The sequence below is a fragment of the Ornithorhynchus anatinus genome, chromosome 10, assembly GCF_004115215.2.
Source record: "Ornithorhynchus anatinus isolate Pmale09 chromosome 10, mOrnAna1.pri.v4, whole genome shotgun sequence".
Lineage (NCBI taxonomy): Eukaryota > Metazoa > Chordata > Mammalia > Monotremata > Ornithorhynchidae > Ornithorhynchus > Ornithorhynchus anatinus.
Window position 1 is genome coordinate 880178 of NC_041737.1, and position 122036 is coordinate 1002213.

The 122036-nt window shown below is 51.6% G+C and overlaps 3 protein-coding genes across 4 annotated transcripts; all 3 read left to right on the forward strand.

The window, feature by feature from the left end:
- The first annotated feature begins 41465 nt into the window (after nt 1-41465).
- PRAG1 (PEAK1 related, kinase-activating pseudokinase 1) lies at nt 41466-74797 on the forward strand. Of its 2 annotated transcripts, none has more exons than XM_029073934.1 (6): nt 41466-41771; nt 47359-47831; nt 48757-50492; nt 59790-59938; nt 69930-70720; nt 73217-74797. In XM_029073934.1, the coding sequence occupies exons 2-6, from the start codon at nt 47550-47552 to the stop codon at nt 74375-74377; spliced, it is 4119 nt and encodes a 1372-aa protein (XP_028929767.1). In that variant the 5' UTR covers nt 41466-41771; nt 47359-47549; the 3' UTR covers nt 74378-74797. The 2 variants fall into 2 exon arrangements, with proteins under 2 accessions (XP_028929767.1, XP_028929766.1); XM_029073933.1 differs by having other exon boundaries at nt 41466-41767.
- Nucleotides 74798-90263: 15466 nt separating this feature from the next.
- On the forward strand, nt 90264-108986 carry SRP72 (signal recognition particle 72). The gene is given in 20 exon segments (XM_029073680.1): nt 90264-90396; nt 92080-92200; nt 94326-94449; nt 95059-95202; nt 95313-95424; nt 96577-96608; nt 97068-97192; nt 97296-97353; nt 98261-98392; nt 99786-99914; nt 101321-101393; nt 102731-102766; nt 102769-102794; nt 103485-103928; nt 104082-104185; nt 104293-104370; nt 105064-105200; nt 106065-106103; nt 107430-107589; nt 108724-108986. Coding segments are annotated over 20 exon segments (2373 nt in total). The 5' UTR covers nt 90264-90269; the 3' UTR covers nt 108896-108986.
- Nucleotides 108987-111294: 2308 nt separating this feature from the next.
- ARL9 (ADP ribosylation factor like GTPase 9) lies at nt 111295-117454 on the forward strand. Its single transcript, XM_007666689.3, is given in 6 exon segments — nt 111295-111546; nt 113097-113265; nt 115054-115103; nt 115105-115218; nt 115220-115234; nt 117013-117454. Coding segments are annotated over 6 exon segments (762 nt in total). The 5' UTR covers nt 111295-111363; the 3' UTR covers nt 117244-117454.
- Nucleotides 117455-122036: the final 4582 nt, after the last annotated feature.

Below are 122036 nucleotides of genomic sequence, written 5' to 3' on the forward strand. Positions count from 1 at the left end.
CTCGAGCCTGGGACCTATGGAATGTGGGATGGATGTGTGGTAATTCGTCCATTTCTACTCCCTCTCAAAACTGTCATTCTTAACAGGAAACTCCATCATCATTTGTAAACTCCTCAAGGGTGAGAATCGCATCAGCTTACTCTGTTGTCTTCTCCGAAGTGCTCGGTGCACAGCAAGCTGTCAGCTCCTTGAGGGAAGAGTTTGTATCTACTAAAATTCTATTGTATTCTCCCAAGTGCTCAGTACAGTGCTCTGCCCACAGAAAGTGTTCAATACATACCATGGATGGATTGTTTGATTAATCCAGAGTTCAAGTTGGTATCCTTCCAGAAAAGGGCTGTGGGTCCTTTCCAAAGGGGCAGGTTGAGTCTTTGCCATCTCCCTGCCAAGAGCTGCTACAGGGAGGGTCCTGGCTCTAAGAAAGGGGCTGAGTTTGGGACTCAGGGTGGAGAATCAGGAAGCCATGGTGAGTCTTGTCCACTAGCCCTGCTCGTCCGGGCTTCTGGGCTTCTGCTGCAGTTGGGAAGGAAGACTGGAAGAGGCCATGCAGAGGATTTGGGGTGTTGTACCTGGAGAGCAGGGTGCCCCCAACCAATCGCCCATGAAATCAGGTTGGGCCGCTTCCTTCTAGTGCAGGACGTGGGCCCGGAGCTGGGTGAGGAAGATGCAAGCAGTAGCAAGTTAGCAACTCTGCGCCCGCCATCTCCTGCAAGTATTGAGAGGCTGAAACTGGCAAAGGCTGTCAGAGTTTCAACCAACATAAGTGGAAACTGAGGCTAGAAAGCCCACTGCCCCCCACTGGGTAATTTTGGGTGGTTTTCCCCTTGTTAGGAGTGAAAGAAAGAAACTGACTCTGGTCCTTGATTTATTTCTGTCTGGCATGGGAGCAAGGGTTTCCATTTGTTCCCCTTTGCCCTGGCACCCTGGGCTGGCACATGTGTTAAGATGAAATCGCTGATTAAATGACTGAATAATATGAATAAGCAGACATATGTGCTGAGGGTGGAAACAAGCTATATGAGTGCTCAGTGTTGGCAAGATTGGATGTAGTGAATCAGTGAAGGCTTCCTGGAGGAGGTGGGCTTTCAGAAAGGTTTTGAAGACGTATTTTTTTTTCAGCATTTGTTAAGCACTCACTTATGTCAGGCACCATACTAAATACTGGGGCAGATACAAGATAATCGGATTGGACACAGTCCCTGTCCCACAGTGGGCTCACAGTCTTGTTCCCCATTTTACAGATGGGGTAACTGAGGCCCAGAGAAGTGAAGTGACTTGCCCAGGGTCACACAGCAGACAAGTGGCAGAGTCAGGACTAGAACCCACAGGCCTGGGCTCTTTCCCCCAGACCATGCTGCTTCTCAGCTAGGAGGTTCCCGCCCATGTCTGGGCCAACCCACTCCACCCGGCTGGAGCTCTCTGACCCCGCTCAAGTGACCCTCTTAGCTTCTTGTTTTCCGTTTCATCTTGGATAACCCCTAGTATGTGCTGTAGCACTCTCATGAGTGGCTCCCAGGAGAGAGGAGTCTGCTGAAGCTCCACAGGGCTTACATCCCTGGCAGACAGTCTCCCAGACACCAGGACCCTGGTTTTCCTGCTCACGGTTCTGGAGTGCTCCATGGGGCAACCCAGACATTGAGCCCAGCACAACGCTCACTTGACCTCCCTCAGGCTCCTCCCACCCTGAGCTGCCCCCACCCATTCCAGCCAGGCCCCATGCCTAGGGAGTTGCATATCTAATCTCCCAGCCAGGCTTGGAAACCCTGAGGATGTGAAAGGGGTCCAGGGACACAGGGAAAGGCTTGACTGGGTCCCTTGAGGGGAATTCCCCGCTCCTCAGACTGGCACCGGAGGCACTGGAGAGCCCTCTTGCAGGTATCCAAGTGGGAAGGTGGAGGGCGGCAGCCATCTGTGTGGAAAATGGCAGGATGTTCCCGGGGGGTTTGGAAAAGCCCCCTGAGTCGATGGTCAGAGCTGGTTCTGCAAACAGAGGAGACCCTCTGGCCACAGCTCTGTTCTGCTCTGGGGTGTCTTGGGGTGTTGGAACTGGGCTGGTGGGCTTCTCCACTGCTGTTGCAGAAGCAGGCTCTGTCTCTGGGAGACCCAAACCTCTGCCCTTGAGTGGGTTGTCGGGAGATGTTTCTCCCTGGTGGTCTGGCATTTGGTCCGGTTCTCTGGGTCGGTGACATTAGGAAGATCCTGTTTATCTGGAAGGTGATTGTGGTTCTCTGACTCTTTCCTGGCCTGGACTCTTCCTTGAAGGGCTGTGGGAGATTCTGGCTTTCTTTGGATTTCTCTGGATTTCCTTTGCTAAGAGTTTCTGAGTCAGGGGTTCCTCTAAGGTGTTTGCACTGGCCTGTTTCTAAGACACATTTCCCCTGTGTCGGAGACCTAAGAGTCCCTGCAGCCAACGGACAGAGCACAGCCTCCCTGAGATCTCGGGGTGGAAAATGACCTTGGTTTTCCAGGGTCATGTCATCATACAAGGATCTTTGCCTGAGAAGCAGTTTGGCTTTGTAGAAAGAGCATGGGCCTAGGAGTCAGGAGACCTGGGTTCTAATCCCATTTCTGTCACTTGCCTGCTGAATAGGCAAGTCATTTAACTTCTCTGGGCCTCAGTTTCTGCATTTATAAAATGGGGATAAGATATCTGTTATCTTTCCTCTTTAGACTGTGAGACTGAGTCCGACTTGATTATCTTGTATGTACCCCAGTGAATAGTACAGTGCTTGGCACATAGTAAGCACCTAATAAATCCCTCGATTATTATCGTTATCATTATTTTTATTTTCTTAGGGCTGCCAGGGCTGAGGCAAATTCTTCTTAGTCCACCAAACAAGCTTCCTCATCTTTTTTACTCTCCTACTGAGTGACCTATTGCCCTGTTCTCTGAAACCGTTAATGGTCCGCCCTCCAGTTGGTGGGCTTGGAAACCATCTGCTGCCATCTGGAGCTTGGAGTTTTCAGGGCAAGAAAACACGTTTCCAAGAAGTGCCTCAAAAGCAGAGTTTGTAAATTGACTTGTAAAAGAATGCAACAGGAGATAGAAGATGCAAAAGTGTGGAGATGATAGTGGGGAAGGTATGACCTGAGGAGAAGAAAAACTAACCAGGGAAAGTTTCCTGGAGGAGGTGGGAACTCAGAAGCCTTTGAAGAGGGGGAGAACTGAGGTTTGGCAAATATGAAATGGGAGGGAGTTTCAGACAGGTGGGAGAGTGTGAGTGAAAGAGGAGGAGAAGGAGGCACAGTGAGAAATTGAACTTGAGAGGAGCCAAGAGTGCAAGCTGGGTCATAGTAGTAGAGAAGGAGATAGGATAAATAGAGGAGACAGAGATTACTTGAGTGCCTTAAAGCTAATGGTGAGGAGTTTCTACGTCCTAAGGAGAGGGATGGGCAACTATGGGGGACTGTCTGAAGAGTGGGGAGGCATGTGTAGAATGATGTTTTTGAAAGATGATCCAAGCAGCGGAGTGAAGAATAGATTGGGGAGAAGAGAGAGTGGAGGTAGGGAGACCAATGGAGAGGTTCATGCAGTAGTCTTAGCCAAGATGTGATGAGTGTCTACTCCAGTGTGGGGGCCTATGGAATGAAAGAAAAGGAAGGATCCAGGAAATGTTGTGGAGATAAAATAAAATTAATGACAGACTGATTGGGTTAGGATTTAGTAGCAGATTGAATGTCAAAGTTGAAAGGGAGAGGAGTCATGGGTAAATCTGAGATGGCTGGATTCAGAGACAGGGAAGATGATGCTATTGTCACCTGTGATGAAAAAGTTAACTGGAGGAGGTTAGGATGGAAGGTGAGGAATTCGGTTTCAGACAGATCAAACCCAGGCCTCATCCTGTTCACAATCTGAAAAGGGAGGGAGAGAGAGTCACGTATCTTCATGTTACACATGAGGAAACTGAGCCCCAGAGAGGTTAAGTGTCCTGCTCAAGGTCACACCATAGGCCAGTGGTAGAGCTTGGCCTAAACCCAGGGTGGTCTGACTTTCTCTGCCATGCTCCTTTCACTAAGCCACACTGCCTACTGTAATTTTGTTGCTCCTATGGCAGCATCCTGGTGCTCAAAACCTACATCAAAAACAGGAGCACAGGCCATATACTGAATTCCCCAGCCTGGCCAGATCCGAGCTGCCCTGGAGGCCTCTGGCAGCATGTGATGTGGAAATGTCTGGCCTTCCTGACTTGTGATCACCCCAAGGCTTGAGGTCGCTGAGTCAAGGTTGCCTCTCAGCTCCAGGCTGGTCTGGGCATTGTGTTTCCAGAATTGAAAGACAAATCTCATTTCCCCGGAATCCTCCTTCCTTCCAACCCCGCACTGTCACCATCCTGCAGGAAATGAGAATTTAAGAGTGAGATAAGAGCAAAGTCTATACATTTGTGAAGCGCCTGAAATGCAGGATCTCTTGAGAGAAGGGCGGGGGCGGTGGGGTGGAGTGGAGTACTGTGGGAATGCTTTCTTAGACTCTCCTGTTGGCCTGCACTGGCCGAGTGCCCCGGGTAGGGCAGTGAGAGGGTGACTTCTATGCCATCCACAGAGATCATTTGGAGATCGGATTGGGTCGAGCTATGCCAACACTGGTCACAGAAGAGGGAGCGCAGTAGAAATGGCCCAGAGATAGTGTATGACTCAGAGATAGCTTAACCGGCTCTGGGAATTGATGAGGCTCTTGAGGACAATGGAGGAAGCCTCTCACCTTGTCTGGGGGATCGAGCCCTGGCCAGGTCACCTGAAGTCTCTCCCAGTTCTCTGTCCCACTGACCAACTGTTAACCCTAACAACAATCCCTTCCATCCATCAACCCAGCCCTCAATTCTGCCCCCACTCCTAAGCAGAGAGAGAGAGAGAATCAATCAATCAATCAGTGTTATTTCCTGAGTGCTTTACTAGGAATGGAGCAATGTACAAATCAGTAGAGAGCGTATAATGGAGTTAGTTTTACAGGAGCTTACAGTTAGAGATGGTGGCTCATATTTACTACCTACCTACCTTCCATTCTCATAGACGTTGAATTAAACTGATGTTAAGGGGTTTGAGCTCCTTATCCTGTGTTGCTGTGGTGACAGTGGATGCCATGCTCTGGGGACAGAGTTTAAAGCAGGCCTGTCCAGATCATTTTTCTAAGACATCACTCTCCGCACAACTCTGAGAAGTAACAACTCCGAGAAGTACAGTGTCAGAAACCTCCGGGGACTAACCATTCCTCTCTGCATCAGTCAGAATTTCCAGTCTGTTGGCTTTAAGGAACTCCATCAGCTCTCTCCCTCCTGCCAGTCCACTCTCTTCTCCCACCAGGCCCCAACTTGCACCGATCCTGAGGCAGGCAAGAGTGGTGAGGGCTCACGGTCGGGGGTGATTCTGGTCTGAGCCCATTGCTGGAGCCCCGCCCACTGGGCTTCGCCACTGCTCCGGTTCTGGGGAGGAGGTGCCCAGGACAGCCGGAGGGCTTGTAGTTCCAGAGATGGAGAGGACTGCGTGAAAAATTCTCTCTGCTCTTTCTCTACTCCTATAAATCAAACCAGATGATTCTGTGACTTTTTAGAGCCTTAGAAGGAAGAGACTATGTAAAAAGGAATCGCCATTTGTACAGAAATCTTGGTTGAAGATATTTCTTAGCCCTGCTTTGGAGAATCTATCCAAAGCCTTGTAGTGCTGCAGGGGGCTGGAATACCTGGGACATGACCACCGCGGGGGGTCTCTCCCAACCTCACCTGCCATCTCTTCTCTCAGTCGAATAATAATAATAATGTTGGTATTTGTTAAGCGCTTACTATGTGCTGAGCACTGTTCTAAGTGCTGGCGTAGTTACAGGGCAATCAGGTTGTCCCACGTGAGGCTCACAGTCTTAATCCCCATTTTACAGATGAAGTAACTGAGGCACAGAGGAAGTGAAGTGACTTCCCCAATGTCACACAGCAGACAACTTGTGAATCCAGAATTAGAACCCAGGTCCTTCTGACTCCCAGGCTCATGTTCTATCGACTAGGCCATGCTACTTCCCTAAAGTAAACCGCCCCTAGATGGGCTCAAACCACCAGTCTTTCAGTTAACAGCTGAAAGTACCAAGCCATTAAGCCATAGAGAACCCACATTCCCAGAGACCTGGAGGGGAATGCAGTGGCTCTAGAGCAAAGGAGGGGTCGGGGCCCCCCAGGAGACAAGCTCTAAATTATAGTAAACTCCTCCACAGAGTTCCATATGATGCCATTATGTTATGCTGCAAGACTGAGGGAACACCTGCAGTGCCCCATCAATCAATCAATCAATCAGTGGTATTTATTGAGCGCTTACTAAATGCAGAGCACTTACTGACCATTTGGGAGAGTACGGTGCAATAGAGTTGGTGGACACATGCCCTGCTCATAAGAAGCTTACAGTCTAGAGGGGGAGACAGACCTTAATATAAAACAATAAATTGCAGATACATACATGTATATATGTATATGTATATATGCCCCTCCTGTTTGGTATCTTGGAGGGCCATCCCTGGTTACCCCTGCTGCCCCGGGAATCTGATGCTTTAACAGATGCTGAACAGGTCTCCAAGGAACACCACTGCTTTCCCCAGGGCTTTGAACAGTGCCCCCTGCACACAGTACATGCTCAATCAAAACTTTTGATTGGTTGGTGCAGCCCTAGCTTAGGGCCAGTGACATCACCAGATCTCAGCTGTACGGCGGCTATTCCCACGCAGCAGTGGACAAATACCTTGTTGCTACGGCCACCGTATCCCTGGAAACAGGAGCTGTTCCAGAGATGAAATCCCGGCAAAGACAGAGAGAGAACAGTAGGAATGAGGGAGACCAGTTCTTGGAGTCAAGGACTTCACTGTGTCCCAGGAGCTGAGAGTTCCCTTCTCCCTGCTCCCCCCTCCATTAGAGCAGAGGTCAGAGGTAGTGGTGCACACACGATCTTGGCAATTATTTCGAGGTCTGGCTATTTTCTGTCTATGCCCTAAGGATGGGGGAGGGAAGGGGAGAGAGGAGGGGCTGAAGTAATCATCATTATCATCATAATCATAATCATCACCATCGATGGTATTTATTGAGTGCTATGTGCAGAGCATTACTAAGCTCTTGGGAATGTACAATACAACGGGGTTGGCTGATGCGTTCCCTGCCTACAGTGAGCGTAGTCTGAAGGTGGTGCTCTGTGAGTTCAGTCAACAGTATGTCCTGAGCATCTCTTGAGGGCAGAGCACTCTACTGAGCACTGGGGAAAATACAGTAAAGTTAGTAGACATGATCTCTGCCCTCAAGAAGCTTAAAGTCCATCTCTTTATTAGCTTCGATGTGTAATTGTTCATCGTTTGTGTTTGTCTCCTCTCCCTGACTGCCTCCTGCCCACCAAAGGCAGACCCCACACACTCCTTCAGGTTTTCCCTCTTTCCCAGCCAACAGAAACATCAGAATGGTGGGCGGAGAGAGACTGGGAGAGGAAGGAAGGATCATGTGTTTTTCTCCCAGGAAGCTGCCTCTGGCCTGGGTGGGGAAGTTGCTCTGAAGCCCAGGGATTCTGTGGGAGCTAGCCAGCTGAGTCAGCCTCAGGCACCATTTGGAAAGAAGAGTGATTCCCATGGTGGGGCAAGGTGAAGTGGATACAGATTGAGTGTGGCACCCAGTGACGCCCCATCAGCCATCCATGGGAGCAGGGCTCGGGTGGGGGCATCTCCTCATCTTCCCCTCCCCGCCCTTGCCGCAAGCCTATCAGGGAGTGGAGGGTGAGGGGGAAGGATCTTCACATAGATCCTTTGATCTGAGCTCCCAGAATCTACCTGCAGGGAAGATTGAGCCAAAGTCCAGGATGTTGCTGGGGAGTGGCAGAAATCTTCAGGTTAATAATTCACTGCTAAATAGCGTGGTGGAGGTTGGGGGGCTGTGGCTGGGGGAATGCAGGCAAAATCACATGACTCCTGCTTTCCTCCTCAAGCCTGTCTCTGACTCCACCCAGCTTCCTGGTGTCCAGCAGTCCATGCCTTGGCTGGATGAACCAAGGGTCAAGAGGCTGGGACTCTTCTGACAGGGGTGTCTGCCACTCATCAAGCACATGCTTTTGGGAAACGTGTCGGTGCAAGTCTGTATCTGTCTGCCCCAGGTTCCTGTCCTGCTGCTCCCACCTTCTCCCACCTTGAGCCAAAATTGATTTTTTGCAGTCAAGGCTTGAACTGACTGACAGTCATTGTCAAAGCACCCACTTGTATATGACCGTTCAATTATTTATTTCGACCACTTGAGTTGTACATTATTTTATGCCTGCCTTCCGCATTGGACTCTCATCTCCTTGTGGGCAGGGAACGCGTTGCTTCCTTATTCTATTCTTCCCAAGAGCATAGTACAATCCACTGCACCGAGAGGGCCCTCAATAAATGCCACGACTACCACCGTGGCTCAGTGGAAAGAGCCCAGGCTTAGGAGTCAGAGGTCACGGGTCCTAATCCCGGCTCGGCCACCTGTCAGCTGTGTGACTTGGGGCAGGTCACTTAACTTCTCGGTGCCTCAGTGACCTCATCTGTAAAATGGGGATTAAGACTGTGAGCCCTTTGTGGGACAACCTGATTACCTTGTATCTACCCCAGTTCTTAGAACAGTGCTCGGCACATAGTAAGCGCTTTACGAATACCAACATTATTGTTATTATTATTACTATGAATATTGCTACTGCTGCTGCTGCTGCTGCTATGGTTACTGCTGCTGTTACTACTGCAGCTAATATCATAGTTACTACTAAGGGGGCCCCTCCCCACAGCCGTCTTGACAAAAGAGTTGTGCTTTCCTCTACCTGCTGCTTGTTGGGCTGTTTGAGGCTGAGGATCAAACACAGTTGCAGTGAAGGGAATCCACAGACTTCTCCATAAACCAGGCCAGAGGGCCAGCCCCTTCGGACTCTCCCACAGAGCAATGTGATAGCAGGAGCTTGAACAAACAGAGTTTCTTCCCCAGCTGTCAGGGTGTGAGGCACATTTCAGTTCATTACTACTGCCTTCTGGGATGCCAGCAAACTATAGATCAGGAAGAACTTGTTCTCTTGGGAGCCTTTGAGCAGGAATGGAAAGAAAACCAAGATTTGACTTTTTCCACTAGACTGTAAGCTGCTTGAGGTCAGAGATCGTGTTTACTATTTGCACCCTTTATTTTCCCCTCCATCAGTCCCAGAGCCCTTTTATACATTATCCGTAATTTCTTTCCTCACATTAATGTCTGTAACTCCCTCTAGACTATAAGCTTGTTGTGGGCAGGGCACATGTCTACCAGCTCCATTATATTGTACTCTCCCAAGTGCTTAGTTCAGTGCTCTGCACATAGTAAGTGCCCAGTAAGTACCACTGATTTGATTGATCGATACTAACTCCATGGTACTCTCCCAAGCCCAGTGCTCCTTACAAGATAGGCAACTCAATAAATATTATTGATTGATTGATTTCGGAGAAACTTTCCTTCCCGAGAAATTCTCTAATGGGGTGGACAGTTTAAACCGAGTTGTCTGGCCATCTTCCAGGAGCCACCCAAATACTTTTTTCTACCATCTGAGGGGCTCAGAAGAAGTGAGTCCCAGAGGGCTCTGGGAAGCAATCTATGCCCTAGATGTGGGTGCGGCAAAACAATTGCATGGAGAACAATCAATCAGTTAATCAATTGTATTTATTGAGCACTTACTATGTACAGAGCACTGTACTAAGCACTTGGAAAAGTGCAATGCAGGAGAATTGGCAGACATATTCCCCATCCAAAATGAGCTTACAGTCTAGAGGGGGGACACAGATATTAATATGAATAAATAAGTAATTTATAAAATGTACTTTAAAGATATGTACACAAATGCTGTGGGGTTGTGGGTAGGTAGAACAGCAAGTGTCCGAAGGAGAATATCAAGCCTCCAAAGCAAAATTCTGTTTCACTTTGGCTTCACTTCTCTGTGAAAAATTTAGTAGTTTGGATAGTGTTTTTACCCTCCCAGTAATCCACCCAAGTATCCCTCTCTTTGACCGAAAAGAATACATTGAGCCCACCTATATTTCTCAATATGTCTTCTAAATCCTTTTTTTAAGAGTGAAGAGGAAAGGGAAGGGAGAGGGAATGTGGGAAGGGGATTGAAGCATCCCTTTGATGCTTCTGATAAATGGTTGGGCTGTTATAAAAGACTGACATTAAGCTCACAAAGAGTCACTTGCCCAGGAAAACATTAATTGGCCCTAAGGCAAGTAGAAAAGAGTTCTTTTCTAATAATAGAAAGCCATCCTCCTTCTGACTGCCTTTCATCTCTCCCTGAAGCATGAGTCAGTCAATCATCAGTTTGTGAAGAAGATGGCTGCAAATTGTAACATCCCACTTAATCAGTATGAATTAAAGTAGTACAATTTTTTTAGATCTGTTCATTATTCTGGTCACCCACTCTCATGCCTGACCTTGATTTGTATTTGAAGCCAACTCTGTCTTCTACAAATAGTGATAAAAATACAAAATGTGATAAAATGGGAGAAAAAAAAACCCAAAAGAACATTTTCATTTTACCAGAAAAACATGTCTAAGATAGATCCCCCTTAGCACTTCTGTGTATATCTGTAATATAATCTAATGTCTTTTCCCTCCTCGTGGGCAGGGGGCATATTTCCCAGCTCTTTTCAACTGTACTCTCTCCCAGGTGCTTGGTACAGTGGTTTGCACATGGTAAGCACTCAATAAATACCACTGATTGATTCTTCATTCACTGATATCCTCCCTGTAGTACAGTGCAAGTGCTTGGTACTTCACTCTGCACACAGTAAGCACTCACTAAATAGCATTAACTGATTGATCCCTGCCCCTCCACGGGGGTAGTGGGATGTCTGTTTTTATGGGTTTTTTTAAGCACTTACTATGTGCCAGGCACTGTTAAGAACTGGTAGATACAAACTAATCAAGTTGGATGCAGTCCATGTCCTACATGGGGCTCAAATTCTTAATCCCCATTTTTCAGATGAGGGACCTGAGGACCAGAGAAGTTGAGTGACTTGCCCAACGAGGTCACTTAGCAGAGAAGTGGTGGAGATGGAATTAGAACTCAGGTCCTCTGATGCCCTGCTGCATTTCTTGATGAGGCTGCCTGAGTGTATATATGAGCCATAAGAACAGCAACTCCCCCAGAGGCGAGCGATAGGCAAATGAGCCACTTCGAATGGCTGATTTCCCTCCCATAAGTGACATCAGGTAGGAAGTAGCAGCATGTGTCAGTGCGTGTATGGTTAGGAGGTTTCCGTGGTGGAGCCTGAGGAGGGGGCCTGGTCTTGGGAGGGACCCCAACCCGGCTGGCTGTTCTGAACCGGGCTGATGAGGGCCAGGGGCCGGACCTCCTGCGCTCGCTCGATCCACGTTCCACATCCATGTCCTGAAATGTACTTTGCTTCCGGCCTCTCTCACTGATGGAGACTCGGGTCCCATCCACCGACGCTGCCCAAATCATCAGCTGCTGCTCAGGATAGAGTTATGCCAGACCCTCCCCATCCCCACAGCCTTCCCAATGAGGGTTAGGTAGGGAATCTGGAAAGATTCCAAAGACGCCCTCCACTTGTGCCCCGCCAAGGAATCTGGCTGTTCTTTTCCCGGGAGAGAGCAGGAAGAGCCACAGAGGTGGCAGGCCCACTGTGGGTGGCGCTGGGTGCTTGGCGAGTGCCAGGGGTTGACATTATGGATTCCCAACAGGATGAGGGGAGCCAGCTCCTCTCACAGACCTGCCAGGCCTGCTGGATGGCCACTCAGAAATGAGGGCTTCCGCCTAACCCATACTTGAAAAAGCCCCCAGCTGCCAGGAGCCCCCCACCCACCGTCCTTGTCGGCAGCCCAGCTGGGCCCTCAGAGAAGCTGGCTGGGTGATGCGAGGTGGGGCTTTTCACAGAAAAAGTGCTGCTTCTTGGGTTGAAGTTGGAATTTCAAGCTGTTCAAATATTTCTAAATTAAGACACTCACTCTGTGGGGAACAAAGGGGTGGGGAGACTGGAATCCTGTTCCTTGGTGAGTTGGGATATAGAAAGGTGTCACCTGGAGGCGTCTGAGAAAATGCATCGGACCATTTTTTCTCAGAATCAGCAAATCCACATCAGCTGGAGGCCATATCACAGCCAAGGCCACAAACTGCCTGTCCAATCCAGTACTTTGTTTCTTTTGGTGTTTGGCACACCCACCAACAGCCCTCCCCCCCCCCCCCATCTAGTTATTTAAGACAGAGCAAGTGGCAAAGTGGAAAGAGCAGGGGCCTGGGATTCACAGGATCTAGGTTCTAATCCCAGATCCACCACTTTTCTGTTAGCAGCACAGTCTAGAGGATAGTGTACAGGCCTGGGAATCAGAGAACCTGGGTTCTAATCCCAGCTCCGCCACTTGTCTGCTGTGTGACCTAGGGCAAGTCACTTAATTTCTCTGTGCTTCAGTTACCTCATCCGTAAAATGGAGATTTAGACTGAGAGCCCCATCTGGGACATGGACTGCTTCCAAATTAATTAGGTTGTATCTACCCCAGCCCTGGTGCTTGGTATAGAGCCTGGCACATAGTACATGCTTAACAAATACCATTAAAAAAAAAAGTAGAAATTGTAGTTGACTGCAGATGTGCTAAGAATAAGTCAAGGTGCTCTGAAGTTGGAGCAACACCTTAACACGTTGCTTGGGCTTCTTCCTCCCTGACAAAGAAAGGCTGTCTGCGAACCAGAAGGCCACCTGACCTTTCCTCCTCCATCACAGAGGACAGCTAGGGTTTGTTGCTCTCAGAATCCTCAAGCACCAGCTACCATGATTGGGCAAACCCTGCAAGGAAGTCAGAGTGGTACCATGTGCTCCCGTTTTGGAGATAGGGAGACTGAGGCCTGGGCGGTCAGATGGGCTTGGGTAAACACCCAAGGAGAGAGGAACAGGTCTGAACCTTCTGAACCAGAGTAGTCGGGTCTGAAATGCAATCTATTCCTCTCTGATCTGCCACAGAGAGAACCATCCCTCTGACCGCCCGACTCAACCCTGCAGCCACAGCTACCATAGGCACAGATGCCACAGTCTCCACTGAAGTCAGTTCATGTAATTTGTGTCTGCTTCCCATGTCTCACTGACTGACTCCCTGGATAGCTGGCATCCTGCAGTGGTCAGGAGGGATGGGAAAGGAGGGGAGGGAGTTAGAAGAGAGAGAGAAAGAAGTAAGGAGAGGGAGGAGGAGATGAAGAGAGACAGAGAGACAGCAAGAGCATGTGTTACTTTCTAAGAATGGATCTCCGCCAGCCCCTTTGCACTGTTTGTGTTGCCGTCTGGAATGTGGTGGATTTCTTCCCATGAGGAGACTGCCCCGGGGAGATTAGCAGGTTTACTGTAATTGGCAAAGACCTCTCTGCCTACTGCCAGAGTTGATTCTCTCTCACGGACCCAAAGCCCAGCCCAGACAGGGGTACTCAGGCAGGGGTTGGGGGTGAGAGGCAGGAATACCAAAGGGCTCAGGGACCCTTGTAATACTGGCTGGTTGTGGGGTCTCAATGATATTGGTGGTGTAGGGGCCAGAGGGCTGGGAGACCAATGGGCTAGGGGGCTAGTACACTGGGTGCCTGTTGGGCTGAGGGGGCCAGTGGGCTGGGGGATTGGTGGTGCTGGATAATTGCTGACTGAACCAGGTTGGGAGTCCAGTGTTCCTGTCTTTCTGGATCTGCTCCACTATGGACGCTGGGCCTCCCCCAGGACCGGAACAGAGTAGGTCCATCCCGGAGTCTCTCCAGAGCAGGGAGGCATTTTCATCCCAAGCACTTCCCGGGCTGAGCTGGCATCATGAGAAGCAGCGTGGCTCAGTGGAAAGAGCACGGGCTTTGGAGTCAGGGCTCATGAGTTCGAATCCCAGCTCTGCCACTTGTCGGCTGTGTGACTGTGGGCAAGTCACTTAACTTCTCCGTGCCTCAGTTCCCTCATCTGTAAAATGGGGATTAAGACTGTGAGCCCCACGTGGGACAACCTGATTCCCCTATGTCTACCCCAGCGCTTAGAACAGTGCTCGGCACATAGTAAGCGCTTAACAAATACCAACATTATTATTATTATTATCATGGGCTGAGGCCTGCGTAGAGAGTGCTGAGGAGGAGAGGGGGCAATGGGTCATTTCATCCCCATCCCTGCCAACTGCGTCAGGCCTCTGCCTCGTGGGCAGTTGGCCGGGGGGGTCCTGGGCAGCTCCCTGGAGAAGCCGTGGCCAGGCTGGAGCAGAGCCAGGACCAGAACCCATTCTCCCGACTCTGAACCCCGCACACTGTCATTTGTGGATGAGGAGGAACCCAGGTGGTGTGGGCAGCAGGCCCAGCAGCACAGGCTCAGCAGGAGATATTGGGAGCCCCCTCGTGGCTGAGACCCTCACTCTGGACAGTGGGCATTGCTGACCAGATCCTCCAATCCACAGGAGCTCACGGTTGGACAGGAGGGCAGCAGTCAGGTGGGCCACAGATGGGTGGGCAGCCATAGGTGGATGGGAGACAGGCAGGAGGGTGGCAGCTGTGTGGGCTGTGGGATGGGGGACCACAGATAGATGGTTGCAATCAGGAGGGCCACAGATGGGTGGTTGCCTGCAGTCAGGAGGGCCAAGGGCAGGCAGCAGTTGGGCCTTTCTGAAAAAAGGCTCTGGACACATCCCTTCCCCATACACCATAGGAGCCAGGTAGTGGCTAAGCAACTTTCTAGGCAGAGTCCTGCCACTATCCAGCTTCCTGCCCCCAATTCAGGTCAGGCAGAGGGGAGGCAGAGAGCAGAAAAAGAGAGGGGAGACAGGGCTCAAGGAGCCATGATGCGCAACCTTCTCCCCTCTCTGTGGGATGTGTTAACTGATGGACTGAAATGTCCCAGGTGAAGGCTGGAAATCCATGTGCAGGACCAGTCAAATCAATAGTGTCGACTGGGCACTTTTTGGGCACAAACAGAGCCAGCCTTGGACTGAGAACTTGAGAGAGTACATGACAGTTAGGAGACACGATCCCTGCCCTCTAGAAATTTACAGTCCAGCGGGGAAGGCAGACAGACAGAAGATAAATTACCAGTAGGAGGACAGAGAGAAGGGAAACCTGGTTAGGTAAATGAATGAATAAATGCATAAATAGTATAGCACATGAACTGTTCTGTACAAAGGTGCTATAGGGGGTTGAGAGGTGAATCAGGGAAGACCACCTAGCAAAGGTGGGTTTTAAGAGGACTCTGGCGGTTCTAAAGTGGGAGGGAGTCCAGGCAGGCGGGAAGGAGGAAGCAAAAAATGTGATCGATGCTGGGTCTGGGTGCCGTTACTGCTGCTGAATGGCGAGGGTCTGAAAAGTAGCATGGCCTAGTGGAAAGATCATAGGCCTGGAAGTCAAAGGACATGAGTGCTAATCCCAGCGTTGCCACTTGTTTGCTGTGTGACCTTGGGGAAGCCACTTCACCACTTCTCTGTGCCTCAGTTCTCCCGTTCTCCCTCCTACTGGGACGGTGAGCCCTGCCCATGACAGTGACTGCATTCAACTTAATCAGCTGTATCTACCTTGGCTCTTAGAACAGTGTTTGAGGCATCGTAATCACTTAACAAATAACACTTTAAAAAAGTGGGAATAGACTTTTGACAACCATCCTGATGCCAGGGAACCTCGTGAAAACCAGGCAGGGGGCACAGCTGTTGTCCTTGCAGCGGCGAGTAGGTCTTTGCTTCCATAGGGGATGGAAGTGGGAAGATGAAACAATGCGGGCAGCAAGAGAGGGGCCCCCCCACTATGCAGTTTTGGAGAACTCTCTGCAGGTGTGGCAGGTGTGATTGCATTCCCAATCCCCAACAGGAATCCCTCCCTCTCCCCTTTCTGCTTCCCACTATATCTCTTCCACTCTCCTGTTCCCCTGCTTTAAATCAAGCAGTCATACTTATTGAACACTTTCTGTGTGCAAAGCGCTGTACTAAGCACTTGGGAGAGTTACAACATAACAGCGTTGGTAGACATCCCTTGTCCACAAGGAGCTTCCCCTACCTTCAGCTCTGACGGGTTGCCTCCATTGCTACTCAATGTGGGAAGCTGTTCCTTTCCCTGCGGGTGTCTGTCAGCCGCGGGCCTCGTCTCTGTGTCTCGCTGTGACAGCTCTGCTCGTCTCCCTCCATCTAAGCACGCAGGCAGGCTGGCAGCAGCGGATTGTGCCTGCAGCAGTGGACAGATCCGCACCTGCTTTTCAGTGGAGAAGGGAGTTGAGCAGGAATAGGTAGTCCTAATTCTGGACTATGGAGAATTGATTTCCAAGCACACAGCTGTCCTTCCTTCCTCCCTTCTGCCCCTTCTGTGAGAGAGTATGGGGTGTTGGGGGGACGAATCATATGCTTGCTCTTACAAAAACACAATGTTCTGCTGAAGTTCTCCTTTCCACTCCTGACCCAACACATCTCTCAGTCTCCCTCTATCTCTGTCTCATTTTACATGGCTGCCTGGACCTGGTACTTTGGGGACCAGCTCCCTGCTTGGAAATGCTGCTGTGGGTGTGTATGTGTGAGTGGGTGCATCCATGTGTGTATGCGTGTATATGTGTGCATGTAAGAATGCACATATGTGTGAGTACATGTATTTGAATGCACCCAAAGGTACGCTCTCTCTCCTTCATCTAAGACAGAGTTCCAGCAGGGAGACCTTCTGCCAGAGAAGCAGCATGGTATAATGGTTAGAGCATGGACCTGTGAGTCAGAAGGTCATAGGTTCTAATCCAGGCTCCACCACTTGTCTGCTGTGTGATCTTGGACAAGTCACTTCACTTCTCTGTGCCTCAGTTACCTCATCTGTAAAATGGAGATTGAGACTGTGAACCTCACCGGGGACAGGGACTGTGTCCAACTCAATTTGCTTGTATCCACCCCAGCTCTTTTTACAGTGCCTGGCACATAGTAAGAGCTTAACACATACTATTATTATTATTATTATGCTCTGCTTGTGGTTCCTAGAGATGGTAAAACCTGACATGAGATCAGAGATTCTCACTGCAATCTGCGCCAACTAATTTCTCCCCTCCCCCGGCTGCCCATCCCTTGCCTCTGGCATACCCTGCTGACAGTGAGGGATGTGGGGAGCCCCTCCACCTGCCTCTGCACCAGCCCTGTTCCAATTCCATTGTCCCTCCTCCACTTAGGACCTATTCTGCCCTTCCCTAGGCATAGGCAGTCACTGCAGCCTGGTCTTTTCATTGGGAGCACGCAGGGGGGCATGGGTCTGGACACCAGGAGAACAGACTCCTGTCGTGGTGCTGGACAGGACCCTTGCTGAGTTGCACAACTGCCTGGGACCACTTGTCATCAGGATGATGCTGCCTACCCACCCCCTGCCCCAGTTGGAGCAATTGAAGAGCATGCTGGGAGGCCACACTCCAATCATCTTTCACAAGCCCATAGTGCTTTCCAAAGGCTGCTGATCCTGGTGGTCCCCAGAGGCTGAGACCCTCCATGTTTTTCATCCAGTTGTTTGTATTTCTACCTGAGGAATCCTGGGACTCTCCGTGGGGTTGGGGGGGACTATCCTGGGGTGCCACGGTGGGCATCCTGGAAGCATCCTCCGAGTATTCTGGGGTTATCTCAGAAAAGACCTAAAGCATCCAAGGGAAGTTTTCCCTGAGCCAGAGGTGAAGGAGCAAGCAAACCTCTGAAAGGAGAAAGACAAATGACTGTGAATTCACTGACTGCTGTTTAATTAAGGGTTGGGCTGCACTGTCTGTTACTTAGCATTCCATTCTGCCTTTAAATGTGACCGAAATACGGGTGGAATCTGGCATTGCTGAATTCTTTGGCCAGAATCTGCCTAATCTCGGCTCTCATTTCATCAGGAGGTGGTTGTCTCCTGAACCTTCCGTCATCGGGCTGGGCTGCTCTCCTCCCACTGAAAGTTGGGAGTCTCAAAGGAAAGCCTGACTGCAAACCCCACATGGGAAATTCAGCTGCTGTCCATGATTTCTCCTTGGGAGTGTGGGTGGCAGGGGAGGAGAGGGATGGGGAGAAGATGGAGGAAAAGGAGGGAGAGGAAGAAAAGGAGGGAAAAGGAAAGGGAAAGGGAGGAAAGGGAGAAGAGCAAGGGGAGAGGAAAGGAAGGGGAAAGGATGGAGGAGGGTGGGGAAGGGCAGGGAGAAGCATATGGTCTTTCTGTGGATTTTCCTGATGCCAGGACTAACCTGCCACACCCCAGTTGACCTTCTGTGGTCCGTTGGCAAAGTCTTTGTTTGCTGGAGGCTTTTTCCAGAAACTCTGGTTCTGGCAGAGTATAAGGCTTGGCCCGAGTCCACAGGCCTTCCTCTCTCTGTCTCCTGGCCAGTGTCTGGTGAGCAGCTCTCATGGGGCTTGATGGGATGGGGGTGGCTCTCCTTTCCTGCTTGCCTTTCATTGTTCAGCCTGGGATTCTACTCTCACACCTAGAAAAAAGCCTCTTGCAGAATCTACCATGCTTGCTCTCGGCAGGAGTGGCCCTGTTAGCTGGCTGGCCAGAAAGAACCATGATGCCAGCCTCCTTGGGTGATCAATACAGAGGCAGGAGGCTGAGTGAACTTGCCAACCCTTGCTCATAAAGGGGACGGATGGGATCAGTTCAGAGGCTGGGGAGGGAGACCATGAAGCCAGGAATGAATCCGGCTGCCAGTTGGCCTGGACTGTGGAAACAGGACACTCTATACTCTGGTCCCAGCTGGCCAAAGATCCTCTTATTCTCATTTTTTAAAAGCTAACTCTGTGCTAAGCACTGGAGTGGATACAGGGTAATCAGACGAAGGGCTCATGTCTGAGAGGGAGGAGAGCAGGGACCTTATCCCCATTTTATAGGTGAGGAACCTGAGGTCCAGAGAGGTTAAGTGACCAAGGTCACAAAGTAGGCTGGTGGCAGTCGGCACTAGAGCCCAGTTCTCGGTGAGCTCTCCCTTTCCAATCTAACCTTGCTCCTCTCCCACTTCAACCCAGTGCACACACTTCACTCCTCTAACACCGACCTATTTACTGTGCCTCCATCATATCTCTCTCAACTTCAACCCCTCGCCCACATCCTCCCTCCAGCCTAGAACTCCCTTCCCCCCACCTTATCTGACAGTCTACCACTCTACCCATCTTCGAAACTCTACAGAAGTCATGTCTCCTCCATGAAATCTTCCCTGAATAACCTCCCATCTCCCCACCTTATTCTTGCTCCCTCCCTTCCTTCGGCCTAACCTATACCCTCTAATCACTTCGATATTCACTCCACCCCCCAGCCCCACAGAATTTATGTCAGTATTTTTATTCTCTTTTCCTTCTGTGTGGGCAGGGACTGTCTCTCTGTATTGCTGAACTGTACTTTCCAAGCGCTTAGTACAATGCTCTGTGCACAGTAAGCACTCAATAAATATGATTGAATGAATTGAATGAATTGAATTAATTTTAATGCCTGTCTCCCCCTTGCAAGACTGTAAGATCTTTGAAGGCAGAAATTGTGTCTGCCTGTTCTGTTGTATTATACTTTCCAAAGGATTATTAGTACAGGGCTTTTTACATACTAAGTGCTCAATATATCCCATTGATTGATTGACTAATTTATTCTCAGCTCCATGCTCCACCACCAACCTTGGCAATTTTCTGGTGTTCTAGTTCCTGCCAACCTTCATTTTTCCTCTTATCTCAGGCTGCTAAAGGGAACATCTGGCCTGGCAGCAATAATTGAGGAAATATGTCGTCTTACTCAAACAATGAAATTAGCACAACGCTCCTGAATTTGAGGGGGAAAATGGACCTTGTGGAGCTGTCTCCCTCCTCCCTCCCCCACCCCAGAAGGCAAGGAGAAAGGCCAGGGCCAGGGAGGGAGGAAGGGGACCAGCCCCACTCCTGTCCAGCCCCTCTGCCCAGGGCACTCATCTGCCCATTTTCATGCTGCTATAGCATTCATCTCTTTCCAACCCGTCTCTGGGCTGCAGAGATAAACTAATTTAATCAACACCAAGTGCCCGCATTTTAGTCCAGTAAATCATGCCATGCAATTTCCTTTTTAAGGACACTGCCACACTAATAAAAAGATTACATCTATCTGCTGTCTAATTCCCTCTCTCTCTCGCTCTCTCTCTCTCTCTCGTTCACTCTCTCAGCCCCTCTGTCTCTGTCTCTTTGCTCTATTCCTCCTCTCCCTGCACAGTTCTTTATTATCTTTTCTCACCAGCATGCCTTGCTGTTTTTCTCCAATCCCTCCCCCTGCCCTCTGATTGCAGTTTTGTTTTAACCCCCTGCCGTCTCTCCCAACACCATGCCACTGGGAGAAGCTGGGAGTGAGCTGTGTCAGGTACGGGGACTGTGCCCAACTGCTATATCGTGTCTACCCAGTGCTTGGCAGATAGCTTGGCACTGAAGAAATGCTTAATCAATACCATCAGCATCACTTGTCATCATGATTCTGATTGTGATTATTGAGACACAGACCTGAGGCAGAGTAGTGTGATTGGGATGGAAGCCAGTAGGAACTGTGAACAGGATTCCAGAAAGGACTGTTCCAGAAAAGAAGGATCGTTTCAGAAAGGACTACTCCAGAATGGTGGTTTCCAGAAAGGATCGTTCTTGAGAGGATGTTTTCGGAGGGGGTCTTTTCATTAAGGATCATCCCAGAAAGGGCCATTCCTGAAAGGATGTTTTCCAAAAGGGTGGCTCCGGAAAGGATCATTCCAGAAAGGCAGCCAAAGAATTTGACAGCAGTTGGGAGTCAGAGCCAAGACCGGGAGGCACAGGGCAGGCTGGGTCGATGTGTAAAGTGAGGTCCCAGCGAGCCTCAGCAGAGTCCTCTGGACCTAGTGCCGGTTGCTGGCTGTTGAAGGAAAGCCCTTAGCTGCCCATGTGTAATAATAACAGTAATAATAATGATGATGATAGGATTTGTTAAGTGCTTACTATGTTTTAAATGCTGGGGTATATACAAGCTAATCAGACTGGACACAGTCCCTGTCCCACTTAAGGCTCACAGTCTTAATCTCCATTTTACAGGTGAGGTAACTGAGGCACAGAGAAGTGAAATGACTTCCCCAAGGTCACAGAACAGACCAGTGGTGGAACCAGGATTAGAACTCAGGTCCTTCTGACTTCCAGGCCTGTGCTCTATCCACTAGAACATGCTACTTCCCATGTGTAGGCGGGCCGGCCCATCGCCAGCTCCCCTTGGGGGAAGGGTCACAGCTTGGCCTCTTCCCCTGTGGAGGGACATGTGGGAGCTAGGCTAATAATAGGAGGAGATGATAGATAGATGAGGGATAGCATTGATTCAGAACTCACTAGGTGCCAGAGCCCTGTGGTGGGTAAAGGCCAGTCAGATAGGAAACAGTTCCTGACCCGTATGGGTTTTGTCTAAAATCTACAGTTTAAGACCATTTTCAAGGAATCCAATGTAGAAGAATGCCTAGTGGAAAGAACGCAAGCCTGGGAGTCAGAAGACCTGGGTTCTAATTCTGGCTCCACCACTTAAATGAAACCAAAAATAAATAAATTATGGCATTTGTTAAGCGCTTATTATGTGCCAGGTACTGTACTAAGCGCTGGGGTGGATACAAGCAATTGGGTTGGACACAGTCCCTGTTCCATGTTGGTGTCACAGTCTCAATCCCTATTTTACAGATGAGGTAACTGAGGCCCAGAGAAGTGAAGTGACTCGCTCAAGGTCACACAGCAGTCAAGTGGCAGTTCGGTATTAGGGCCCATGACCTTCTGACTTCCAGGCCCGTGCTGTATCCACTACACCATGCCACTTCTTTTCACACATGTCTGCTGTGTTATCTTGGGCAAGTCACTTCACTTCTCTGGGCCTTAGTTACCTCATCAGTAAAATGGGGATTAAGACTGTGAGCCCCATGTGGGACACTGGACTGTGTCCAACCTGGTGATTTTGTATCTACCCCAGCAGCTAGTATAGTGCCTGGTACATAGTTACCGTGTAACAAATACCATTAAAAAAAAAATAAGAGCCAGGAACTGGGGCAGGAGCCAGTCTGTGCTTCCCTAGCTCCCAGTGAAACAGCGCCTGGGATTGGAGGAACGCCAACCCAGTTGCCTAGGCTCTTGGTCTGCCCCATTGGTGTCTCACCCCTAACCCTGACAGCCCCTGCCTCAGCCAGGCTGCCAATCAATTAAGAAACGACCCTGAGGCCAGACTGACCCTCTCCTTCTGCTTGGGGACTATGGGACCTGCAGTGCTTGACCTCAAGGCCGGAGGGAGTAGCAGGAGCAGCAGGTTGTGGTGGGTCTGCCCAGTGGTCTGGGAAGCAGGGTCTGGCCAGGGCCGGTGATCTGGTGGAGAGAACACGGGACTGAGTCAGGAGATTTGGGTTCAAGTCCACCTCTGCCACCTTCCTGCTGTGTGCCCTTAGGCCAGTCACTGCAGCTCTCTGGACCTCGATTTCCTCTTCTGTAAAAAGGGGATGAAGTAGTGACTGTCCCTCACTCTTGGTTAGACTGTGAGCCCCTATGTTTGACATTGTTGGTTCCTTCACAGCCAACCACGGGGATGTGGGCCAGGGAATCCCAACCAGCACGTACATTCCAGAACTCCTGGTTTTGCGGGGGTAGGTTCCTTTCGGAGCCCATGGAATTTGGTTGGGGGCTATTGAGTGCCCAAAATGGCTGAGTGGAGCTAAGCTGCATTCCAGCTTCTCAGACACATTTCTAACAGGAGTTTGGCCTAAAAATAGCAGCTCGGCTGCACGGGGCCTGGAAAATGCAGCACCTGCCCCAGGCGTGGGCATGGACATGAGACAGGACTCCACGTGGCTTTTCAATGCTCACCCTTTTGGAGAGAATGTGGTCTTTGGCCAGCCACAATATCCTGGTCTGGAGAGCAGAAAACAACAGGGGCCATCAGGGTGGAGCAGCATCAAACCCAGAGTTTTCTGGCCTCAAAGGGGTGGGGGAGTGGGAGGTGAGGCAGGGACTGTGTCTGCTCTGATTTTCCCTTATACACCCCACTGCCCAGCCGTGGTAAGCACTGAATAAGCATTATCATTAGCCATTATTATTGTAGCAAAAGGCTGAAGACCCCATTGAACTTGGTTTTGAGTTCTCTCTCTCTCAGAGAAGGAGAGAGAGCATCTCCCCAGGGCCAAGCCTGTCCGCCTGAGGAGGGTGGCTGCCATGTCCACAAGGCAGGGATGTGTGGGTACACATTGGGGTCTCCCTAGTGTGAGTGGAGGCTCTCAGAGGACAGAGAACGGCAATAGGGGGTTTCCAGGGGAGGGCTCCTTTAGCCAGTACTTCTGGGGTCTGCCCATGGCATCTGAGTGGCTGCCCTGATGGGCTACTGACCGACTTGCAGGCCAGTCCCCTAGCCCCACCTGCTGCCAAGGCATTCATTGGCAGGGCTCCCCTGGGCATGCCTTTCAATGGACCTGCCCTTCTCTGGGAGAAGGAGTGGGTGGCACCTTGGCCCAGCCCTCATTTTCCCCAGTGAAGCAGGATGCTTTTGATTCCACTGGGCCCCCCCGGTTTGTTTGCAGTGGCTGTCAGGATTGAGAGGGGATTAGCCTTGGGATTGTGCTGATGGGATTTGAATTAGACAAATGCAAGTATTGATTTTCCCCTTGGTTATTGCACTCAGGGGTGAAACTGCCTTTCAGTCACAGGCAGCTCTCAGACAGGAAAAAAACCTTCAGTAAGCACAATCCCCTGAAGAGGTGGCTCTCATGGCCCTGCCTGGACTGATCTGGGGAGGGGATTGCCCGAGGTTTCTGGTTCGAAGTCCTTGTGGTGGGTGGCCACCTCGAGGGTACTCAGTTGGGACCTCCCTTTTCACCCCCCAGCCTGGGTAGCCCCGAGGCAGCCCCTGAAACAAATTTCCCCCTCAAACTCACGAAGGTTTTTGCTCCTGAGATTCTTCAAAGAATTTTCACCTCCGGGCTCAGAAGCTGTGGAATATTTTAGAAGAAACAGCTGGGAATTTGGAAGAGTGGCCAGCTCATGCTGCCTTGCCTGGGCTTAGAAAGAACAGAGACTGCCAGTGAGCTCAGAGAAATGTTGGATTTCCTACAGCACTCACATACATATATAGCACTTATGAACATATTTGTTATTTATTTATATTAATGTCTGTATCCATCTCTAGACTATAAGATTGTTGTGGTCAGGGAATATGTCTATTATATCTTACTCGCCCAAGTGCTTAGTACAATGCTCTGTACACAGTAAGTGCTCAATAAATACGATTGATTGACTGACTACCTCTTAGAGGTTTCTGACAATTCCAACAAGTGCTATTCCTCTGGTGTTGGCTGTGTCATCTCCCTTGCAGTCGAGGTTTTTATTTTTTTCATTGTATTTGTTAAGCGCAGACCCTTCACTAAGCACTGGGGTAGGTACAAGATATAGGGTTGGACACAGTCCCTGTCCCATGTAGGGCTTACAGACTTAATCCCCATTTTAAGGATAAATAATGTTGGTATTTGTTAAGCGCTTACTGTGTGCAGAGCACTGTTCTAAGCGCTGGGGTAGACACAGGGGAATCAGGTTGTCCCACGTGGGGCTCACAGTCTTAATCCCCATTTTACAGATGAGGTAAGTGAGGCACAGAGAAGTGAAGTGACTTGCCCACAGTCACACAGCTGACAAGTGGCAGAGCTGGGATTTGAACTCATGACCTTTGACTCCAAAGCCTGTGCTCTTTCCACTGAGCCATGCTGCTTCTCATGAGGTAACTGAGGCCCAGAGAAGGAAATGACTTGCCCAAGGTCACACAGCAGACAAGTGCTGGAATTAGAACCTAGGTCCTGCTGACTCCCAGGCCTATACTCTATCCATTAGACCAACTCTGATTCTCGGGTTTTCTATCTCACTTCTTTGTGGGTGTCCAAACCTCTTTCTAGAAGCCCAGCCTCTCTGCGCAGGATTCTGTCTCCTGCTCCATCTGTCTAGACTCATCTTTCTTAGACTGATCTGATTACCTTTTATCTACTCCAATGCTTATCACAGTGCTTGGCAACAAATGCCACAGTTATTATTATTATTATTCCCTGTCTGATTCTTTGGGCCAGGGGGTTGGTAGACATTATTGCACTCTCCCAAATGCTTAGTGCAGGGCTCTGCACACAGTAAACACTCAATAAATTCCGTTGATTGATTGAGTCAGTCCAACGGCTTGCGGCTGAGTCATCTGAAATGGATATACTTGAAGCCAGCTTTCAGGGAAAGGCTCTTGGTCACTGGCTATTTTTCAAGCTAAGTGGTCCTGAGGGAACTTAGCCCTGTAATTTTGTCCAGTTTTTCTTTGCTTTTGTGTGGATGTGCCCGGTGGGGAGATTGGAGTGTATCGGGTAGGGATGTGGGCATGGCCTTGATGGGGAGACGGGGCTGGATTTATGGGTCGCGCTGTAATTATCTCATGGTTTTCTTTGCATTTTGGGTGGGCGTTTGGCGCTGACTTGTTGCTCTGTGTGGTCAGATCTCTGTGATATCAATGCTAACAAAGACAGTGGATTTTTAACATCCTGGGGTGGGAGTTGGGTGGGGGGGGGCTTTAGTGAAGACGTGTGGGAAATCCTTGGGTTTCAGACATTCACTTAGGCTGGAGAGCGGTGCTATCATCCTTCCTGTCTCACAAGCCCGTAACCTTGGCATTATCCTTGACTCCTCTCTGTCATTCAACCCACATATTCAAGCCATCACTAAATCCTGTCAGTTCTACCTTCACAACATCACTAAAATCCACCCCTTCTTCTCCATCCAAACTGCTTCCACACTAATGCAAGCACTTATCCTATCCCACTTTAATTATTGTATCAGCCTCCTTGCTGACAGCCCAGCCGCCTGTCTATCCCCACTCCAGTCCATACGCCACTCTGCTGCCCATTTTCCTTCAAAAACATTCAGACCATGTTTCCCCACTCCTCAAGAAATTCCGGTGGATGCTCATCCACCTCCGCATTCAACAAAAACTCCTCACCATTGGCTTTAAGGCACTCAATCCCCTTGCCCTTTCCTACCTCACCTTGCTACTCTCCTACTACAATCCAGCCCACATGCATCGTTCCTTTAATGCTAACCTTCTCTGCCTCAATCTCATCTATCTCTCCGCTGACCTCTCGCCACATCCTACCTCTGGCCTGGAACATCCTCCCTCCTCGTATCAGGCAGATAATTGCTCTCCCCTACTTCAAAGCCTCCTCCAAGAAGCCTTCCCTGATTAAGCCCTCCTCTCCTCTTCTCCTACTCCCTTTTGCATCACCCTGATTTACTCCCTTCATTCATCCTCCCTCCCATCCCCATAGCACATATGTATATACCTGAAATTTATTTATGTATGCATTCATTCAATCATATTTATTGAGCACTTACTTTGTGCAGAACACTGTACTAAGCACTTGGAAAGTACATTTCGGTAACAGATACAGTTCCTACCCAACAAATACGATTGAAGGAATGTATGTTAATTTCTCTCTCCCCTCTAAACTGTGAGCTCAATGTGGGCAGGGAATGTGTCTGTTGTTATATTGTACTCTCCCAAGCACTGTGTACAGTGATTTGCACATAGTAAGTGCTCAATAAATACAATTGAATGAATGAATGAATGAATGAATGAATGGGATGAGCGACAAATGTTGGAAAGAGATGGATGGGCAACCACTGGAGGTGTTTGAGGAGTGGATAGAAGAGGAGAGAATGACACCTTAGAAAACTGCTCTTGGCAGCAGAATAAAATGCAAACTTATAGTCATTGTGGTGATTATGGCATTTGTTAGGTGTTTACTATATGTCAAGCCCTGTTTTAAACAATGGTGTAAGATCAGTCAGGTCTGGATGAAGTCCTTGTCCCACATGAGGCTCACCGGGAGAGGTTGGAAGCAGAGAGGTCTGGGAGGAAGCTGCTGCCATGTTTCTCCACTGTGTTCCCCACTGATGCCATGATTAATGGTGAGAAAATTATGAAGGGCTGGCAAATCTTGGGGCTCTCTTTTACCACAGTTCTGGGGTTGAATCAATCAATCAATCAATGGGATTTATTGAGTGCTTACTGTGCCTAGAGCACTGTACTAAGCACCGTGGGAAAGTTACAATATAATAGGGTTTGTAAATGCTATCCCTAACCACAAGGAACTTACAGTTTATAGATGTCTCCAATGTGTGAGAGGGTGTTTGGCAGAAGTGCTTTTGGGTCTTCTTCCCTTTTCCTGCTAATTCTCCTGAATATAGACCAGGGTCCCCTCCACTTGGTACTGCAGCACACACTCCTCCATTCCTCACCAAGCTAAGGAAAGCTAAAGGAAAGCACACAGGTGACCCTCAGAGTTAGAGGGAGCTGAGTGGAGCGTCTTGACTCCTCAAAGGTTCTTCCCCTTCAGAACAATGGAAGCTTTTGAGGCCCAATGCTTCAGAAGAGTTTTATGGTTCATCTGAAATGAAAGAAGATTATGTTCAGTGCTCTGTGCACACGTGCACACACACCTGTGTGTGTGTGTGTGTGTGTATAAGTGTGTGGGGGGATACGGGTGTGTGTGTGTGTGCCCGTGCACGCACACACACATCTGCGAGCTTGGAAATATATAGAGCAGAGGGAAATTTTCCTTTTAAGAAGTTCCTCACTATTCTCAAGCATCACAACATCTTGTAAGGGTGATTAGCCTCTGGAGAATTTTGAGAGCATTTTCTCGACGCAATTCCTAATTAAAAGCAATTAAGAAGGTACTGAGCTGAAAAACCAGACTCGTGTTCCGTATCATGGCCGTTTATTTTTGATTTGCAAAAGGCTTGCTAGTGTGTGCAGTAGCAACTGTAGCCGGGCTAAACCGGGGTGGGGCAGGGAGAGCAGGGGAAATAATGCTGCTTTGTCAACAAGCGTTTAATAAACAAAGCAAACCCCAAAGGCAGCGTTTGATTGGAAAGCCCCACTGACAGATCTGATCTCTAATCTAGAAGAGTAAAAGAGAGTTGTGTTCCTGAAGTGGTGGGTAACCCCTCCCAGAGAGCTCTGCACATCTGCAACTCCCATAAGCCCTTCTTTGCTGGCTGGGAGGGGATGTAGAGAGGACAAAATAATGTGATTCTCTGGGGTCTCATCATCACCTCCCCATTTTGCAGAGAAACGGGCCGGCCGTGAGATGCTGTGATGGACTTGCCCAAGGTCACCTGATGAACCCATTAGGGGAAATGTCAGTTACATCTGGCTGACTCTCACCACTCCCAGGATAGAGCTGGGTGGGCTGGTAGGGGGATAAGAGGGAGAAGAGGGCGAGCCATCTTGGCGGAGCTCAAGATTGCAGGACAGGGCCCCCACCCACTGTAGTTACCTTGAACACTTAGATTCCTCTCTTTAGCCTTGTCTTGTCACACTTATCTGCTCTGTGACCTTGGGCAAGTCATTTCACTCCTCTGTGCTTCCTCATCAATAAAATGGGGATTAAAACTGTGAGCCCGATGTGGGGCAGGGACTTTGTCCAACCCAATTTGCTTATATCCCCTCAGTGCTTAGTACAGTGCCTGGCACATAGTAAGTGCTTAACTAATACCATAGTCATTATTATTATTTAGACTGGGAGCACCTCAAGGGCAGGCTTGGGACTTTCATTTCGCACTTTGTCTCAACCTTTGGAGCTCTGAGGTGGCAGAGTTGGCCTGCCAGCAGTCGGATTGCAGTTCACACCCTCTCGGCCTCATTTCCTTCCTAGCCGGGACTCTGGCCACTGATGGGTGGATGGGACATCGTTGATCCAAACTGAGCTCCCAGACCTGTAGGAAGACATTGGCTCCCTGCTTAAAAGGAGCTACCCCTCTAAGCCTGTCACCTTTGCCCATGGTGTTTGTTCATTCATTCATTCATTCAACTTTATTTATTGAGCACTTACTGTGTGCAGAGCACTATACTAAGCACTTGGGAACATATAATGCAGCAATAAACAGTCACATTCCCTCCCCACAAAAGGCTTACAGTCTACAATGGGGGAGACAGAAATCAATACAAATAAATAAAATTACAGATACGTAGATAAGTGCTATATGGCTGGAAGGGGGGAATAGCAAAGGGAGCAAGTCAGGACGATGCAGAGGGGAGTGGTAAATGAGGAAAAGTAGGGCTTAGTCTGGGAAGGCCTCAGTTGAGATGTGCCTTCAGTAAGGCTTTGCAGGTGGGGAGAGTAATTGTCTATAGGATTTGAGGAGGGAGGGTGTGCTCCATTTGAGAGGCAGACATGGTCTAGGGATCTGTGGTGAGACAGGCAAGATCATAGGTGAGATCGGGGCACAGTGAGGTTAGCACTGCAAAGTTAATCAATCAATCAATAAACAGTATTTATTGAGCACCTACTGGGGTCAGTACTGTACTGAGCACTGAACTAATGTTTGGGAAAGAAAACTAGAAATTAGTAGATACAATCCCTGCTCTCAAGGAACTTATAGTCTACTGTGTACAAAGCACTGTACTGAGTGCTCTGGAGAGTACAATCAAGTTAGAAGACATGATACCTGTACCCCAGAACCTAGTGATCTTTCAAACTAAGGAAACCAGATTGTGAATGTATTATCTGGTTCACAATCTAGTTAAAGTCCACAAAGTCCTCTGAAATCTTCACCGGATGGGTTTTTAAATTCAGAACCCCCCACAACAATCCGGGGGGAAAAAAGAGAAGGGCAGGGAAGGGAGGGGAGAGGGGAGAGGAGGTAAGTGAGGGGAGAGGAGCTGCTGCCCCCATTGCTGTTTCTTCAGGGAGAGTTAGTTCTTAGAACAGTGCTTGGCACATAGTAAGTGCTTAACAAATACCATCATCATCATCATCATCATCATCATCATTATTATTATTATTATTATTGTTTCTCGATCCCATTGTGCCTGAAGCCAAAGTGTAAATCAAACCCCTGGCCATTTAGGGTGTCAACCGCTCTATGCTGAAATACAGTCACATTGGGGCTTGATTAAGGAATGTTTCCTCCTCAAAGGGAAGCAAACAAATGTGACTTGAAAGGTTTAGCCCCAGATCATAATCACCATCATCCTCAACAATGGCTCTGGACACAGTAACCACTCAACAAATACGATTGATTGATGGATTCTGGACATCTCTACCTGGATGTCCTGCCAATACCTCAAATATGTCCAAAACAGTACTTCTCATCTTTCCACCCAAACCCTGTCCTCCTCTTGTCTTTCATAACACTGTAGACAAAATCACTATCCTTTCTGTCTCACAAGCCTGTAACCTTGAAAGTATCCTCAACTTATTTCTTTCATTCAACCCACATATTCAGTGTCACCAAATCTTGTGGTTTCTCTCTTCACAACGCCGCTAAAATCTGCCCTTTTCTCTCCATCCATACTACTCCTATGCTAATCCAAGGACTAATCCTAACCTCACAGATCTCTATACTTTGTTGCTTCCCCTCCCTGTAATTTATTTTAGGATCTACCTCCCCACTGGATTGTAAACTCTCTGAGGGCACAGATCTCATATACTTACACAACTGAACTCTCCCAGGCCCTTAGTTCAGTGCTCTGCACTGTCCCTGTTCCCCATTTTCAGATGAGAAAACAGTGGCCCATAAAGGTTTAGCAATTTGCAGGCCATCATGTAGCAGGCAAGTAGCAGAGCTGGGACTAGAACCCGGATCTCCTGACTCCCAGCCCTGTGTTCTTTCCACTAGGCTACACTGTTTCACACTGCCTGGCTATTGCTCCACTTTCGCAAGCACATAGTACGAAGCTCAGTTCTCAGTAGGAGTTCAGCAATTATTGCTGCTGCTACTGCTGATGATGATGATGATGTTCAAGATGAGACCTGAGATCAGGTCTTTCCTGCCTGGACCTGGCCCTAGGCAGGGTTGACCCATGAACATTCATTAATTGCCTGTCCAAACAGGATTGGAAGCCTCACCTTCCCAGCAAGGGTGTTGTTGTGTAGCTTTAGAAGCTATGTGTTGTGTGACTGAAGCAACTGTGCAGTGTGTAGCTATGGGAATTGTGCCTCATGTAGCTATGGGAACTGTACATTGTGTAGCTGTGAGAACCATATACCGTGTAGCCATAGGAATTAGGCCTTGAGTTTCATAATTGGGTAGCTCCAGTGGCTATATGTTGTGCAGCTCCAAAGGCTTTGTATTGTGTAGCTATGGGAGCCACGTGTTGGATAACTCCGGTGACTGGGTGTTGTGTAGCCCCAGGAGCTGTGTGTTGTGTATCCCCAGGCATTGTGTGTTATGTAGCCCCAGGGGCTGTGTGCTGTGTAGTTTTGGGAGCTGTGTGCTGTGTGCTGTGTAGTTTTGAGAGCCGTGTGCTTCGTAACGATGGGAGCTGTGTGTTGCATAGCAATGGGAGCTGGGTGTTGTGAAGAGATGAGAACTGGACCGAACTGGCCTGCAGATCCCAGTTCCTTGGGATGAGAGGAACCAGTGCCTTCATGGAACCGGTGTCCTGGGGATGGGGGCCGTGTGCCAAGGCCCGGCTGACTGCAACACTGAGTGTGGCCTGTTTGCCGAATCCAAGTGCAGACAAAGCAGGCCTGTGCCTGGAATGAACAGCCACTTTATCCCAGCGATGGCGGGCCCCCAGCCCCCAGCTCCCAGCCCCCCAGCCCCCACTCTCCATTCCCAGGTCCATGGGCTTGGGGGGGGACGACCAGGGGTCCCCACAAGGCCCCAGGGGGCAGGGGCCAAGCAGGGTCCCCCCATAAGGCACAAGAGGATCAGGAGCAAGCAAGAGTCCCCCATGGGGCACAGAGCGGCTGGGGGTGAGCAGGGGCCCCCTCAGGGCAGATGGCATTTGGGGGTGAGCAGGGGCCCCTGGGAGGCTCAAGGGGGTCAGAGTGAGCAAGGGCCCCTGTGGGGCACAGGAGGGTTGAGAGTGAGTAGGGCTGCTGCTGCAAGTAAGACAGATTGAGATAAAGAAATGCCCTCTTGTTTGTCCTTTTGTGGGTAGGGGGGATGGGGGAGGGGGCAAATTTCTTGCCAGAGGAAACCCCCAGAAGACCAAAATGGGGCTTGGGGTGGGGGTCTACCCAGATTGGTTTTAAGGGGGTCCAGATATTGCTCTTTGTAAAAACGACAGCAAGATGCCACCTCCACTCCAGACAATGTTCTTTTTTTACTTTACTCATTCCTCCTGCTCACTCCTCTTCTCTTTCCTTCTTTTCCTCTTATTCCTCCTCTACCACCTCCTCACCTTCTTCCTTCTCCTCCTCCTCAACCTCCTCCTTTGTCTCCTCCCAATCTTCCTCCATCTCTTCACCAGCCTACTCCATCTCCTCCTCACCTCCCTCCTCCTCCCAGTCCTCCTCCCTCTCACTGCCTCCATTTCTCCCCTTCTTCTCCCTGACACTCCCCTGCTCTGCTCCATCAGCCACTCCTCTCTTCTAAATGGGAGAAATTGAGGAACAAGTTAGAGTCACCCTTTCCTAAGGATTCCTTAACAAGACCTAGAGCTCTTCAGTGGCTCTCTCTCCTCCCCACTTCTCATTCCCCCTTCCTCTTCCCCCTCTCTCTTCTTCCTCTCCCTCCTCCTCTTTTTTTAATGGCTTTGTTAAGTGCTTACTCTGAGCCTACTCCATAGTAGGTGCTGGGGTAGATACAAGCTAATCAGATTAGACACAGTGCATGTCCCACATGGGGCTCACAGTCTTAACTTCCAAGGTACAGAGAAGTGAAATGATTTAACCAAGATCACTCAGCAGACAAGTGGCAGAGCTGGATTACAACCCTGGCCCAAGCTCTACCTACTAGGCCCTGCTGCTTTTCTTCTTCCCTGTCCTTTCCTCCTGCTGTGCTTCTTTGCCTGTGTCACAGCTCTAGAAATTCCTAAAACTGGGATACCAAGGAGAAACAAGCCTCATTAATATTGGTTCCGGGAAAGTAAGATCCCGCTTCCATTGGAATTCATTAATCTTTCCTCACCCATTCATTGCTCCCCTCTCTGTAACCTCCAGTCGCGATGTATTCCCCATCTGCCTCCCTGACCAGACTGGAAGTTCCTTAAGAACAGGGCCGTTTGTCTACTAACTCTACTAACTCTCCCATGGGTTCAACACAGTAGGCACTCAATAAATAGTAGTAGTACTAGTAGTCAAAGTATTTAATAGTAGTTAGTTGTAATGGTAGTGCAATGCATTATAGTAAGCACTAAGGAAAGTACAGCTGAAACACAAAGACCAGTCTATTGCCCTCAAAGAGATTCCAATCTACAGGTGGAGACAGGCACAATAATATTCAGAAGCAGTGGAATGAAATCAATTTGAATAATTAGTTGATTTCCTGCCACAGCAGAGTGTGTCCCTCCTAGTCCCAACCTCCCTCAGGGTTAATATCTCTCCAAAATCATTGTTATAGCCCATTGCATAGGCAGGTAGGGAGGGGGCTTTCCAGGGTTTGGAGGGGCTGGGAGAAGCTGGGAAGGATTCGCAAGCCAGGTAAGCCTTCTGGATCTTTTCGATCAATCAGTTGTATTTATTGAGCGCTTACTGTGTGCAGAGCACTGTACTAAGTGCTTGGGAGAGTACAATGTAATGAAGTCAGTCGATATGTTCCATGCGCTCAATTTCATGGATTTCATGGATTCAGGAAAGACTTAGGTCCTTTAGGTCCCTCGGTAACAAAATGGAGATGGTCACAGAATTCAGCAGGGGAGGGGCTCTGGAGGTGAAGAAGAGCCTGAGCTTGCAGAGAGCTTGGAGAGCTGCAGGGCACAAATCCTGCTCAATCCACGCAAAGGAACAGCATCAGACAAGGTGAGCTCAGCCTGGACGCAGAGCCAGTTGAGCCAGGAAGGTGGGTTTGGAAATGTGGGTTATTTACCTGAACCGCCAAGTGCAATATAGGGTTTAGAGTTTAGAAGAGAGAGAGAGAAAGAGAGAAAGTGGAGAAGGCAGGGAGAGGGGGCTATACCTTTGGCTTCAGGCAAGAGGAGTAAAAGTTCTCAGAAGATGACAGGAAGGATGTTTGGGTTTGGCCTCCAATGGTCCACACTGGTCAGAAGTGTCTTCAGCCTGGCCTCCGGGACAGGACCGGATCATGCCAGACTCTTCCCTGGAGGCCAGCCCCTGTTAGTGGGCATGCCTGGGTGGGGGTGGGCTTGGCTGCTCAGCCAAGGCCACTACGAAGCTGGTTAGGTCATATTCACTTGGGGGCAGCAGGGCTGGGGGCCCGGGGGCGGTGGTGCAAGGGAGGCCTGTACGAGGAAGGAAAGACCAGATGATTACTGGTGTGACAGGTTGGCTCATTTCCAGTGAGACCTTGAATTTTATACAGTATTTTTACTTTCCAAAGCCTCTCCGTGCTGTGTATTTCATTTTTGTCCTAACACCATTTATTCTTAGACTGTGAGCCCCATATGGGACAGGGACTGTGTCCAACCTGATTAACTTGTATCTAGCCCAGCACTTAGAACAGTGCTTGATGCAGAGTAAGTGCTTAAGAAATACAATTATAAATAATAACAATAATTGTTATTATTAGAGAAGTAGCATGGCCTAGTGGAAAGAACACAGGTCTGGGAGTAAGAGAATTTAGGATCTAATCCCGGCTCCACCACTTGTCTGCTGTGAGATCTTGGGCAAGTCACTTAACTTCCCTGTGCTTTAGTTGCTTTCTCTGTAAAATGAGGATTAAAGCTATGAACCCCATATGGGACAGGTACTGTGTTCAACCTGATTATCTTGTATCTACCCCAGAGCTTAGTACAGTGCCTGGCACATAGTAAGTACTTGACACATACCAAAATTAAAAAAGATGTTATTCATTAAACACTTACTAGGTGCCAGGTATCGTGATAAATTACACTGAAGTAAATGCAGGATAATCAGATTGGACGCAGTCCCTGTGCTACAAAGGACTCATACTCTAAGAGGGAATGAGAACCGATATCTTATCACCATTTTACAAATGAAGACACTGAGTCCCAAAGAGGCTTAGTGACCTCCCAAAAATCACCCAGCAGGCCAGTGGCAAAGCAAGGATCCAGGTCCTCCAACTCTCATCCAGGCTGACGGCAGAGATGTTTTGACTGCCTACTGTGTGCAGAGCACTGTACTCAATGCTCGGGAGGGTACAGTGGAGTCTGCAGACACACTCAAGGCGGTTACGGTCTAGCTCAATTAAGGAAAGTTCTCCTTCTCAACCGTAGACACTCAAAGGAGGGAATCAATTTCAGGTCAGCGGTTGTGAAGTCACATTTTCCTTGGTCAGTGGGTGGGTCAGAGAGCCAACTGATTTAAAACAAAACTTTGATGATCTCCTTGTAAAAGTGAACTGTCTGACATATGTATATAGTAAACCTTAATTAGCATGTCTCCCCCATGTAATGTTTTTATGAGGTTTTGTTTTTAATCTTTCTGTCTAGGCCCCAGTGTTCCCTCTGTGGAGGATTTTCTGTTGAGCAACATTTAAAAAGCCCGGCTCCCCATAAACTATCATTAAGAAGTTTCACTGTATATACAACTATTTGTAAGGGGATTGGGGTCTGGTTCTCTTGCTGAGAATTTGGGCAAATAGCCAGTGGGCTGATCAGTTTGCTCCCTGGTTTGGTTACCCAGGAGAAAAGAGGCATCTAGTAGGCCATCAGTGCGGTGACCGGGGAGCTCTGGCCTCCTCTCAGCCTGTGCTCCTGCTTGGGTTGTATGACTCTGGTGCGTCTTAATTATAGCATCTATTTATTTATTTATTTATTTATTTATTTACTTATTTATGGTTTTTGTTAGGTGCTTGGTATGTGTCAGGCACTGCCACTTGTCAGCTGTGTGACTGTGGGCAAGTCACTTCACTTCTCTGTGCCTCAGTTCCCTCATCTGTAAAATGGGGATCAAGACTGTGAGCCTCACGTGGGACAACCTCATTCCCCTGTATCTCCCCCAGCACTTAGAACAGTGCTCTGCACCTAGTAAGTGCTTAACAAATACCAACATTATTATTGTAAGTGTTGGAGTAGATACACGCTAATCAGTTTGGACACGATTCCTGTTCAACATAGGCCTCACAGTTCTAATCTCCATTTTACAGATGAGATAACTGAGGCACAGAGAAGTTAAGTGACTTGCCCAAGGTTACACAGTGCATGAGTCACAGAACTGGGATTAGAGCCCAACTCCTCTGACTCCCAGGCCTGGGCTCTTTCCACTAGGCCACGCTGCTAAGCACTTATGTAAGTGTCTTGTTGCTGAATTGGGGAAATTTTTTTTATATAATGGTATTTGTTAAGTGTTTACTATGTGCCAGGCACTGTACTAAGCACTGAGGTGGATACGAGCAAGTCCCTGTCCCATGTGGGGCTTACAATCTCAATCCCCATTTTACAGATGAGGGAACCGAGGCACAGAGAAGTGAAATGACTTGCCCAAGGTCACACAGCAGACAGATGGCAGATCCGGGATTAGAACCCATGACCTTCTGACTCCCAGGACCGTGCTCTATCCACTATGCCATGGAAATGCTCAGGATTGTCAGGGGCAGAGGGTCTGCCCCTCTCTGGGATGTGGTGGGGAGCTCGGGGTCTGGAGGGCAGGGAAGCCAGATTGGCTGCTACCCTGTCAAAGCCTCTGCTTCCAAGCCTGCCCAGTTCAAGGCTACTGTCCAGGTCCCTGTCTCCATGCTGAGGGCTACAGGCATGGCCAAAGGTGGGCCCCAGCTGTGGCCATCGCAGCGGTGCAGAAGCAGAAGAAGAGAAAGGGCTGGCCTGGAGGCGGGGACCTGGGGTGGTCACTGGTCCTAGCTGCTGCATTCCCCCACCCCAAAAGCTGGTGTCCTCTCCACTCCCCCTCCTGTAACCATCCTGGCATGGCATGAGGTTAGTCACCTGCTCCTGTGATCACTCTGCCCCTACAGCTCCCCTCGGTTCTCCTCTGGCTCTGACTTCCTTCTGGCTCCAGTTCCCCTTTTCCTCCCCTCCACCACCTCTCCCCCCTACCCTTCTGCTCCAGCTCCTCTCTGACTCCTCTCTGACTCTCCTCTGGTTCCAACTTCCTTCCAACTCCTTCTCCAGCTCCCATCCCACTCCCCTCCCGCTCCAACTCCCCTCTGACTTCTCTTTGCCTCCACTCCAGCTCTTGCTTTGCTGTGCTTCCTCTCCACCTCCCCACAGCTTCCCCTCTTTCTCCCCTGATTGCCCTCTGGCTCTCAGGAAAAATGACCAATCCAGCCAGCCAACTAGCCAGCCAGCCAGCCCCACTCTGAAAAGCTTGCACCAGGGTCTTGGCCTTTATTGCTGAAAAAGAAAAAGCAAAACAGAATTCAGACCTGACTGCTGTAGCACACATGCACACAAGTGTACCTATACTCATTCACACACATAGTCATATCCATACACATTCAAACACATAAACACAATGGCTAGGCAGCTGAAGATTTACCTGAACTGTCTGGACACTGACCTGCTGTTTGACCTTGGATAAGTCACTTAACCTCTCTTGGGCCTCTATTTCCTCATCTGTAAAATGGAGATAAGATACCTGTACCCTCTCCCTTTTGGACTGTGAGCCCCAGTGTCTACCCAGTGCAAACCACTGCACTAAATGCCTACTGTGTGATGAGCCTTGCACTAAGCTCTTGGGAGGGTGCAGTACAGGAAGGCATGAACCCTGCCCTCAATTATCTGTTGCCCAATTGTACTTTCCACGCGCTTAGTATGGTGCTCTGCACACAGTAAGTACTCAATAAATACGATTGAATGAATGAAGGAGTTTACAGTCTATCTAGGGAAGCAGATCCTGAAATAACTTCCAGATAGAAAGGAGAAGGGATTAAATAGTCTAGGTCAGAGGGGGCCAACTGGAGCTCCTCTGAGCCCCTGCTGAGTGCAGCTCGAGGGGAGAAGCCAGGCAATATATGTTCGCTGGAATGACAGTAGGAAAATGATTTGCCTGTGGCTGCGGTGGCAACAGTTAAAAAATAAACCATACTGCGTTGCGAGCGGAAGTTTCAGAGGAAAATCCAACACCCTGTGTTTATGAGAATGCATGAGCTTATCTTAGCTTTTCTAAGGATATGTCGTGCTTGGCAGGGGGTGGGGAAGGATCCTTGCAGAAGAGCAATAAGAACATTTCTTCTGCCCCAAGGTGGCCATTTTAAAGCAAACTCTCTCCCAGATGTTAGATGTAGGCAATTTCAAAGTTCAAATTTTTTCATTTGTTTGATTCCTCAAGCAGTTGTCTATCTAGGTTGTTTTCAATTTTACCCCCAATTATTTCTGAATGCCCATGATGTAATTATTGTTATGCTTGTCTGCCCCTGTAGAGTGTAAGCTCCTTGTGGACAGGGATTCTGTCACCTACTTTTTGTTGTTTCCCCAGCACTGGACAATACACTACATTGTGCTCAGGAGGCAACTCAGAAAATACCATAATTCCTGGTACAAGACAAATTTCCTACCCTCAAGGAGCTTGCACAGCTTAGCCTGTTGTCCTTCTCATTTCTTCCTTCCATATGAAGGAGCCCATCTGTCAATCAGCTGCAGTAACAGGGACATTTACTGAGCACCTTTTAGGTGCAGTGCATTGTAAGAGGCTCTTGGGACGTACCGAATAGCGGAGTGAAACGTTCCCTGCCCACAAGGAGCTAACTCGGTAGTGAGGGAGACAAAACATGAAAATATTTACAACTAGGGTAGTCAAAATAAATGACTGATGACACATCTCTTCATGAGGACTAAAGGAGATTTCGAGTGTTAGATGTGGCTGAAAGGGTGATGTGGATCAGGGTGCCAGGAGATGAATCGGGGAGGGCTAGCTGGAGGAGGTGGAATCGAGGAGGGATTTGAATGTGGGGAAAGCTGTGGCTTGTCTGGTGTGGGGAAGAAAGAAGTTCCAGGCGAGGGGAAGAGTGGGAGCAAGGGGACGGAAGTCGGAGAGTTGGGAACGAGGCACTGCTAGAAGGTTGGTTTGGGAAGAGAGAAGAAAGGTTGGGGAAGAGTGAGTAGGTGAATAGAGCAGATAGGTGAGGTGGGACCAGGAAGTGGAAAGCCTACAGGCCAATTGTGAAGTGTTTTTTTTTCTTTGATGCTGAAGGTTGCAGAGAGCCAGAGGAGAGTTTGGGAGAGAAGAAGCAGCATGGCCCAGTGGAAAGAGCATGGGCCTGAGAGTCAGAGAATCTGGGTTTTATTGCCATTGTTCTTGTCTGTCCATCTCCCCCGATTAGACTGTAAGCCCGTCAGACAGCAGGGACTGTCTCTATCTGTTGCCAACTTGTTCATCCCAAGCGCTTAGTACAGTGCTCTGCACATAGTAAGCGCTCAATAAATACGAATGAATGAATGAATGAATGAATGAATGAATGGGTTCTAATCATGGCTCCACCAGTTGCCTACTATGTCACCTTGGGCAAGTCAATTAATTTGTGAAATTTGTGAAGCGCTTACTATGATAATAATGGTATTTGTTAAACGCTTCCTCTGTGCCAAGCATCATTCTAAGCACTGGGGCAAGCACTGAGCTAAACACTGGTTTAGATACAAGGTAATCAGATGGGGCTTACAGTCTAAGTAGGGGGGTGAGTAAGTACTAAATTCCTATTTTCAGATGAGGAAACTGAAGCTCAAATAAGTTAAATGATTTGACCAAGGTTAAACAACAGACAAGTGGCAGAGCCAGGATTAAAACCCAGGTTCTCTGCCTGTGCTATTTCCAGTAGGACATGCTGTTTCAGTTTCCTCAACTGTAAAATGGTGATTCAGTACCCGTTTTCCCTCCTTTTAAGACTGTGAGCCCCATGTGGGAAAGGGACTGTGGCAACCTGATTAATTTGTATCTATCCCAGTGCTTAGAAGAGCACTTACCATGAAAAAGGAGCAATATATAGCTGATGCTACTTCCCAGAGAGTTTTCCCTTTAAGCATTGAGTTGCTAACCCTCAACTAATGTGGCTGCCCATTTTGGGGGTCTTGGGGAGGGGTGGCACTCTAATGCATTTACCCACAGGTCATGCCTCTCAGTCAGCCTCTGCCACAGGAGCACCAAGCTAGCTCTGAGAAGCATTATGGCTTAGTGGAAGGAGCACGGGCTTGGGAGTCAGAGGTTGTGGGTTCTAATCCTGGCTCTGCCACTTGTCAGCTGTGTGACCTGGGGCAAGTCACTTAATTTCTCTGTGCCTGTTACCTCATCTGTAATATGGGGATGAAGACTGTGAGTCCCAGGTGGAACAACCTGATTACCTTGTAAATACCCAAGCGCTTAGAACAGTGTTTGGCACATAGTAAGCACTTAACAAATACCAACATTATTATTATTATTATTAAGTAATATGATCCACTGTGTCCTGTGTACTGCCTGCCCAGCTGCTCTGCTCTGCCGCTCTGCTGCTCTGCCTATTCCCTGAGCGTCACCTGAGTGCGAGGCCCTGGACCAAGCACTGCAGCAGAAGCAAGACCTGTCCACTGTTCTTTGGGAGCTTACCACCTACCTTTTAGCCCGCCTCTGCCCCTCCCCAGGGTCACGGGACAGGCGATGGTCAACTCTAGTCTGACCCCATCCCTGCTTGTATTGCTCTGATTCTCCCAACCCACTCCCCTTGCACTGGTGCAGGCCGGAGAGGAATTCAGCAGTGGTCAAGGGAGACCACTTGCTGGGTGTCGGGAGAAGGAGAGGGGATTCTCTGGTCCTGCCACAGGCTCTGATTGACAACATCATGTCACGGGGACGAGCCACATGCCAGGGCTCTGTGAGGTGTAACTGTCACCGCTCCCACTCTGGGTGGACTTGGGACATCTTAATCAGTGACTTGCTGGGTGTGAGTCAGACTGGTTCCTAATCTTTGTCCTGAAGAGAGGAGAGGCACTTCTCCTGGTGGGCCTTGCCTCCCCTGAAATTTCATGGGGCTCCCTCAATCAATCAGTGGTATGTACTGAGCACGTACCTTGAGCAATGCTCTGGATAGGGCACTATACAGAGCACTAGGGGAAAGTGCAGTGGAGAGAGTGGGCGCAATCCCTGCCCTCTAGGAGTTTACAATCTAGTGGAGCAGGCGGGCACTATAATAAATAACAGGTAGGGGGAAAAGTGCTCGAATTATAAAGTCCCCACGGGCACTCAGGCACCCGAGGGATAGGGGGTCTGCATCAGATGGAACAGGAAAGATTGGAAATGGAGTGGGGAGCAGAACAGAGAGAGGCTGGGTGTGAAGAAAGCGGTTTGGAAAGGGAAGGGGAATTGAGGGTTTACGGGATTGGTGGAGGATGGGGGTCTGTTTGGGTGAAGGGAGGTGTGAGGATGCGAAGGAGTTGGGAGGTGGATTTATTCTGGGGAAGGGGTGGCCAGGTGAGTGGGGAGGGCTGGGGGGGGATATGCTGGGGGTGGAAGTGGAGGTGCTGGAAGGGAGGAGGAAGAGAGGCACGAAGAAGAGGAGGTGATGGGGGAAAGGAGGAAAAAAGAGGGAGGAGGAGGTGAGAAGGGGAGGGGAGAGGGAGGAGGAAGGGTAGAAGGGGGGAGGAAGGGAGAGAGAAGGGGGAAATAGGGGGAAGGGGGGGAGGAGGAGGTGAGAAAGGGGAGGAGGGATGGAGGAGGAGGAGGAGGAGGAGGAGCGAGCGCTGCAGCTGCTCCGCCGCCCCCCGCCCCCCTCCAGCGAGAGGAGCCACAATGAAACAATGCTCAAAGTAGCGCCGCGGGGGCCGGGACTTCCCGCCGCCTCCCCGAGACCGGCCGGCGCTAAGGGACAGCGCTAAGGGACGGCGCGGGGCGCTAAGGGGCGCAGCCGGGCGGAGGCCCGCCCGCTCGGCCGGACCCTCGGCCGGACCCTCGGCCGGTCCCTCGGCCGGACCCTCGGCCCGGACCCTCGGCCGGGCTCCCGTCCTTTTTGTCTCCAGCGCCGGGGGCTGCGGGCTGCGGGCTCCTCTGCGCTCACTCTGCGGATGGCCCGAGCCCCGGGCTCCCGTCCGGCTCCCGTGCGTGAGTGGGCTGCGCGGCTGCGGGGCTGCGGGGCGGGAGGTGCGGGGGGGCTGCGGGCCGGGGAGGAGGGAGCGTTTCGTAGCACCCTGAATAGCCGGGAGGAGGGGAGGGGGCGCCGGGACCCGGGTCCGCGGCGGCCGGGGGTCAGCGCCGATGACCGGTCCTAGGACCGCCCTCCCCGCACCTCGCGGCCCCTCGGCCGGCCACCCCCGGGAGTAGCCGTTCCTAGGGCCATCGGGTCCTCGAGCCACCTCCTCCCCGGAGCCCGCCGTCCCCAGGCGGCCGGGGACGGACGGACCCCGAGCCGGTGTCCGGCGGGGTCAGCGCTGCCCGCGCCGCCGCCCAAAGTTGCCCCGGAGGGGTCAGCGCCAGGCCGCCCGGCGCCTGCCCGCCGCACTGCGCTGCACTGCCGGTCCCCGTGCGGCCGGCCCGGCCCTCCCTGCTGGTCAGCGCGCCGCCCGGGAGGGGGGCTGGGCACTGAGGGACCGGACCGCACGGGGGGAGGGAGGGACCTCGAGGGGGCCGGACCCGGGGCTGACCAGGCCGTGGGGGGCCGTGTCCCCGAGCGCTCTGCCCCCCGCCACACACCGGCTTCAGGTTGTCCTTTCCTCCTCAACTCCTTCAGCCTCGACAATCCTTAAACAAATAGGGTGTGTTGAAACGTAGGCAGACGTTTTCCATTCTCTCCTCCTTTTCGGTATTAACCTCCTTACAGTGGGCGGCTTTGTTTGCGTGGGGTGTTCTCTGTATTTTTACACTCCACTGGGCATCCATGAGACCGCTGGCGGGAAGGAGCCGAGGGACAAAAGTAGCTCAGTTTCTCTGGCCGGCCGTGTCCCTGGCCCATCCCACTCGGGTGGGCTTGTAACGGAGGTTTGCTTATAGGAACTAGTGCCTCCTTTACTACTTTAGAGAAGCAGCGTGGCTCAGTGGAAAGAGCACGGGTTTAGGCGTCAGAGGTCGTGGGTTCTAATCCCTGCTCCGGCACTTGTCAGCCCTGTGACTTTGGGCAAGTTACTTAACTTCTCTGGCCCTCAGTGATCCCATCTGTAAAATGGGGATTAAAGACTGTGAGCCCCACGTGAGACAACCTGATCACCTTGTATCTCCCCCAGCGCTTAGAACAGTGCTTGGCACTTAACAAATACCAGCATTATTATTATTAGGAACTGTGCCCGATTTGGTGGCAGTTTGGCATCGTGAGCCCGGCCAGTCCAACCGGAGCCCAACGCTCCTGGCCCGGTTTCGGAAGTTTGCTGGTGGTGATGGCACCCGCTGCCCTCTGCCCACTGGGGTGGTGGCTAACGCCACCTGGCCGTACCAACAGAAGTCTGATTAAATGGGCTCATGGCCCCGGCAGCCTCCCCGGAAGCCAGTGAAAATTTGCAGAGTTGCAAAGCCCCGTCTCTCTCCTCGTCCCCTTCCCCCCCTCCTCCTCTTTCCTCTTCCTCCTCCTCCTCAGAGGTTTGGAATGTGGGTGGGAAGGAGCCTCAGGTTCTGTCTGAGCGAGCTGGCCCAGGCCATGGGACGCCCAAAGGGAAGTGGATTCTTTCCCTGGGCTCCCGCCGCATGTAGTTTTCTTTCACCATCGTTTAATTAAGACTATCTGGGCTGGCGCTCCATGCCTGGGGATGCGCTCCAGAAAAGCGGCCTGTTGGATGCGGTGATTGTAGACCAGAAGCTCTTGGTGGGTAGGGAAGATGTCCGGTCTTTCTTTTGCAGTTTACCAAGCCTTGAACACTAAGTGGGCCTCAATAGATACCGTTACTACCACCAGTAATGTATTCGTGCCTGTGGGGATGGACAGACAAGTCTGAGAAACCAGGATGTGGTAGGAGGTGTCTGTGGCGGGTGGTGATGATGGTGGTAGTGGCGGTGGAGGTGTCGGTGCAGACACCACTGTCTTGCTCAACATTTCTGATTTTCCAGAGGCTTTGGGGGTGGGGGAAGATAGTCCTTGAGCTGTCCTCAGCGGCCAGCTTGGGTCTGAAGAGACTCAGCTTGCTATGGGCAGGGAATGTGTCTACTAACTCCAGTAAGCACTCAGTAAATATGATTGGATTGATTGAAGAGAGCAATTCCTGTTCAGAGGAGCAGGAGCTAGAGAGGGATAATAATAATAACTGTGGTTTTTATTAAGCACTTACTGTGTGCCAAGCACTGTTCTAAGATCTGGGGTAGGTAATCAAGTTGGAGACAATCCCTGTCCCGTATGGGACTCATAGTCTTACATTTTATAGAGGAGATAACTGAGGCACAGAAAACTAAAGCGATTTGCCCAAGGTCACACAACAGACGGGTGCTTAGAAGGGATTAGAATCCACGTCCTCCGACTCCTAAACCTGTGCTTTTTCTGCTAGGCCATGTTGCTTTTCCAGCCCCACCAGAAACACCAGGCAGGGTGGAAGTAGGGCTCCCCTAGGCCATAGGCCAGCTTCAGCCACATGGCAAGAGGAAATCCCAGTCAGTCGTAGGCCAGTGGGGGGCCGGCAGCAGGAGGGTCCGGAGCTGGCTGCACTAGGAATAGACAGCGTGCTGATTCACAAGTGAGGTGTTCTGCCTGCCTCAGCTCTCTTGGGAGTTGGAGCTCGGACCTGGAGGCAGGAGCTTGGCTGGAGAAAGCCATTAACTCACTGATCCACCTCTCCACTGGGACAGGAGACTGAGGGTCACCTGAACGTCCACACCTGCACGTCCACAAAAGGGTCCCATTTTGGTCCAACCAGCTCGCAGTGCTGGCTTGCATAGCTCAAGAGACTCCTGGTAACAGCCTCCAACTTTCCCCCAGCCTAGGTCTGTAGGAGGGATAAAGGAAGGAACTGTGGTATTTGTTCAGTGCTTCCTGGGTGCCCAACTCTGGGGTAGATACAGCACAATCAGATCAGTTGCGCTTCCTACCCACAAGGTGTTCACAGTTTCAAAGGGCGAGCAGGTATCTTATTCCCATTTTATAGAGGAGGGAACTGAGACCCTGAGGAATCTGAGTAACCTGCCCAAGGTCACACTGCAGGCCAGCGGTAGAGCTGGAACTAGAGCCCCAAGTTGTTTGATTCCAATCCCTTACTCTCTCCATTAGGTCACACGACCTCCCCACTCTCCAGCTGGACTAAATCCTCAAGCACCTCACCAAATCATCCCCGCCTGGTTTTGGATCAGATAGTCCATCTTGTCAGGAGTTATGTGCGATGAGGGCACCCCATGCCTAGCGATCAGTTCCCATCATTAACAGGTGCAAAGTCACCACATCCCACCCAACTGAACTCCCCAGAGTTCTTAATACTGTATCCTGCCCACGAGGTGCTCAGGACAGGTGCTCAGGTGCAATATTTTTTGAGTATTGGCTGTGTGTGTTGAGTGCTTGAGAAAGTACAGTGGAGTTAGTAAGCTTGATTCTTGCCCTCAGGGAACTGACAGTCTAGCTACTGCTTCTAGGGAGAGTCCTCTGTCCCACCTTGGCAAGGCCTCGGGCCAAGGACAGACAGGGAGGCAGCTCAGACAGTGAGACTGGGGAAGGTTCTAGATGACAGAAAACTCAGCCTTCTCCTCCGCTTGGCCACCTATTCTCTGGGAGGTGGGGGAGTGGTTCCAACGGTGGGGTGGGGGCGGGTGTCCTCTGTAATTGTTTCCCCATCTGCTGCATGCATTCAATGCTAAATAAGTACCAGTACTGCTACTACTTTAAAATTAGTAGCAATATTATTGCCCCGGTGGCTAGGGGAGGGTGTACAGATGGGTGGAAAGGGCTGGTGCAGCAGCCCAGGGAGAAGAGTGTTTATCAGGTGATACTGCTTCTCCCTCTGACTTCAGTTTCACTCTCACAGGCAATTATCTCCTCAGAGAACTGCCCTGCTGGGTGTCACATCACTGAAAGTGTCTAACTTTCTCTCTCCCTGACTCCCTCCTTTTCTCTCTCTCGCTCTCTCTCTCTCCTCCACTCCGTCCCTCCCTTCTCCTCCCTCCTCTATTTCACTCTTCTTCTATATAGTTGCGAAACTGACTCCACTGGCAGTGAAGTTCACCTGTGAGAGAGAGTGTGTATGTGTGTGGCTGAAAAGGCCGTCGTAGGACCATGTTGCTTGTTGTGTTATGGGGTTTGACATCTGTAACTAGTGCCTGGCGCTGTTTTCTCTTTTGTCTCCTTGACTCTTTCCACTTGATTCATTCATTGTCATATTTATTGAGCACTTACTGTGTGCAGAGCACTGTACTAAGTGCTTCAGAGAGTACAGTAAAGCGATAAACACACATTCACTGCCCACAGTCTAAAGACTCCGAGAGACCCTCTCAACCAAGGCATAGAGGAGGTCACAAGGAAAAGAGAAACATCATGGCCTAGTGGGAAAGTCACGGCCTTGAGAATCAAAGGACCTGGGTTCTAATGCTGGCTCTGGGGCTCTGCCGAGTATTTGCTTTGTGACCTCAGGCAAGTCAGTTAACTTCTCTGTGCCTCAGTTCTTCTGTTCTCCCTCCTACTTAGACTGTGAGCCCCATGTAAGGCAGGGGCTGTGTCTCACCTAATTAACTTGGATCATACCTACCCCAGCACTTAGAACAGTGTTTGACAGATAGAAAGCTCTGAACAAATACTATATTCAAATAAAACAAAAAGACCCTGTCCTTGTCTAAAGAGGTCTTGGACCTGCATGGTGCCTTCATTGAGATGGGCTTGTTGTGGTTGTTGCTGGCATGCAGGGATCCAGGCTGACACTGGCCCCTTTTCCATTAGTTGACCAGGGTAACTGGCCCCTGACCCATCCTCATAGCTGGAAACCTGTTTCCTGGGTCTCCCCTCTCCCGGTCTCCTGGCCTCAGACCCACAGGCCTCCACCCACAGGGGCCGGGACACACATGGGAGGACAACATCCAGTGCCAAAGGAATCTGCCTCTCTGCTAGCTCTTCCACCCTCACTGTAGATCTGGGACCAGAAACCGGGCTCTGGGCTGGTCGAGGGAGGGGCTTTAGCTAAACTGGAACCCAGGCATGGACAAACTATGTGCTTGCAGTGATCCCTACTCTTTTCTAAGAAGAGGTAGGGGGTCTAGTGGAAAGAGCCCCGGGGCTGGGAGTCAGGAGAACCAGGTTCTCATCCCAACTCTGCCACTGGCCTGATGTGGGACCTTGGCAAGTCACTTAGAGTCTCTGGACCTCAGTTTCCTCACCTGTAAAATGGGGATTGGTTACCTACCTACCTTGCCCTCCCTCTTAGACTGTGAGCCCCTTGTGAAACAGAGACTGAGTCAGATCTGAGGATCTTGTGTCTACCCCAGCGTTCGTAGAGTGCTTGGAACAATGTAAGTGCTGAAAAAATACCATTACTACTAATCTCTTTTTGCCTCTCCTCTGATAAAAACTGAGACCCAATCAATCAATAGTATCTACTGAGCACATACTGTGGGCAGAGCACTGTGCTAAGTATTTGGGAGAGTAGAGTAGAATCTGTAGACAGGATCCCTGCCCTCCAAGAGCTTCTGGTTTAGCAGGGGAGACAGACACTGCAAAGAACTTTAGACAGGAGGAAGAGAACGGGGATGTGTCTGTGTATTCATTAGTGCTCTCACTGATCGTGCTGGTGTTCTGCCTCTACAGGAAACAGTCCAGAGTTCCAATGGCTGACCCCAGCTAGCCAGACCGCCAAATCCCGGACAGCCCACTGGACCACAAAACTGGGGACAAACTGCTGGACTGCTGTTCCTGAGGAGAGCCCGCCGGACCACATACCCTAGGGACAGCCCGCCAACAGCTGTGCACAAGATGATCCAGCCCCTGTATGGGGCAAGATGCAGTCGGCCAGAGTCTGCCTGAACCGAGAGCGAGCGAAGATGTCCGCGTGCAGTGACTTTGTGGAACATATCTGGAAGCCCAACTCCTGCCAGAACTGCTTCGGCCTGAGGAGTGACCACGACCTTACACGGAGAGCCGGTAGCTCCCCCACAGCTCCCAGTGCTGAGCGTGCCGCCTCCCCCTACTCGAAGCCGACCATCGCGGTGAAGCCGACAGTGATGAGCGCCGACGCCTCGGACGCCTGGGTGGAAGCCCAGAGACCTCTGGAGCCTCCGCAGGTGACTAGGCCAGAGACGTTTGTCAGGGCTGGGCCGGGGCTTCCGTCTGTTCCTTCACGCCGTGCCAGAAGCCTGGCACAGCTCTGTAAGAGGAAGACTCTTGTGAGCAGGCTCTTGTCCAAACGTCCCCTGATCCCTTGTCCCCAGAAGGCCGTTGGTCATCTTGGTCCCAGACCTGAGTTCTTTCCAGCTTCCCCCACCAAGCCTTTGCCTGCGCCACTCTGACTGATTCTGGGGGCAGGGGCAACTGGAGGACATGCTCCTCCCCTGGTCCTACCCGAACACTTTCTCTCCTCCTTTTCCTTCTCTTCCTCATTCTCCAGGGTGGCTCCAGCTAGCATAGGGAGGTTCCCACACTGACACTCCAGGAATATGTAGCAGCTGCCCTGGCATATGCTTTCCCCACATTGCTGCTGCCTTGTTCCTGTCCCTACCCTGCCCCTGTCCAGCTCTTACCCTGCCCCGGCCCTGCCCCTAACACTGACCTGGCCTTACCCTACCCACGTGCTCTTTCTCCTTTTTAATCTAGGTTTGACCTGATTAACTTGTATCTAATCTTGTGCTTAGAATTATGCTTGACATATAACAAGCACTTAAATATAATAATGGTAATAATAATAAAAATGATCATAATAATAACAATAATAATAACATAGACATGTGCAGGCAGCAGGGAGCCTGAGGTTGAGGCTCTTGGTGAGGCCATGGATCTATGGCGGGGAGAGATATGAGTGGGAATGAGGCCTGGGTATGAGAGAACAAGGGAGGAGGGAGAGAGAGGTGGAAAGAACACACAGGTAGGTGGGAGCTGCCATCCAGCATTGGAATGGCCAGCCTTCTCATTCTCCTCCTCCTCTTCCTATCCCTGCTCAAGGGCCAGGAGCATAGCCCGACACTAACTTTATTACCCTTCATTGCCCCCCAGGTCAGCTGGTTCCCAGCTCATGGCAAACATCACATCCTGAATCCCTTGGATGCCCAGAAGGTTTACCAGGAGCCCTCAAGCAGCGCCGGGCACCAGCCCCCGGCCCGCCCCTGCCCTGCTGGCTACTCCGTGATGGGTCTGCGCGGTCCGGCAGATAAGGCCTCCCCCTCCTCCCACACTGTCGGCCTTCGCAGGGACAAGGGAGTGTGGGGGTCCGGGCCGGGACGCCCTTCCCCAGACCCTGCTGTGACCCCAGAGAACTTCAGCCAGAAGATGGCAGCCTCACCGGAGCAGGACTGCGGGGGAGGTGGGGGCAAGGATTCAAGGGCGTATGCTTCCCTGCCACTTGGGGGTGATCAGCCCTGCTCCCCTGGCAGCGAGAGTGAGGGCGGGGAATATTGTTCCATTGCCGATTGCTGCCCCAGGGTCCCTGGCCCCTGCGACGCCTGGACAATTGGGGACCGCGGGTCAGGAGGTGGTGGTGGCCCCTCCCCACAGTTCTGGGACCAGAGCACCGGCCAGGGACCGGGAGAAGGTGAGGGGGGTCTGTGGCTCCAGAATTCAGGCCGGAGCCTGCCGGGACGCTCCCGGGAGTCCCCGTCTGTCCCAAACCGGGCTGGCCCTAGCGTCTCCGAAGGCCGGTCCATTAAGAACAACCCTTCCTCCCTGCCCCAAGAGCCTGGCTATTGCTGTCCCACTCAGGGGCCCAACCCCTCTCCTGGGGAGCCTCCACTCCAAGACCCCACCCCCTCTGAGCCTGTCTATGCTGAGAGCACCAAGAGGAGAAGGGCCCCCCTGACCGGGGCCAGCCCTGGAGCCCATCCCAACCAGGCGTCGGGCTGCCCAAGCCCCGAGAACATAACCAACTGCCAAGACCCGGATCCAACCACCCAGCTAGCCTCCAAGATGACTGTCGTGGAGGCCCATGCAGAGGAGGACCACCGGACCATCTACCTGAGCAGCCCAGACTTGGTTATTGGGGTGCAGTGGACGTTCGGGTCCACTGTCCAGGACACAGGCCAAGGGGACATTGGCTGCGCTGGGCTCCGGGGCCCCAACCCGAGTGACGTCCAACCTTCTGGTGGCCTGATGCCTGGTCACGAGAACCCCGCCAGCGCCCGCCCCTCCAGCACCCGCCCATCTGGCATCCGCCCTACTGGTGCCCGCCCAGCCATTCCTCCCAAACTGTCCAGAGGTGCCCTGGCTGGTCCTCCAGGCTCTGCACTGGGCTCCCCACAGGCCCGGCTCAGAGAGGGCAGGGACAGCCACAGCTCTACGCCCTGCCCCAACAAATGCCCAGATGCCAGAGCTCCACGGCCCACTGCCACCACACCTGCTGCTGCTTCTCATGTCAATGGAGTCTCTGCCAAAGGCAGCCCACCCTCCTCCTCCTCCTCCTCGAGCCCCTGCCCCTCCAACCAGGGGTGGCCCAAGGACCTGCCCAAAGACTGGAGCCAGCAAGGCAGGATAGAGGAGGAGGCCGAGGCAGAGCAGGAGCTGTTGAGCCAAAGTTGGCCGATGAAGATGGGGATGGGCTCAGCCCGGGCATCAGCTGCAACCAGTTTCCGCCAGCACCACCACCTCCTCCACCACCGCCCCCTTGCGGAGGGCTGTTCTGGGCAGCAGGGTGTAACTGGGACAGGCATGAGCAAGTCGGCATCTTTTGCCTTTGAGTTCCCCAGGGATCGGAACAAAATGGAGGAATTTGCACCCCCTCCTCCGCCTCCAAAATCCAGGTATGTGCCAGCTGGGCCATCGCGGCCAGCATTTCATTTTGGGGCCGGGGCTTTATTCATTCATTCATTCGATAGTATTTATTGAGCGCTTACTATGTTCAGAGCACTGTACTAAGCGCTTGGAATGTACAAATTGGCAACAGATAGAGTCCCTGCCCATTGACAGGCATACAGTCTAATCGGGGAAGACAGACAGACAAAAACAATAGCAATAAATAGAATCAAGGAGATGTACATCTCATTAAAACAATATCAATAAATGGAATCAAGGTGATATACATCTCATTAACAAAATAAATAGGGTAATAAAAAATATATACAATTGAGCGGACAAGCACAGTGCTGAGGGGAGGAGCAGAGGGAAGGGGGGTGGAAGGGGGCTTAGCTGAGGGGAGGAGCGGGGGGTAGAGGGGCAGCAGAGGGAGCAGAGGGAAAAGGGGAAGCTCTGACTGGGAAGGCCTCTTGGAGGAGGTGAGCTCTCAGTAGGGCTTTGAAGAGGGGAAGAGAGTTAGTTTGGGGGAGGTGAGGAGGGAGGGCATTCCAGGACAGCGGAAGGACGTGGCGGGGGGTCGACAGCGGGATAGGTGAAAACGGGACGGTGAGGTGGGTGGCAGAGGAGCAGAGTCTATGGGGTGGGCAGTAGAAAGAGAGAAGGGAGGAAAGGTAGGAGGGGGCGAGGTGATGGAGAGCCTTGAAGCCTAGATTGAGAAGTTTTTGTTTCGTGTGGAGGTTGATAGGCAACCACTGGAGGTTAGGGGCTAGGAATGGGGAGGGGCTGTAAAGAGTGGGTGATAAGGGGCTGGCTTCAAAGAGGGAACAAGACAGAAAGCCTCCATTTTGGGTCTTTTCAGCCCTGGCTAGAGACTTTCTGGTGTAGCAAGAGATGGGGCTGAGTGAGGCAGGCAGTCTGGCTCCTTCAGCTGTGGGATGCTGGGCCTCCCCGCCCCCTGGAGGGGACCCTGCTGGACTTTGGTGCTTTAGAGCAGGGTGGGAATATATTTGGGTTGGTCGGGGAGGGGAGTGTAGTGCCTAACTCTGTTGGGGGATGGGACGGGTCTCAGTTTGCAAAAATCCAGGGAGAAGCTGAGGCCCTAACCTTCTGGCCTCACTGAACCACTGCCACCCCCCACCTCCAAGCAGTCCCCTCCTCCCATCCAACAGCCTCCCAGCAATACTGCTGTGGCCAGCACCTTGGTGGCACCACGAGGGTTGGGGGCTCAAGGAGCCCAATTCTTGATCCCATTTCCATGTCCCCATCCCAAAAGTGTAGCCCCATTCCTGGGCTTTGGGTTTCAGAGATGTGGTAGAAGACCTGGGAGACTGAGTTACCTCCAGGCTCCACTCAGTACCCCAGCAGGGGATGCTCCATAGAGTGGGAGCTGCTGACCAAAGGGCATATGGGCACTGTACGCTCACAAGGAATGATGACCAGGGGTCTTGGGTGCCGACTCTGGCTGGGGCCGGTTGGTAGGGCAGGTGTGACCCGGTGAGGATGGATGATGAATGCGGGACGGGGTCCTGGATGCTGACCGTGGGGTTTGGTAGGCGAGGCGGACGCGGTCCAGTGAGGAGGAAGGATGAGTATGAGGGGGCATCTGACGAGGGCCTGGGAGCCAGTTCTGTCTGTGATGAGGTCCAGGGAGGACAAGATGGTGGCCTTGGGTTTTGGGAGCCGGTTGTGGGTAGAGCAGGTCTACGTGTGGCTCTGTGATAGGAAGCCTTCGAGGTTTGCTGTCTTGTAGGTGTGATTGCCTCTTAGCATCCTGCCCTCATTTCTTCACCAACAGGTTCTTTCCACTGATTGGGAATGTGCTGAGATTCCCCAGGCTTGGGAATGCAGGGGGATGCCCCTGAAGAATCCCATGTTTGAGAAAGCTTAGGGTTTGGCACTCTTTGAGTCCGACATTTCATGCTTGTGCCAACCAGTGTCTTCCACGCTGCAGATTGCAGTGCACAGACGGGCACTGTGGGAAGAGCCTTTCCTGACTCTGTAGGTGCATTCCAGCTGTAGAGGGCAGTGACAATACGCAGGCAGAGCCTGCAGTCACAACATGTAGCGACATGCCACAAAAGCACGCAGCAGTAATACTCAGTGGCGTGCTCCAATGACAAAGCACAGCAATAATGCACAGTGATGTGCAGCAACAGCCTCCATCATCATGCAGGGAGAATATATATTTTAAACATGCAACAAGAGCACACGCAACAACATGTAGTGTCGTGCAGCAAAGACAGGCAGCAGCAATGTGCAGCGAATGTCATGATAATGCACATGTCATGCTGGGGAAGCAGCTCTGATTCTTCTCTCTGAACATCAAAGATTTTGCCTGGAACGAAGAGAAGCCAGTCAGGCCCCTGTGGGTTACTCTGTGAATTCTTCCAAAGTTTCCAAGGTTTTCACCCTTTCCCACCCTCTTCCGCAGTAGCCACCTTTTCCACGCTTTGGTGCCGTTGCTATGGCTCCCCCAGTTCCTGTATCATGGCTCGGGCTGGCATGAGAGGGAGGGAGGGAGGGAGGCAGGGATATGTCGGACTGGACCTGTGGGGCATTGGATTTGTGATGGAGGAAGCAGAGTCTGGTGGACCAGCGCTCTTTAGGCAGAAATCCACAGCCACCACTTGCTCATGTTCCCCCTGCTATTCCCCTCGGGGCAGGGGGGAGGAGGGTACGGGATCCTTCATCCATCTCAGTAGCAGTCAACCCAGCCCAGTTTCCCACAATGAGAACCTTGCCTATCCCTCACCGCCCCACTCCCCGGGGCCTGAATCAGTTTGGAATAGCAGGCTCCCCGCCCAGCACAGGTTCCCTGTCTTCCTTGTCTTCCTTGTCTTTGATGGGCCTCAGGTCCCAGGGGATCTGGGTGGGTCTGGGAGCAAGGGAGGCCCCTAACAAATTCAGAAGAGAGAAGAAACTTGGTTACAGGACTCTGGCCTGCCAGTTTCACAGCCAGAACAAAGCACCTTCAATGCAGGCTCACTCTGAGCCCCAGGCTAGATGCAAATGATCACTTAAATTCTTCCCGCCTTTGGGAGCAAAAAAGGCTGTTGAAATCCCTGCCCCCAAACGGATGCCTGCTGGATACCCGGAAGGATTTAGTCTAATTTCTGCTTTCCTGATCCATCGCTGGAAGCATTTAGTATTGAGCCCTAGCCAGCTTTCAAATCCCTTCCTCCGATCTTTCTGGTTCAATTCTATATTCCCTGGAATTGCCACTCTGCCCGTCGACACCAGCCGGGCCAGGAGAGATCCTGCTGCAGTGGTGGCAGCAATGGCAGCGGTGGCTTCAGCAATGCTGAGTGGGCGCGGTTTCAGGGGTCTGTTTCCTCGATCCCAGGCAGTCCTTCTTTCCTTCCGTCTTGTTGAGCTGCCTTGTGTAAAGGCTGGTGATGGTGGCGTCACTCCTGGCACCTTGGTCCATGAGCCTCACCTCCTCCGGGATCACCCTGGGCACTGCTCCGGTGGCTCCTGGATTGACAGGCCCCCTTTAGTAATCCTGACTCTGGGCTTTCCCCTGCCTGTAAATCCCCAGCAACCAGTCTGCCTTGGCCCAGTCTGCAGACAGTAAGTGTTTAATAAATACTATTACAACAAAACAGCTTCTGGCTCCCGACTCCCTGGATCCTACCGCCCCCACTTCTCCCAGCTTCCCAACACGGGGGTCCTGAAGAGCAAGGAATCAGGACTGGAAGCCATGGATTTCCCAGCCCCATTCCTTTCCCCTGTCGCTCCTGCAGGGCCAGAGCGGGTGGGATGAAAGGGAGGGCAAGGAGCTCTGCCCTTTCCTTTCCACCTATAGCTTCATTCTCCTGTCCCTCCTTCCCTTTCCCTCTCCTCTTCCGTCCCCTCCCCAATAAAACCTTTAGTCAGCCACCATCAAAGGAGTGCAGGTTAATCATTATTCATGCTTTTAGGTGGAAAAGAGGGCTGGCACAAAGCACTCTTTCATAGATTAATTACCCCAGCACTGAGGCGGAGAGGCATTTCACTTTAGCTGCAGCTGCAGCACAGCTCTCCTGCTCCACTAGGAGCTTATTGAGCTCTGTTGGTGGGCCGTATTCCCTGCTCACACCCAATGGGTCTTTTGGGGTCCAGGAAAATCCTAGCCTCCTCTTGGGAAAAACCTCTCCTCTTCAGGATTCAGGATGACCGTGCCACATCAGTCCCGAGACGCCAGGGCAGCCCTCTGCCTGGTCTTCCGCCTGGGCGGTGGCCTTGTGGGCCTGGGGTTCCGCCCTTCTTATCGACCAGGCCTTCATTCCCTGCCCACCTCCACGTCCACATCCACGATGGATGGGAAAGGCAGTCAGGGCTGAGGGACCAGAACTGCCGTTTGAGGACCCTGGTGGCAAGGCTTTCTGTTCAGGTCTTTTCCTGTGGCCTGCCGCTTCTCACCCCTGTGCTCTCCAGAGGTCCTCTGGCTCTCTGGCAGGGCCCAGGTCACAGGACACAAACTGCAAGGCATAGCACAATGGACCGAGCCCCTCCACGCATCCTTGCTTCTCTGAGGTGATCCTCTGGTGGACCAGAGTCCTGTGATCTGGTAGGTACATGTCGGCTTCTCCCCAGGTTGTGCTGCTGGGGTCTGTGGGAGGCCTCATCCTGGATCCCCACCCCAGAGCCTTCTGGGAGTCTTCCTGATGCTCTTTTTGCCAATGCCTCTTTTGGGGTCCAGGAGACGGGTGCGGAAGGGGGGAGAGATGGGTTCCCACAAGGCAAGTGCTTCATAAAGACCACTGCTCCTGCCACCATCCAGCCTCTCCAAGTGTCGAAGAGGGATTGCTGTGCTCATCGTCCTGTAGAGTGCACTGCACACAGGAAGCGCTTAATAAGTACCGTAGTAGACCATGTTCCCCTGTCAAAATGAAGCCTCATTCATTCAATCAATCAATTGTATTTATTGAGTGCTGACTGGGTACAAAGCACTGGACTAAGGGCTTGGGGGAGCACTTGGATTATTGGCCCCTGAAAATGTGTTTGCCCATGCCTCCCTGCTGCAAAAGCAATGACCAAGCCTGCACTGAGAAGGCTAGAGTTTGTAGGAAATTTTCCAGTGGAAAAATGTTTGGGGACCTGGATTCTGGATCGGGAACTAGATATTGGATCCGAATCCAGGTTTTAGGTCTGGAGCCAAATCTCGATATAGTGGTGGCAGTGGTAGGGAGGGTGTCTGGACCTGGATGATTTATTTGTTTTTGTCTGTGGATTTCTGGACCAGGATCTAGATATAGTTTTGGAACCTGGTTCTGTAATCCCGTTATGGGCAGGGTATGTGCCTGCTAATTCTCCTGTATTGTACTCTCCCAAGTGCTTAGTACAGTGCTATGCACAAAGTAAGTGTTCAGTACCAGCGCTTAGTACAGCGCTCTGCACCCAGTAAGTGCTCAGTAAATACAGCTGAATGAATGAATGAATAAATACCATTGATAGATTGATTTGAATTGGCAAAATCTTCAGGTTCAACAGGAGGCTGCTCCATGCAGAACGAGGTCAGCTGTCAGAACCAGGGAATCCTCTGCCTCCCCTCACTGTCTCCTTACAATCCCTGACCTTCCGACCCCCAGCACAACCCAGCCCTAGTACAATCCCACCCTGCCCCGGCCCCGGCCCAGTCCCAGTCCTTAACCTTGGACTGTGGTTGTGTGTAGAATGTCCCTCCATCTAAAGGTGGGGCTGGCAGACAGTGTTACTGTGCCCCAGGCAGGAGGGCTGCATCAACCACATATCACCCCTCAGCTTTGCACAGAGTCTTCTGCACTCTCTGGCCCAGTTCTCCATAGCCTGAGACCCACACCCAAGGTTGGCTGGCAGAGGGAGCTCTTTCTCTAGAGGTCTCCACAAACAGAGACCCCTCCCCCCTTTCTCCTTCTCCCTCCCCCGCCCTCCTCCCCACTTCCACTGACCCCTTCCAACTTCTGTCCTCTCACTAGCCAGGAAGTCCTTCCTCACATGCAAATGTGATTTCTCCAACTTTAATTCCTGCCTGTTTCCTCTTCTTGGCCATTGGTGGAAGTAGAGAACAATTGGCCAGCACCCTCCCCTGAAAAGACCTTCATATGGTTAGGAGACCCCCTCCCACCTCCTCATCACTTTGGCCAGTCGTCGTGTGATGCTCTCCTGTTTCTCCCCATCTTATTTTAAAGCAGCTCTGTGGAGTCTGAATTCCCCACAATGGGGTCCCTATAGTGAGATCTTTGCGGCGGGGTCCCTGGGGCAGGGTCTCCAATCCTCAATGGGGTCTGGGGCCAGGCTCAGCAGACAAGGCCCTGAAGGAGGCCCCCCAGATGGATGCAGCTGAAGAGAGCCCACCTCAGGCCAGAGCTCAGTGTGGTAAGGGGTCTTCCTGCCACCTGCAAAAGGTGAACTGGACTGCCTGGGGGATTCTGGGTGGCTTCCTGGATTTTCGGGCCAGCACTCTTTAAACTATCTGAAATACAACTGGATTTCTCTGATTTACTCTTTGGAAGAGCAAAAGGGGAAATGTTCTTCCTCTTGGAAAGTTTCCTTCAGATTTCCAAAATGCCTCTTGGCATTACACGACCAAGATAAGAGACTCTCTTGCAGGGGTCAAGGGTTCTGGATTTGAGTCTAGGCATGGTAAATGAAGTGGGCAGATGGTCTGGGTTCAAGTTTGTGCATGGTCAGTGGGGAAGCAGAGGTTCCAGTGTGTGTGTGGTTGTCGGGGCAGAGAGTCCGAGTTCAAGTTTGTGCCTGTTCAGTCAGGGAGCCGAGCGTCTGGGTTTCAGTCTGGGCCTAAACTGCTGTACTTATTATAAAATTATAATTATTATTATTATGATTATTGTATTTGTTAAGCACCAACTACATGTCTAGCAGTTTCCTAAGTGCCGTACTGTATTTGGAGACTCCGGTTTCTTCGTCGGTCAGATCTGTAGGCTGGAAAATCCCACCGACGGCTGTGGTGATGACCGGCCATGTGTGAGTGGGCCAATCCTTGCCTGCAGCCATCGGCCCTGGTAGGGACTGTGGCTTGTCCACCTGCAGAAAGTTTCAGATCTCCTCATGCCCCCTTGAAGACTGTGGGTTTTAGTCATTGCAAAGCCAGGGGGGAGCTTTCAGAGAAGGCATTTTCCTCCCAGTGCAGAAGTCTGCAGAAGGTTCTTCCTGCCCATTTTCCCCTGAGCTTCGCCCCAACAAAGGATAGAGAAGGCTCTGGAAGCCTGTGGAAGGACCTTGTTATGGTGGGAGATGGCGGGTTAGGGGACAACCACCCTGCAATCCCTCAGTGGTGCCGGCAATGTCTCAGAGATTCTGTGAGCTGCCAGCACAACTGCTTGTCTGTCTCTGTCTGAACCTCACTTCCTTCTCTCTCTCTTTCTCTCTCCCCCCTGAGTCGGCTCCATCTGTGGACCAGCAGGGAAGGAAATCTAGTGTCAGACTGCAGGGAGGGAGGGAACTCTTGGGCTGCATTTATAATTTCCTTTTTGTTGGTAGTAAGAAGCACTGCCTTGCTCCCCATAGAGCGGCCCAAGGGAGAGTCAGCCTGGGCCCGGGAGTCAGGAGGTCTGGAATCTACTCCCAGCTCTGCCCCTGCCTGTGGCATGACCTTGAGCAAGTCACTAACCTCTCTGGGCCTCAGTTTCCTCAGCTTTAAAACAGGGACAAGATACCTCTTCACCCTCCATCTTAGACTGTGAGCCCCAAGTGGGACTGGGACTGTGTCCGACCTGATTAACTTGCATCAACCCTAGGGCTTGGCACATAGTATACATTGATACCATTATTATTGTAAAACAGAAGGAGAGAAGGGGTGGTTTCTGCGTCATGAGGCAGTTTATGTGAGTTCTCAGACATTGGATTTTGTAATGGCATCTGGGGACTTGACATTTATCAAATGGCTTTGATGAATTCTTTATCTCTATTGTGGATAGAGCTCCGAGTTCCCGCTGGGCGGGCCGTGCGGCCGACAGCCCTTTGCCTATCAGCTCCCAGCCGAAGAGCAGACCTGGGAATTGCAGGTCTATTTTCAAAAGGTCATGCTCATTCTGGGGCCTCCTGGAGCGCTTCTCTTGCCTGCACACAGCAGGCAGGAGAGAGAGGCTCAGCAGTTCCTGTTTCCCCATTCTTTTCTTTGTCCCCATGACTTGAAGATTTAGGAAGCTAAAGGCATTTTTGGAGACGGTCTTTAAGGAGGGAATCCCATTCCCAGCCAACAGGAATCCACTGGAACCAGGGCCAAAATGGAAATCTAAAAAGGAGTGAGGAAAGACGAGGTAAATTCCAATCCAGCTATAGTTTGTCCCTGTCAGACACTCAGACTGGTTGTCCTGTTAGCAGTTGGACTGTCTCCATGGTAGGGCTATTTGCTGAGCGCCCACTGGGAGCAGGGCACCATACTGAGAGCCTGGGAAAGAACAACAGATTTACCAGGTGCAGTCCTTGCCCATGAGAGCCTTCCATTTGTTATTCTGTACTTCCCAAGCTTGCATCTAGTATGTGCACCCTGCCAAGTGGCCACTCAATATATGCTCTTGCTACTACACTCTTCCGGGGAGACGGGCATGAAAATATTTATCAGTAGAGTAATCAGAATAAATAGTTGACTGAACAAGTGCTGGGGAAGGGCAGGCATATGTCCGTGAGTCAAGGTGGCTGTTGAGTTGACAGGGCTCAGGGTTGGGAGCTGATTAGAGGAGCTGGGATTTCAGTTGGGCTTTCGGTTCAGATACAGCACTGCACAACATCCAGTCGCGATTTGTGTTTCCTCTCCCATGGCTAATGCTGCTGAATTCTGCCATGTTCACAAGGAACTGGGAGTCATACAGTCAATCAGTGAATGATATTTACTGAGTACTCACTATGTGCAGGTCATTGTACTCAGTACTTGGGGGAGGGCAGTAGAGTTAGTGGGGACAACCCCTCCATCGAGTAGTTTATAATCTAGAAGGGGAGAAAGACACTAGAATAAACTACAGGTTGGAAAAAAACCCAAATTTAAAGAGGTGGGTATGAGCGTGGAGGGGGAAGAAGATGAAGGGGATGGAAGGAAGCAGTGGCGGGAAGGAGAGGTCGGGGAAAAACGGAGGGAATGGAAGACAGGAGAAGAGGCCGGGTTGGATGGAGTGGAGGTAGTAGAGGAAGGAGCAGGGAAGGGGGTGAAGCCCTAGGTTCTGGAGCCTCCCCTCCCAGGCTAGAATCTGAGACCTCCCCTCCTAGTGTATGGGAGTATGGAGTGGGGAGAGGGGAAATGGGGCAACTTGGGAGGGACCCACATCTCTCCGGGAACTCCTATCCCCTGGGCCCAAAATGAAGCAGAGTTTTGTTTCTGCCTTTCCCAGGCATCTTCTCAAAATGAACCAGAGCAGCTCTGACTTGGAGAGAGTGAGAAGGGAGACCCCCAGCCCCACCTTCCGAGGAACCCACGCCTGCTTCGCCCCCGGCTCCACCGACAGCGTGGACTCCGACAGCCGGCCGGGCAGTGACGGAGGTAAAACAGATTCTGCAGTTTCTCAATCTCACCCCTGTCAGCAGGACCCCTTCCCCGGGCCTGGGCCCGCAACCTGACCAGCCCTTTCCAGGCAGCTGGCTGCCAACTCCCTTCACGGGAGTTCCCTCACAGGAATTCCCTTCTAAGAGTCCCCCCTCCCCCCGCAGGATTCCTCTGGTGGGAATCCTCTCCCGGGGGTCCAGCGGGTGCCAGGCTGCTGAGGATTCTGGGCCAGCGGGCACTTCTGAGTTCTCTCCCTGGTGGATGAGGAAACTTGGGGCAGTTATTTGTCTTCCGAAAGACCAGACTGTAGTTCCTGGTTGACTTTCTGTGGTGTAGAAAGGCTGAGAGATCATTTCTCTTGCCATTTCAAGCAAGCAGTAGGACCTCTGGATTGAGGGAGAGGCAGAAGAGGCAGCGGAAGGGGAAGGAGAGGAGGAAGTGGATAAGAAGGGGGGGGAGGTTGAGGGCGGAGGGAGAAGGGAAGAGGGAGTGGAGAGGGAAAGGAAGGAAGTGGGGAGAGCCTCTCTTCCTACCAATCTCCTTCCGGCCTCTTTCCCTCCTCCATTCCCAGAGACTGAGAGCACCAGGCTGGGGGCAGGCGGCAGCGAGGGAGATGGCAGCCCACAGCCCACAGCCCCCTATTCCCTGGCAGACCAGGCTCTAGAAATGCTCCTCAGTCATTCTTTGGCTTGGATAGAGAGTTTTAAAAGTCCTTTCTAACTACCCTTTTCCCTCAGTGAACTTGAAAGCTTCTAGATCATTCACTCTCTTTCCTCTGCCAAGCAGCAGCAGAGGCATTACCTCTTCCCTGGCCCCAGCCCCACCTTCCACACATGAGGGTGGCCCACAAGACCATCCTTCTGAGTAATAATAATAATGATGATGATAGTATTCGTTAAGCGCTTACTATGTACCAAGCACTGTTCTGAGCCCTGGAGGCAGGAGAGCGAGAGGGAGCTGCTGCTCCTGCTGCTGCTGCCACTGCCACTGCTGGTCCCGCCACCCCCGAAGAATGCATGAGGGAACAGCCTAGCAGCTGCAGCTGCAGCTGCCTCATTAGCTAATTCTGCAACTGCTTTGTGCACATCCTCCCCCTCCTTCCCTCCTTCCTTCCTCCCCAGGAAATGGCTAACTCCAAGATCCAGAGTGTTGTAGCCTACAGAGCTCCTATTACCAGTAGTCTGAAGGAAGAGGCAAAGTGGCCTAGTGGAAAGGACACAGGCTTGTCAGTCGAGAGAACTGGCTTTTAGTACTAGCTCTGCCACTAGCCTTGGGCTCTTGGGCAAGTCACTGTACCTCTGTGGAGCTCAGTTCTCTCATCTATAAAATAGGAATAAGATCCTTGGTCTCTGTCTTACAGTGTAGTATGACTCACAGGTCCACTGTAGGACAGGTACTCTGTCTGATCTCATTATTTTGTGTCTACTCCAGGGATTGACCCTTGGTAAGCACTTCATGATACCATAATTTTGATTTTTGTAAGGGAGAAAATACTCCTTTCTTGGCATTCTGGCCAGTGGGGGTAGGGATTCTGTTCCTCTAGAAACACTATTCTTTAGAGATAAGTTTCAGAGCCTCTAAGAGCTCTAAAAGCAGGGTGTCCTAGTGGAAAGAGCAAGGGCCTCGAAGTCAAGAGTGCCTAGGTTCTAATCCTGGCTCTGCCACTTGCTTGCTGTGTGACCTTGGGCAAATCACGTATCACTTTGTGTTTTAGTTTCCTCATCTATAAAATGGGAATTCAGTACTTGCCCCCTCCCCCCCCGCCCCCAAGACTACAAGCCCCATGAGGGATAGGGACCATTTCCCATCTGATTATCTTGAATCTGCCCCAGTGCTTAGCACATAATAAATGCTTAACAAATACCAAAATAGTAGAAATAACGATTGTTATTGTTATTATTGTTGTTGCTGCTGTCAGTATCAGAGCTAAAGGAGGTGAGGGAGTTGGGAGCTCTTGTGATCTCAGACTGAGGATTTAGAACATTCATCTTGTCCACCCTCTACCTCCACCCCACCCCCAGAGAGGCTGTTGCCTTTCCAGAGGGGTGCATGTTTATTTTGTTGATCAAGCCATTAGCTCCAGAGCTCTCCAGAGCACTACAGTGCAGGGTGGCGTGGTGGCCCACTCGTCCATTGAGAGGACTTGGACCGTAGAGTGTCCGGGCAGATTGGCAGATCTGGGGCTGCCTGGACCCAAGCCTGCAAGGGGGCAGGTTGCAGTTATCTCATCAGTCTTGTCATTTTGTCCATGCGATAGGAGCTGCAGATTCCTTGGAGAAACAGCTTGGCCTAGTGGTAAGAGCACCGGCCTGGGAGTCAGAGAACCTGGGTTCTAATGCGGGCTCTGCCACTTAACGCTGTGTGACCTTGGGCAAGTCACTTAATTTCTCCGTGCCTCAGTTCCCTCTTGTGCAAAATGGGGATTCAGTATTTAGAATGTGAACCCCCCATGTGGGACCTGATTATCTTGTTTCTTCCCCAGAGCTTAGTACAGTGTTTGGCACATAGTAAGCACTTAACCAATACCACAATTACTGTTTTTTACTACTATTATTATTCCTCCCTGCAGCCTCCCAACTGCCTGAGCATTGGGGGGGCTGCTTGGGGTTGGAAACTAAGGGTTGGAGGCCATTGGAACGCTAAAGGCTGCTTGGTGTTGGAAACTGAACCTTGGTGGCTGTCTGGGCATGGGAGGCCATCTGAGCGTGGTAGGCTGCCTGGCGTTGGAGGCTGCCTGAGGGAGAGGCTGTCTGTGGGGAGGGTTGTTGCCCAAGGGCAGGAGGTAGTCTGATGTGGGCAGCGGCCTGGGCGGTGGCTGCTACAGTCAGTCCATCGATCACTCAATCATTCAATCATATTTATTGAGTGCTTACTGTGCGCAGAGCACTGTACTAAATGCTTGGAAGAGTGCAGTAGAACAGAGTTGGTTGACATGTTCCCTGCCCACAACAAGCTTGCGGTCTAGAGGGGGAGACAGACATAAATATAAATAAATTACGCATATGTACTTAAGTGCTCTGAGTCTGAAGGAGGGAACTAAAGGGTCACACTGAGAGATGGCACAGCCCAAGATACAGCCAGTTCTGCCTGCACTGTCTCATGACTAGACTCTCTACCACACAGGGACCTCAGCTGGTTCCTCAACAGCCAGAGACTTGGGTGTGGACTGAGGAGAGAGTCTCATCCCTGGTAGCCAGGTTCCTGTCCCTTCCCTTCCGCCTCAAAGCTGTTTATGAGCTGCTTGTAGAGACTGTTCTTCTTCCTTCTCCTCCTCCTGCTTCCCCTCCTCCTCTCCCTCCTCCTTCTGCTTCCCCTCCTCCTCTCCCTCCTCCTTCTGCTTCCCCTCCTCCTCTCCCTCCTCCTTCTGCTTCCCCTCCTCCTCTTCCTCCTCCTCCTGCTTCCTTTCCTCCTCTTCCTCCTCCTCCTGCTTCCTTTCCTCCTCTTCCTTGTCCTCCATTTGACAAAATACTTTTCTAATGTTCCAGGAAAAATCTCCCTCTGTGACTGGGCCTAGTTTTGAATCATTGGGATTATGTCTGAGTTTCTGAAAGAGAAACAAAAGCAGAGAAACCTCTGACCTGTCAGTGACAGGTGGCTTTGACTTGCTGCTGGAAAGTCACGTGTGCCAGTATTTAGTCTTCCTTAAACTCATTGAATACATAAGGGCTGAGGTGAGGTCAAGGTGATCGGACCGGAAACAGTCCCCGTCCCCTGTGGGCTCACAGTCTCAGAGGGAGGAGGGAGGGAGAGGCAAAGAACTTCTCCCCATTTTACAGGGGACTAAGGCCCAGAGAGGTTAAGGGACATGGGCCAGGTCACCCAGTAGGCCAGGAGCACAGCTGGGATTTGGAACGTTTGGAAAACCATTCACGCTGGTATGCTGCCCCTTTCTACCTCACCTCCCTTCTCTCCTTCTGCAGCCCACCCCATACACTCTGCTGCTCTGCTGCTAACCTCCTCACAGTGCCTCGTTCTCACCTGTCCCGCCATCGACCCCTTGCCCTCCCGCCTCTCATCCGCCAAAACTAACTCTCTTCCCCTCTTCAAAACCCTACTGAGAGCTCACCTCCTCCAGGAGGGTTTCACAGACTGAGCCCTCCTTTTCCCTCTCCCCCTACTCCCTCCTTCTGCTCTACCCCCTTCCCCTCCCCACAACACTTGTGTATATTTGTATATATTATTTGTTACTCTATTAATGATGTGTATATATCTTTGATTTTATTTATTTTGATAGTATTGATGCCTGTCTACTTGTTTTGTTTCACTGTCTGTCTCCCCCTTTTAGACTGTGAGCCCACTGTTGGACAGGGATTGTCTCTATCTGTTGCCGAATTGTACATTCCAAGCGCTTAGTACAGTGCTCTGCATACAGTAAGTGCTCAATAAATACAACTGAATGAATTAATGAATGAATGAATAAAGGGTGCAGATTGTAATGCCTAAGCTACATGGATAATAATAATAATAATTATTGTTATTGTGGTATTTGTTAATTGCTTACTATGTGCTGGGCACTATACTAAGTGCTGAGGGGAATACAAATTGGGTTGGACAGAGCCCCTGTCCCAAATGGGGCTCACAGTCCTAATCCCCATTTTATAGATGAGGTAAATGAGGCCCAGAGAAGTGAAATAACTTGCCCAAGGTCACACAATAGACAAGAGGAGAAGCTAGGATTAGATCACATGACCTTCTGACTCCCAGGCCCTTGCTCTATCCGCTAGGACATGCTGTTTGGGCTTAGTCTCTTGGAGGAGATGTAATTTTAGGAAGTTTTTGTAGGTGAGGAGAGTAGTGAACTGTTGTAATAATAATAATAATAATGTTGGTATTTGTTAAGCGCTTACCGTGTGCAGTGCACTGTTCTAAGCACTGGGGAATCGGGTTGTCCCACGCGGGGCTCACAGTCTTAATCCCCATTTTACAGATGAGGTAACTGAGGCACAGAGAAGTGAAGTGACTTGCCCACAGTCACACAGCTGACAAGTGGCAGAGCTGGGATTCGTTGTAGATAAAGGAGAGGGAGTTCCAGGCCAAAGGGAAGCTGTGGGCTGGGGGTTGGCGGCAAAATAGATGAGATGGAGGTACAGTCAGTTAAGTTGGCATTAGAGTAGCAAACTGAGCAGTCTGGACTGTAGTAGGAAATTGGCAAAAATGCCATTCTCTGGCAGAGAAGCGTCATCACATAGTGGATAGAGCACGGATCTGGGAGTCAGAAGGTCATGTGTCGTAATCCCAGCTCCGCCACTTGTCTGCTGTGTGACCTTGATCAAATCACTTCACTTATTTGCGCCTCAGTTACCTGATCTGTAAAACGGGGATTGAGACTGTGAGCCCCATGTGAGATAGGGATTGTGTCCAACTCGATTTGCTTGTATCCACCCCAGCGCTTAATACAGTGTCTGGCACATAGTAAGCACTTAATATTATCATTATTATTATTGTTGTGAGGGCATGGAAGCTGTTTCGTGTCCACTGAAGTTTCAGGGGTAAAATTGAGTTTCATTGACAGGGAGAACTACCTTTCTGTCCTGAGAAAGCCAAACCTTCGGAGTTTTGGACTCAGCAAGTTATGGCTACGGGGAAGAGCCAGGAAGTGGCCAGCTATGTTCTATTGAGGGAAATGGGTGAGGTTGTTGGGGTTTGTTTTGGGGTTTTTTCATCATAGCCTCCCAATTTTAAAAGTAGCTCAAATGGCATTTTCTCAAACTTTGCCACGTTGTTAAAATCACTCACCTTCAGCTACACCCAAGTTTGGACGTGTTCAGGCTGAGAGAGGTTTCCTCAGAGCCAAGGTCACCCCGGGGGCTTCGCGGAAAGGTCGAGAGCACCCAAGTGACTCCCCTACAACCCTCACCCCCAAACAACCCAACCCAACGAACTGTGATGAACCACTGCCTTGCAGGCTGTCTGCAAACCTCCCCCCACCCCAAACACTTCCACCCACAACATGCTCATCACTCACCACTTCCTCCGGATCTGGCTGACTCTCCTTCCCAGCAATGAAAGCCCGTGACCCAGCCAGCAGCGAGGCTGGCCCCAGAATCAGCATTTCCGTAACCCATTTAGTCTAAACTATCAGTCACAGTTTCCGGTTGGGGGTGGGTTGGGTCAAGCTGTATTTACTGACCTCTCTAATCTAGGGGGACCATTGGCCTGGTTTCCTGCTGGACAGTCTGATTTTCAGCTGGACTGTCCCCTTTCTGGGTTCCTTTGGATCCAGTGTTTCCATTTCCAATTCCAGGCTTCCTCCTCTGCCTCGGCTCCCACCACTGAGTGTCGCGGCTTGGAAGTGGCACCTGCATTTATGGGGAACCGGGAGCTGGGGTGCAGAGGTTCTGGAGCAAGGAAGGTGGAAGGGGGGATCAGGTGTCATTCCCCCCCCCGCCCACCATCCGCAGAAGGACGCCCTCTAGTTCTGGGTAGAGGCAGATGGGATGGTCTTCTGCAAAATGACCCATGTGATATTAGCAGCATCAGCAACAATGGTATTTATTGAGCACTAAATGTGCCCAGGGCACTGTCCTAGGTGCTTGAGAGTGTACAATACAATAGAGTTGGTAGACACATGCCCACATAGTCACGTTAGGCTGAGTGCCTGACATAACACCTTTTACATCACGTTTGTCTGCATGTCCAGTGACTTCAGGGCCTCTGGCAGCCACCAGCCTATAACCTGAAGTTCTGGGCTGTGCAGACAGGATCAATCAATCAATCATATTTATTGAGCACTTACTGTATCCAGAGGACTATACTTAGCGCTTGGGAGAGTACAGTATAACAATATAACAGATGTGTTCCCTGCCTACAACGAGCTTACAGGCTAGAGGGGAAGACAGACATTTATACAATAAATCAATTACAGATTTGTGCATAAATGCTCTGGGGCTGGAGGGTGGGGTCAACAAAGGGAGCAAATCAGGGGGACACAGAAGGGAGTGGGAGAAAAGAAAATGAGGGCTTAGTCAGGGAAGACCTCGTGGAGGAGATGAGCCTTCAATAAAGCTTTGACGATGGGGAGAGTAATTGTCGATTGGATACGAAGAGTTGTCAAGTGTCTTTTGGATATGAAGAGGGAGGGTATTGCAGACCAGAGGCAGGACAGGGGAAAGAGAGGTCGGCGGCGAGATAGACGGGATCAAGTTACAATGAGTAGGTTGGCATTAGAGGAGTGAAGTGTGCGGGCTGGATTGTAGTGGGAGAGTAGTGAGGTGAGGTAGGAAAGGGCAAGGTTATTGAGTGCTTTAAAGCTGATGGTAAGGTGTTTCTGTTTGATGCGGATGTGAATGAGCAACCATTGGAGGTTCTTGAGGAGTGGGGAAACATGGCCTGAATGTTTCTATAGAAAAATGATCCAGGCAGCAGAGGGAAATATGGACTGGAGTGGGGAGAGGCAGAAAGCAGGGAGGTCAGCAAGGGAGCTGATACAATAATCAGGTGGGATAGGATAAATGCTTGGATTAAGGTGGGTAGCAGTTTGGATGGAATGGAAAGCGTGGATTTTAGCAATGTTGTGAAGATTGAACCAACAGGATTTAGTGATAGGTTGAATACGTGGATTGAATGAAGGAGATGAGACAAGGATATCGCCAAAGTTACAGGCTTGTGAGGCAGGAAAGATGATGGTGCTATCTACATTGATGGGAAAGTCACGGGGAGGAGAGGGTTTGGGTGGGAAGATAGAGGGTTCTGTTTTGGATGAAGTAACAGCAGGACATCCAAGTAGAGATCTCTTGAAGACAGGAGGAAATGCAAGACTGCAGAGAGGAAGACAGATCAGGGCTGGAGATGTAGATTTGGATATCATCCACAAAGAGGTGGAAGTTGAAGCCACGGGAGTAAATGAGTTCTCCAAGTGATTGTGTATAGATGGAGACCCAGAACTGAACTTGAGGAACACCCACAGCTAGGGGTTGGGAGACAGAGGAGAGCCCATGAAAGAGATTGAGAAAGAGCAGCCAGAGAGATAGGAAGAGAACCCGGAGAGGACAGTGTCAGTGAAGTTGAGGTAGAATAATGTTTCCAAGAGAAGGGGGTGGTCGACAGTGTCAAGGGTAGGTGAGAGGTTGAGGAAGATTAGGATGAAGTCGAGGCTGTTTGATTTGAGCAAGGAGGAGATCATTTGTGACCTTTCAGAGGGTGGTTTTTGTGGAGTGAAGGGGGTAGAAGCCAGATTGGAAGGGTTCAAGGAAAGAAATGGAGGATAGGAACTTGAGACTGCTGGTGTAGACAACTCGCTGAAGTAGTTTAGAGAAGTTAGGGTTAGGGTGGTAGGAGGGAGATGGGAGAATAACTGGAAGGAGTCAAGGGAGGGGTCTTTTAGGATAGGAGACGAGCATGTTTGAAAGCAGTGGGAAAGAAGCTTTTGGAGAGTGAACAGTTGAACATAGCAGTCAGGGTAGGAAGAAGGGAGGGGGCAAGTGCTTTAATAAGGTATGAAGGGGTGGGGTCGGATGCACAGGTGAAGGGGGTAGATTTTGAGAGAAGGCAGGAGGAGATCTCCTCTTGAGATACTGCTGGGAAAGATGGGAGAGTTGAAGAAGGGTCAGGAGGAGGAAGGCACTAGAGAGGAGCAGGGGAGGATTTAGAGAGATCATGCCTGAGACTTTCAATTTTCTCAATAAAGTAGGTGACCAGGTCACTAGGGGCAAGAGATGGGGTTGCTGGGGGACAGGGAGTTTGAGGAGGGAGTTAAACGTCTAGAACAACAGACAGAACATGCTGAGCAACCAGCTTATCCTTCCTATCCCATCTCCTCCTCCGCCTCCCATCCCCTCAGAATGGCATCCATACTTGACTGTTCCCTCCAGGGTCACTGTGTCCTGATGGTGACTGGAGAGTGATTTCCCAGAAGGCCAAAGGGCCAGCAAGTTGGAGGTTCCCCACTCCTCCTGAGAGTTGAACAGAGCATCAACAAGGACCTGTTGACTGCACCAGAGAAGGCAAACTGCCCCAACTGCAAGGTTCAAACCCACAACCGTGGCTAATTTTGTGAACTAAAATTGGTGAACTCAGGAAATGGCCCGGGTTTCCGCCATCTGATCTCTGCAGCCCAGCTGCCTCTGAGCCAAATGTTGGGAGTATCTTGTCCCCCAGCATCTCCCCACTCCCCAGCCCCCCAGCAGCCTTCATCCCAACAGCTCTGGACCCACAGATCCTACTCTCCTCCTGCAGGGAGGGAGAAAGAGAGATGTGAGCCTTCTGCCCTTTCTCCTTCCCTTCCCCTTCCTTTCCTTCTTTCCCTTCTCCTTCCTCTTCCCCTTCGTTTTCTTTTTCTTCTGCTTCTTCCACTTCCTTTGCACTTCCACTTTCCCTTCCCAACTCCTGACCAGGGTCTGGAGGAAGGCAGTTTAGGTAAGAAGACAGGAAGGGGAGCTGTTGGAATGAAGACTCCCCCTTTGCCAGAGCTCTTTCCCTTCTTTCCAGCTTTCCTTCCTTCTCCTTTCTCAACCCATCTTCTCCCCTCCCTTCTCCACATCAAGCATCCCTCCTCAGTCCCTGCCCCTCTGAAGTCAAGACCCTACTGGGCTGCTGTCCTGCATGGTGCTGGTCTGTAACCTGGTGATTTCTGAGTGTGTGCCAGGGGGGCCCACAAGGTAGGGACAGGGTGCTTGGTAACCCGGTCGTCTCTCTGTGGGCCGGGTCAATGCAGGGTGCCTTGTCCATAGCCTGCTGGTCTCTCCATGGGCCGGATCAAGGACAGGGCACCTGGTCCATAACCTGGTGGTCTTTCTGTGGGACAGGTAGGGGCAGGGCGCCTGGTCCATAACCCGGTGGTCTCTCTGTGGGCTGGGTCGGGGATGGGGGGCTGATTTCTTAATCTGGTGGCCTCTGTGGGCTGGGTTGAGGGCAGGGCTCCTGGTCCATAACCTGGTGGTCTGAGTATGTGTAGGTGTAAGGTAGGGACAAGGGGTCAGGTCCATAACCTGGTGATCTCTCTATGAGCATGGGGACTGATCCGTAACCTACTGTCCTCTCTGTGTTTCAGGGCAGTCGTCCGAGCCCACTCTCTCACCTATGTCTAGCAGGAAGAATCTCTCGGCTGCAGACATGTCTGCTGAGGCCCCCCCGGAGGCCAGGCCGGCCAACCAGCCCTTGGAGCCCCCACCACTGCCCCAGAAGAAGACCGTGAGTCGAACGGTCTCTTCACCTGATGGCTTTTTCTGGGGCCAGGGATCTCCTGGCCGGAGGACAGCAAATGCCCAGCTGCCCCTCAGTCACTCAGACAGCAGCTTCTGCTCACACGAGGCAGGGCACTCTCATCCCCCTACCAGCCCGGGGCCTCAGCGCCCCTCATTCTTCTCTTCCTCCTCCTCCTCCACTTCTTCCTGCTCCTCCTCCTCTTCCGAGTCCCCTGCACCCGAGTCCTTGGAGAAGAGTGTCGCGGTCAGTGGTCCCTGGGCCTCAGCCCCAGGGTCAGCAGGAGCCCCAGGGTCAGCGGGATCTCTTAGCCGAGGAGGCAGCCTCCAGGTCCGGGGGAGGTCGGGTTTCCTTAGCCCCCAGCCTTCCGGGAACAACCCCACGCAGCCATCCCATGCCGCCGGTGGCCCAGAAGGGGAGAACTCCAGGCTCCGGATGCTGTACGGCCAGGCCATGCTCCGTCTGGCCGCCAGGTGTGAGGACCTCTTCATGCGCGTCCAGAAGGAGGGGCTGCGCTTCAATGAGAGCAGCTGGTCACTCTTCCAGCTGACGTGCAACAAGCCCTGCTGTGACTCTGGAGATGCCATTTATTACTGTGCCAGCTGCGCTGAGGACCCAGCAGGTCCATATGCTGTGAAGGTATGTCCGCAGTCCTTTCTGTCTTTCTGACCCGTGTCCTGCCTGTGTCCAAGCCCCTGACCCCCAGCCTGATCCTCTTGGCCCCAACCCGTCACCCCCAGCTCCCAAACAGACAGGGATCTGGAGGTCCATCCCATCCGTGATGCCAGCCCCCAAGGCCGGCACAGTACACGGGCCATCCTTGACCCCAAAACATTTCTCGCTCTGGCCAACAACACTGATTTGGTTTCCAGAGTCACCTCATTTCAATTTCATGATGCATCTCCTTTGGCTTCATGTCCCTAATGTTGGGGTGGGGTGGAAGGAGGTGCTAGTGCCCTGCTAGCGCCCGGAGCTAAGGGGGAAACAGGAAGCCAATTTAAAGTCTGCACTGAGGGAGGAGACGAATGGGGCAATTTAAAGCAGCCGGCATCAGGGTAGGGAGCAGAGGGGGAGGGGAGGGGGTGACCTGATGGCCAGGTGAAGCCCCCAGGCGTGGTCGATGTGGTCATTTTTCTCCCGATGGCAAACAAGCCAGGCATCCGGCTGGGGGACTCTCAGACTTGGTATAAGTATGCCAGGGTAGGTGAGTCCTTCACCCACGGTTGGCCGAGGCCTCAGGGCTGGACCCTTTAGTCAATGCAGACATCAGACTGGGCCCAGGGTCCAACCGCCACCCCCTCAGGATATTGCTCCTGGGGGACGATGGGCCCAGGTGCCGGTGCTCCTACTTGAGCAGCCAGTCCAGCAAGCGATCAGGCCAAACGTCCGAAGATAGCCCCAATCCTCTATTTCAATCAGTCAGTCAATCGATCATTTATCAAGTGCTTACTGCATGCAGAGCGCTGTACTAAGCACTTGGGAGTCCCTTTCCCTGGCCGAACACTGGCTGCCCCTTTCCACAACAGGATGACCGTGATCACTTTGGGTGGTTCCCAGGCCCCTGCCCCAACCCCATTATAGAGAAGGGGTCCTAGCAGGCCCAGTGTTGACCCAGTGTCCAAGGGCAGGAGCAGAACCTTCCTGAGCCCTCCTGTACCAACTGCTGTTGTCTATTAGCATAGGTCACTGCTGAGGCCATCTGTGTGATGGGCTCTGGGGGAAGAGGCCATGAGCCCTACTCTGGGGGAGCAGGTGGGAAGTCAAGTGACAAGACCTTGTTTGAGGCCTCTGGTTATTAGCATGTGGCCATTTTTTTAAAATGGTATTTGTTAAGCACTTACTATGTGACAAGGTCTCTTCTAAACGTTGGGGTAAATGCAAGTAAATCAGGCCAGATTCAGTCCCTGTCCCACAGGGGCCTCATAGTCAAAGTAGGAGGGAGAAGAGGTATTGAATCCCCATTTTGCATCTGAGAAAACTGAGCACAGAGAATTCTTGTCTAAGGTCACACAGCAGGTAAATGACAAAGCTGGGATTAGAACCGAGACTCTTTGGCTCCCAGGCCCGTGATTTATCCACATGGCTGTGCTGCTTCCCCACTTGACAGCCTCATGTGGCCCCCACATTCTGTGCTCTGCAGTTGGACAGGCTTTGGTGGGGGCAGGACCCATCCCCCACACTGCAGGACCCATCCCCCACACTCCCCAGACACCCGCGTTAAGGTCATTCCGGTCATTGACATCCATATCCAGAGGGGATGACTTCAACCATTTCACGTAACCACCCCCCCTCGGTATCCCTTGGGAGATAGCATGGTCTAGTGGGAGTCAGAGGACCTGGTCCCCACCCCAGATCTGCCACTTGCCTGCCCTGTGACCTGGAGCAAGCTACTTAACTTCACTCTGCCTCAGTTACTTCATTAGTAACATGGGGATTCAGTAGTTATTCTCCCTGCCTCCTAGACTGTGAGCCCTATGTGGGAGAGGGATTGGACCTGACCTGATTATTTTGGTACTACCCAGGGCTTGGTATAGTGCTTGGTCCAGACTAAGTGCTTAACAGACCCCCGAGCAGGTCTACTGGATCCATGGGGCTGGGTGATCGGTTGAAGGTGATCAGTTCAAGTCCAGCTGCCTCTGCCTTCTGTGAGCAGCCAGTCCAATAATTGAGCACCTGCCTGCTCAGTGCAAGTACTTGGGCAAGGCTAGCGGTAGCGGCAGTAGCAGCAGCCGAGGGTGCTCCCTGGCTGGGAGGAGCTTCTAATCCAGTGGTGGGGACAGATATGCAGTTGTTCACAAACCGAGGGAGCAGGATCCAGTTTGTGACTAAATAACAGCACGCCAGCAAAGAGGTACACGTTTATCTGGGCCGAGGTGGTGGTTTTGGGTTGCTGCAGCTGGGCTGAGGTACTCGAGTCAGAGGCTCCCTGGAGGAGAGGGAGGAGGAGGTAAGTTTTAGGAGACTCCAACAATGGGGAGAGCAGAGGTCTGGCAGACCTAGGGGGTGGGAGTAGGGCTAACAGAGCAGTCAGGCCAGCCACCCGACTTTCCAGGCTCCAGCAGTCCCCGAGCCCCTGGCCCGACAGTTCCGGAGTGAAGGCCGTGCGCTAATCTTGCTTCTATCTCCGTCTCCCAGATCTGCAAGTCGCCAGAGTCCAAAGGGACAGCCTCCTACTGCGGCCCGCCCGGCCCTGCACACTTCAACGTCCAGCAGGACTGCGGCCACTTCGTCGCCTCCGTGCCCGCCAGCATGCTGGTAGCCCCACAGTCCCCCTCCGCCTCCCGGGCCCCCACCCAGGAGCACAACTGTGTGGTGGTCATCACCCGAGAGGTCCCCCACCAGACCGCGGCCAACTTCGTCCGCTCCTCGAGCTCGGCCCACAGCGCCCGGCCCGAGGCATACGAGCGACGCGTGTGTTTCCTGCTCCTGCAGCTGTGCAACGGGCTCGAGCACCTGAAGGCACACGGGGTCGTCCATCGGGACCTGTGCCTGGAGAACCTGCTGCTGACTGACTGCTCCTCACACTCCCCAGCCTGCGAGGCCTCGCTCTCCCCCTCCGCCTCCACCGTCCCCAGTTCCCCCTCTGCTGACGAGGCTGCCGCCTCCGCCCCTGCCGCCGCCACCCCCGCCTCCCCCCCCTCCCCCGTCTCCCCCTCCTGTGCCAATGCCACCACCTCCTCCACCCCCGACGAGGGGCCTCTCCCCCGGCTCATCATCAGCAACTTCCTCAAGGCCAAGCAGACGCCGGGCGGCACGGACAACTGGCAGCACAGGAAGAGCCAGGCCCGGCTGGCCCCCGAGATCGTGTCGGCCTCGCAGTACCGCAGGTTCGATGAGTTCCAGGCCGGGATCCTCATCTACGAGTTCCTCCACCAGCCCAACCCCTTCGAGGTGAGGCCCCGGCTCCCGGGGCAGGACTACCGGCCAGAGGACCTGCCCGGCTTGCCTCGGCTCTCCCACTACTCGCGGGGCCTGCAGCGGCTGGCCGGCCTGCTGCTCGAAGCCGACCCCACCAAGCGCGTCGGCATCGGTGAGGCCAAGCGGGCGCTGCAGTGCCTGCTGTGGGGCCCCCGCCGAGACCTGCTGGGCCCGCCGCCCCACCGTGAAGAGACCCTGCAGGACATCCTGCAGAACTGGGTGGACGTGAAGCGGGCGCTGATGATGATGAAGTTGGCGGAGAGGGTGGTGGACGGGCAGCGCGGCGTCGAGCTGGAGGACTGGCTGTGCTGCCAGTACCTGGCGGCGGCCGAGCCCACCTCCCTCTGCCAGACCCTGCGGCTGCTGCAGATCCTCTGAGTCTCCTGGGCACTGACCCGCTCCCCGGGCTGCCCTCCACTCCCTCTTCTGGATGCCAGCTGCAGGCCTCAAAGGTCCCTGGGCAGCCTGAAGTCTCTGTGGGAAACGGTACAATGGCTGGGCCACCCCCTGGATATAATATATGAATAGAGATAAATATGTATATAGAGACTTAAGGATGCTCTTCCTTCTCCTGCTCCCTTCTCGTCCTTCCCCTCCTCCTCGTGGTGTGGAGGCAGCAGGGTTCCCCAGCCTCCCAGCTCAGCTCCCAGCTCAGCAAAGCCCATTCCTGGGCTGTGCCCACCAGGAACAGAATGGGAATCTGGGCCCTACTGCCCGGCTCCCCTCCCCACCACCGTTGTGATCACCCTTACATCCTGTCAAATGATTAAACGAACAACCATTTCTCATTGGCTGACAGCCAGCTGTGTTCATTTCCGATGTGTTGGCGGCCAAGCAAACACCCTTCCGGGGCAGGAGCGACCCTGACCCCAGCTGGGCCCTGGGGATGTGTGTGTGTGTGTGTGGTTGGGGGGTGGTGGGGTGGGAAGGGTTGGGAGTCGGGGTGCGGGGGTGGGGGGGGGCCTGGTCCAGCAAGGCGGTGGGCTCAGCAATTCACCTGCTATCTAACTTTCCATTTCCGGACATTCAGGCATGGTCACCTGAAAAATCGGGAGGAGGAATATGCAGAGGTGGGACAGGGGCTCTCAGGAGCAGACTGGCCAGTCCAGCAATGACAGACTTTCCCTCAAAAGGGGGCAGGGCTGCTCACTGTGAGGCTACATCCTGCCTCTCCCAGCACCCAGACACTCTGGCAGGCAACTAATGTTCTGGGGGAAGAAGTTGACAAACAATTGCTCGCTCTCTTCATTTTCCAGTGGGGCTCTGGGTATGAGGCTGCATTTCCCTGGCAGCACTGCTGGCTCCTACGCATTCTGCTCTTGGTGCCAGCAGTTCACAGATGCCAACAAGCTGGGAGAACTCGCTTGGCCCCAGCAACATCTCGGGCACTGGTGTGGTGTGAAGGTGTGGAATGCTGGCACCCAGCCTAGGGGAAGAGGAGGTTGGAGGGATGGGGCTGGGCCGGAGGGAGGGCAGAAAGCACCCCCATCCAAAACCATCCTTCCACACCCTCCCTCCCTTAAGAAGATCCAACTCCAGCGTGGGACCTGCTGGTGGGGGATATCACCAGCCCCGTGAAGCAGCGAGTTTGTGCCACGCTGAGGTCTGGGACAGTGCCGACTATATCTCTTTTGGCACAGCAGGCGAGACGTGGTCGACATGGCCCTCCCTCCTGGGGCACCGTCTCACTGTCGCCAGCCCCGCCTTCAGCAAGAAGAGCTGCCTGGACCTCTGGACGCTTCTCCTGGGGAAGGGAGGGCAGGGTCCTGCCTTGCAGTGGTATCAAGCCCATCACAGGCCTGAGCTGGGCTCAGTGAGAAACCAGAGGCCAAGAGGTGTCTGTGCTTGGAGGCTCTGTCCTCGAAGAAGTTTTCTCTGACCATCTCTAACGCTGCAATGTCCACCCTTCTTTCTATCTATCCATCCCCCAACACCACACACACCCCAACACATGTACACATGCACACACACGTGTGCACACCACCATCACCCAGAGTCCCAGAGTCAGAGGGAATTGTCTGGCCTCAGTGGTCAGCACTGGCCCATGTCTCTATGCTCTGTATGATTGAGGCTCCCTCTTGCTCAGGGGAGGGTCACTTCCTCCAGGAAGGCAGGAATGGACACGACCAGGGGAGAGTACTGCCCAATGCCACCCACAGACAGGGGCTTCTGCTGTGAGAACTGTGGTGGATTTCCCCCCTTGGACAGATTCCAGGGGGCTCAGGAGCAGGGCTTTCAGCCTCAGGTTGTCACCCAGAGTTCCTGAATTTGCGGGGGTCCCACCGGCTTGTTGGCCGGGCCTGGTGAAGGAAGGTGGCTACCTAGCCCTCAAAGTGACCAGACATAGGGATTACTATTAACCTTTGCAGAGACTCAACTGGGGAAGAATGTGAGGAAAGACAAGAGGTCCTCATTAGGCAGGGAGAGTGTGCGGGTCAGGAAAGGGTCAGGAAAGCTGAGGTAATGCCTGATGTCTCTAGTTTCTGTTAGGGGCAGGAGTTTTAGTAGTTGTCTCTGCAAAGCTACTTGGATCATTCAGGCACATGTGGGTGCTTAAGTACATACATACATATATAAATATAAATGAATACATACACATGCGCATAAATGCACACACTGATGTCCTTTGACCTCGAAGAAGATGCCCCCATACAAGTGCTTCTCTCAAAGGCACATGTAGCTGGTTGCCATCTTTTCCGGTTTTGTACGTTCATTATTTCATTTTTTCCCATGTGTCCATCACCAACCTCGCCCCTCCCCAACACACACACTTATTTTTAGATTGTGGAGTCCCTTGGTGACCAGAGGTTGTGCCTAATGTCTCACCAAGGGGTGTTTCTAACCAGTGATCAGTACAGTGCTCTGCCCACAATGGGTGCTCAGTAAATGCTTTTCCTGCTAATACTTCTGCAGTGTCATCTTTGAACCGAAGAATAACTCCACTCCTTGAGTAACCAAGTGATTTCCATTCTAGTTCATTGTTCCCCCCTTTCCTCCAACCCTCGTGGCAGGTCCCCCACTTCCTGCTGGAGTCCCACTCCCTGGGCTCGATCGGCTAACACAAGCCACCAGTGAGGTCTAGGAGATGGCCACGACAGAAATATCCCATACAGCTGCAGAACAAAAGCAGGAAGGATATTTTAAAGGGAAACCCCAAACAAGAAGTTGAGAAACTCAGTAAAGAGAAGCATCCTGTAAAGTTAGATCACCTATGGAAGCTATAACACATGGTGAATAACCTAAGGAAGTGGAGGCGAAGGAATGAAAAGCCTCTGGGGATCAGAGCAAGATGAGAAATGAAAAGAGGCCGGACTCACTCCCTTCCAAAAGCACAGCAGTGTGACCTTATAACATCTTACATTATGACCTTACCTCATCTTTAAAAATGGAGCTTAAAAAATGTGAATTTAATACCCATTTTCCAACTGAGGAAACTGAGACACAGAGAATTTTAGTGACTTGCGCAAGGTCACACAGCAGCCAATTGACAGAGTTAGGACTAAAATTCAGGTTCTCTGACTCCCAGGCCCATACTCTTTCCACTCGGCCACGTTGCTCCTCATAGAATACAAAATAAAAACTGCCCATTTTTGCTAGCAATTGAAGGGTGCTGGTTTGGAGGAAGACACCCATGTCTCAAAGCTAGAATGTGTGTCTTGGGGAATTAGGGTTGGAGTTTTGCTTCCCATAAAGCTTTGTTTTTTTGCTGATGCAGGTTTTTTATTTCCTGTTTTCCGGACAAAGTAAGGAGGGTTCTGGGGCCACAATCCAAGTGGAAAAGGCAATTTCACTTGGGTTTTGGTTCAAGGTAAGTTAACTGACATCCACTCTACCCCCCGCCCCCCCCCCGCCCCACAGCACTTGTGTATATATGTACATACTTATTATTTTATGCATTTTATTAATGATGTGAACATATCTATAATTCTATTTATATTGATGCTATTGATGACTATTACTTGTTTTGATGTCTGTTTCCCCTCTTCTAGACTGTGAGCCTGATGTTGGGCTGGAATTGTCTCTATTTGTTGCTGAATTGTACTTTCCAAGCACTTAACACAGTGCTCTGCACACAGTAAGCACTCAATAAATTCGATGGAATGAATGAATGAATCCATTCTTCCGATGGCAGGGAAATTGATATCGGTATAATGGCCCTATCTAATCAATTGCACTGCATCAGGGTTTACAAAGCTACTGATTCTTAGTACAGCGGGTGCCCAGTAGAGTGCTCTGCAGACAGTGGGTGCCCAGACAGTGCTCTGCCCACAAGAGTGCCCAGTGAAGTACTCTGCACACAATCGGAACCCAGTACAGTGCTTGGCAAGACAGTGGACCCCCAGCATATCACTCTGCATGCAGCAGCTGGTCCCCAGTACAATGCTTCTGCACACAAGAACCCAGGACAGGGCTTTGCAGACATTGGGCACCTAGTACAGTGCTCTGTACTAGGTAGACACTCAAAAATGCCCTGGACTGGCTGATAGAAAAGGTAAACGTTGGGTGACAGTAATATAATAAAAAATATAAATTCCATTTTAAGGGTGTAAATTCATTTTATTTAATGGATATTTTAGACCTTCTTCTTACCTAACCCCAGAAGTAACTGCCCTGTTTAAGTGTTATCCCTCAACAACTCTTCAACTTTGTCAAAATGAGCATTCCATATCAGCTGGCTTATTCATAATACCTCCCTACGGGGCTGTTTAGTTTAACATCAAATACAAGATTAAGGGAGTGTGAGCTTCAATGGAACAGCCACTAGAGGGATTTAAATATGATCTCTTTACACAAAGCGGAGCTAACATGTAGTGATTGGAGATCTCACTGCATGTACTAGCCGTAAACTGTACAAAATGTCTGTGTGGTAGTCCTTTGGTTTGAAGATCACCCTGTGCCCGTACATGGCCGTATATGTGTGTGTGTATACATGCCAGTCCCCAGGAGTGTACATATGCCTATAAAACCACTCCCTGTGCCTCAGAAGAGCAGCCCCTCACACATGGATTTGCCACATGAGGCTGGGTTGGCACTGGGCAGATTGGGGCAAAAATAGAGCAAAGGTCAAAGTCTCCACTGACCCCACTCAGTTTCTGCCACCCAGAAAAAAATGCAGGGAACACAGGCATTCACAGACCCACCAGTTTAAAACCATTTTTGACATATTAATTTGGTCTAAATGAAAATGAATTTCTTCACGTACAAGGTAGAAGGGGAGAGAGACTGAGTTATACAGGTACAGAGAGAGAGGAAGCCAAAGACAGGGATGGGGAGAGAGATAACCAAGCATCCAGAGACCTGCCCTTGGTTATATCTGTGTGGGTTTGCTTATTTTACAGTGTCTCAAGTAATGACATTGAAACTAGAGAATGAAGGTCTCCGAAGGGGACAGGGAGGAGGAGAGAAGGAGGCTGTATGCTCCCAAATGCTTAGTACAGTGCTCGGCACAGAGTGAGCACTCAATAAATCCATCGACTGATTGAAAAGTGGAGGCTTGTTGGGAAGGGGAACAAGGGCAAGGAGCAGCAACCACCCAGAGCAGAGAGAGCAGAGACTCTTGAAGCTACAAAGGTGTTCCTAGATCTCCCAATTAACTTCCTAATGCCAGGAAAATGACTTCATCACGCCTAATGTAAATACATACAAAAAGCTTGCCAGCAATAAGTCACTTAACCTTTTAGATTGAGAGCCTTCCCCCAAAAGGGATAGGGACCATGCCTAATGCCCAATCAGTCATTTGAATTTATTGAGCACTTACTGTGTTCAGGGCACTGTACTGAGCTCCTGGGAGAGAACAACACAACAATCATATTCCCTGCCCACAGTAAGCTTAGAGTCTAGAGGGGGGACAGATATTAATGTAAAATAAATAAATTAAATATATGTACATAAGTCCTGCAGGGCTGGGTTTGGGGGTGGTGAATAAAGGGAGTGAGTTAGGGTGACGCAGAAGGGAGTGGGAGTGGGGCAAGACAGTGGTACACCACAGAGGTGTACACACCCTGTATCCCCACCCGTATATTCTTTCTCAGCACTTAGTACATTGCTCTGCACAGGATTTAATAATGCTGTTACTACTATTACACTAAAGGTCCTCAGGGGAAGGCCAGGCAGTCCTGTGGAAAGACAAAGGGCTGGTAGTCAGAAGACCTGGATCTTAGATCCCGCTTCGCTGTTGAGTGACCGTGGGTCAAGACACTCGGCCTTTCTTTGTCTCCATTCCCTCATCTATAAAATGGGAATACTAAAGCACACGTCTCCTTATGTCACATGTATTTGGGGAAGATTAAAATCAACCAATCAATGGTAATTACTGTGCGACGAGCACTGTACTTGGTGCTTGGGACAACTGAGTGGATAGACAAGTCTCCTGCCCACGGGAGCTTACAGTCCAGATGAGGGGGACAGGCATACAGATAAATTAAGAATATGTACATAAATACTGTGGGGCTGAATTTGGGGGTCAATGCCAAGTGCTTAAATGTACAGATCCAGGTTTATACGTAGGTGACACAGTAGGGAGAAGAAGTAAGGGAGAAGAGAGCTTAGTCAGGGAAGGCCTCTTGGAGAAGTGATTTTAATAAGGCTTTGAAGCTGGGGAGAGTGGTGGTCTGTTAGATATAAAAGGGGAGAGAGTTCCAGACCAGAAGCAGGACATGGGCGAGGGGGCCTGTGGTGAGTTAGACAAGATTGAGCAAGGTAAAATGAATAGGTTGGTATTAGAGGAGCAAATATTGCGGGTTGGGTGGTAGTAGGGATTCAGGGAGGTAAGATAGGAAGGAGTGAACTGAGTGAGAGCTTTAAAGCCAATGGTACGGAGTTTCTGTTTGATGTGGAGGTGGGCCACCTGAGGTCTTGGGAGTGGGGAGACAAGGACAGAGCAGCTATTTTTAGAAAAATGAACCAGACAATAGAGTGAAGTAAAGCTGGAGTGGGGAAAGACAGGATGCAGGGAGGTCAGAGGGGAGGCTGATTCAGTAGTCCAAGTGAGGTAAATAAGTGCCTGGATCAGCAGAGTAACAATTTGGAAGGAGAAAGAAGGTGAATTTTAGTGGTTTTGTGAAGGTAGAACTGACAGGATTTGGTGACAGATTGAATATGTGGGTTGATTGAGAGACATGAGTCAAGGATAATGCAAAGATTACAAGCAGTGTCTGAACTGAAAATGCTTTGGGAAAATAAAAAAATAATAAACAAATTCAAGGAATCATTCTGAATAATAATGAATAATTTATATATCCTTACATAAATCATGGGATAAAAATAAGAGAGTACAGATATATTTGGCATATGATATACTCAGAATTTAAGATTTAAGAGATATAGTGTGATTGAATGAAAAGAGCCCAGATCTGGGAGTCAGAAGGTCCAGGTTCTAATCCCGTTTCCACCCTTGGCCTGCTAGATGATCTTGGGCAAGTCAGTTAACACCTTCATGACTCATTTTGCTCATTTGTAAAATGTGGATAAGATTTCTGCTCTCTGTCTCAGACCATGAGTCCCATGAGGGGTCAGGAAATGGGTCCAATTTGATGATCATGTATCTTCCTAGTGCTTAACACAGAATAAGTGCTTACTGTTCTTGTTATTATTTCAGTAAGCTTTCTGAGAATAAGTAAGCATTAAAAATTTAAAGATTTTGGAGGGTTCCTTTGATTCCCAAGTATTCTCTGTTATCTGTGACTTTGGTTCAGACTGTCAACACTTCAGGACTACAGACCATTTGCCTGACTAGAAATGTCCTCTAGACTGTAAACGCACTGTGAGCAGGGAATACTTAGTACAGAGTTCTGCACAAAAGTGCTCAATAAATATCATTGATTGATTGATTGACTGATAGAAATGCCAGCGGCAGAGTCCCAAAAACAAAATCTAAAGTGGCGACTGCATAGGAAAGGAAATTATTCATCACCCAATAGTTGCCCCGCCAGTGGAAGTAATAATAATAATAATGTTGGTATTTGTTAAGCGCTTACTATGTGCCGAGCACTGTTCTAAGCGCTGGAGTAGACATAGGGGAATCCGGTTGTCCCACGTGGGGCTCACAGTCTTGATCCCCATTTTACAGATGAGGGAACTGAGGCACAGAGAAGTTAAGTGACTTGCCCACAGTCACACAGCCGACAAGTGGCAGAGCTGGGATTTGAACTCATGAGCCCTGACTCCAAAGCCCATGCTCTTTCCACTGAGCCACGCTGCTTCTCCAAGACTCCAAGACTCCAAGACTCCAAGTCTCCAAGACTCCAAGACTCCAAGACTCAAGTAGTCTTGAGTAATGAGCATGAGGCCAGTAATAAGGGAGATAGTCAATCAATCAATGATATGTACTGAGCACATATCGTGGGCTAGGGACTGTCCTAAATCTTAAGAGAATACAATGCAATACAATTGGTAGACAATCCCTGTCTTAGAGGGGCTTACAGTTTAGTGGGGGAGACAGATATCAATATTAATTGCAGATAGAGGGAGGGACAGAGTGTAGGGCTATGTATAAGCCATTCACCTGTCCTGGAACAGTGAGTAATTGTCCCCAGGCCTTGGGCCTCAGGGCCACACCTGCCTTGGCTCTGTCCCTTGGGTTGCCATCCATGGGGCTCAGCTAGGCCAAATGACCAGACCTGACCCCTTGGTCCCCCAACAGATTTGGCTGTAAATTCATCATTCGGGTTTGGGCAGTTGAAGGCTGAAAAACTTGTAGAAAGAAGAGCTTGCTTTTTCAAAATGAACACTGGCTAACAGGAGAAGAGGAGAAATGGAGAAGTGCCAGGGGAGAAAGTTTGAAAAGGAACAGCAGACACTTGATTCAGGGGGGTCTGACATTCACACACTTGTCGCACAGCTGACAAGTGGCAGAGCAGCGATTAGAACCCACGACCTCTGATTCCCAAGCTCGTGCTCTTTACATTAAGCCACGCTGCTTCTCTTTTAGTCCCACCTCCCATGGAATATGGGGCCTGGGTTCTAGTTCTGCCTCAACTAATGTTGGGACCTGGATTCCAGTTCCACCTCTGCCAATAATGAGGCCTAGGTTCTAATCCCAGCTCCGCCAATTGATAGGACCTGGGTTTTAGTCCCACCTCTACCAAAGACGGGAAAGCATTTCGAGAAGGAGGGACAGCTGCTCTTGCTTCATTGTTTCCAAGATACACTGTAGTTGACACTTCTCCCAGGAAAATTAGGGCTGGGGGCTCGGGGTGGGGTTCACATGGGAAAGAGCCCCTTCAAGATGCAATGTTTTTAATAGCCATTAGTCAAATTCATCGTTGCCTTAGTTTCCTCATCTGTACAAAGAGGTTATTTTTAAATGAGGTTTAGCTGAAATACCTTCATTTCCTTTTCCTGCCACAAGACAAAATGAGGAAACATGACACGAGGAGGGATTTTAGTGTACAAACTCTACTATATTTCACTCTTCCAAGCACTTAGTACTGCACAGAGTAAGTGCTCAACAAATACCACTGATCGTTTGATTGATTGAGAGGAATGTTCCCTCCCTGGCTCATGTGCTAGTCTGCTGGCTGGATGGATGAGACAGGCTCAAAGATAAAGAATATTTTATTGGGAGGATTCAGCAGGTGAGGCTGTTTGAATTAATTTTTCAAGCTCAGCCTTGTGAAACTCTAGTGCGAATGCTAAGTAGGTCAAAGTTAAATAAAGAAAAGGAATCAGGTCAAGACAACTTCTTTCCCTCAGGAATCAACTCAGCATAACGGCAGCAAGTCCTGGCTGTCATTTTTCAGAAGGAATCCCAGCTTTCAGGGACAGATGATGAATCAGCCAATGTGATTTCAGAAGAATTAGGGAAACCCTCAGTAAGTTTATTCTGAAAGAGCATCTCTGAGCCAAGATGAGCAAAGCCAAAGAGAAAATCGGATGAGGTTATGGTGTGGACGGGGTGAGATCGGCTTCAAGATCTCGAAGTCGATCCAATGTCTTCTGAAGCTTTGGAAAGAGATGGCTGCTGACAGAAAAAGAATATTAAAAAGGTCAGGCCAGAAATGTGTAAAAAGGAGCACATGAAAAGCCAAAGCATGAGAACAAGGCACAGTGAGTAGGAAGGTTAGCTAGAGAGGAAGGAAGAGAGCTATAGAATAAGTACGGTTCACAATAGGAAGTGGTGAGGAAGCCGATAGGGAGAGGCAACGTGCATTTTGGGGAAGCAGGATGGCCTAGTGGAGAAAGCACCGGCTTGGGAGTCAGAAAAACCCGGGCTCTAATCCTGGCTTTGCTACTAATCTGCTGTGTGACCTTGGGCAAGTCACTTCCCTTCTCTGGGCCTGTTACCTCATCTGTAAAATAGGGAGCAAGACAGTGAGCCCCATGTGGGAGAGGGACTTTGTCCAATTTGATTTCTTTGTAACTATCCCAGTGCTTAGTACAGTGCTTGGCACACAGTAAATACTAAAAAGATAATAATAATAATAATGGCATTTGTTAAGCGCTTACTATGTGCAAAGCACTGTTCTAAGCACTGGAGAGGATACAAGGTGATCAGATTGTCCCACGTGGGGCTCACAGTCTTCTTCCCCATTTTACAGATGAGGTAACAGGCACAGAGAAGTGAAGTGACTTGCCCCAAGTTACATAGTTGACAGGCGGCTGAGCTGGAACCCCATCCAAGGGAGCGGACCACTAGGCCATATTCTAAATCAGTCAATATGCCACAGCAAGAGATTTGAGCTCGTAGCAACCCAACCACATAGAACCTGGGCAAGGAGTGAGATTCAGTCCAGTGCCTTGTCCTCACCCAGACCCCATTTAGTATTGGTGGCAATGCTGCTTACTGGCTAGGCTGGACCGAACGGTCACAACAACGTCCAGTTCAGGCAAGACCCTTTCTCTCTGCTCAGCATTGGGTAGCCCTCTGGGCAGCCAGCCTATGACCAAGATGGGACATGGAGGAGGAGGATGATGATGGTATTTGTTAAGTGTTTACTATGTGCCACGCACTGTTCTAAGTGCTGGAGTAGATACGAGGTTATCAGGTTGTCCCACGTGGGGCTCACAGTCTTAGTCCCCATTTTACAGATGAGGTAACTGAGGCACAGAGAAGTTAAGTGACTTGCCCAAAATCACACAACTGACAAGGAGCAGAGCCAGGACAAAGAGGACAAAGAGAAGGGCCAGGTAGGGACAATGATAATGATTCATCTGGAAGGAAGTAGATCCTGCAAGGGCAGGGTTTAGAGGAAATGGGTCTAGAGGAAATGGGGGGACGTGCTCCTTAACCGTCTTCAGGCATGCAAAAGTACAGAGGATCTCTGAATTTACTGAAGACAGGGCAAATTGCAAGACTGAAATTGGCAGCAGGAGAGATGTAAATTTTTAAGATGAGGCCGTGTGCCTAGTGGAAAGACTAGTGGGAGTTTGAAGATCCAGATTCTAAGCTTGGCTCCCCTACTTGTCTGCTGTGTGAACTTAGGCAAGGCATTTAACAACTCTGTGCCTCAAAACATCTGTGGGGAAGAAATTTCTGTTCTCTCTCCGTCTTAGCCAATGAGCCCTGTGTGGGACTGGCATTGCGTCCACTCTGATTATCTTGTATCCATCCTAACACTTAGCACAGTGCTTGACATTCACTCAATAGTATTACTGAGCGCTTACTATGTGCAGACCACTGTACTAAGTGCTTGGAATGTACAATTCGGCAACAGATAGAGAAAATGTTAATGTTAATGTTGGTATTTGTAAAGCACTTACTATGTGCAGAGCACAGTTCTAAGCACTTGGGGAGATACAGGGTGATCAGGTTGTCCCACGTGGGGCTCACAGTTATAATTCCCATTTTACAGATGAGGGAACTGAGGCACAGAGAAGTTAAGTAACTTGCCCACAGTCACACATCTGACAAGTGGCAGAGCAGGGGTTCGAACCCATGACCTCTGACTCCAAAGCCCGTGCTCTTTCCACTGAGCCACGCTGCTTCTCGACAATCCCTGCCCAATGATGGGCTCACAGCTGGACATGTAGTAGGCACTTAGTAAATACCATTATTATTGCTGTTATTATTATTACTACACTATACTGAGTCTCTTGAAAGAAGGGATCAGGTCAGGATCAAGAAGCAGCGTGGCTCAGTGGAAAGAGCACGGACTTTGGAGTCAGGGCTCATGAGTTCGAATCCCAGCTCTGCCACTTGTTGGCTGTGTGACTGTGGGCAAGTCACTTAACTTCTCTGTGCCTCAGTTCCCTCATCTGTAAAATGGGGATTAAGACTGTGAGCCCCATGTGGGACAACCTGATTCCCCTATGTCTACCCCAGCGCTTAGAACAGTGCTCGGCACATAGTAAGTGCTTAACAAATACCAACATTATTATTATTATTATTGTCTACCAACTCTCTTGTCCTCTCCCAAGTGCTCAGTACAGTGCTCTACATACAGTAAGTCCTCAGTAAATACCACTGATTGACTGACATTGATTGAGGGGCTGCAAATCATGAGCAGAGATCTTGGCTTCGTGGATTTTTTAGTTAAAGGGAGGAAGCTACCTTTCTGCAATGTTTTAGAGGCAGGGAAATGGACGAGATGACCTTTCAAGTCTCCCTGCTTCTGATGAAGCAGTACATGGGCAGAATAGAAAAAAGCAATCGCTCCTCTACAGTACTGCATTTCCACAATATTTGTGGTGGACAGAAGACCTCAAGTGGTCACTGAAACTAGTTGCAGGGTGTGAAAACAATGAGGTCCTTTGTTCAGCAAGTACACCACAAGTGACATGAAAAATATTTAGTTTAGAACTCCCCAAAAGAGAACTACCCCAAAATATGTATATATCCGTAATTTATTATTTTATTTATTTACTTTAATGTCTGTCTTTCCCCATTAGACTGCGAGCCTCTTCGGGGCAGGGAACATGTCTATCAAGAACCAGTGTGGCCTAGTGGATAGAGCACGGGCCTGAGAGTCAGAAGGTCATGGGTTCTAGTCCCAGCTCTGCCACCTGTTTGCTGTGTGACCTTAGGCAAGGCACTTCACTTCTCTGTGCCTCAGTTACCTCTTCTGGAAAATGGGGATTTAGATTGTGAGCCCAATGAGGATATATAAACTGTGTCTAACTCGATTTGCTTACAACCATCCCAGTGCTTAGTACAGTTCTGGGCATATAGTAAGTGCTTAACACATACCATTATTATCAACTCTACTGTACTGTACTTGACTAATCCCTTAGTTCAGTAAAGGTTAAATAAATATCATTGATTGAGAAGCAGAGAGAGAGAAAGATTTCCTAAACACTTTATCGGTACTATAGGACTACTTTAAATCATTAAAAATGGTTACATGAGTTAATCATTAAAAATTTCTCAGGCTTTCAAAAATTGCTTGTGGTTCCAAAGGAGATCAAAATTTAAAAATGTGGCTTCTTTACAATTTGGAAAATAATTATGCCTTGAGTTGCCACGACCCCTGCTGGTCAGCCAGGAAAATAACCCCAGAAGTCCGTTCTTTGGTTTTAATTGCGTCTAATAATAGTAATAACGTTGGCATTCGTTAAGCGCTTACTATGTGCAGAGCACTGTTCTAAGCGCTGGGGTAGATATAGGGTCATCAGGTTGTCCCACGTGAGGCTCACAGTTAATCCCCATTTTACAGATGAGGGAACTGAGGCACAGAGAAGTGAAGTGACTTGCCCACAGTCACACAGCTGACAAGTGGCAGAGCCGGGAGTCGAACCCACGACCTCTGACTCCCAAGCCCGGGCTCTTTCCACTGAGCCACGCTGCTTCTCAATATAACCCCCACTAGGTATTGTGCCCAAAGAACGTGGCACTGAACCAACAGAAGCTGTATTTACTAAGCACTCATTGACTAGTGGCAGTTGAGGAATGCACTGAGCGCCCTCTGAGTAGTGGCAGTGGGAGGTATGTACTGGGCACAGATTGAGTGATGGCAGTGGACAAGAGAAGCAGCGAAGAACAGAGAAGTTAAGTGACTTGCCCAAAGTCACACAGCTGACAAGGGGCAGAACCGGGACAAAGAGGACAAAGAGAAGGGCCAGGTAGGGACAATGATAATGATTCATCTGGAAGGAAGTAGATCCTGCAAGGACAGGGTTTAGAGGAAATGGGTCTAGAGGAAATGGAGGGATGTGCTCCTTAACCGTCTTCAGGCATGCAAAAGTACAGAGGATCTGTTCTAATCCCTGCTCTCCTGCTTGCCAGGTGTGTGACTTGGGGCAAGTCACTTCACTTCTCTGTGACTCAGTGACCTCATCTGTAAAATGGGGATTAAAACTGTGAGCCTCACATGAGACATCCTGATCTCCTTGTATCCCCTCCCAAGTGCTTAGAACAGTGCCTTGCACATAGTAACCGTTTAATAAATACCACCATTATTATTACTACTTTCCAAGCGCTTCATACAGTGCTCTGCACCCAGTAAGCGCTCAATAAATACTGGCTTAGTGGAAGGAGCACGGGCTTGGGATTCAGAGGTCGAGGGTTCTAATCCCGGCCCCGCCACTTATCAGTTGTGTGACTTTGGGCAAGTCACTTACTTCTCTGTGCCTCAGTGACCTCATCTGTGAAATGGGGATGAAGACTGTGAGCCCCACCTGGGGCAATCTGATTACCTTCTATCTACCCCAGTGCTTAGAACAGCGTTTGGCACATAGTAAGCGCTTAACAACTACCATCACTATCCCATTTAGACTGTGAGCCCATCATTGGGCAGGGATTGTCTCTATCTGTTGCCAAATTGGACATTCCAAACGCTTAGTACAGTGCTCTGCACCTAGTAAGTGCTTGATGATATTGTCCTGTTTTTGTTTTGCTCTGTTTTGCTCTGCTGTCCGTCTCCCCCGTTTAGACCGTGAGTCCGTCACTGGGCCGGGATGGTCTCTATCTGTGGCCCAATTGTCCATTCCAAGCGCTTAGTACAGTGCTCTGCACATAGTAAGCATTCAATAAATACTATTGAATGAATGAATGATGCCTGTTCTCCCGCAAACTGTGAATCCCGTGTAGGACAGGGGCTGTCCCACCCCGATTGTATTGCATTGTAATCTTGGATGGGGCTGTCCCACCAGATTGTATTGTAACCCTCGCAAGGTCAGCACCCATAAGCCCTTAACAAACACCCCCTATTATCATTATCTTGATTTATTGTGATATTGTCACCAGGCTACTTGTTTTATTTTGTTGCCTGTCTCCCCTGTTTAGACTGTGAGCCCACTGTGGGATGGGGATGGTCTCTATCTGTTGCCCAATTGTCCATTCCAAGCGCTTAGTACAGTGCTCTGCACATAGTAAGCGCTCAATAAATACAATTGAATGAATGAACGAACGTTTAGACTGTGAGCCCGTTGTTGGGCAGGGATGGTCTCTATCTGTTGCCGAATTGTACATTCCAAGCACTTGGTACAGTGCTCTGCACATAGTAAGTGCTTGATGATGTCTTGTTTTTGTTTTGTTCTGTTTTGCCGTGCTGTCCGTCTCCCCCGTTTAGACTGTGAGCCCATCATGGGGCAGTGATGTTCTCTATCTGCGGCCCAGTTGTCCATCCCAAGTGCTTAGTACAGTGCTCTGCACACAGTAAGCAGTTGATGATGTTGTCTTGTTTTTGTTTTGTCGTTTTGCTCTGCTGTCTGTCTCTTCTGTTTAGACCGTGAGCCTGTTACGGGGCAGGGATGGTCTCTATCGGAGGCCCAATTGTCCATCCCGAGCGCTTAGTACAGTGCTCTGCACATGGTAAGCGCTTGAAGATGATGTCTTTTGTTTTGTTCTGCTTTGCTCTGCTGTCCGTCTCCTCCGTTTAGACCGTGAGCCCGTCGTGGGGCAGGGATGTTCTCTGTGTCCCGATTGTCCATCCCAAGCGCTTAGTACAGTGCTCTGCACATAGTAAGCAGTTGATGATGTTGTCTTGTTTTTGTTTTGTCGTTCTGCTCTGCTGTCTCCTCTGTTGAGACCGTGAGCCTGTTATGGGGCAGGGATGGCCTCTCTCTGTGGCCCAACTGTCCATCCCCAGTGCGGAGGAGAGCGCTCTGCACCTAGTAACCCCTCAATAAATACGCTTGAATGAACAAATCCGATGGAATGAACCAATACGATGGAATGAATAAATACGATTGAGTGAATGAATAAATGCGATTTAATGAATGAATACGACTGAAGGAAGTTCGAGCGAGTGACTGAGGGACCGACCGAAAGAGCGGCGCTCGGCGCGGGCCCCGCCCCCTCCCGTTGCCGGGGCAACGCGGGCGGCTCTTCCTCCTTCCGGCGGAGCGGAGGAGCGTTTCCGCGGGCGGAGGTCGGCCCCCGCCCCTGCGTGGGATGGCCAAGATGGCGAGCGGCGGCGGCGGCGGCGGCGGGGGGGTGTCGGCGGCGGCCCTGTGGAGCGAGGTCAACCGCTGCGGACAGAATGGAGATTTCCCGCGCGCCCTCAAGACGCTCAACAAGAGTGAGTGCCGCCAGCCCGCATGGCGCATGCGCGTCGCCCGCACCCAGGGGGAGGGGGCGCGAGCGACGAGGGGAGGCGCACCCCCCCTCCCCGGGCCCTCCGGCCGCGCGCATGCGCCCTGCGCTCCCGAGCCCTGGCCGCCTCCCCCCCCCCCCCCCCCCCGCCGGCAGCCCGGCTTCCGCTTCGCTTAGAGCCACGTGTCGCCGCCCTGGCGGGAGGGGGAGGGGATTTAAAGCCCCCCCCCCCCCCCCGCGGCTAACCATTCGTTCAGTCCAGTCGGAGAAGCACCGTGGCTCAGGGGAAAGAGCCCCGGTTGGGAAGCCGGAGGTCATGGGTTCGAATCCCGGCTCTGCCCCTCGTCGGCGGGGGGACTTGTGGGCGAGTCGCTTCGCTTCTCTGGGCCTCGGTGACCTCATCTGGAAAATGGGGATGAAGACTGGGAGCCTCACGGGGGACAACCTCATTCCCCTGTGTCTGCCCCAGCGCTTAGAGCAGTGCTGTGCGCATAGTAAGCGCTTAACAAATACCAACGTTATTATTTATTAGTATTTCCCGAGCGCTCACCCTGGGCACGGCACTGGACTAAGCGCCCGGAATGGACGGTTCGGCAGCAGGTCGAGGTCGTGGGTTCGAATCCCGGCGCTGACACTTGTCAGCCGGGGGACTCTGGGCGAGTCGCTTCACTTCTCTGGGCCTCGGTGAGCTCATCTGGAAAATGGGGATGAAGACTGGGAGCCTCACGGGGGACAACCTGATTACGCTGTATCTACCCCAGCACGTAGAACAGTGCTCTGCACATACTAAGCATTTAACAAATACCAACGTTATTACTATTATTATTATTACGAAAACTTTCAGACCTGTTTACCCCACTCCTTGAGAACCTCCAGTGGTTGTTTATCCATCTCTGCATTAAACAGAAACTCCTCATCATCAGTTTTCAAGCACTCAAATCACCTTGCCCCCTCCTGCCTCACCTTGCAACTCATCTACCACAACCCAGCACGCACACTTCACTCCTCTAATGCAAACCTTCTCGCTGTACTACAGTCTTGCCTGTCTCACCGCCTACCCGAATACAGTGCAACAGAATTGGTAGACACGTTGCCTGCCCACAACGAGCGTACAGTCTAGAGGGAATCGTCGTTATCAAGGTAGCCACCACCGGCAGATGGCATAACGTGGCTTGTCCCTCATTGTTCGTTTCTACAGTTAAACAGTGCCGAGTTGCAGAGATGCACAGTCCCGTTGGATTCGGTGCCAACGGGCTGCAGCAGAGGCCGCGGAGTATAGCAGCATCGGCTGTGACCGACACCCCGGGCACACGCGCGTGTACACACATACACACACACGACCGCTTCCTCCTGCATTAACTCCACCTGCCCCATCAAAGGGATCGAGGTCTACCAGAACGGATATGTGTTGGGGGAAAACAGTTCTCATCCTTCCATCACGTTTTCTCCAGGTCGCGTAGTGGAGTAGGTGCTGGAGCACAGAGGGGTGTCTGTCAGATCAGCCATGTGGGATCGGTGAGAAGCGGAGTTGCACACGCAGATCACTGGTTCTAGTTCCCACCCTTTTGCCCCAGGAAAACCCGGGTTTTAGAATTGGTGCGCCGTCATCACGTCTCGGAAACGAGGAGACCGCGATGCCGAACTGATTGTGTCGAATGCTGTTCCCTAGTTCTGCAGACCAGCAAGGACGACGTGACCGCCATCCATTGTAAAGTGGTGTGCCTTATCCAGAATGGAGGTTTCAGGGAAGCCCTGAGCATCATCAGCTCCCACGCCAAAATCTTACCCAGGTAAGCGCTCAAGCCGGGGCCGTTGGCAGCCCGCGGGAAGGCCGCCCTATTGCTCGGGGGTCACCGCCTGGAACCTGTGGTGGCCCCTTGGCTTGGGGATGGGCAACGAGGTCCTGGATCGATGTCTCTCTTTGACTTGTGGAAATAGATGGGCCGGGGGGTGGGGGTGGGGAGAGTAGGGGCTCAGATCCAGAGCCCTGCCATCCCTGGAGTGGGCCAAGGTGGAGGAAAGACCAGGAGGCCGAGAGCCGGTCCGGAGTTCCCGTCACTGTTCTTGGTCCTGCCTCTTCCTTTGGGGGTGGGCCCCTAATGCAGGTGCACCATGGGGCAGACGCTTGGTGTCTCCACCCAATTTTTTCTCCCTTGCTCCCTCCGCCTCCGGGTGAGGATTCACCTCTTGGTTGTGGAGGCTCGTTATGGCTCACATTGGGCTGCTGAGAGGATATTGAATGTGGTCTGATTCAAAAAAAAAAGGGGTGGGGGGCAGAGGGTTAAATCTTGCCAGCATATCCCTGACCAAATCCATCCCTATCAGACCCAAAGCATCAGTGGTGCTTTTACAGCATGAGTGTTGAGCCCGAAGCTAGGCCAGCACTGACTCGACTCTGGGCGTTGGGCAGAGTCGTCCTCCATTTTCAAGTGAAAGCGCAAGTCGTTCTTTCATCGCTATACTCGATGCCCCAGGCAGAGCAGCCTCTAGTCCATTCGGCCTCCCTCTCCAGTATCCTAGAAGCAGCATGGCCTAGTAGTTGAGTGAGCACAGGCTTGGGAGCTGGGACACCTGGCTTCTAATCTTGGCCACACCTCTTGCCTGCTGTTAGACCTTGGGCAAGTCCTTAACTTCTCTGGGCCATAGGTTCCTCATCTGTATAATACCCTTTTATCTGTGAAATACCCATTCACCCTCCCCTTTAGTCTGTGAGCCTCATGTGGGGCAGGGACTGTGTCTCTCTCCCCCAATCCCATCTGATGATCGGGTGTGTATCCTAGTATCCAGTACAGTGCTAGGCACATAGTAATTATGTAAGAAATAATGCCGTAATTGTTATTCTTGGTCCCCTGACTTGGGGTGGAGCTTTCAGCCCAAGGGGGCGGGGCCTGAGAAGCAGTGTAGCCCAGTGGCAAGAACACGGGCTTGGGAGTCAGAGGTCGTGGGTTCTGATCCCACCTCCGCCACTTGTCTGCTGGGTGACCTTAGGCAAGTCACTTAACTTCTGTGCTTCGGTTACCTCATCTGTAAAATGGGCATTAAGATTGTGAGCCCCATGTGAGACAACTGATTATCTTTAATCTACCCCAGCACTTAGAACAGTGCTTGCCACAGAGTAAGTGCTTAACAAATACCATCATTATTATCAGGGCTTAGAACGGTGCATGACACATAGTAAGCGCTTAACAAATGCCATCATTATTATTGTATCTCATCCCAAAAAGGGAGGAGTGATCTCCCTGCAGAGCACCATTTGTCACTCCTGCCTCCCTGGGTGCAATCATTCGGTGGTATTTATTGAGTGCTTACTCTGTGCAGAATACTGTACTAAGCATTGGGGAGAGTCCGGTGCAGCAGAATTAACAGTCATGTTCCCTGGCCACACAGCAACCTCCAGGATCGCCTCTTGTAGTTCCTGGGTGCCGTCTGTAATGGCCCACCATTTTCTGCTCTTGTCCTGCTTCCTGCTGAGATTGTGGAAAATGTGGATCAATTCTAGTAATAACTCAGATAATGCCAAGCACTGTGCTAAGCACTAAGGTGGATATTAGGTTTTCTCTCCGGGTTCACCTGCCTTGGCCTCAGGCATGGGCTTTCTGAGGTCCCACGTTCTTCAGTGAGGCTTCCCTGGCCAACCTTGGACTCGACTTTGTGGCCAGGCTTGGAGAGGATGGGAGAGTTCCCAGCGTGTTTCCCTGGTGGGGCTGTTTCCGTGGAGTTCTGGCCTGGAGAAACGGGGCGAGCTGCTGGTGATCGGGTATCTGAATTGGACCAGGCTGGGCCGTATGGGCGGTGGGCGGGCTTCAGGATGAGCCGGGGTGGGGCGAGGCACGTGAGAAGGGTGGGGGGCCACCCTGGTCCTTCTGCCATTCGGCTTATGGTTCTCAAGTCACGTGCTCGGATGCCCCTTTGCAGCGACTCGGTGTCCTTCGAGAAGGCGTACTGCGAGTATAGGCTGAACCGCATCGAGCAGGCCCTGAAGACCATAGAAAGTGCCAGCCAGCAAAGCGAAAAACTCAAGGAGCTCTATGGCCAAGTGGTAAGTCTGATGATGGTGATGATTGTGGTATCTGACGACTGCTTACTACTTACTAGGCACTGGGTACTAGTCACTGGGGTAGATAAAAGGAAATTGGTTGGACATAGTCCAACACCCCAGCATTTAGTACAGTGCTTGGCACATAGTAAGCGCTTAACAAGTAACATAATTTTCACTACCCCAATATAAAAGACCCGAACAACAATAAGACCAGTAATCACAGCAGAGCAATGCAGTTGGAGGAGCAGTGTTTCTGGCTCATGGCTGCCCAGACGGGGCTATTTGGAGTCCAGCAGCTGTGTCCGCATCTTCCTGACACTCCGAGTGCCGTGGCATACACCCACTGCCTGGCACATCCTCACCCCGCCCAGGCCCCTGGCTCACAGGAGGCCCAGAAGGGGGGTTCAGGGGGCCTCTCTCTCCCGGGTGATGGTCTGGGCCTTGCCTGAGCATTAATGCCTACAGTCCCACCTGATGGATGAATTTTTCCCATGGGGCAGCCTTTTGCTGGCAGGGCTTTTCTGCCCTAGTCAGGTGGGTGGAAAGGTGGGTGATGTGCAGGCTGGGCTGTCCTCAGGAGGTGACCTGGCCCGCGGTTGTCTTGGCCAGTTGTACAGGCTGGAGCGCTACGATGACTGCTTGGCCGTGTACCGGGACCTGATCCGGAATTCCCAGGATGACTACGAGGAGGAGAGGAAGACCAACCTGTCAGCTGTGGTGGCCGCCCAGAGCCAGTGGGAGCAAGTCGCGCCGGTGCGGGGGGTGCACGTCGAGTTGGGGGCGGGAGGGGCGCTGCCCGGGTATGGGCTAGGGGGAGCACTCCCCACCCCCAAATATCAACCTCTGCTTCTGCTCCTCACCAGGAAAACTTGGGATCGCAGGAGGGCAGCTATGAGCTGTGCTACAATGTCGCGTGTGCGCTGATTGGACAGGGTCAGCTGAATCCGGCGATGAAAGCCTTGCGGCGAGCAGAAGGTACGGGCCTGTGCTGGGCGAGGGAGCGGCCAGCTGGTCTGGGGAGTCTGGAGCCCCCCACCCCTCTGGAAACCGGAGCGCAGGCCACTGAGATTGTGGGAGTGGATTTGCTGGGGCTGGTGTCTTCACCTGAACCCGGGCCAGGGGCTGGGGGCGGGAGGTCTCCGGTCTCTGTCTGGGCCCCCTTCTGAGGTCTGTAGCCTCCCGTGACCTCCCACTCTGGTCGGCCAGCCCCCTGGCCATCAGCCAGAGGGAGGTTTGGCAAACTCCCCGGCCACTTGATGGAGATGGGCAGTTGGGTGCTGGATTGCTGGGTGTTATGAAAGAGCAGGGACCTTGCTAGGGACCACACCCTCTTTACCATGGAGGCATGGTGCTGAGCATGGTGCAACTGCCCTCTGTGGGCCCTCAGGAAGTACCATCATAACTGCTTTTCCCATTTTTAGGGTCCGTCCAGTCTAACGCACATTTACCCAGAACGTAATAGGGCAGACCGAGCCGCTGAGAGCAGGGGTGAGGGTTGGGGAAGGCCCTTGGGGCCCACCGAAACTGGTTCCAGAGAAGTGAAGAAATCTGAGCCCCGGTCGGTCGAGGCAGCGTGAAACACCGGACCGTGCTGGGTGGGGAGGTTGGAGCGTGGATCGAAAGAGTGGGCAGAGCCATTGTGTCAGGGTCTTTGAGTGCAGTTTCGAGTCAGGGACAGAGGAAGCATTCCTGGGGGCACCGGATCGCTGCTCCCATTCCACTTAACGGGTGATGAAGGAAAAGTGAGCAGCTCCATGGTCGCGGTGAGGGCAGTTCACTCGTTCAGACCTGCCCATGTGCTCCCAGACTGGGCCCAAACAGCTCATGGGGCCCCCAACCCAATAATAACACCCTAGCCAGCCACCTTGGTGTGAACGCTCCGGGCTGCCCACTGTGCCTAGTGCCAGTGCCGAGAGAAAGGGGGTGGAGCGGTGAGTGGCAGGCGCACAGCCTCCATTCACCAGTCTAACGTTACGGGATCACCTGGGTTTATGCTTACCTTGCTGGCCGGTTGGCCAGGCTCTTCGTTGAGGTCTCTGGACTTTTCTGGGTTTAGGGGGATGTTTTTGCCCCAGTTGAAACTAAGGGTCAAGAAATTAATTAGGGCCATTTTTTTCTCTTGAATAGATCTGTGCCGTCAGTCCCTCTCGGAAGACTCGGTAAGTTTGCCACTGGCACTCCTAAACTCCCAGCTTGTGGGCGTCCTAGTCCCGAGGGAGTGCTGGGCTCGGGGTCGATTTAAGAACCATGTGATTCCATCGGGTCAGTGGGTGAGGTTGGCCGTGTCGGCACAGCGTTTGCACGGCACCGGGCCAGTAGTGTGTGCGGGACTTAGCTCTTCTCCCAGGGAGAGTATGTGGTGGGACAGACATGTGTTGCATGTGTTCCCTCTTCCTGGCTTCTGAGCGATACTAGCTTGAGCTCACTGATAACCCACAACTGCCCGTGAGCCTCCCCACTCGAGGCTGCCCTCGGTGGCTGGAACGGATCCCAGCCCACGGTCAGAGGAAGTATTTCTGTGGGACTTGTGGGGCTTTGTGGAGGAAGCGTGGGTGATTTGGTAGCATCCCTAAAAGGAAGCTTATCCTGCCCTCCCATTATCCTGCCCTCCCACTCAGGATGTGACTGAGGAAGACATCGAGGCGGAGCTGGCCATCATTCACGGGCAGATGGCTTACGTCCTGCAGCTGCAGGGCCGCGCCGAGGAAGCTCTGCAGTTGTACAATCAGATCATAAAGTTAAAGTAAGGACTGCGCGGAGGCTCCTCCCCACGCCCCCGGCCGCCGGGTGGAGCGAGGTGTCCTTTCGCCGACCCGGGCGTCTGAGCGGCCGTCTGTTGTCCACAGGCCAACCGACGTGGGGCTGCTTGCCGTGATAGCCAATAACATCATCACCATTAACAAGGTACGGGAATAACGGGGCGAGACCCGATCCTCACCCCGACCCTGGGGCCTCCGCTCTTCCTGGACGTGGACGGCTCCCCAGCTCCCTGGGTCCCGGGATGAGCGGCAGAGGCCTGGGGGTGGCTGGGACCAGGGCCGCGGAGGAGGGGCGTCGCTCGGGTGGGGCCTTGGAGCCCCGATTTTGGGCTGAGATGTGGGATGTCGGACCTCGGCCTCCAAACTTCCTGGCCCTCCTTCTCCAGGGCGGTTTGGGGTTAGAGAGACACCTGCTCTTAGTGCAAAGTGACAGCTACCTGTGAGGATCGGTCGGGGGTGGGGAACGGGAGGAGAGAGAAAATGAACAAACATGCAGGTTTCCAAAACAAAAGCCAAAACGTAATCGGGCAGGGGCAAGTCAGTCCTCTCTGGGCTTGTGGCCACTCTGAGCCAAGCCATCTCACTTCTTGGGCCTCGATTCGCTCTCTCCACCTAGCCGCCGAGAGTGACCACAAACCATGTTTTAAAGCCCTGTCCTGCCACGATTTTGTGCCTAGAGACTGGGGACTGGCGTAGACATTCGCCCAGCTTCCTGGTTCCGTGGAGCTCGTTGAGCCACAGCTGGCAGCCGTGCTGTGGAACCAGAAACCTCACCGGGGGCCCCTCGCTCCTTCCTTCTTCCGATGCGGCAGGGCAGGGGAACCACTGATTTGGCGTTAGCCGAGCTGCAGGTTATTGGGTCGGATCAGATCTGAGGTGCCTAGGGCTGGGTAGCGTCTGCCGGCCCACGGGAGGAGTGTAAAAGAACTCATGGCTCGGTCAGTCAGTTGGTCAGTCCGACAGGCCGTCTTCTAGGTGACAGCCAAACCGCCAAGTCCATCAGGCCAGTACCGATGCCGTCGTCTCTGGACTTGGGCTTGCTTTTGTTTCAGGACCAAAACGTCTTTGACTCCAAGAAAAAGGTGAAACTGACCAACGCAGAAGGCGTCGAACACAAACTTTCAAAAAAACAACTTCAGGCGATCGAGTTTAATAAGGCCTTACTGGCCATGTACACAAATCAGGTAGGCCCCTTCCCAGTCAATCAATCATTCATATTTATTGAGTGCTTACTGTATGCAGAACACTGTATTAAGCGCTTCTCTGGCCGCACACTCCTGGCATTGGCTTCTCTGGGGCTCAGACTGATCCCCGCCTCCTCTCTAAGCCCTGGCTATGAGCCCCTGAGTGTTGGCTGGCCCTTTGGATAGGATGCTTGCATGCCTTCTGGCGTGGAGACCAAAAGAGTGAGCTTTAAGGAGATGAGAATGTTGTTCGAATTCTTTTAGTTCCATTTTTGAATTTTTTCCCTTTTGTCATTCTGCTTCCCCCTTTCCTGTAAAAAAAAAACAAAAACGTTTCTGCTGGAACTTGAAACTATGCGCCTGGGTTTCCACAAGCACTGTGCTGGGGTTTGGTGGGTTGTCAGCTCTTTGAGGGCAGGGATCGGGTCTGCTCACTCTGCATCTCCTCGGCGCCCAGTCCAGGGCTCTGCGCAGAGTAGGCGCTCAGTTGATACCCTTGATTGGTTGGTGACATTGGTTGGTGGGTTGAGAAGCAGTGTGGCCTAGTGGAAAGAGCACGGGCTTGGGAGTAAGAGGTTGTGGGTTCTAATCCCGGCTCCCCTTGTCAGCTCTGTGACTTTGGGCAAGTCACTTAACTTATCTGTGCCTCAGTTACCTCATCTGAAAATGGGGAATAAGACTGTGAGCCCCACGTGGGACAACCTGATTACCTTGTATCTCCCACCGCGCTCAGTGCTTGGCACATACTAAGTGCTTAAAAAATGCCTTCATTATTATTATTATTAGTTACAGGTATTGGGGTCGCCACACTGAGTTCATGAAGGGATTGTGCAGTGGTGGCTGATTCGCTCCCCAGAAATCCAAATCTCCCTATGAAAGTTTTTAGTTTTGGAGTGGAATAAAACATTTATTAAGTATGGTGTGCACACATATCGCTCCCAGAAAGAAATGACGACTCTGCCTCCGCACATCCTGGGGTGAAGAGCCATCTCCACCTCGTGGTCTGGTGCGGATGGCCAGTGTGATCGGTGCCCTGCACAAGTGGGAGTGTTTGGGACCAGCCTTTCCTGCCTGCCCACTCATAGGTGGACATGTGCCAGGGTTCCTCTCCCTCCTCCTCCCCCCCAACGCCCAGGTGGCCTGGGGTGGTGCCCAGAGGCCAGGCAGCCTGGCAAGGTGGGGGTGGGGAACAGGGCTGTCTGCCTTGGGGGGGGATTTGTCTGTTGAGCGGGAGCAGGATCCGCCAGGTGGTCCACGAAAGGACACAGTCGACTAATGATCGCCAGACGGTTGGGTCTTGCGGCGCCGGCCGTTCAGGTTGGCCTGGCGCCAACGGTTCCGGGGTGCCGCCTGGCTGTGTGGCGTGAGCCGTGTGCGTGTGTGCTTCTCCCAGGCAGATCAGTGTCACAAGATATCGTCCAGCCTGCAGTCCCAGCGGCCGGACCACCTTCTACCTGTGCTCATCCAAGCCGCCCAGCTGTGCCGAGAGAAGCAGCAGGCAAAGGCAGTTGAGCTCCTGCAGGTGACTGGCCGGGCGTGACGGGGTAGGGTGGGTGCGGCCGGTCGGCCGGGCTGGCATTAAAGTCCCTCAAGGGCCGGGGCTGTGTCACCCCCCACCCTTAGCGTGGGGCTGCTCTGCCATATGCTGTCGATGCCTGGCCAAAATGGACAGGTGTTGGTTCCTTCCGCTTCCCCGCATCTCTTCCTCCCAGCTCTTCTCCAGCGCATCCACCCTCACCAGCTTGGCCAGGACTGGGTGAAGAGGGCTGTTGCGTTTGGGGGCGAGAGAGTCCCAGTCACCAGCTGTGGCTAATGCTACGGTTTCAAACCTTGCATCGGGTTTTCGCCGTACCATGTGATTTGGGTAAAGAGAGTCGGAGTTTCAGGGCAAACAGAAACTCCCCGCCACAGTAGGTGTCAGGACCCAAGTTGGGTGGAGGGTACAGAAGTCTGTCCCTGCGGGACTCCAGAGAAGGATCCTGGCTCCACCACTTGTCTGCCTTGTGACCTTGGGCAAGTCACATAACTTTTCTGTTTCTCAGTGACCTCATCTGGAAAATGGGTATTCAGACTGTGAGCCCCACATGGGACAGGGCCTGTGACTAACTTGATTTGCTTGGATCTACCCCAGCGCTTAGTACAGTGCCTGGCACATAGCACTTAAATACCATAAATAAAAATAAAAAGGAGCATGGGGAGGCCGCATTCTCAGCAGGCATTGCCATTGCACGTGGAGGGAACTAAACTCACTCGTAGTTGTCAGCCATGGGAGAACTGACCTCAGAGAGCCTTCCTACGTTCACGTCATCTCTCTGGAGATGTATTTGTGGGGAGTATTGGGGGTGAATGACGGGGTTTTTCCCCAGCCTGTGGGTAGAGAACTCTGCTCACCTCCTAGCCCCAAAGCTGTTTCCCATGAGGATGGGCAGGCACCTTCACTCCTCTCCCTGCTCCCGCCATAGCGGTGAGGTGGGGCTGCTGTAGAGAAGGGGAGGTGAGTGGGGAGCTGCATTGCCTGTCCTGGCCTTACCCGCCCAGATGATTAAAGCACTCTGAGGCCCTTTGCCAAGAAGTGGGGGGTTTGTCTGGTGAGGGGTTTGACTGCTATGTAAGGGGGAAGGAGGGGAGACTTTTTCCAAAATTTCTCCAGCATCAACAGGCAGGTGGCCGATTAAAGGATTGGAGACTGTCATCCCATTCCTACCGTGTGTCCGTGAAGGCCCCCAAAGCACCATGGGCTCCCAGCACATGCTCTCGAGGGGAGTCGAAAAGCATTGAATTTTTCTGGATTCACTCGGTGGTGGTGCTTCAGGGCCTGCATGAGACCCGGCCAGGTTATAAAGCCGGGGTGGCAGGGGCCGCCGTGACACGCGGACTGTGCGTGTGACTTCACTAAACTTGCTTTTTTCCCTCCCCAAAATCCTTCAGGAATTTTCGGAGCAGCATCCGGCCAATGCAGCAGAAATTAAGCTGACCATGGCCCAGCTGAAAATAGCCCAAGGTACAGATACTTTGATTGCACATTAGCGAAAGGAGCGGAGTGGGCTTCTTCTTAAAGTTATAATAGCTATACTAGGTCTTGGCTGGTTTTCCTGGGCCCAGGGAGCTGGGATTTAAGATATGGAATGAGAAATCCGTGCATCCCTGCTCGCTCTTGGGACAGCCTTGGCTCTCAGAAGGCTTGGTTGGACCGGAGCTCTCATTGCACCGAAGAAATGGTCTCTGGCTAAAATGTCCTTAGGACTCTGGCCTTAGAATCGTCCATACTTTCAGGCTGGGCCTCCACAGCTGGAAAAGAAGCTGGGGCCTTTGTCCCTGGTGGGAACTCAAAGTGCTTGGGCTGCTTGTAGACTCCAACGTGGGCTTTAAGGCAGTCCAGACAGCTCTCTCCCTCCCACCTAACCTTACTGATCTACTACAGTCCAACCTGCACGCTCCACTCTTCTAAGCCAACCATACTTGTCTATACCTCAGTCGCATCTTTCCACCACCAACCCCTTGCCCACCATTCTCCCTTGGGCCTAAAAGCTCTCTCCCCATTCAAATCTGACAGTCCACATGCTCCCCCTTTAAAATCCTCCTAAAATCACATGGCCTCCAAGAGGCTTCCTAGACTAAGCCATTTATTTCTCCTCCCCGCACTTTGATACTCATCCCAGCCTCACAATTCTTACGTAAATATTCATATATGCTACTACTTCCCCTATCCCTAATCTACTGAAATGTCTCCCCCTGTAGATTGTAAGCTCCTGGTGGGTGGGGATTGCATCTGTCAACTTTTGCTATATTGTACTTTGTCACGTGTTTCATACAGTGCTCTGCACACAGTAAGCACTCAGTAAATACCACTGGTAGGGGCCAGGAGGAGGAGTGGGCTGCAGCCTCCAGGGAGACTGAAGCTGCTAGGAGGCAGTGCGGCTAGACTAAATGCAGCTGCTAGAAGGCAGGACCTGACTTTAGTCTTCCTCTGCAATTTCCCATATGCCTAGTAATCCTGTGTCCTGAGCACTGTATAAGGGCTTAGGAGAGTACAGTATAGCACATAATCCATCAGTAAATCCCTCTGTCAGAGAGTCGGTTTTCTTCCACCAATTCTTCCTTCCCCTCCTTCCCTGAGAAGCTCCTCCAGACTGTTCTCAAAGGTGAGGCAGAATACACTCTGCCCTGGGCGAGGTGGCAACTGTAGGACTGTGAGAGAGGGTGCGTGAAGCGAGAGTGCTCACAATACTCTTATTTGTCTGGGCTTCATTGCCAAGGTTAGAAACATAGGAGAAAACCCCCTTTGTTTGGCTTGCTTAATTAATTCTTGTTTTATTTTTTTTTTGTCCTCCCATTAAGGTAATATTACCAAAGCATGTATAATTCTGCGAAGTATAAACGGTTGAAGCATAAACGCAGCATGGTGAGTTAAAAGTATGTGTTGTTTAGTGGGAGGAGGGGATGGTGAGTGGAATGGCAGGTCGTCGCTCTGTGTATGTGTGTGTGTGTGTCTGTCTCTGTGCGTGCGTGCATGCAGGCACATCCATCCCTCGGGTCACGTGTCTTGCTCCGAGGGCAGGGGATTCCCCACGTCTCTGACTTGTAAAATGAATGACTCTGGGCTCGGGCGTGGTCGGGTGAACTGTGACAGCAGGCCCGAGCATCCATTTCTTCAGAATCCAGTTCTTCCCAGCTCAGTTTGAGGGCCAGTTTGCGGGGGACTCTGATCCTCCAGCTTCCCACTTAACCTCCTGCACATATCTGCCAGTGAGTCCCGGGGGCAGACCTGAACCCCGGGACCGTTTGTCATAGGAGGTGTATGGCTCGCACCTGTGGCTGACCAGAACCTCCTTGGCTAAATGAGTAGCAGCTCCCTGTCCCCGGGGTAAGCACCCGGAAGCAACCGTGTTCCTCCTCTGCCACAAATGTCCTCTTTCTCGGTCCAGCCAGGAAGTGCTTTAGTGTTTGTCCTTGTGATAGGGAGGGTGCAGTCTCAAGCCCAGCGCAATGATTGGCCACTGGAACCAGAGGACCTGGTGGGCCGTTGGATGTTGTTTCAGCCCCCGGGTCGGGAATAGCTCCTCAAGACTGGCCTTTGCTTTCCCATCTGCAGGTGTCCGCCTTGGTGACCATGTACACTCACGAGGAAGATATCGACAGCCGCCATCGAGTCTTCGCCCAAGCCATCCAGTGTACCAGGACACCAGGTCACATGAATCTGGTGGGGGCAGTCCGAGCACGCGCTGCGGTCCCTTTCCTTCCCGTGGTCCGTCTGGACGCTCCCCATCTTCCTTCCACGCTTTCGGGCTGCTCTCGCAAGGAGCCACTGCCCTCGCCGTGGCCATGGTCTCAGGTGCCGTCCCTTATTGATCCGGCAGGGTCCGGGCCGTGTCTCCTCACTCTCCTCTGTGGAAGAGAGAAGCTGTCGGTGGATGGGATGGGACGGGGAACACGGCTATTATGCCGGGTTCCAGAGCCCCACCTAACCCGACAGTCATCCCGAGGCGAGCGCAGCGCTGGCACCGCCCAGCTTTGCTCAGGGTTCGGGGTTTTGTTTGTATTTTAATTCTCGTTGCTCTTGATCCAGCCACCAGGTTGTCCAGTCCAGCCTTGGACCTGGGACTTGTTACCCAGTGGCCTCTTGGGGCGCCGAGGCATCGTCCTCTTCAGCGACCCGCTCACGGCCTTTCTTTTCTCGCCGAACCCGTAGCCGAAATCTTCCAGTTATTTGTCCTTGATGAGAGAAGCTGCCAACTTCAAGCTCAAATATGGAAGAAAGAAGGAAGCAATCAGTGACCTGGAACAGCTGTGGCGGTGAGCTCCGAGGGGGACTTTCCACAATTGAGGTCAGAATGGCGTCTGGTGCTTCTCTGCCCTTTTATGCTCCTGAAGAGTGACCTGGGTAATTTCCTCTCTCTTAGGCAAAACCAAAAGATGTTCACACATTGGCCCAGCTTGATCTCTGCCTACTCCCTGGTGGATCTGAAAAGGCAAAAAGTGTATCCTCGTGTGCCTTCTGGCCTGCTTTGACTGGGCCCTGGGCAGGTCTCTGCCTCGTGGTGGGTGAGACGAGGACCAGAAACCTAGTTCCTTTCAGGCCCGGCTACTGGGTCGCCGAGCCAACCTGAGGCCCTCCCCTGCACTCCTCTCCGCTATCTCCTCTGGGGACACTGCAGGACAGGGAGCTTGGGGCACTCCAGGCCTGGGGGGCGGTCCACGGAGCTTCCCTGCTGGCTTTTAGTGGCTGGCGTCCGGAGCTCCAAGAAGTCCAGAAATGAAGCAGAAGGGTGATGCGCGGAGCTCAGGCCTCCACCTGCAGACTCTGACATGCTCCCTTGGGGGCCGGTGCTCAGGCGGCCAGGCGGGAATGGTCCTGAGGGAGGCAGGCATCCCCTACTCTGGAGCTCTGGGCTCAAGACCCCTCCTGATCACCTCATCCAGCTGTTCGGGGGCTGGAGGGTTGGATGAGGAGGGAAGCCTCTGAGACAGTTTTGAAGTTGGGGGGTCTTGTAAAACTGGGGTTTCTATCTGAGCCAGGGCACGCCTCTCCCCCGAATCCGTGACCATCTGAGGGGGTCCGGTCGGTACGTCACGATTCAGTCCCACAGTTCGGATTCCGCGGACCCAACGGTGGCCTGGCGGTGAAGAGGGCCACCTTATTCGGGCCCATTCCTGAACTCCGGCCCTCACAGCCTCAGCAGGCACCTGCCCTCCTCGGACAGCATGTCTCTCAAGGTGGATGTCGAGGCTCTCGAGAACTCCCACGGTGCCACCTACATCCGCAAGAAGGGAGGAAAGCTGGCAGCAGAGAATCCCTCAAAGAACAAGGGTAAAGAGGGTTTCTGCTAGGAAACACAGGATTGTGCGGTCCCCGGCCCTCTCCGGCACGCTGGAAGCTGGGGGAGAGAGGGCGGGCTTGGCTTTTTTGGGCGGAGGAGAGAGCCCTCCCTGGTGACAAGCCAGGAAATCTCACTTTGCTCTCACCCGCAAGGCCATGAATGTTAGTAAATGGCCTCTCTTCCCACCCAGGATTGAGGGTTGGGGCGGCCGCACGGGCCCGCGGTGATGCCCTCTGCTGGGCCACTTGGCATGAGGGATGGAATCCGGCCCCGCCCGGCGGTATCTCCTGCTCAGTGGCCAGTCGGTCACCCAGGACTCTCCGCAGGATCTTCCTGCCTGGATAGAGAGGCTCCCCACGGGGCCACGGGGCTTTGTGATTGATGGCAAGGCGGGGCATCTCATGGTCCTGGAGCTTTAAGTCTCAATGTCTAAGTGTCAAGATGCCCATTCTGTTTTCTTTGCTCTTGTCTTATGCCTAAACTCTCAAAGGCATTGCTTCTCCCTCCCCAGTCCTTTGATAATTTGTTCTTGGACTCCCGTTCTCTCAACCCTCTCCATCCGAGACCGTCGTCGTTCCCGCGAGTTGGTCAGGGCTTGGCTGCACCCGGCCATCCTTTCCTCCCCTGCCCCCTTCTCCACCCCTAACCCTGCCTCGTCTCATGGTGACTCCGTGCCGGAGTTGCCATCCTACTCGCTTCAGGGTGTGAACTTAGGCCTTCCTGTAGTCAACAGCCCTTTGGGGCGAGCAGGCACCAGGACACACAAAAGAGCTGGTCCTCGCTGTCCGGAGACGTCTTTCCCGTGTCTCGGGCGGTGTCGCAGGCAAATGCTGAAAGCTCTTGTTCTCCTTCTAGGCAGGGGGATATAAAGAAGAAGAAGAAAAAAAAGAAGGGTGAGTCCAGTCTGAGTCCTAACCCTCACCACAGTGAAGACTTGGGCAAAAATGTTCTCTCCTCTCTCCTCCTGTCTCAAAGTAGCTACCATTGTTTGCTGTATAAATACACAGATAAATATACATAGGGAAATTCCATAGAGACCTTTTTTAATATAGTGCTATTACTCTCAAAGTGCTTTCACATTACTTAGACCGTTTTTGTCCTCGGCCAAGACCCTGTGAGGGAAAAAGGTATTGTTTCCCCATTTTGCCAATATGGAAACTGAGGCCCAGAGAGGTTAAGCGACTCGCCCAGGGTCACACAGCTGGCCAGTGGCAGAGCTGGGCCTAGGATGCGAGCCCTCTGACTTCCAGATCTAGGTTTGCTTTACCAGACCGTGCTGGAGCAATAGTGTGTAGGAAAAGCATATTAGAGACACCCTCCGTGAACAAGTTATTGCTGCCCCAACACTTGCGGTGTCGATAGAACTCAGTGTAAGGAGAGGGGAAGACAGTTGGCAGCACCTCTGTCCAAAGGGTAAGAGTGCTAGAGCACACTCACAGTTTCACCACCGAAGGACAGCTCGTGCTACGTTGCACCGCCGTGAATGGTTATACTGTTTTGCCAGGGATCCTCTTTCAAGTAGGATGGAGAATCTGTGTCAACCCAGTTACCTGCCATTCATTAATAGAACAAAAGGGAACCAATTGCAAACTCTAAATTTTTCTGAAAATGGATTTTAAGCAATGCCCATGAGGTGTCAGTGGGCCCCCCATCAGAGAAATGGGGACAGTTCAGTAGTCCACTTAAGGGCCCAGAAAAGCCCCAGATGCCTGTGGTCATCCCAGTGTGACGGGTATCACAGTGGTGGCGTGGGCACAGCAGCCTACGGTCAGAGAAGCAGCGTGGCTCAGTGGAAGGAGCACGGGCTTGGGAGTCGGATGTCATGAGTTCGAATCCCAGGTCTGCCACTTGTCAGCTGTGTGACTGTGGGCAAGTCATTTAACTTGTCTGTGCCTCAGTTACCTCATCTGTAAAATGGGGATTAACTGTGAGCCTCACGTGGGACAACCTGATTACCCTGAATCTACCCCAGCACTTAGAACGGTGCTCGGCACATAGTAAGCGCTTAACGAATACCAACGTTATTATTACGGTCCTCGCAGTGTTACCAGCTTCACAGTGATGGTGTGAACACAGAGCTGACCCCTGGCCAAAGTCTAGTGGGTGGACAAGGCTTGTGTGCAACCCTGCCTTCATGTCTCTTGTGGGAGGTGTGTCAGGGGACAGGATGTGGGCTGGGGATTTTCATCTGTCTCCCGTTGCCAATTGCTGTTGCCCAGGAAAACTGCCAAAGAATTATGACCCTAAAGTCACCCCAGACCCTGAGCGGTGGCTACCCATGCGCGAGCGATCTTATTACCGGGGGCGGAAGAAGGGGAAGAAGAAGGATCAGATTGGCAAAGGGACGCAAGGAACCACAGCAGCAGCTTCATCTGAATTGTAAGTGAGGACTGTGTGCACGCGGTCTCCTTCCTCGTCACTGATTGTACGAGCGCCTCCTGAGCACTCTGCTCAGTGCTCTGCAAGCCTTTGGGAGAGGACGTCAAAGCCGCGGATCCGGGCCCAGACCTCAGAAGGCTTTACTGAGTGTAATGAGGTCAGGGAGGGGATCGTGGGAGGGGAGGACGTGGATAGTCCAGAATGAATACTGGATATCCCCAGGTGCTGGGGGCAGGTGAAGTTTGGGCACAGGATGCCTTGAAGTGGTGAGTTTCCTACTCTCCACGGATTCACTCCCTTAAGTGTTGGGAACATCTGTCCAGCTAAGACACCATCCCAGCCAGGCAGCGCCCCGGAGCAGGCCACAAGGAAATGGAGATGGGCACCGATCAGATGGAAATGAGAGCCGTAGAGAGGGCCAGGCACTCCGTCTGCTATTGTTTAGACAGGCGGTAACTTGGGTGGCCGCCCAAGAGAGAAACATCAGTGTATAAGTGCCTTGTGGGCAGCAAACGCGTCTTTATCCCTAACTTCCCAATCCATCTGTGGAATTTATTGAGCACTTACTGTTTGCAGAGCATTGTACTAAGCGCTTGGGGGAGAGTACAGTGTAAGAGAGTGGTAGACCTGTTCCCTGCCCACAAGGAGCTTAGTCTAGAAGAGGAGCCTAGTACTGTAGTGCACCTCAGGCAGTCAATACTGCTACTCCTTCTACAAGGAAGGCTCAGGCGATGACTGTTCAGTCCAGGAGGAGGCTTTCCTGTCGCCTGTCCCACTGAACCCCTTTTACTCCGGAACGGTGATCTGCTCCTTGCCACCGGTTCGCTCCCCCTGCTAAAGGAGCCCCGGGGCCGGCCGCTAAACTGGCACCGAAGTGCTGCGATGGTCAGCGCTCTGCTCCGGACCCACGGGCAGCCGCTTCGTCCACCGTTAAGTCAGGACCGTGGTGAGCCGGCCCCACGGCCCGAGGAGATGAATGAGAGCCTCAGCCGTTGAGTTGTGTTCCTTGGACCAACCTCCGCCCGTTGGGGAGGAAGAGTGTGAGGGAGAAGGGGACGGGGATGGTGCTGGGGGGCGGTCTGGAAGTTGGGGAAAGCCTGTGGTATTTGAGCTTGGTGAATCGGCCTCTTCCAGGGATGCCAGCAAGACCATGACCAGTCCGCCCACTTCCCCGCGGTCCGGGGCTGCCGCAGTGTCGTCCTCGACCAGTAACATCATCCCCCCGAGGCACCAGAAACCCGCCGGGGCTCCCGCCACCAAGAAAAAGCAGCAGCAGAAAAAGAAAAAGGGAAAAGGGGGCTGGTGACGAGGACCTTCACGGGACAGGCTGTTTTTAAACTCTTTCCACTGTAAGGCACCAGGAGCGTAATAAAGGTCAGACAGCAAGAAGAAACATAGAGGTCTCTTTTTTGTTGGTGGTTTTTCCTTCCCTCACCCACCCAAGTAGTTTGAAAGGTCGATTCATTCTCCTGTGCTCAGTGCAGCCAGGAGGCTAACACAGTCGCATCCTAAAGTCTGTGTGCGGTTCCTACATCAGCCCAAGTAGTTTTCTGCAGAGTAAGAGGCGTTGGAGGCAAGTGAACATCCGCCCCCTGGGGAGTGGGTGAGGGGCTCGGCCTGTTCTGTTTCCTGCGTGCTGAACCCAGCCCTCGGACTTGCAGGTAAGGTGCGCTTCCCATCCCCAGCCCGGGCCCGGGTCCGCGGCTCTCCCTTGGCGCTGACGAACAGAGGAGGAGCTTAGGTTCAGAACGCAGAGAGGCCCGGCGTGGGTCCCCCGAGGCTCGCCGCTGACGATTACCCAATCCGTCCACAGAGCTCGGGGCTTGCTTTTCCAGACCAGGAGGCCATCTGCCACAGGGAGAGCTGGCAGCGAGGCACCCCACCTCAGGCCGCCATGCCCCACCACCATTTCATTTGGTGGTTTTAGGGGAGCAAGCGCCAAGGTTCAGTTTCAGCAAAATCCCGGCCCGTGGGTCGCAGCGTTCTTTCGTCGCCCTCAGAGCAGCTATGAACCACCTCCAGTAGAACAGTTAGTGCTCCTCCTATCTCAGAGCTCAAGGGGAAGAACAAGTCCCATTTTAATGCTGCTGCAGGAGCTTCCCCAGAGTTGGGCTAGCTGCCGTTGTGTTTTATCCCAGCAGGGGAATCTCCCTCTCCAGGTCACGGCATTTGTGTATCCCTCCCACTTTAACCTGGGGTCAGGGATTGGGGAGGGAGGGGGAAAGGAAGGGGCTGGGGAGCGGGTTGCGGGTGTGAATTTTAGCGATGGAAGCCTAGGAGTTTGGGTCCTGGGGTACTGTGGCTGGAATCAAAGGCAGTCACCTGGACAGGGATATTGAATTCCCAAATGCCTTGAGCTAATAATTGTGCTATTTAACTGCTTACAATGTGCTAAGCACTGGGATAAACACTGATCAGACACATTCTTAGAAGACACAGATGACTTCTAAGGGGAAGGGAGAACAGGAGAAGGCTAATTCAGAGCAGCATAGTGTAGTGGATAGAGCACAGGCCTGGGAGTCAGTAAGTCATGGGTTCTAATGCTCCGCCACCTGTCTGTAACCTTGAGCAACTCCCTTCACTTCTCTCGGCCTCAGTTACCTCATCTGCAAAGTGGGGCTCGAGATGGGAACCTCGTGGGATGGGCTGTGTCCTTCTGATTTGTTTGTATTCAGGCCAGTGCTTAGTACAGGGCTTGGTACATAGCACTGAGCAAGAACCCCAATTATTATTGTTACCTTTTCGTAAGTGAATGTGTGGTATCAGGTAAGCGTTGATGGTGCATGGGTGGAGGTCATCCCCAATCTGTGCCCACATGGCTCTCACCTTCTAAGTAGGGGAAATGGGTACTGAATCCCCACTTTGCAGTTGAGGAAACTGAGGCCCAGGGAATTGAAATGACTTGCCCAAAGTCTCCCAGCAGATTGGGAGCCCGGGCTGCCATGTCTTGCCACTGCTCCTGGGTGGGGAGCAGGGCTGAGAACAATCACGCCCCCCTCAAAATTTTCTGGTGGTTACCCATCAACTTCCATGTCAAACAGAAACTCCTCACTATTGGCTTCAAAGCTCTCCATCACCCTGCCTCTTCTTACCTCTCTCATCTCCTCCATCCCATCTCACACACTCCACCCCTCTGCTGCTGCTAACCTCCTCACGGTCCCTCATTCTCGCCTGTCGATCCCCGGCCCACGTCCTACCTCTGGCCTGGAACGCCCTCCCTCCTCAAATCTGCCTAAGGATCACTTTTCCTTCCTTCAAAGCCCCACTGAAGGCCCTCCTCCACCAAGAGGCCTTCTCAGACTAAGCCCCCTTTTCCTCATCTCTCTCTCCCAGATCACCTTGACTTACTCCCTTTGCTCTCCCCTCCCCTCCCCGCCCCACAGCACTTATGTATATATAATTCTATTTATTTATATTGATGCCTGTTTACTCGTGTTGATGTCTGTCCCCTTCTAGACTGTGAGCACGTTGTGGCTAAGGATTGTCACTTTACTGCTGTATTGCACTTTCCAAGTGAGTAGTACAGTGCTCTGCAAACACTAAGCGCTCAATAAATACGACTGAATGGATGGATGGATGAATGAACGAGGCCGGGGCTGGGGGGCGGGCTGGGGGACGGGCCAGGGGACGGACCTGGAGGGCGGCGATGATGCGCTAAAGGTCAAAGGGGGTGGAGCGGAGCTGCAGGAGCTGGAAGGACGTTGGAGGGAGCGGCTGTCCTCTGCTCCTTCCGGCTCCGGCCCCGGCCCCGGCCCTTGTCCGCCCCGGCGGGCCATGTCCGGCCTTGGCCTGAGGGCCATCGGGCTGGCCGGGCTGGCCGCGGTGGGCGGGGCGCTGGTCTATGCCGCCTGGAGGACTTACTTGTCCACCCCGCGCCCCCCGACCCGGCGGGCCCCCCAGAAAGAGGAGGAGGAAAGAAGGGAGGGGGCCAAGCCCGCCCCCGAGCCGCGGTTTCAGGTTGGGAGAAGAGGGGGAACAGCTGGGGGAGCAGGGAGGGGAGAGGTGATGGAGGGGGGCGGGGGGTGACAGGGAGGAAGAGGCCCCGGTGCTCCCCATCCCCACGCCCTCTCCCAGAGTCAACTGGGCCCAGCCAGGGTCAGAAGGGGACCTAGAACCAGCCTCCGGTGACCACAAGTGGCTCCAAGTGGCCCCAGTCCATCCCACAGCCCAGGGGAGGCCATTCCCTTAGGTGTCATTCAGGGGCTGCCAGAGTGAGGGGGTCGTTCGTCCCCTGGTTTGGGGTGCCTCACAGAGCCCGGGCAGCTTCTGGCTGCACTTCGGGAGTCGTCCAACTATCACCTGGGCTCATCTAATAATAATGTTGGTATTTGTTAAGCACTTACTATGTGCCGAGCACTGTTCTAAGCGCTGGGGTAGACACAGGGGAATCAGGTTGTCCCACGTGGGGCTCACAGTCTTAATCCCCATTTTACAGATGAGGTAAGTGAGGCACCGAGAAGTTAAGTGACTTGCCCAAAGTCACACAGCTAACCAGTGGCCGAGCCGGGATTCGAACCCATCACCTCTGACTCCTAAGCCCGTGCTCTTTCCACTGAGCCACACTGTTCCTCTGGTCGTGGGGTGAGGCAGGGACTGCCGGGTGGATCTCCTTTTCCTCCTAACCCACGAATTTCACCCTCTTCCCCCCCTTTCTCCCTCTTTTAATATAATGCCGCTGTTTGTTCCTCTTCCCTTCTCTTTTCCTCTCCCTAATCTTCTCCTCTTCCTTCCCTTCCCTCCTCTTCTTTCCTCTCCCCTCTCCTCTCTAGCCATCCTTCTCCCCCTGAGAATCTTGCACTTTCTCATAGAATTTGGAGCAGAAGGGCAGTGACCACGTTTAGAAAACCTCATCACCCCTTCTAGCTCCTGCTTTTTCTTTCCCGGGCAAATCCACTCTGACTGGTGGCAGTGTGAGTCCAAGGCAGTGGTTTGGCAGCCTCCCTCCCCACCCACCCTGAATGTGCAGTGTTGTGCAGTGATGTGCTTTCTGTGCTTCTGCCTGGGCTCCTCCCAACAACAAGCTCATTATTGGACTGCGCACCCTCGGGGCTGCCAGGAAACTTCCAGCTGAGCATCTGTGCAGGCTGAGATGCTGAATAGGGTGTCCTCATTCTCCCAGGCCTCCTCCGGTCCCCCTCATCACTTCTGCCAACCCCAGCCCGGGCAGGAGCCCGGCTGGAGATGAATTGTCCAGCCAGGGATACTCACTCCCCTGGACCTCTAGCCCACTACTGAAAGGAAGCCTCATTGGAGTGGGAGTCCGGGTGGGAGCAGTCAATGGTATTTACTGAGTGCTTACTGCATGCAGAGCACTGTACTGAGTGCTTGGAAGAGGACAGTACAATAGAGTCGGTCGACATGATCCCTACCCGCGCAAACCTATTGTGTGGGAACGGCCGCTTGTTGGCCGGGGTGGCAGATGGGGCTCGGTCAGCCGGGAGAACGGGGCTGTCTCACTGGTGCGGAACAGGTTTAGACCAGAAAACTGGACTCTTTTTGACCCACAGGTGAAAACACTGAAGAAACAAGTCCTAATTCTGGGCCTGGACGGAGCGGGGAAGACGAGCATCCTTCACTCCTTGGCCACTAATCGAGTCCAGCGTTGTTCCACTCCCACCCAAGGCTTCAATGCCGTGTGCATCAATACCGAGGGGGGCCAGCTGGATTTCTTGGAAAGTAAGCCCGGAGGCACTTGGGGTGGAGTGCTCTTTTTCAAAGCTGAACCTGAAATACATGTTACCGACTCTGGAAGACTATCAGTCAGTCAATCGATACTAGTTACAGAGAGCATCTATCATGAACAAGATCACTGCGTTCAGCATGTAGGAGACTATAATAGAGAAAGTAGTAGACACCATCCTTCCCCTCCGGTAATTTTCAATCTAGGAAGACAGACTGTACAATAAGTTACAGGTGGGAGAAAGAAAGAAAAGTGGGTATGGTGTGCAGTAGTGAGTTGGTGCGTAGGTAATAGGGCCTGTAAAATACAGACAGAAGCCCCTGGGGTTGGGGTGGGGACTAAGTGTTTAAGTGGTGCAGGAGAGCTGAAGTGGCAGTTGTTGGGGCTATAAACTGGGGAGAGTAGAAATTAATTGAGGAAGTTCTCCTGGAGCTGTAATTTCAGAGTAGCTTGCATTATTCGTTTCTTGGGATTCAACGAAGTAAGTCTTGAACATCCAAGCACCGAATGAAAAAACAAATTTCTGGTACTTTTATTATGGATTTGTGTGAGGTCATCTCAAGAGCAAGCCCTGGAAAAGGGCCCGTCGAGGATGAAAGCGCGCATGCGAAGAGTTGTTTGAAGACACTTTCCTTCTACAGTATCCATATTTATCTGGAGGAGACTTAGTTGCTAGGTTCTTGATGAGGTGGTGGATTCCTTCAAAGCTGCCATGTCTCAGGTGGATTTTATTTTGTTAGCCCAAACACTGTCAATTCTAAAGATGAGACTCGGTGGTGGTTAGGAGAAACGACAGTGGGATTTGTAGGCCAGTATTTGTAATAGGGCTTTTTAATGGTATCTGTTAAGTGCTTACTATGTACTGGGCACTGTAATGAGGCACTGGGGTAGATACAAGCTAATTGGGTTAGACAACAGTCCACCTCCCATATGGGTTTTACAGTTTTGAAATCCCCATTATACAGATGAGGTAAACTGAGGCACAGAGAAGTGAAGTGACTTGGCCCAAAGTCACACAGGCAGAACGAGTAGTGAAGCCGGGATTAGAACCCCTGGTCCTTCTGAATCCCAGGCCCGTGTTTTTCCACTAGACCGCGGCTAACTTCCACCACCAGTAAATAGAGGGGGAAGGTTGTGGGAAAAGGTAAGGATGTTAGGCTCAGGCAGCATTCAACTATGGTGGCCTGAAGGATGGGATGTCAAAGACAAGCAACTTCCACCTCCGTCCTCTGAGCATCCTCAAGGCATTGCTAAATGTCTGTCATGCCCGCTGGACTGGCCCAGATTGACCTTTCTTTTACCTTCATACAAGGGTGGGTGACTTCAGCTTCTGGAATTCCCTGACGTCCCCTCCCACACCTTCGTCTGGTTTCGAAGCCAGAACGGACATTACAGTCCCATTCTGGGTCCCGGCCGTTTGAGTGGAAGCTCCCCCGTGGTAGCGGAATGTCTCTCATGCTCTGCTGTACTTTTCCACGTGCTTAATGTAGTGCCCTTTCCCCCAGTGGGTGCTTAGTACATATCATATGCATCACTACTAGAAAGGGCTTCTCTGGAACCCCATGTTCAGGGACACATCAGACATGATTACCTTGTATGTATCCCAGCACTTAACACAGTGCATGTCATGTGGTAAGTTGTCTAGCAGATAACTCAATAATAATAATAATTGTTATTATTAATAAGGATGATAAATAGCTATCATTAGCATTTCCTTCAGGAGCTATTTTTCCCAGAAAGCTCCATCTGTGTGTTTCCTGACTCCTTGTGCCATCTCTCTGCAGTCGGGGGCAGCGAGCCTTTCCGTTCCTACTGGAACATGTACCTGTCCAGTCGGCCTGGTGCTCATCTTTGTGGTGGACCTCAGCCGAGTCCCAGCCGGATTTCCTGCTGCCAAGAAGCACCTCCATCAGCTGATTCAGAAGGATGTGTCGCTTCCTCTGGTGGTATTTGGCAAACAAACAGGTAACGAACTCAGCGGAGCACAGTGCTGGTTGGCCCTCTGTCGGAAAGCCCATAGAGGCCAAGGCAGGACGCTTTTTAAAATTCCCATATATTCAATATTCACGCCCCAAATCCCGCATCATTCCTCAGTGCAGACGTCTCTGGGTCCGGGATGGCTTCCAGCTGTTTCGAGAGGCAGCTTTTCCCGAGGCGAGTCCGCCGGGGAGTCCAGGGGAACGGCTCCACTGCGGTCAGTTTGCAGTCTCAGGCCTTCTTGGTGCTCTGGTGGGCTTCCTTGGCAATGAGCCTCTTCTTTGGCAGGCCCGGGCACCTGCCCATCTGGAGCCCGTGGGCTGGCCTCGGCTTCAATGCCCTGGGATTCCTGACTGGCTGTTGCAGAGCTGGTCCGCTGCTTCAAAAAGTGATGCCGTTGATGGCAAGGATCGCTGAGGGAGAATCCCCTGCACCCTTGCAGCACTGTGCCCATGGGAGAGACAGGCAGGCACCTCTTCTGGCCCCTGTGGGCCAGGAGCGTGCTCAGACACTGATCCCAAAAGAGGCGGAGGAAAAGTGTGTCCCACTGGTCAGTGGGATCTGCCTTGCAGTTGTTTCTACAGCAATGGGGATGGTTTGCATGGTTTTCCACCCCCAAAATTGGGCTGCTCTCTCTCGCTCTCTGTCTCCTCGCTAACCTCTCCCCTCCCTCATTCCACTCCTTAGTCACTGGGACCGTTGTGCATGCATTTCTAGCAGTGCTGGGGGCATTTTGTTCAATGCTGGTAACTAAATCTCCTTGCTGTTCAAAGCAGCACTCACATATAGCTCTAAAGCAGTATGACAATGCTAGAGAGAAACCGACCCGGGTTGGCTGGAGGACTGTTGTATCCCTTACATTTTCCAAGGCTTGTAGCATTCTGATATCCCGCTACAATGTAAGCTCCCCGAGGGCAGGAATCATGTGCACTCAGTTGTCCTCTCCTGTGCGGTACAAACAGTTCATTCTGTCTGCCTCCCCCACTAAAATTAAATCCTCAGGGGAAGGGGTCGTGTCTACTTGCTCTCTGGTACTCCGAGCACTTGGTAGCACTTGAGAAGCAGTGTGGTCTAGTGGAAAGAGCATGGGCCTGGAAGTCAACAAGATATGGTTCTGATGCCTGTTCCACCATTTGTCTATTGTGTGACCTTGGGTAAGTCATTAACTCCTCTGTGCTCAGTTCCCTCATCTGCAAAATAGGGATTCAATATCTGTTCTCCCCCCTACTTAGACTGTGAGCCCCCGTGTGGGACCTGATTTATCTTGAATCTAGATAGTAAGTGCTTAACAAACACCCTCAATTGTCATTATTATTATTATTCTTGGTACTGTGCCATACACACCATAGGTGCACAGAAAGCACTATCGATTGATTGATCCAGAGCCCTCTGATCCTAACTGTCCCATCCCCTGTGAGCAGGGAACATGTCTACCAAGTCTGTTATATTGTGTGGCTCTCCGCAAGCCGCTTAAGTACAGGTGGTCTGCACACAGTAAGCACTCAATGAATAGGATTGATTGATTCACTGAAATGGAAAGGGTTTCGTAACACTCAAAACTTAACCATTCCATTTTTGGAAAAGCTTGCTGTCAGGAAGAATCCTCACACATAATAAGCGCTTGGTAAATGCATTACAGCCTCCTTAGCACAACTCAACTGTCTCAATTCCAGGTCCTCTCCAGGGATTAGAGGTGTTTTCCAAATGAGGACTCCGACCACTCTTTCGTTGGGGATAAAATTTTCTTTTTTTCCTTGTGGGATAAGGATCTGGAAGGTGCGTCTTTCATCACTGATATTCACGATGCTTTGGAACTCTCAGCCATTGGCGACCAGAGAAAACTGTTCTTGATTGGCACCCCCACGTGGCCGAGGGCAGTTCCCACATCTCTTCCAGTAATGCGGGACGCCTGGGACCTCATCACCCAGTTGGTTTCAGAAGGCCCACTGACCCAGTGTGAACAGTTGCCGCATCAATCTTCAGAACGCAAACCTTGAACTCAGGATGTTTTCACTTTGAAATTAAAAATGGATATTTTCCTATATTTTCCCCAGTGTTTGGAATCTATGAGCATGATGTTAATTTATCCAAAGTATGTTTTTTATGGAGACATCCGCAGTTTGAAATATATTGTAGAAGCGTCAGAGTATTTTGTAAGAGTTGAGGCTTTTAACTGAGATAAATAAAGGAAAATTGTTGGAGAGCAAATTTTTAGGCCTCTTTGGGTTTTTTCCAGTAAATAGTAAAATGTAAAATTTATGACATGTTTTAAATGACCTATTCTAAGCTTTAAAACAACTACTAGTTTTGAGGATTTCCAGAGGAAGTGCTGATCTGGTATTGGAGAGCCTAGTGGTTCAGGAAGAGAATATTATTGGTTTGGGTCTAGCCTCAGCTGGGGAAGAGCAAATCCATCTGAGATCCTTTCCCCTAATCAGCGAGACCCATCTTACTCTCTAGCTGCATTTTGGCAGGAAGCAGGTCAGATCTGTTTACAAAATCCTTCCTATGAGCATTTTGAGAATTTAAAGGTCTAAAAGGGTTCTGTTATTGTTTGCGTTTGTTTTAAATGACATTTATTAAGCACTTACTGTGTGTCAAAACACTGTTGCTACAGCACTGGAAATAGATACAAGTTAATTAGGTTGGACACATTCCCTGCCCACATGGCTCACAGCCTAAGTAGGAGGAACAACAGGAACACTGAGGTGCAGAGAAGTAGTGTGACTTGTCTAAGGTCTTCCATCTGACCAGTGATGAAACATACCATTCTGACAAGTGGTGAAACTGGAATTAGAACACCGGTTTTCTGACTCCCAGGTCCCTACTTTTCCACTAAGCCATGCCGCTCTTCCAGGATTGGTGTATTGGGATTGTCCGACTTCAGGAATGCTCCAGGGATATTGGTCCTTGTCCAGTCACGGGCTCCGGAGCAGTACAATTTGGATGCGAATGTGGCTTGAGAGACTCTTTGGATAGCAGTTGACCTCAGAAAATGTGCTGGTCCGTGGAGGGGATTTAAACCATGGTGTGGGGGTGGAGCTGCCATCAGAAATCATCCATTTCACTTAAATTTTCACTGTTCATGCAGGGATTCATACAGGGGTTCATACAACCCCTTTAGAACCTTGGTTTCTTCCCTCTCCAACTGCTCCGACCTCTCTTCTGAGAAGAATGATGTGGGTGGGAAAGAGAAGAAATGCACTTGGAACATGAAAAATGAAGGGTACCCAAACCTGTTTCAGGAGTCTAGAAGTAAGATAAACTCTTAGTAGTTTTGATGGGGGCTGAGAAGTTTATAAAAATGTCACTCTCCTTTTCCAGTCCTGACACAATCTCTTGGCTTTACTTGAAAGCACTGTAAATATAAAATATTTTATAAGAACAGTCTACTGAATAAAGGCAAGTCTTTGACTTTACGCTTCATCTGTTTTCATTTTATTTTTCAAAATTATCAGGAGATTTAAAGCTCCAAAATGAATGATTTTAAAAATTTTCCCTTTCAAAATTTTACACCCCAGTAAAGGCTAGAAACCAAAATACTCTGTAATAGACACCAACCGTTCATTGATTTCAGTTACAAATTCTGAAGCATACAGGTGTAGGGTTCAAGTAAAAGTTAGCTTGGTCACCAAGCAAAATCACCAGTGATCAGGTTCTCAGTGGCCCAGCTGCAGAAATCTTGAGGTTTCTGCTTGCCTTTCCAGAGTTTCCTCTGTTGCTTTCTCTTCTAAATCTTTCCAGCTGCTGAGGGTTCCCATAACCTGATCCCCTTGGGCTAAAGCCAGGGGGGACAGTCTGTTTCCTCCTTTAGACCGTAAGCTCATTCTGGTCAGCCAATATGTCTCTTCATCGTATTGTACTCTCCCAAGTACGGTGCTCTGCACAAAGTAAGCACTCAATAAATACGGTTGACTGACTGACTGACCTGGAGAAAGCCCAGATTCCAAGTGGGGGTTTCTGTCCTTCAGAATCCTTGTTGTCGTTGGTCTTGACTTGATGTGGCCGGTCTAAAAGTTAGAAGGGACAAGTGTGTCCGATTCAGGGACTTTTTGGTGCGTGTTGATTGAATGGTACCAGTGCCCTTTAGTCTGAAGCTGGGTGTTACACTTCGGGCTGTGCCCTCTATACTGGTCTCCTGAATACTTGCAGTGGAGCCCTCACCTTCTAGTTCTGTATTTGCCAGTGGCACCTGGGAAGGCGTTACCATGGCAGCAGTGCGGAAAGCAGCATGCCAATCTGTTTTGACAGAAGAGGTGTCCCTGTTCTGTGCCATAGTGACAGAGCTTTGTCTTTTTTAGTAGAACTTGTTCTCTGGAATAATTCTCAACTTTGTAAGGGGGTTTGGGCAAAGGGAGAGCCCTGGACCCGTGGTGCTGGAGGCAGGGGGATGGAGAAGAGCAGGGAAGAGGAGGAGAAAAGACGGAGGAGAAGGTCAAGGCAGAGGGGTGGGGGGGGCGAGGAGGAGTCAGGGCAGGGAGGGAGGGAGGAAGGTCGGAGTTGGGGGGGGAGCAGTGGACGATATAGTTTGGGGCCAAAAACCTTCCCCAGGATATGGGAAAGGGATGGGGGAAATAATAGTAATAATAACAGTACTTGTTAAGCACTTACTATGGGTCAAGCACTCCTCTAAGCTCTGGGGTAGATACAAGATAGGTTGGACACAATCCCTGTCCCATATAAGTAAGGCTCACATTCTTGGAGAAGCAGTGTGGCTTAGTGGAAAGAGCATGGGCTTGGGAGTCAGAGGATGTAGTTTCTAATCCCGGCTCTGCCACCTGTCTGCCGTGTGACCTTGAGCAAGTCACTTCACTCTCCCTCTATTACCTCATCTGTAAAATGGGGAGCACCTTGGGAAGCAGGGTGTAAAATGGGGACCACGAGCACCTTGGGAAGCAGCGTGGCATAATGGATAGAAGACAGACCTGGGAGTTAGAAAGTCATGAGTTCTAATCCCACCTCTGCCACTTGTCTGCTGAGTGACGTTGGGCAAGTCACTTCACTTCTCTGTACCTCAGTTCCCTCATCTGTAAAATGGGGGTTGAGACTGTGAGCCCCACGTGGGACAGGGTCTGTGTCCAACCCGGTTTACTTGTATCCACCCCAGCGTTTAGTGAAGCAGCGTGGCTCAGTGGAAAGAGCGTGGGCTTAGGAGTCAGAGGTCAAGGGTTCTAATCCCGGCTCCGCCAGCTGTCAGCTCTGTGACTTTGGGCAAGTCACTTCACTTCTCGGCGCCTCAGTGACCTCGTCTGTAAAATGGGGATTAAGACTGTGAGCCTCACAGGGGACAACCTGATGACCTCGGATCTACCCCTGCGCTTAGAACGGTGCTTGGCACAGAGTAAGCGCTTAACGGGTACCGCTATTTTTATTATAGTCAGAGAGTGACTTATTATTATTAGTCAGCGTGGCTCAGTGGAAAGAACCCAGACTTGGGAGTCAGAGGTCATGGGTCCGAGTCCCGGCTCTACCACTTGTCAGCTGTGTGACTGTGGGCAAGTCACTTCACTTCTCTGGGCCTCAGTTACCTCATCTATAAAATGGGGATTAAATGTGAGCCTCACGTGGAACGGACCTGATGACCCTGTCTCTCCCCCAGCGCTTAGAACAGTGCTCTTGCACATTATTAACATTCTTAGTCCCCATTTTCCAGATGAGGGAACTGAGAAGTGAAGTGAGTTGCCCAAGGTCACCCAGCAGAGAAGTGTCTGAGCGGGGATTCGCAGCCAGGCGGCGGGGGCGGGGGGCGGGCAGGGCCGGGGGGCGGGCAGGGCCGGGGCCCGGCCCCAAGGCCGCCTGCGCGCACGTGCGTCGCCCTGGCAACGGGACAACAGCGGCGGCGGCGGCGGCGGCGGCAGCACCACGGAGAGCGCGAGCCCGGCGCGAGAGCGGCTGCTGCAACACCGGCCCCAGCGCACCCACTCCCCCCCTTCCTCCTCCTCCTCTTCCTCCTCATCCCCATCATCCTCATCCCCATCCTCCTCATCCACTCCTCCTCCCTGTCCTCCTCCAGCCTTTCATCCTCATCCCCCTTCCTCCTCCTCCTCCCCCATCCACATCTCCTCTTCCTCCTCCCTCCTCCTCCTCCCCCCTCATCCATCTCCTCCTCCTCCTCCTCCTGCTGTCCTCCTCCATCCCTCATCCTCACCTCTCACCCCGTCCTCCTCCTCCTCCCTGCCTCCTCTCCCTCCTCCTCCTCCTCCCTCTTCCTGCTCCCCCTCCTCCATCCTTCTCCCCTCCTCATCTCGTCCCCTCCTTGTCACTCGCTATCTCGCCTCCCTGACCTCCCTCCTCCTGTCCCTCCTCTCTCCTCCTTCCTCCTCCCTGTCCTCTTCCCCATCCTCTCCTCCTCCTCTCCCGTCTCCCTCCCTGCCTCCTCTCCATCCCCATCCTCCTCCTCCTCTTCTCCTCCTCCTCCTCTCCATCCGCCGTCCTTCTCCTCCCTCTCCTCCTCCGTCCTCGCCGACCCCTCGGAGGCCGTGAGCTGGGGGTGCTGAGGATTGACAGCGGCTGGGGCAGAACGGTAAGGACGCTCCTCCGGGCGCGTGCGGCCGCGCACCTCGCTCGGCCCCAGACCAAGAGCAGATGACACGGGGCTGCTGCCGGGATGGCGTTACCTGATCGACCGGGGAGTAAGGGTCCTCACTCGTGGTCGGTCGCTTACTGTGTGCTTGAGGCGCGTGGTCGAAAGTCGCTGGGGTGGAATCCAAGATAACTAATCATAATAGTGATGGGATGCTGTTAGTGCTTACGATGCCAAGCACTGTTCTAAGTGCTGGGATAAGATACG

Excerpts from the sequence above, each read along its gene's own strand:
- PRAG1 (XM_029073934.1), top strand. The coding sequence starts at position 47,550 with ATGCAGTCGGCCAGAGTCTGCCTGAACCGAGAGCGAGCGAAGATGTCC. Across the intron at positions 47,832-48,756 it reads GACCTCTGGAGCCTCCGCAG|GTCAGCTGGTTCCCAGCTCA; the intron begins GTGACTAGGCCA and ends ATTGCCCCCCAG. Across the intron at positions 70,721-73,216 it reads CAGGTCCATATGCTGTGAAG|ATCTGCAAGTCGCCAGAGTC; the intron begins GTATGTCCGCAG and ends TCCGTCTCCCAG.